Genomic DNA, 144,179 nt, shown 5'->3' with positions numbered 1-144,179 from the left:
TGGAGTTGACTTCACCCTTTTAAGTTTCAGTTTCTAGTAAGACTGAGCTAGACCTGTTTATCCTCTTCAGGGTGTTGTGAGGGATTTGGTGAAGTGATACAATGATGAAGTTGCCAGAGTTGTGGATGAACTGTGGGGATCATTCTTGCAAGGCAGACAGGATGGAACGTTCTGGGCTCTGGGCCAGGCGGGACACACAGTAGGCCAGTGGGCCATGGAGTTTGAGTTGTAGCTGGGGAGAACCTAGGGAACTTCTAGGAAAGGCTGAGGAGGTTTGCATTCTTGCTTTTTAATTGGCATTAATCTACAAATTTGAGATGTACAGGCATGTCCAATTCACGTAGTATCCATCTAGTACGTGTCTACCCAGTACTCATGAACTCTGAAGGCCATGAGGCCAGTGCAGGGGGAGTAAGGGCAATTGGGGGGCATTGGTGGGCACCCCAGGAACGACAAGAGGCAGAGTAGAGGCAAGTGTGAGGTTTTGGAGTCAAAGAGGCCTGGGTTTGAATCTGGATCTGCTCTTTACTTACTTGCTGTGTGACTGGGGGTGACTTATTTAATGTCTCTGGGCCTTCCTTTCCTCATCTGTAGGGATAACAATAGTGTCAACCTTGTAGGGTTGTTGCAGAGAGAAAATGAGACAATAGCTGTCAAGTATGCATGATAAGTACTTAATTATTGTCGGTACTGAATGCCATTCTTCCTTTTTTATTGGTGTTAATCTACAAATTGGAGATGTGTAGGCATGTCCAGTTCACGTGTTATCTGCCTAGTACGTGTCTACTCAGTACACATGGCTAGGATTTCTTAAAAGGAACATGTTGTGGGAGAGGGGTTGGGTGGGCAGCCAGCCTTTTTGTTTGGCTAATGTGATGGTGAGGCTGCGTGGCCAGGATTTAGACTTAGGGGAAAGATATTTTGGAAATAGATTGAACTTGCCGAGTTATAATAAGTTCCTTGTCTGATGATGCTAAACAGAACTAAGTCCTGTGGGGGCCATGAAAACCAGACAGCCTAGTTTGATCCTGCCTGAGTATCTCTGTAAAGGGTATGTGAATGCCTACTCATGATCTTCTATGTCTCTTAGCCTGGAAGAATTCAATGCGAACCGGGAATCTCTCAGTGGCTTTAAAATTTTAACTTCTTTTAGGGGAGGAAAAAAAAACCATATTAATTTATTCTCTTCTAGTTGCATAAAGGTAAGAATCTTGCACAGATTAAATTATGTGGCTGTTTCCATTTCTAGTTGGGCAGTGTTAGCAATATGGAGACCAGGAAAAAGAACAATTAGATTTTATATACAATGTACATGTTCCAAATGAATGCCTCCGGTCTCTTATTTTAACTGTTAAGTGTCTCTGGGGTTTTAGCTTATTGGAAGGATCAGGAAACAATATTCTAAGTGGGCCAGGTTCCAGAAAGGGAGGATGAAGGCAGGAAGGTTTTTTCCCCTCGCATTTCCCTGGCAGGTACCAGGTGGGAGGCACATGGATAAAATGACCAGCTTAGATGTAAGCAAGGACTGGCAGATGAACTGATGGGAGCCTGCTGGGAAGGCAGAACAGAAGTCCCTGCTGAAGGCTCCGAAATTGCTCTCATCTCAATAGCTACCAGTGGGCATTTGGGGAGCCCCTTTCAAGTTTACAGTTACATTCTGGGCAGCAAAGTTATAGACCACTTGCTTTAACATGATGCAATTAAATTTGCTTGAAACAAAGAGTTAGTGTGTCATGTCTTCAGGAGAAAAAAAAAAAACCTTTTCATAGCAAAAGAAGGTCACCCTGTGAATTAATGTTCCAGTTCATTCTTGCTATGTGTATTGCCCGTGCTTGAGAGCCAAGGTGTAAAACTCAAAGAACTGAAATAGTGAGACATAAACTCTTTGTGATTTTTTAAGCTCATATGATGGGATTGTATTCATTTTGGAAGTCGTTGAATCTAGAGGTATGCCTCTCCATTGCTAAGTTGATAATTCATTCAGAGTAGATACTAAAATACTTTCATGCTTAAAACATAAAAGCAGATGTGGCTCTGGTTGTGTATTGGATTCATCAACAGAGCTCCTACTGTCAGCCTCCAAAGAACTTGTTACCATCTAGGAATTCAGATACTGTTTTAAAGAATATTTCAAAAAAGTAAGCTCTATTAGTAAATAAAAATGCCTCCTATTTGGAGATAGGACTTCTAAGGACAAATTTTACTTTTGTCCCTTTACTTGGCTTCTCTTCTCCTTTTTAGGTCTTTTCAGTTGTTTTGGGGTTTATGATCTTTTTGACATATTTTTCTAACTTAGATTACATTTTAGATGAAATTATTTTGCTTAGGGGACCTCAAGATTGGTCTTGGGTTACAACTTTCTTTTGTCCTAGCTTGAGGAAAATTCAGAAGCTATTTCAGCACTGCTGTGAATTATAATTAATGTGATTAAGTTGTTTTTAAATTCCAAGACAAAAGCATCTAGATAAATATGATACAATGAGCCCAGCTCTTGTCCCTTGTAACTCAATGGAAGTGTGTGCACACACTGTCATTGGAAATGAAAGCTATTGACTTTCAGTAGAAAATCAGTCAACAGCCTGGTTTCTAGCCTGTCTGCAGCCAAGACATTAAAGTGTGTGTGTATGTGTGTGTGTGTGTGTGTGTGTGTGTTTCTGTGTGTGTGTGATCCACATGCACATGCATGTGTATTTGCATGCTTTCAAGCAAAGTTTTGTTATGTAAAGACAGAAACTCCTCAAATCTCTTTAACTGCCCCAAGTAATGCTATTATGATTGTCACAGGCATTATCCTTGGTTTCCATATTCTATATATAAGATCACAGAGAATGAATTCAAAGTAGAAAAAGCCAAAGCAATTTTCAGTTCTGGGCTTGATCAACTGGCTTTTGGAATTAGATCCGAGGGGAAGGGAAGTGGGGTTTCTATTTTGAGCAGCCTTGAGACCCAGGCTCTGAGCCGGTGCGTGGAAAGGCACGGAGGCAAAGGCCTGGGGGTGCCTCCACTCTTATCACCGGAGCTCAGGACAGCTTCCCAGTGGTTTCCCAGGCCCCCGGGGCCAGAGGCAGCACAGCCCTCGGAAGAAAACCAGCGCACACGTTTGCATAAATATGAACACCAATTTAGTCTGTAATTAATACGGTAATTAAGAGACTCTTAGGTGTAAACCTAAAAAGTGATTGTGCCAGAGATATTTGGATTTCTGAATATCTGCAGATATAAGAAGTGGCAGATTCTGAAGGACTGCCTTCCCTAACACAACCAGCACTTTAATCTCAATATACTTAATAGGTGCTCAGCTCTTCCTTTGGAAGCCATAAGGAAGCTCCTTTCACAATCCCAAACTAATCACTGGTGAAGGCTTTCTTTCCCAAGTGCTTGGTTTTCCGTGGCCTTAGAAAAGCTGCCCACCAGCCCAGATCTCATCGCAGGAGAGACCATTTATCATCAAAGGAAAGCAAGTCCCAGTGCTGTTGGAGCTGACCTCCTTGTGGTTGGCTTGACTTTGTGGCTGCGTCTAGTTCTGCCATCTCCTGGGCCTTCTCAAAAAAGTGCCTTCTGCGATCAGCCCCCTTTAAACCTGCAGATTAATTGAAATTACGCAGAGTTGCTAGCTTATAAGTACGATTCCTTTTTATGTGATTTTAAATACTCTGGAGTGTCATAAACCTAGGAGGAGACTCACTGAATTGCAAAGGAGAGTTTTATTTATTTTGTCCTTGTTATAATTTGAGTTTTTCCCAAGAATTTGTAGCTTTTTCTTTTTTAAGAATTTTACCTTTGAGACTCTTTAATTTGAGAATTTTTCAGAGTATTCACTGTTCTACCCAAATTAGTCTTTAACCTTGAGGGCAGAGACAGTGCCTTTAATATTGTCAGCGAGTGAGGTCACACGGGTCCCTATGGTGGGGAATTTTTTTTTTTTTTGTAGGGGGGCAATAGCGTTTATTTCTTCTTCAGACATGGTAGGGGGCCAGCCCTGAAGCAGCCCAGTACCCTGGGGCTCTCCTTTTTCCATGGGGAAACTGAGGCTCCCAACAGCTGCCTGAGGCCGAGGGCGGACACCCAGGCCCTTCCTGCACCAGTGGTGGGCAGGGACACCAGCCACGCATCACAGAGCTGGAGACCAGGAAGGGCAGATGACACGTGCCGCCAGCCCTGGTGCCCCGCCTTCCATCCCAGATGCACCTCTCGCCCCCAAACCCTCACAGCCCCAGGGGCACAGGCACCTGAGTGGCTCTGGGGTTGGATGACAGGCTGTGCAGAGAACACGTGAATATTAATACATGGAGGAGCAGCCTGCAACTCTCATCTGCTTTTCCCTGAGAGGAAACACAATCATGAGTTTCCAGCTCAGAATCATGGCAAAATACACCTTCCCCTGCCACCTGTAGAGCTGTCCTGAGGACTCAGACTGTTTCCAGAACGTGAGTGGAGTCTCCATGGAGACAGGACAGTAATTGTGCTCTTTGCCGAACAATTGTTAATGCTCTGATCTGGGGGCCTGGGGGCCTGCGGGGCTCAGCAGGGAAACCAGCGAAGTCCCTGTAAGTGGTGATCCCGCAGAGGTGGCGGGTGGACGACGGTAAGAGGACGCTGGTTGACGGGTGGGCAGAGAAGTGGCCAGAGGTGACAGTGGGCCTAGGATGGACTTCCACCGAGGCCACCGGCCACCACTTCTGCCTGCTGCTCTGTCTGGTGGCATCTCAGCGAAAAACAACATGAGCTCTGCCCCTCAGTTCCCCTTAGCCACCGACACCATTTTCTCTAGAGTGGCCTCCGCCTGGACTGAGGTGGTTCCCCCCTCTCCTTTGCTGCCTCCAAGCGATGGGAAAGCCTGTTGGAAGCGAAGCTGTACTCTTAGAAGCCCCGCAGCCTGGCCTGCGGGCCCAGGCCTTCGAAGCTCCTCCGTGATCTCAGAGGATGATAGCAATCTCAGGGCTGGGGACACCATGATGGGGAGTGTTTACAACTTTGGCTCACATCATCTGGAAGTCTTCGGGGCTCACAGGTTCACAGGATTTGAGGGCTGGAAGTGCTGTGGAGGTTTTCTAGCCAGTCCTCCCCCTTAGCCCATTGAACTTGCAGTGAGAATGGTAGGTGCTAGGATAGAGATGTTTGTGGTTCTGAGGCAGCACGGAACTGTCTGAAGTCAGGGAAGGCTTCAGGGAATGTCGTATTTGAGCTGGGTCTTAGAGGCTCAGGAGGACTTTGTTACAAATAAGAGAGACTTGGACATTCCAGGTGGGTGTAGGGAATCAGTCCTGCAGAGAGTAGGCTCCATGAAGTTCCTATTTCCTTCCTTCCTCCCTTTCTCTCTTTCTCCTTCCTTCCTCCCTTCCTTCTTTCTCCTTTCCTTCCTCCTCCCTCCCTCCCTTCCTCCCCTCCCCAATCTTCCCCTCCTCCCCAATCTTCCCCTCCCTCCCCTCCTTCTCTTTCCCTCCCCTTTGCTCTCTCCTGTCCCATTTTCCTTCCTTTCTTTATTTGGGAAAAGAGTTTGGGACCATGGGGCTAGTGGAATCTGAGTGACCTTGAAGTAGCTTTGGCTTTGGGGCATGCCTAGGGGTCTGACCAGATAAACCATTCTCCCAAAGCTTGGATGATCTCAGACGCAGCCTTTCTGGGGACACAGCTGTCTGGCCAGAGGGTAGAGGGGCCAATCTAACCCTTCTTTTGAGTGTATGAATATGAGTAGGAGATACAAACAAAGACCTGGAACTGTGTCAGAAATTGACTAAAATTCAGATGAAATCTTTATCATTCTTTCTTTATTCTCATAATAAGGTTTCTTATCAAAGTTTTCTTCTCCCTTTTATCTGTAAAACTCAGTGTTTCTTACTGAAAAGGAAACTTATGTCATAACTTCTAGAAGTCTGTAACTTCTGGAAGAGTTCCTATGCTCTTTTCTTTCAGACTCTTCTTTTTCTTCCTCTCTCTTTGCACACACACATTATATATTCATAAATTAATAAAAGAGTATTGCAAAAGTAGGGAAAGGGAACGTTGGCCTATAAATGATAAATTCTGCTCGGAACAGAAGAAAACAAATGTCTGACTGTGCTGTAAAATAGGCTTTTAAAAAAATTAGGAAGAGAGCCCACCCTCAGAAGGAAGGGGTAGAGATACCACTCTCTCTGTTGGCAAAGAACAAAGTGTATCTTGACTCCTTGATGGAGACAGAACAAACCAGGGTATGAAGTAGGTGTTACGTCCACTCTATGCTGGACCAAGGCGTGCCTAGCCCTTAACAGGCTCATTTCCATTTTGGATACTTTTCCATGAACTTTTGGTCCAAGAGAGCCCTTTGACCATGGAACAATGCTTATTGAACACTTAACCCGAGGAAAACACTGCAGGAGACAAGGAGGTCCAAGGAGGTTATTGTCTAGGAGGGGCTGAAAGATAATAAAACAGAACCTTTTAGTCCAAAGAAAATGATGGCACATGAAGTTCAAGGGAAGCGGCCCTCACATCATGATGGAGGATCAGGGTGGCTTCATGGATGACAGCACTTGGCACTGAACCTTGAAGGATGTGTGGACTTTCAAGAGGCAGAGGTGACAGTGGTGGTGGCACCAGCCCAGATGGAGGACAGCGTGTGCAAAGGAAAGCCCACAGAGGCACATTAAGGGAAAAGTAGACAGAGGCTGAACAATCCATTTCATAATGTATTCTGGTACAGAATTTTAAAGTAGAAGAAGACAAGACTGGGAAGGTAGATTGTGTCTTTCTTTTGGAGGTTCTTCAGTTCTCGGGAAGAGGTGGGGAGAGTTGATTCAGTAGGTAATGGAGGGCACTGAAGGGGTATTTTGCAGCCCTGAATAACCTCACATAACCCAGGGAGCCATCCTGGCTTACCCTTTTGGTTGGTCTTCTAATTTTAAATGCAGCTACTCAGGGATGGCTTAGAGAGAATGACAAGAAGACCAGTTAAGAAAAGCAGAGCAGGCTGGGGCTCACGTGGCCCAGAGGAACTAGGGCAAGGGCAGTGGGAAGGGAAAGCAGGGGCCTGCTATGAAAGGGGTGCTGGGAAATGGATCTCAAGGGAGAAGCCAAGCCCAAGTGGGCCCTTGGGTTCTGTGTGTGGGAGGATAGTGAGGCAGACATTGGGAAGTCTGGAGATGCTTTTTGGAGGGAAGACAATGAACTGGGCTTGCACAGATCAAGTTTGAAGGCTGGAGGGACATTGAGAAGAGCTGTCATTGGGTTTTTAGGGAAGAGGTGAGGCTGGGTGAGTGAACTAGGAAGTGACAGAGAAAGAGCTCAGAGAGACAGTGGTAGAGGTCATGGTCAGAGCCACTGCGGGCATGTCTTCCTGTAGAAAGCAGGGCAGGGAAAATGAATTAATAATAGGAAGGACAAAAAGACTACAAAGAGGTAGAAAGCCAGCCAGCAGGAAGCAAGAATTTGAAGGCTAGAAAAAGAGGAGTTTTCCATAGGGGTGTGTGCATGTGTGTGTGTGTGTGTGTGTGTGTGTGTGTGTGTGTGTGTGTGTGTGAATTCTCTCAGATGCTGCTGAAAGACTCAGGAAGATGATGTGGAGAGTGGGCTTCTGGACTGGAAACTGGGAGGAGGGCCATCCTTGGAGAGTTGAGTTGCAGAGGGGGTGGCAGAGGGAGAAGCCAGATTGAAAGTGATGAGGAGAGTTGGAAGGCCCCTTTGGAGAGGTACTTCTGATTTTTCCCTTTAAAAATAATTTCCATTTTCACAATGTCATTAAAAAAAAATCTGTCTGGCATATTGCAGTGACAAAAGTGGGTGATATAATATCCTAAATGTGAGTAAGTGTGCTTTAGTAGATCCAGGAGACTGTTTAATGTACTGGAGAATTACTTTTCAGGCATTCCATGTCCAAATTGGGTTAATGTTCCCCTGAAAAGTGAATCAGTTACTCCTCGTCGACTAGGAAGGTTAGACCAACTGTTCTGAAATCTTAGGACACATTAGCTGACTATATACTGTTGTTCATAATGTCTGTTTCCTGGATCAGCATGCTTTCCATCCTGAATTTTCAGGCCAAATAGCTCTTCACAGCTGCAAAAATATACTATAACTTAAAAGTGATCATTAGTTTGATAAAAGATATTGAGTGCCTTATCTCGTGAAAGTGATCTTTGATATAAGAGTAGCATCAGTGAGCAGACATAAATGCTCAGGGACTCACACACTGGAAAATACTGTGTCTTGTAATTGTCGGTCTGGCAATCAGCAGCAATGACTTTTTCAGAGAGGCATGTTTTGTGGTTAATTGAGTGTACCTTTCTTTCCAGGCCATGGAGAAATCTATGTTATTCTTGAGCCTCTGGTCTGAAAAAAAAAAAGCAATAATTAATAAAGGAGTTCTTTTTTTTCTTCTTATTTTTTCCTGATCTTAACATAAGTTAGATCTTTGAGGTTTTATGAACATGTGCTGTATAGTAATGATATGAAAACTGTAACTTATAAAAATAACCTTCATTCCTGATCCTTCTCTCCTTCCCACTCCTCAACTTTAAAACGGTTACAATTTTAACTCAGAAAATTCCAAGAGTCAGTGAGAAGGTGTGAAAGAATAGGACTGAAATGGTCTCCACATCCCACCCGTTGGACCTGGTGGAACTGGTACCACAGGGTAAAGGATGGAGATTTAATCTATAGTTCTTCATACCCTTTCCAAGCGGACCCTCTTACTCCCAAGAACTCAGAGTCCCAGACTGCTTCATTCCCTGGAGTAGATTATCTTGCATGAACTGCTGAACCCTTTCACAGCAGAGGTCCAGCTAGTGAACGTCCAGCCTTGGATTTGTGTTTTAAAAGAAAAGAATATTATTTTCCAAAGACTGAACTCAAGTCAGGGGATTTCAGGCTATGGGGAAACTCTGTTTTGGGGGGACAGGTTAGAAGACTCTTCTCTAATGAGAATTCTCTGACTCCATCAATGAATATGATTCCACTACGACTCCCCAGCACGTCCTCACATGGGATTTTGAAAGGAGAGAAGAAGGACGTGTGTTTCAGAAAGGAGTCTGCTTTATTAAATGGGGTAAAGCAAAACTAAAGCCACAAAAAAAGTTGAAATTTCCTTTCTTCACCCTGACCTCAACTCTTGAGAGGGGATATTATACAGGTTGTGATTTTGAGTCTTCCTTGATTCTCATTTAGTTCTCAAGGAAGAACTGGTCTTAGTGAGATATGTCCAGTGGTTTTCTGGTAAATGCTCAACAACTGGCTCTCTCTAAAAGAAATGCTTATGCAAATTTCCATTGTGTAAATACTCCTCCTAAGGCTGATTTCAGTCTATCAGTGGGATGTCACTGAATGAAAAGCTTGGGAAAGTGCACATTCAGCTCTTCAGAGCCGGTACAGACTGGTTCTAGTCTGTCACCGGGTGTGTCTCTTCTGCTGCCAGGCACCATGGTGGAAGGGATGTTTATGAATAGCCTAGGAGAGGAATCTCACGTTATATTCTTGAAAGCTAGAAATGTAGCTTTTCTTGACAAACGTGATCTAAATTGCTGAAGGATGTTGAAAGTAAAGCACAAAACATAGGAATATCAGCATCACTCAGATATTTTCAATTTTATGATGACCATAGAATATCAAAAAATTAGGCCTAATTCCTTCTCACATGACTTTACCATCTGCTCCCTATTCACACTTAACCGTTCGCTTGCCCAGGCACATCTCCTGTGTCTTCCTCCTCCCTCCCACCTAGGATGCCCTTCCCTTCCCTTCTTCCCAGCCACCTAGAAGCCTGGGCCCAGCCTTCAAGCCCCAGCCCAGGTGTCACCTCCTCTCATTATTCTGACCCCAGCAGGCCAACTTACGCTCCTTTCTCTCTCTTTTTTTTAAATTGAAGTATAGTCGATTTACAATGTTGTATTGATTCCTGGTGTGCAGCATGGTGATTCATATATATATTGCTTTTCATATGCTTTTTCATTATAGGCCATTGCAAGGTATTGAATGTAGTTCCCTGTGCTGTACAGTATAACCTTGTTTATCTATTTTATGTGTAGCAGTTAATATAGACTTGCTAGACTTGCAACTGCATGAGGACAAGGGCCAGGGTCATTTTCATCCTTTTCCCAAGCCTGACACATGTTACAAGCTGTGACATTTGCTGAATGGTGAATCGCTGGAGAAACTATCTGGCTACCTGAGTGTAAGAAGCCGAGAAGTAATTTCACCATCCAAAGAAGATCCAAGATAGGAAGGCAACTTTGTCAGTGAAGTGTTGGTGAATCATGTCTATGAGACAAATTAATTTAATTACCTGGTGAGACTGCTTCATTTGCAGTGATTATTTGTTCACTGAGCTGGCTAAATTAGGCTGTTATCATTCACCACCTCATTTTACTACCCTGGAGATCGGGGATGCGGATCTCTGGTGTGTTCATAAGAATGAATTAAACCACCTTCCTAATACAATGCAAGCCTTTGTGCGTGGACAGTTGGTTGGGCCACTCTCCCAGGCCTTGGGAGGCTGTTCTGGGAAAGGGGGAGCAGGCACTTACCTCTCTCCTTGTGCATTTCCCTTGTTTGTTGAAGATTAATGCCCAGATCCCCCTCTGTCGGTTCGTTTCATTTAAGTCGGGAAGAAAAGATTCAAGGCACTGAATGTACAATTGAACATAACATTTGGGATTTCTTCCTCTGAGAGCCACGCTGCGCTCAGGTGCTGTGAGGCCCTGGGCACTGCACCTGTGGGGAATGGGGTGGCCTTCTTCGAAGTTCTGCCTGCCCACTCCACTCCTTCTGTGCCCACCTCTGAAAGCACCTCTGACTCACGCAGAGATGGTTGTGCATCTTAAACCTGGTTCCTCCCGTCCTGCAGTAGTACGACAGCTTGGAAGGGGTCATGTTATACAAGCTTGCAGTTAGAGGGAAAGTGTGACAGTTTCCTAGCCCAAGCTCCTACCCAGAGGAGAAGACCCTGCATTCCTGGCTCCTGACTCACACCGAGTGGAAGCCGGGCCAACCCAGTCAACAGACTTTGCACCGCTTAGATGCACTTGACAAATAAGACTCTCCTGCCCCTGGCTGCCCTCAGCAGCTTATTAAAATTTCCTGACATTCCCTTGGCTCTTTAGAATAAAGTCTTTTCTTTGCTGTTCTGTCTTTGCATCAGCCAGAAGCAACTTTTATGGACCCTCATTTGTCCTCTGGAAGGTGCTACTGTTTACCTAGGGGGTAGAGGCCCGGGATGCTGCTGGACGTCCTCCATCCCCGGGACAGCCCCTCACGACACAGAATGGTCCAGCCCAAAGTGTCAGTGGTGCTGAGGGTGAGAAATGTTGCTCTCATGCTGCATCATAGACACATCATAAACCAGAGCTTAGCACCTACATGAACGTGAATGGCGCAGGACAGGGTTCTTGGCGTGTGGGGTCTCCAGTGCCCAGCACAGAGCTGAGCACACAGTGGGTCCCAGGGATGGTTACTCTAAGGCACAGTCACTGCCTTCTGGAGTCCCACAATCACAGGTGTGACCTGATCCCTTGTTTTGATCCTACCACGTGAGCAGTGGGAATCTTTCAGAGCTGATGTTTTCTCAGTGTTTTTCAGTGCCTTTGGAAAAAGGAAATAAGCGATTTTTTTCCCCTACAAGAATAGGGATAACAAAATGAAATAGTTTTTTTTTCTTTTGGTACTAAAGACTGTGACTTTCTGCAAGTCAATAAAGCTGAATAATCTTGTTATAAAATCTATGTTTCCATTGTGCAACACTTCCTTTCTTCTCAGTTCCAAGGAGACTCCCAGAGCTATCATTTAATGAGATGTCAGCACACTGCTCTTTGCATTTTGATGCAGAGGCACTCTCTGAGAGTCCAGAGGGCTTGGGGCTCAGATGGGGCCTCGTCCTGTCCTCTCAGGGAGAGACAAGGCGGCATGTGTCTGTAGACCATGTTCGGACAGTAGGGAAAAGGGGTGCTGCAAAGCTGTTGCTCTAAACTGTTCGGAACTTGGGTAGATGTTTTTAAATGTTACGGAGGGATTGAAGACTGCAGAGAATAGGAAACATTAGCAGGGGTTGAAGTTTAAGCCTCACTCTGCATTTTGAAAAATAATAGATGAGGCGGCTTCATTTTACTGCTTTGGAAAACTTTACTGGAATGTGATAGTTGACAACATCTCATCATTTTGTCAGCAAGTGGGTTAAAAATCAAATTAAACTTTCTGCTTGCTAAAATTATAAGCCTTCCCTGGCCAGGACATTCTAGAGTTCCAGGAGTATTAAATCTTATATTCTACATTGCCTTCTGTGACAGTCAGGTGCAAACACTTTATCTTTCCACTGGAGAGGTTAGTCCAGCTCCCATCTTGCAGGCAAGGAGAAAGGGCTGGTGTGAGGACACAGGGACTCCATGAAGCAGTGAGCCCCATATAGGGGTCATCTCATGCTTTATGAGGATTGATTTAGAAAAACAGGAGGGTGGCAGAAGAAGTATGTTGTCATTAGCATTCCTATGAGTATGTTTTTCCTAGAAAAGGCAATTTAATGGGAGGTGAGGTACAGAGAAAGGCAGGACTGGGATTTTGGTGTGATGATGAGGTCAGATTTCATATTATTTTTGTAACAGCTTTATTGATATGTCATTCACGTATTATACAATTCATCCATTTAAAATGTAAATTCAGTGATTTCTAGTCTGTTCACAGAGGTTTGCAACCATCACCGCAGTTGATTTTAGAACATTTCATCAGCCTAGAAAGAAGCCCTGTATCCCTCAGCTATCACCTCCCATCTTCCCAACCCCTCAGCTGCCCAGCTCCTGGCAACCGCTAAGCTAATCTACTTTCTGTCATTTTGAATGTGCTTATTCTGGACAGCTCATTTAAATGGAATTAATCAATATGTGGCCTTTCGTGTCTGGCTTCTTTCACTTTGCATAATACTCTTAAGGTTCACCTGTGTTGTGGCACGTATCAGTACGTCATTCTTTTTTATGGCTGAGTAATATTCTGTTGTATGGATATAACACATTTGATTTATCCAATCATTAGCTGTATGCAAATCACTCAGCAAAATCCCCAGGTGCCTGATCAGTGAATGAATGAAAGGATGAATTCATTCATTAAACATGTATTTATGGATGACCTACTGTGTGCTAGCAGTTGGGGATTCGGAAGCAAATAAAACAAAGCTTTTCTTCCCCTGGGGCTTAACGGTGCAGTGGGAGACAGAGAGGTGACAAGTGAACGTGTGATATGTTGGGTGATGGCAAGAGCGTGAAAACGACAAAGCAGGTGAGGAGGGCTGAACCTGTCAGGGTCATGATTTTGCATATGAACGTAAGTTCCTTTCCTCTATTCAGTCTCGTTACTTCCCAGGGAGTTGGTGGCAGAGCTGGGAGAGAAGTCAGGTCTCCTGTTACCCGAGTGGTGCCTGTGACATGATGATTGGCCTGGATGCTAGCGGAGAGCAATCAGATCCATATTTCTCTGCTTTTCACACAATTTCCATTGTCCCTGGAGAAGGCACTAACTTTCTCCCTGTTTATTCCCTGTACACTTTATATTCTAAATGCTAATATACATGGAAAGCTCACTGCCATTTTGCATCTGGTGCTTTTGTGGCCACTGAATTCTCCCTATTTTATTAATGGGATTTAATTTTCATCAGTTAACCCTGGAGGAAGCTTGCCTGTTGTGCCTCCTCTGAGGCTGGTGTTTGCAAGCACCTAGAGCATGACCTGATGCTGTGCGAGCCCGCCTCCCTTGCAGTCGTGCGGTCAGGAACAGCAGCGGCTAATTGTATGCGGTGCCTGCAAACGCATCACGGACCGTGTGCTAAGGAACGCCTACCTCAATGCCTTAAAGAATGCTCATTTCCCTTTATCTGCTGCCCCTTGCAGTGCTGACAGTCTGGTTTTTAAGAAATAAAGTGGTGCTTCACAAAAATTATGAGGTAAGGGTTGCAAGCAGAGAATTTTCAAAAAAGTGATTATTTCGTCTCTGACTGCAGAAATGTGTGTCTGAGATAACTAGCAATGAGGGGGTTGAAGTCTGCTTAGGAGAAAAATTTGTCACTATAATGTTTCTTTTTCATGAAAATATCTTTTCCTCCTTAAAAGTTTAGAGCAGAATCCCTTGGGTACCACGGCCATTAAGACTGCAAGGATGTGACATCTGACATTTGGAACCACTAATAAGACCCCCCTCGAGTCAGTAGAGTCAGATGAAAGGCTCCGCCCGGTGGGCCCAGGATGCAGCGCAGAGGTTTTGCGCTTTTGCCTTGGAGCACCCCCTGGGGTGAGTTACTCGTCCAAGACCTGCTTGCTGCCTCAGGGGGAAACACAGGCCGTGGAGCTCATGGAAAACCCTACATCTCAGGCTCCACGGGCATTTTCTCCTTATTTAACTGGTGAGGGTCCTTGAATGGCAAGGTGAGACTGTATTTATTAACCATCTGTGAGGAACTGAGAACGATGCTCTGAAGAAGGAATTGACGTCCAACAAAAAGAAATAGAGTCAACATATTTATAATAATAGGTATCACCACTATTACTGATAAGGCACTAAAATTGATCAAGGTCTATTTACCAGAATTGTATATTGCAACAATCTTCATTTGGGACTTAATTTTACTCAAATGAAAATAATTATGTAGGTTATACATGTACATTGTTAAAAAAAATATCCAAACAGTACAGGGGAGAGTGATGAAAAGTCATTCTCTCTCTCACTTCTGATTCCCAATTTTTCTCCCCAAAGACAGAGTTCTGTGCATATTGTTCAAAAGCTATTTGATGTGTTTTTAATATTGCAGTAATGTCTGAATGATAACCCATAAATAGCAAGCAGCCAGCCGGGCCTGGACTTCTGTCCTAGCATCCCTGCTCTCCAGCTCAGCACCTCACTACTGGACGCCTCTGCCTTCACCTCCCTCATAAGGCTGTTAGCATCAAATGAGATAATTCTTATACATCTGAGGTCCTAGTCATAGTCAGTGCTCAGTAAGTGGTGGCCTGAATTAAGAATTATTTATGATTTATCCCCTAAATTAGGGTTGCCATTTAGGATATAGGACTCCTTGTTAAATTTTCAGATAAACAATAATTTTTGAGTCTAAGTATATCCTAAATATTGCATGGGACATACTTATACTAAAAATCATTGTCCTTTACCTGCAAGTCTAATTCAGCTGGGTGTTCTGTATTCTTATCTGTTAAATCTGGGGCACTGCACAAAATGCCAAACTCTGAGCTAAGGCATGGAGAGAACAGCATTCTAGAATGTTGAAATATAACAGCTGGAGGGGGGCTCTGGTCTAATGCCCTTATTTTATAAGAGCCATCCTCAGCACTCTGAATTCCAGCCAGCCCCGCCAGATTCATAACTAAAAAGCAGTGTGAAAGTAGGAGATTCTGCCCCTGGCTCCACCCACAGGCCTGGTCTGTTGTCAGCCACACTCAGGCTCTCTCTACTTTACTCTGTCCCTCCACACGTCACATCCTTCCTTTGAAAGTCTGGAACCAAGAAAGAATCTCCCTCAGTCATGGCTGTGGGGTTACTAGTGAGGGGAGGGAAGTGAAGGGTGAGGAGGACTCTTTGGCAAGCTCTGGGGCAACCTGATGGGTCTCAGGAGGAGCGGGGCGGACACGGCGGGCATGGGAGGCGGAACATTTCCTCAGTGACGCACGTCTGCGCACAAAGGGAGATTTTAGTTAGTTCCTCAGGGTTTGTGGAACTCAGGACAGCCCTAGACAGTTCATGTGTGGACGCTCCTGAGTGGTGTCCTCCCCTTCTCTTTCTCGGATAGAATAAAACACAAAGTGTGGGTGTATGTTGCCCATTGAGAGAAGGAGGAAGAAGTATTTGACGTTTGGCAGCTGATAATGCACCTTAACCCCTCTCTTAAAAGCATATGATGATTGTCATTTTCATGAATAATACGGACACTAGGTTAACATCTTGAAACGGAAAAAAATGTAAGTAAATGTCTCTTTTCCTAAGAATATAACATCCTATTATTTAGATTTCAAAATATTTTTGGGCTCTGATTTTAATGAGAAGATTATTCTCCTGTGCTGTCTGGCTCTCTGTAACCCAGTCCCTGTCTCCTGTCTCTCTGCAGCCCCCCTCCTTCCTTCTCCCCCAATTCACCCCAAGTCATTTCAGAGCACTTCTGGGATTCTCATAAGCTTCTGTTTTCATAAAGCCAAAGAAAAGTTTATGTCACTGCATTCAGCGTATGATATTCTTACCAAGCGGCAGCCCAGGGAGACAGACAGCAGGGGAAAATGGTTTGGAGACTTACCTTCCCGAAGACAGGATGCTGGTGGTCACCCAATGGCAGCCATCAAAATGAGAGTGTGTACGGCCAGAGGGGAAGTGTTTTCTGAGCAAGTGGCTGCCCCAGTTTGCTGGTGGGGGGTGGGGATGCACTGATGGAGGGGAATGAGAGGAGGGGTCTGATTTAGGGTATGAAACAGAAAGGAACAGTAAATAAAAGACATTTCATGACACTAGTAAGTCCGGGAGTGGTTGGCGAAATTATTTTGATTTTGTTAATTATTTTGAGAGCTTATTTATTTTTTGAGATATTCAGTATTTTTCTTCTTTCTTCCAATTATTATCAAATTATTGGGGAAACTGTTTCTATACAGTAATCCATAAACTATGGAGGTTAGTTTGGTCTCTTGAAGAGGCTTTGAATATTTTGATGTTTATTTCACGCTTTTCATCAGACTGTTTTTAGGATGAATAAAGAGTAAAGAATTCCTTTTAGGAATGGTAGATGCAAAGATGGTGTGCAAAGTGCAAAATAACCTGTCTTTGTGAATTCTGAAAGAACAATTTCATTGATCAGCATGGGGCTGATGTGTTAAAAACTTCCAAAGGCCTTTAGGTGAGGAAGACATAAGAATCATAGGCCTGAAATATTACCTTACCATCAGTACGTTTGGAGTTTAATGAAGCAAAATGTGGTCCTCACTTAATGGTGCCAGTTAATTAAGCCTTGGCGTACTCAGTGAATTTAACTATTGCAGAGTCATGATTTTCTTCTCTAAAAACCAGGACAGAGGTTGAACATCTTGCTCCCTAATTTATCCTTGATTAAAAAGTAAAATCAAGCGAAAGAAAACATTTTTTTTTTTTGCATTTTAGTCATTAATGAAGCAGAGGAATCATTTGCATATAGTAATATACTTATCTGTTTAAGAGCTGGTTTGAGTGATAACTTCTGGCTATGTGACTGCCATTGTATCTTTTAAGGAATTAACAAGAGTTATTAATAGAGTTATGAGCTACTTTATGTGATATGAACCATCAGTTCCTTATAAATGGAAGCTAAAGAGATGATGGGTTGGGCATACCCTTGTTTCATTACAGGAACTCAGAAACAGATGCATTATCGTCCAAACGTTTTTAATCTGAAACTTGTAAAAATATCTAATTTATATCCCAAGGTAATTTAGATGTAGCACACATAAATTTCCTTGGCTTGTTAGAAATGTTGGCTTTTTAAAATTAATCTTCAAATATACAAATAAAGAAGCTGACTTAAAGGGAAGAAAAACAATTAGCAAAAGATGATGAAGAGCTTAACAATGTATGTTGTCTGTCTGGACCCTCTGCACTTTGTTTCACAGTTATTTTAAAGTTCATGTCTGACAATTTCAACAGCTGGCCCATCTGTCTGCATCTGTTGCCTTTTTTTCATGTGACTGTGCATATTATAATTTTTTTGATGTACGCTAAGTATTTGTATAAGGGAACTGCAGAGACTGAAGCAGACAAAATTGACCTCCAGCACAGGACGTGTGCTTTTTTGTCGCAGGCTGCTGGGGTGGGACGATGGAGTCAGGTCTGAGTCAGGTCTGGACTTTTTGCAGCTTTGATTCCGTTTGCCACGTGCTTCAAGCCTTAGGGAAGGCTCAGCCAGGGAGGAGAGCAGCCATGGGTTTCTTTTCTCCTCTGAACGGCTGGTCGCTAACTGGAGTTAAAGTTCAGTTCAGTGTGCATTTCTAACTTGTCCACCTTGTTTGGTTGTTAGGCAAAGGGTAATGGTCTCTTACGACTTTTTACATAGTACCTAGAAGCTGAACCCCTCCACATCATCTTTAAATATATCAAATAAATTTCTGTCTTGATTTTTTTAGAGTACTCTGTCATCCATGTTTAATGCTTCCTCCTCTTTGCCTATTAAAATACTAATGGATTTTTTTAGAACCAGATCAAGTCCCTCTCCTCTGTGAAGCCTTCCTTAATCACCTAGGGCACGGTATCACTTTTACCTCCGAACTCTTGTAGTACTTAATGTCTCTACAACTCCCTTGGCAGTGGAAACATGTAGCTGTGCATTTTTAGTTATTGTGCCTGAATATGTCCCGTCCAGCAAGTCCTCATTTTGAAAAGTTGGGCATGTCCACGTTAGTGGAATTGGTTGACTTGTATATTCATTGACTTGGCTCTGACATGCAGAGGCACTAGCAAGTACTTAGAAGAAGCCAAAAAGAGCAGCAGGAGTCCAAGAGGCCTAAAAATGTCCTTTTCCTTCTGAAAAAGGGAAACAGAAGGTTGACTCTGGAAAACAAAAACTACCTATTTCATCATCGGTTGTGCATGGGACCACATAAAAAGCAGAAAGAAGTTGTTGAGCAATCTGAAGTCATCTGGAGATGACAGGAAGCAGTAAAGCAAGCAGCGTGGTTCTAAGGAAAGCAAGCCTGGCTGGGTCTATTTCATTTCCTTTGGAAATAGTGGCCAGTCACAGAGACAAGGAGAAAGAAGGTGTAATCTATTTGTGGTTAATAATATTATTTCCCTTTAATTCTTTGTGAATCTAATCAAGAGCTTGTGGCAGAGTCTGAGAATGAAAAGTCCTCACACTCTTGGGAAAAGATGGATGATTTTATAGCCACAGTAACCAGTAAACACCAGAACTGGCTTTAGATCAGTCAACAACAACTTGCCTCAGTGAGCACATCTCTGAAAGCCAACCCGTCAGTGACGGTCCTATGCAATGGTTAGTCAGTTCGCAGAGGACTCACTCCAGTGAGCACACTTCTTAAACTGGTGTCAGTCCACTCCAGCATCTGCAACTAGGACAAAAAACGTTTCTAAGGCTGACATCTTCCCATTCCTGCCTCTTCCCCAAAACCTTGTAGAAGATCAGCAGTTAGCTTTGCTCAAGGAAGTCACAGGTGACCAGCATAACTCCCCCTTACTTAAGTAGGTAACAAATTCAGCATTTTGGATTCAGATTTTAAATGATGGGTCTCATCGCTTCACATCCTTTGACAGGTCCCACTAAAACAATTTTGAAGACCCTCACTTGGCAGCATTCTGTGGGTTCCTTGGGCCTATGACATGCTTCTTGGGCCGTTTGTGTACAAATTTTATTTGCCATTTGCATTTGCTGCCAGTAAGTCTGTCTCTACAGTGATTTGGACTCTAACAAGTTTTACTGTTCTTATTGCTAAATTTATTTTATCATCCCAGGGTTTGTAACCAAACAATCTCTGACTAATTTCAGTGACTTTTGCTGCTGTTTTAATTCTAATGTTCTATGATTTGTATCTTAAGATTTATTTAAGAAAATTATTTTAAGAAAATTAGACCTTTTGGCTTGTAGGCACATAATTTGTTTTAAAAAGTCGGACTAAGTATATTTATACCATCATTAGAGGTTTTGGTTTGTAGTCGCACTATTTGGTAAATATTTTTGCCATTCACCTGCTTATTCTAACACTGATTGCTTTGCTTTTGCAATTATTTGACTCTTTGTACAGTAATGTCTAGTGTGTTTTTGTTGCTTCCTTGGTTGTCTTGTGCCTGTTGAATACATGAAGAAGTGCTCCACAGAGAATGGGTGTAGGTGCAGGTTTCCTCTCCAATCCACGCCAACCTTGAAGATAAATGACTGGAGATCTCTTTGATTGGTGGCCAGTTCGTGCAATGGTGACTAGTTAAACTTGCCTTGGATCTCCTTCAAAATCTTCGTAAAGACACTGTCAAGTCAACTGGAGATTGTTTTGTTCATGTTCTGGAGTCTACAATTATCTGATAGTCTACAGCGTGATCTCTTGCAAGATCTCTTTCCGTTGTTCTCTGTCAACATTTTATTCTCCTCAAGAACCATTTCCTACGTGAAGTTGCTCTGTAATCTTAACTTTTGCCCTTATCTTGGTAAATGGCAAGCATATTTCGATTTAGAATAACATTGCCCATTTGGGGAAACTTTTGACATGTCAAAATTATTACATTTAACAATGACTCTAGAAAAATTAGGAGATAGTAATATCCAAAGGTTCAACGTCAGTTTCTTTAAAATTGATAAGCCCAGGAGCCCACAGAACAAAAGGCTGACTCCAAGCCTTATTCTCTCTCCAAAAAGCTCTTGTTCATTATGTTCAAACCATGTAGAACTACTCTCCTTGCAACCCTCGTCTCTGTGTTTTCTTCGCCATCCACTTTACAGTCCTTCTCATCCTCTGTTCCTTCCTCTGATCTCCTGAGTGAGTTACCCTTTCTTCAGTTTTCTCAAGGAAAGAACATGCACGTTTTATCACATTATAAAACGGCTAGAGAAAAAGACTGATGGATAGCAGCTGAATTTAAATCATGGTCTAGAGTTGAGCTAAGGGCAATAATTAAAAGATTTTGGACCGCAGTGAGATGGACAGAAATTTACTGCAGAATTTGAGATTTTATTAGATGTTTTTTGTTTTGGACTATGAAATCTGTACCAACTAGTTCATTTGATTGTTAGCCCCTTCAGATGGGGAAAAATGGTTAAAAGCACAGGATGGGAAAGGCAAAGAGAGAATTTAAATAGCCCAGTGGTCCATAATTGAATAATCACCTTGAGAGGGCAAGAAAAATAGACAGTGTATTCCATTAGGCACATTGCAGAAGTCTTTCCCAAAGAGAAGATTGGACGAAGATTCAAAATTGCAGACAAAATGAAGATGAATCAATAGGAGACTTAGGAAATAGACCCTAGGAAACTTTTAAGCAGTGTTCTGGCTGGACCAGCAGCTCAAGTAAAGGGAGCCCTGTTTTCTCTTTTTGTAAGTGGGTTTAGACGTGAAATAGAGTGAAATGGAGGATTTAGTCATAAATAAATAAATTGGAATGGAAAATTGCCAATTTAAAAGATACAGAGAGTGAATAAGCTAGAAATGAAAACAAATTTCTGGGTCTCCAGGTAAAACAATTGACTTTTGATATAAGGACAAAAACAGGACCAAAGGTCTATGAATAAAGATACCTGTAGATATTTGCAAGCTGAGGGGCCATTAGAAGGACCAATGATCCATATTAGCAAAGAAACAGAAGCTCGAACGTGTTGTCATCCAAGTGAAACATTAGCACCCCCAAATTTCCTCTCATTCCTCTAAACTTCCAGGGGGAATTGTCTAAAGATATAAAGAAAAAAACCAGCTTTCTTATTCATATAGTTACTGCTGACTGTATCTGTCCTGGATCCCACTGCCTCAGAGCATTCAGTTCCCCAGAGGGAGATGTTAAAGTTGTCTCAGAAGTAAGAGGACCTGCAGATTGACTGGCAGGAAGTACAAAAGAAGGAGAATAGTTTTTTTTTTTCAAGTTGAGGTAACATTGACATATAACATGTAAGTTTCATATGTACAACATTATATTTTGATTTCTGTATACAGTGCAGCATGCTCACCACCAAGTTTAGTTTCCAGCTGTCATCATAAAGTTGACACCCTTTACCCATTTCCCCCAACCCTGCAACCCCCTTCCCCTCTGGTAAACACTGCTATGTTTTCTGTATCTATGGTTTGTTTTTGTTTGGTCTGGTTATTTATTTATTTGTTTATTTATTTATATTCAACATATGAGTGAAATCATTCGTATTTGTCAATCTCTGTCTGACTTACTTCACTTAGCATAAATTCTCAAGGTGCATCTGTGTTGTTGCAAATGGCAAGATTTCATCTTTTTTTATGCTGAGTAGTATTCCATTGTGTGTGTGTATGTGTATGTTTATACACATATATATATATACACCACATTTTCTTATCTATTCATCCATCAGTAGGCCTCTAGGTTGTTTCCATATCTTGGCTGTTGTAAATAATGCTGTGATGAACATAGGAATGCATGCATCTTTTTGAGCTAGTATTTTCATATTCTTCAGATAAATACACCGAAGTGGAATAGCTGGGTCATGTGGTAGTTCTAGTCTTAATTTTTTGAGGAATCTTCATGCTGTTTTCCATTGTGGCTGCACTAATTTACATTCCCTCTAACAGTGTATAAGGGTTCCCTTTTCTTTACGTCTCCACCACTGGATATTTCTTGCATTTTCAGTAATAGCCATTCTAATGGGCGTAAGGTGACATTGCACTGCGGTTTTGATTTACATTTCCCTAATAATGAATTAGTGATGTTGAGCATATTTTCATTTGCCTGCTGGCATCTGTATGTCTTTTTTTTTAAATTGCAGTATAGTTGATTTACAATGTTGTGTTAGTTTCTGGTGTACAGCATAGTGATTCAGTTATACATATCTATATATTTTTTCATTATAGGTTATTACAAGCTATTAGAATATAGTTCCCTGTGCTGTACAGTAGGACCTTGTTGTTTACCTGTTCTGTATATAGTTGTTTGTCTCTGCTAATCCCAAACTCCCAATTTATCCCTCTCCCTCCTTTCCCCTTTGGTAACCGTAAGTTTGTTTTCTATGCCTGTGAGTCTGTTTCTGTTATGTAAATAAGTTCATTTGTGTCACTTTTTTTAGATTCCACATATAAGTGATATCATATGTTATTTGTCTTACTCTGTGTGACTTACTTTACTTAGTGTGATAATTTCTAGGTCCATCCATGTTGTTGCAAATGGCATTAGTTTATTATTTTTTATGGCAGAGAAGTATTCCATTGTTTTTATCCATCTTTTTTATCCAGTCATCTGTCGATGGATATTTAGGTTGCTTCCATGTCTTGGCTACTGTAAACTGTGTGTCTTCTTTGGAAAAGTGCCTATTCAGCTCCCCTGCCCATTTTAAAATCTAGGTTTTTTGTTGTTGTTGAGTTGTATGAGTTCTTTATATATTTTAGATGCTAACTGAGTAGTTTTGTATTTAAGTGAAATATCATGTTGTACCAGAATACAAACTAAATTGTAAAAAGCAAACTTAAAGGTATATAGTAAATTGTAGAAGGCTAGAGAGGACATAAACTTTATTTGCCTTGGTTTACTAAAGCCATTTAAGTAGTAGGAATTTCTAATAATCCTGAGGCCTATCCCATGTCCCAGTATGAATTTTGGGGTCATAATCAGAAGAATACTAATTTCTCCTTGGTGATACAATCACTGCAAATTTAATAAAACATAAAACATCTGCTTTGTATATACAAGTGACAGACACAATGTACTGATAAAGGCTTATTTTGAGAAGTCTCTTAAAATTCTCCTGCACGTGATTATTATAGGTGATTTAGACAGTAGAATATACACATTATTATTTGATAAATAATTGAAGAATGAACTGTGGCCTCAGAATTCCTATGGGCCAAAAACTCCACAACATAGGCAGAAAATTGAACAAAGCTCAGAGCCCAGATTGATTTTTTCTCATATTATCATAAACCTTTCTTTTTATATGTATGGGAATGTTAAGCTAAACTCTAGGGGTAAAAGCTCAACATACAGAAAATCCTCATTTTCTGTTACGGCATGTTCCTTGATCTCTTAGCCAAGGCTTATCTTTCTTGCCTCAGAACAATTGTAACCTTGGGTAAAGTAATCAAACCGTCTTCAGATCTTGGAGTAAGATCATGTTCAAATCCAATGGTACAATCCCTATCACTAATTGCAACATTCATTTTCTGCTAGGAAACTATGTATAAAATATTGTTACATTCTCCTTTTCCTATTGCTATACAGTATCTCAGTCAACCTTAGCCAATGAAGGAAAGTTGCATGTTTATGTTTCTGTAGTTGGAGAAGTGTCCATATCGAAAATTGATCTTTTGGACACTCCAGTGACAAATTTGACCTAATTTGACTTATGAATGGATCTTACCTTAAAATAAAAAGGAGCTAATACAAGATTAAGTATGCACTAACTATTCTAGACTCTTGTTAAATTCAGTCCCTTACCTGAAGCTAAATTGGCTCAAATGGCTGAAGTTGTGGTCCTCTCCAGAGCGTGTTAAATGAGTAATAAGAAAGTAAAAATAGACTGGGATTTCAAAATTGTAGAATAGATAAACAAGATTATAGTGTATAACACAGGGAAATACATACAAGATCTTATGGTAGTTCACAGAGAAAAAAATGTGACAATGAATATATATATGTTTATGTATAACTGAAAAATTGTGCTCTACACTGGAATTTGACACAACATTGTAAAATGATTATAAATCAATAAAAAATGTAAAAAAAAGTAAAAATATGTACCAATAACTTGATGTGCTGCTGGAGTAGTGTTTGTGCAATGCTATTGAAACAAAAAAGTTTTCTCTCCAAGCAGATTGCTGTCAGAAAGGTAGAGGTCCACAGCAAGAGAGATGGCATAAGAGCTGGAGGAAATGCATTAGCAGATCATCCTGGCAAATAGGCAAAACTACTTACACAAAGACTTATAGAACAGAAAGGTAATCCATGGAGACATTAGACACTCCATCAGAGAAGTGCAAAATTTGCCCTCAATCCTGAATAGAAACAATGGGAACAATTAGGTTGTGAGATTTATAAGGATATGGTATCTGGTGAAGCTAAGATGACTTCTGGTAGTATCAGATAACCTTAAATGGCCATGTGCCAAACTCCTCCATGAAACAAATCACAATAGAGGCAAATTGGCTGCATCATTAAATAGACACTGATGGGGGAAATTTTCTAGAATAGCAGATAATGTGGTCAATTTATGCTTTATCTGTTCCTAACTTATTTTAAGAAAATTGTAAAAGCAAGATGTGGACTGAATCCATGCTTTAGAGACCCTTTGACCATCCTCAAACTGATTGTACACAATTTTCTACTTCTGTGGCTTATGGATATGTACTGGTAATAGTTTATTTTCTGGATGGGTAAAAGTATTCCTTATTGAAAAGTCACCACATTCATTATGGTTAAAACAGTTAGAATTATATATATATTTGAAGTTATATATATATATATATATATATATATATATATATATATATATATATATATATATATATATATATATATATATATATATATATATATATATATTTGAAGCATTCCAATTTATCTATCCAGTGATAGGAGGTCATGTTTTACTGGAATTTTTTGTGTGTGAATTATTCAAGGCTTTGCCCTTTATTCAAATCTTCCCTGTCCTCATCACCTTCAGACCCTCTAAAATATGAAAATAACAAGTGAAATATTAAGCTTAACTAAGCTAAACTGTGAGACATGTTTGAATTGCCATGATCTAAACCTCTACCATGAACTCTTCCCTCTCAGACACGGACAGACTTATGTACCTAGGAATATCCATGGTTGATTCCAAGCTGATCAAGTCAAATAAAGGAAAATATTCTCTCTCTCTCTTTTTTTTTAACTTTTTTTTTATTGAGTTATAGTCAGTTTACAATGTTGTGTCAATTTCCAGTGCAGAGCACAATTTTTTAGTTATTTGTGAACGTACATATATTCATTGTCACATTCTTTTTTGCTGTGAGCTACCACAAGATCTTGTAAATATTTCTCTGTGCTATACAGTATAATCTTGTTTATCTATTCTACATATGCCTGTCAGTATCTACAAATTTTGAACTCCCAGTCTGTCCCTTCCCACTCCTCTCCCCCTTGGCAACCACAAGTTTGTATTCTATGTCTATGAGTCTGTTTCTGTTTTGTATTTATGTTCTTTTTTTTTTTTTAAGATTCCACATATAAGCGATCTCATAAGATAATTTTTCTTTCTCCTTCTGGCTTAATTCACTTAGAATGACATTCTCCAGGGACATCCATGTTGCTGCACATGGCATTATGTTGTTATTTTTTATGGCTGTATAGTATTCCATTGTATAAATATACCACATCTTCTTTATCCAGTCATCTGTTGATGGACATTTAGGCTGTTACCATGTCTTAGCTATTGTAAACAGTGCTGCTGTGAACATTGGGGTGCAGGTGTGTTTTTGAAGTAGGGTTCCTTCTGGATATATGCCCAGGAGCAGGATTAGTAGGTCATATGGTAATTCTCAGTCCTATTGTCAACAGCTGGAAGCTGACTCTTCTTATCAGTCACTTAAGCAGCCCCTGCATAAGCTAAGACTGCATAGTTTGGTGTCCTAGAAAATATATCAGAAAAAGACCACCCTTAATTCTCACTAGAAAGGACCTTATCAGAATGAAAACATCTGACAAATTTTGCTTTCAGTGATAAAGTTTGAGTTTTCAAGCAAAAATTGGAATTTTGGAGAACTTGTATCTATCATCACGAGGTTGCTAGCTTCCCAGTACTTAAAAACTTTTCTGATGGGATCAGTGAAGATATTAATAAAAGTAATTTTTTGACATTACATGATTAAATGCCCTAACATTTGTAATATCTCTATTGCTCAGTGAGCTCATATTTTCCAAATTACCAAAGCATGAAATGACAAAATCATGTATAGATAAAATATCCATTCAACTTCAGGATAGATCAGTGAGTTTTAATGTAGCAGAATATGAAAAGTTCATTGATATGATGTCAGATTCCACTTTGCAATTAACCTTTAGGAAACTATCACTTGTTAAGTTTGATGTAATACCAAGAAACAAAATCCACAGATACATGAAAAGACTATTATAATATTTCTCCTCTTTACAGGTTTTTGTGGGAGACCAGATTTTCTTTGTATACGCTAATCAAAACAGCACATTGCCAAAGATTGAGTGCAGACACAGACATTAGAATCCAATATCTTCTATTAAGCCAGTCATTAAAGAGTTTGCAAAAGTGAAAACCAATGCCACTCTTCTCCCTAATTGTTTCATTTTGCAAAATAGTTACGTTCATCAAAGTGTATTATTTCTGCTAACATGTAATAGATTTTTTCCTGTTATTTTAAATCAATAAGTAAGTAAATATTTACAAAATTGCTCAGTTTTAATTTGTAATACAGTAAATTATCAATGGATATAATCCACATAAGCAAAAGGTCTTTGGGGTCCTAAGTATTTTTTGAGTTTAAAAGGCTTGAGAACCAAGAAGTTTGAGACAAATTCAAGGACAAAACCAAAACAAGGTGGTACTGCTCGCTCGAAGACTAAACATCAGGTCTCTGCAAACAAAAGTTGGTCTTTAGGAAATTCAACAGCAGTGGTGAGGGTGTGGACAACACATGATGGTCTCCTCCACAGCTTTGGCTGAGGAAGGACCCAAAGGGGAAATCAAGAATTTATAAAGTTTATACTCTCTTGAAAAGACCAATAGTTTTATCCTGATGGTAACTAATGAGCATTGTATCTACTTTTAAATCTGTTTAATTAGTCCATTGCAGTGCTAAAACTGCATTGGTAACAACTAAGCGCCAAAACCGAATTTAACCCTATCTTGTCTTGGCACCTTGCTCTGGTGAGTACACATCAGAAAGCCGGCCAGTCTGTGACAACCTCACACTTGGTCAGATGATGCTGGGCTCACTTCAGTAGATGTGATTCCGGGGCTAACATCAATTTTCCGCTGTGGCTCTAATCAACACAAAACACATTTCTAAGGCTGACAGTGACCTTCTTTGGCCTTCGTAACCCATGCCAAACATGCTTCTGCAGACCAAGGCGGCACGTGCTTCTGAGGCTGACCTCATCTCACTCCTGCCTCTGTCTTCAACACAAGATCAGCAGATTTTTTATTCAGTGAGACGATCCTGATCTGTTTAGCTCTTCCTTGGTTAAGTAGTAATAAACTCAGCCTTTTAGTTTTAGATTTTGTGCGCTAGTTTTATCCTTTGACACAGTTGATCATCAAATCCATAGCCTCATCTTCTTGCATGGATGCTAAACTACATTTCCTAGTCTCCCTGGGGGTTACACATGGGCATGTGTAACAGTTCACTGAATATGAGTGGGAACAATGTGTATCACTTTCATACGTGGCCAGTAAAAATCTCCCCTTGTGAGCCTTCATATTCATTCTTTTTTGGTTAGAGGTAGATGAGTACAGTGACCTTAGAAGCCAACAATCAGTAGATGACAGACCCATGAAATGGAAGAAGCTTAGGTTCTGTGTCAGTTCCAAGTCTTTCAGGAATCAGTTGCCAAGAAGGGATTAGAATTATTGGGGAAAGTTCTTGTGAGGGATGAAGGACAGGGAGCATGAAAAGGCAGGGAGAGCCTTCAGATGGTGATGCAGGTGTGACTCCCATGAAGGGAGAGAGTTCTGGAAGGAGGACTGGGCAAGAAGAGCTTCATACTTCATTTTAGCCCCCCAGCTGGCAAGGAGGACCTAAACCCAAGTGGGATGGGGGGCACACATATATAGTCCTTGACATCAGGTAGTGGCCCAATTTCTGAGGATGTCACTGGTGGTAACCTGGGGAAATGTCCCAGTGGAATGGACCAGTCTCAAAGCCCATATTACTGTTCTTTCTTGGGCTAATCCTAGTACCACTTGTGTCATTTCAGGTCCTCCAGGAAACAGATGCCAGGATAGAATTAGAAGTGTGGGAAATTTATTGAGGAAGATGCTTGTGAAGGATGCAGGGGAGGGTGAGGAGGGGTATGCAGGCAGAAACTTCAGACCATCATTCTGGTTGGAAACCTAAGAAAGGGAAGAGGAAGGAAAAGGGGGTTTGGTAGGAAGAGCCTGGGGCTGAAGCACAGCTCTGAGAAAATCTCTGTGAGGGGAGCCCTAGAGCAAAGATTGCCCCTTGGAGGGTCCTGTGCCAGGTGGAAGGGTTTGGTTCTAGAACCTCTGCTGTGCTCAGTCATTGGAGGTAGCATTCCCAGGAAAGCATGGTCTCCGTTTGAAAGCTGTGGCAGATCCCAGAGGTGCAGCAAATAGAGGCTCTCAGCTTAATACGCTTCACATGGCAGGTTTTCTCCAGAGGGAGACCTGGGGGATGACACCTCTGTGACTCCCACAGTCCCTGAATCATGTTTGGAGGAATGCTGCCTAGCAACTAGCAACACCCATTTTCAACTGAAGTGAGTGAAAAATAGACATCTATTATTTTTAAGAGCCTGAGATTTGCTAATACAGCAGCTAGTGATATCTAACTAATACAGGGTATTGTGGTAGGCAGCCTCTAAGATAGCCCCCAGTGATCCCTGCCTTTGGGTATCATACCATTTTGTGTATGAGCTGAATCTAGACTCAATTCTAATGGATAGAATATGGCAGAGTGGTGGGAGGTTACTTCTGGGATGAGGTTCCAGAAAGACTGTGACTTCCGCTTTCTCTCTGAGTCCTCACTCTAAGGGAAGCAAGCTACCACGTAGTGAGTAGCCCTGTGGAGGGGCCCATGTAGCAAGGAACAGATGTCTCTGATCAATAGCCAGCAAGGACCTTGGCCTGCCCAAAGCTAGTGAGCTTGGAAGTACATCTGAGACCTGCTGTTAGGCATGTGAGTGATCTGGGAACACGATACAATTCATGAACCAATGCTGAACCTCTCCCATTGATCCTTGAGTTGACTTCATTCCTGGCCAACATCTTGATTGTAGTGTGAGAGACCCAGAGCCAGAGTCACCCAGCCGAGCTTCCCGATCCATGGAACCCATGAGATAGTAAATGCTTTTTGTTCTAAATTTCTAAGTTGTTGGGTAAATTGTTATGCAGCATTAGATAAAAAATACAAGTATGTAAATGTTATTCTGGTGAGATGAGCTCCTCCTAAACTTTTGTCTTGAAGGTTCCTACTTAAGGAGAGTTAAGGTGGCAGAACTTGAGGACTAATGGAACCTCAAGAGTCATCTACTCCAGTGGTTCTCTTCCTGGATGCACATTAGAATAACTCATGGAATTGAAAGCAAAACAAAACTGATGCTCAGGTTCCACTCCAGACCAGTTAAATCACAATCTCTGGAGGACAGGCATGGTCATCAGTATTTTGAAAAAGGGTTCTTAGGTGATTGAAATCAAGAGCCAAAAATGAGAACCACTGGCTCAATCTGTGACTCTCAAGCTTTAATATGTGGCATAATTATCTGCGGGCGGTGTTGGTTTATTTAAAATGTGAATTCCCAAACAAGCCCCCAGGGATGCAGATTTAACAGGTCTGGGAGGGGCTCAGGAGACTTCACATTTAACCTGCTCTAAGGTGATTCTGATAAAGATTGCCTGTGAACCACACTTTGAACAGTCCTGGGATGGATATGAGAAGATATTGTAATAACCCAAGTTTGTAACTGAAGGAGTGTTGGCATTACAATGGAAAGAAAGGTTCTGACTCAAGAAACAGTGAAAAGGCAACAATGACAGTGTTTGGCAATTGCCTGAGACGGGGGAAAGAAAGGAGTCACTGGTGGTTATGAAAATGTAAGCCCAATGACTAAAGAGTGATGGAAAATGATGTTCTTTACAATATTAGGAGGGCAGAAAAGAGAAGCAGTGAGACAGAAAGATGATCAACTTATGTGTTAGACATTGAGTGTGAGGGTGGAGGGCAAGCAAATAATAAGAGATGATTTTCTTTGACTATGGTCCTAAGTAATGTAGGTACCCAAACTAGGATCAGAATGCTGAGAAGCAGAACAAATAAAGTTGAAAAATGACTTTGGGAAAAAAAAGAATAGAATTACAAAAGTGTCTTGAGATTTCTAAGAAGAATCAGAAAAGGAATTAAAACAAGTGCAGGTTGGGAAAAAGAGAGCTAGGAATGAAATAGGAGAGAGAAATCCAAGAATAATCATAGTTACCCATGAACTCAATATATAAATAAAGTCATATTTCTATAGGAATAAAGTCTAAAATTAGAGTTAGAAGGAACCTCTAAAAATGTAATCATAGTGTCTTACATTTTGCTTTAATTTTAAAGATACATTTTTATTTTAGAAGTTTTAAATTGCAGAAAGACTGTGAAGACAGTATAGAGGGTTCCTAATACCCTCCACCTAGTTTCCTCTATTATTAACATCTTACATTAATATGATACGTCCTTTACAATTAATGAACCAATACTGATGCATTATTATCAACTAGAGTTCATACTTTACTCAGATTTCGTTAGTTTTTACCTAACGTCCTTTTTTTTTGATTCCAGGATCCCACTCATGTTACCTCATTACATTTACCTGTTTTGCCTCTTTAGGATGCTTTTGGCTGTGGCAGTTTATCAAACTTTCCTTGTTTTTGATGACCTTGACAGTTCTGAAGAGTACTGTTCAGGTATTTTGCAGAATATCCCTTGATTGGTATTTGACTGATGTTTTTCTCATGATTAGACTGGGGTTATGTGATTTTTTTTTTGGAGAGGAATATGACAGAGGTAAAATACTGTTTTCATCACATCAACCCAAGGGTATGTGTCAGCTCGACATCGCTGTTGGTGTTGAAGTTGATCATCTGGCTGACGTAATGTTAGGTTTCTCTGCTGTACAGGCTTTTCCTCCTTTCAAACTGTGCTCTTAGGAGTGAAGTCACTGTCTGTAGTGCACACTTCCGGAGCAGGCAGTAGGACTCCACCTCCATGAGGGGAGAGTATCTACATAAATTATTTGAAATTCTGAGGCTTGTCTTTTCTCTCTTATTTATTTATCTAAACATTTACTTTTTTGTATCAGTACAGACTCATGGATATTTATTCATCCTTTGACTATGACCCAGTACTTTTTTTTCATTGCTCAGATTGTTCCAGCTCTGGCCATTGGAAGCTCTTTGAATTGACTCCTGGGTCCATTTGGCACAACACTATCATTCTGATTTTCTTTCTTTCTTTTTCTTTTTTTTAAAAGCACTTCCTTATTTTCTGACATAATAAGATATCCTAGTCTCATTTACATTTTCCTACTTAAGTCTTAGAATCAGTCATTTATCCAAGGAGCCCAGATTCCTTATTTTTTGAAGAATGATATTAGAAACCAGGTGGTAGGTGTGCTCATTGCTCCTGGGGTTTCATTGCTTCCAGGCCCTTTCAGCTGACAGAACAAGTAAATATTTTTGTATACACTAACCCATGTACCTATAAATATTTCTATGTGTAAGTATCTGTATCTATATTAAGCTAAACATACATTCATACTGATGTCTCCGATTCTAATCCATTGCTGCATGGGGTCATTCTAGCTGCCTCCCTGTGTATTTTAATTTTTCAATTTTCACAGGTCTTAAAAGTAGTCTGGAAAGGTTTTGATGTCCCCATTTTACAGATAGGAAAATTAAAGTTGAACCTAAAGAATATAATTACTTGTAAGAAGTCTCATAGTAATTGAAGAGTACTAACTTTTTTGAAAAAATAAATACACCAGTTTTTGGTTTTTTGAGAGTTGCAATTGACTTTTTCACTTAGAAAATTTTCTGATTCATTCTATTATTTCTCTTAAATGTAATTGTCTTTTTTTCTTGTACATCTTTCACTTCTTGCTTGCCCAAATATTTCTTGCAGTTAACTCTGGAATGTAGCCTTTTTATATGTAGAAACTCAGTATTCTTTTATTTTTCTATTTCTAATTTTATTGATTCATTTATCAACTTTGTCCTATAACTCTTGCCATTGCCTTTGGCCAAAAGCATTTTTCTCTGAGCAAATAAGACATTAATTATTAAAATGCTCATGGTCAATTGGATGTAATCTCTGGATGTTCTTTAGAAAGTGAATCCAGCTTTCTAAAAGAAGAAGCAATGAATAGATTCTTTGTACTAAAAGAAGCCATAATTTTTTCTGCCCCAAGATGTGCCTTATGAATGTATCATTATATGAATAGGAAGTAGGAAAGTACCAAGGGCAGCCATCTATATTTGAGATTTGATACTGTTTACAGCGTCCAGTACAATCGTCTTAGCATTTAAGGATCGTGAACTTTTACTGTATAATAGAACTAGAGGAAAACTTATGAGAAAATCTGTCGAGATACCAGGACATATTAATTCCCTTAAAAACTTGGTGTAGGTATAATTTTGTTGCAATTAATTTTGGAAATAGGGTGGAAGAAAACAAAAAATGCCTACACATTTTGTGAAATATAGTGACTTTTAGCCTTTGGAAGTATATGGTTTTGAACTTATATTACTAAAACTAGGGAGTGCAGTCCAGGTCTCAGGCAGGACTATTTAGTGGTTTCCGTGTGTTGTGATCCTCTTTCCGTGGTTGAGAACCTGAAGTTCACGTTATTGTTTGTCTCTTTGATTGATTCAAGTGTCCATCTACAGTGTCTTAGCTCAACACCTTCCAGACTTTTGGGGAAAGATGCTGATGCAGTCTCCTGAGTAAAGTTATGTATAAAAAGTATAAACATCTCCACGTGCTCCAGCGGAAACTTACCCCTGTCTCCTTCAGTGATTGCAGACGCTGGGACAGTAGAGACATCTGGGCCGTAGTCTATTCTCAGGTGTTTCTAACAGCTGCTTCCTTCCAGTGGCCATTGAGCATTTATGGTTATTCACTATTATGAGATGCCTGCTCCAGTCTCTCTACCCCTCGTATACCTCCAACTGAGGACTTAAATCGGATTCCCTCTGAAGTATGGTTCCTATTTAGGAAGGCTTTGATTCCTATGTCTTGGAATGCAGCATTAAGTCACTCTGATCAGGGTCCGGTTCTCTTGTCCTCTCCCATGCGATCCCTGCTGGCATATTCAGGTCCAGTAATCTTGTCTCATCTTCAGCACCACATCTGGGGGACAGCTCCAGGAAGTGCCCCACTGGGAACCTTTAGCATCAGCTTGGTGTTGAACACAAACTTGGTGAAGGACAGATCTTCAAGGGTTTCCTGAATTGCAGTGGGAAATACTAGTCTAATGTTTCACCTGATACAGTTCTTTCAGGGTACAGTCTGTGGTATAATGATCAATTTTATATTTTTATTTGTAAGTAAAGGAAACGAAACCCAAGTTGCTTAAGCACACAAGACATGTATTAGTTCTCAAAACTTGCAAGTCTAGGAGTGCATCTGGATTCAGGTCTGGTTGGACCTGAGGTTTCAAGTTATTTAAGAATGGCCACCAGGAACCATTCTCTCACCTCTCAGACTGGTTCCTCCTCATGAGGGGTGATATAGCCACTCATAGCCTCTAGCCTCATGTCTTATTAGCTTCATGATCCCAAAAGACACAGTCTTCTCTGACAGCATCAGCAGCAAAGCCCCAAGGAAGACTCATTGCCCGGCGTGAGTCTGTGACACCCTTGTGACGAGAGTAGGTTGGGAGGGGCTGTATCAGGGTGGGATCCTCACAGAAAAGGGGCTTCAGTACCAGGAGGAGGAGGCAGTGGTGCCAGAGAGATGAAAGTAACAGGAGTACCCTGTAGCTGGCATCCTCAGGGGAACTCTCACAACCCACAAATTACCTGAGGGCTGTTGTGGAGTAGAACCATCACTACCCTTGGTAGTGCCTGAACTCAGCTCTCCAGAAGACTCAGCAAAAGCTCCAGATTATAGTTCGCCTGCTTCCTCACTGTCCCTCTTCCCCAGCAAATAGGTTCCAGAGCATGTATGTGTCCTGAGTCCAGGAATAGCCTGGGTGTGCCTGAAAATCCCCCAGGGTTGCTATGCAAATAAAATCCTAGAACCAAATCCAGGTTACGTGTGAAACTTTATCTCTGCTATGCCTGTACTGCAGCCTGCTCTCTGATGGCTTCACAGAATGTGAAGTAAATGAATATTAAAAAAAAAAAAAACCCTCTAATGTGATAAAATGAGCACTTCCCTTATTTTGCACAGAAATAAGATCCTGTCATTCACTTGATCCATCTGTGAGGAATTGCTTTGTGTTTCATTGTGCAAGATACTAGTTTCACTTGGCTTTTAAAATTCACACGCTTTCCAACACTCATTTTGCTGCAGAACGAGTCCACCTCTCGCGATTGCAATCTCTGTCAGCAATTTCTTCCTTCCGTTGTTTGTTATTAACTTGATGCTCTTATTTAAAGGAGATTCTGCTGAAGCCTTTCCTCTGTGATTTAATTCAACATTGACAAGTAATACTGGAGGTCTCAACAAGGACCTGATGGCTCCTCCCTGCTGAAGACCCACACTGGGAAACACAGGAGCCGGCAGGAGATGTTTTTCTAGATCTATTAACCCCAGAGCCTACTAGTACAAACTGCGTTATGAAGTCTTACATCTAGTGCCAGTGGGATTTGGCCTGTGGCTGCCTGATTCCTATGAAAGAAATAAATGCAGCCCAATTTTTGTGATGGGAAAAAGTCCCTGTGGCCTCCCTTCTGGGGTTCGTACCTTCTTATCGGGGGATGTCATGATCTGATTGCACAAGCCTGCCTCTGACTCCCTAATTAAGAAGTTGGAAGGTCTCTCAAGAGTTCTAAGAAGTGAGGGAAATGGAAAGTAAGGGGCCAGGACCGGAATTGGAAATGGTGTGTTCCTGTGAAGAAAGTTCTGCTGAGATCTTAGATGTAGGCTCCTTGGTTAGCGGATCAAATTTAAGATGTTTTCAGGCAAAGAGCTCACTGTGATCTGAAGTCTTGCTTCTGTGTCAGCCCTTCAGCGCCAACACCAAAGGCGACAACGATGTCCATCACCACCTGCTGGAGTTCTGTCTGTGCCGGGCACTCTGCTAGGCATGCAGAGCGTGTTATTTTTCAACCTTGTTTTGTGTAGCAAGGCCAGGGTGTCTCTCTTCACCTTCACCTGGCTCAAAATGCCTGCAGAGAGAGAAAAAGAACAAGTTAACTCAGAGAACAGCCAACGATCGCACCTGGAAGAAGGGGAAGCAGCTTTTACTGAGCCTCTGCACTGTGCCTGGCATGGTGCTCAGGGTTTACGTACATCATCCGATACACGCAGCAGCTCTGAGAGCTGATGTTATTACAACCCCATTTTACAGAAGAGGAAACCAAAGCGCAGCCAGGTGAAGTAACTTGCCCAAGGGCAAATGGCTTTCAGGATTAATGTTCAAACCCAAGCCTGTCTGAGCGCATAGCCTGCCTGCCTGCCTTCTGCTGCCGCACGTCCCAAGAGTGTCATGGGTCAAGTACTCTGTGCCTATGAACTAATTACAGCATTGTGGTTATGACAGCTCTTGTTCTGGTGTGAGACATACATTCCTTTATGATATTAAATAAGGAGCATTTTTTAAAAAGCACAGTCTCTCCTTCCGTCATTTGGGAGAGATGTTTTTGGTGGCCAAGGAGCAGGAGTGATGTGGGGCATCTTTGACTTCCTCTGCAGTGGTTTCTCCTCCTATTCTGGTCCCATTAAAGGGACCTCAAACATGCTCAAGGGGATTCTGGAGCTTTGGAACTGAGGGTGTTAGAGTTCAGTGCACGTGGGTCAGAGCCTGTCTCAAGAAGAGGGCCAAAGCAGCATCCAGTGTGCTGGCCAGGAGAGGTGGCTCCTCCCTCTAAACTCCCCTGCCTGCCTCTGGACCCAGGCTTCTCAGAGGCACTGGGTCACCCTGTCCTTCTTGGTCCATGTTTCACCTCATGCAGAGCCATGTCTGATCACCAATTGAACTTAGGTCTGTAGACTTACTCTTCCTTCCTGAAGACTCAGCAACTCTCCTGTCTCCTCTCAGCCACTCTCTTCTGCTCAGGGCTGAGGTGACCTTGTGTCTCCCCTCTACTTTTAGATATGTCCCTCTTACCTCATTTCCATCTCTACCCAGGCATCTCATGGAATCCCAAGTGAAGGGGCTGCTGGGATTCTCTGCTTAGAATCTCCTCCTGGCTGCCCATCTAACTTTAGTTCAGAGTCTGAACCCTTTACCATGGCCTGCAAACCCTTCCTGACCTGGCTCCCATACCTGCTTATACCTCATCTTATTGGCCACGGTGGCCTTCTAGCAAACCCTCCCGTCTTGTTCCTGCCTTAGAGCCTTGAACTTGCTCTTTCTTCCTCTGGCTTCTGCTCTCCAGATGCTTCCTTCTTCTCTTCTCATATTTCACCTCTCAACCCCCATGATCACTGCCTCAGAGAGGCCTGCTTTTAATCCAAAGGAGCCCCTCAGTCACTGGCTATCAGCGTATCAGCCTATTTTATTTATTTATAATACTTATAAATCTCTAAATTTATCCTACTCATGTATTTGTCTCATCCCCGTGAGCAACACTGTATAAGCACAATGTCTGGCACATAGTAAACCCTCAATAAATACTTGTTACATCAGTAGTTTGAAAACTGGTACCTGGAAGATAGTATGTTTTCACTACATGTTGTTGGATGAATGACTACATCCCTTTCTAAGATTACAGCCCTGGATTCCTAGAGGGTCAGAGGTTCCTTGACAGGTGGTCATAGATCAAAATAATTTTGAGAGCCATGCAGGATACCTTTCTCCTTAGATTGAGGGAAGGTCTGTAATGCAGGCATCTTCTAAGTCACTTGATCCAGCTTCCCTCTATGTTTTGAATTATCCTTAGGACAAGCTGGATAAGCCTGAACATTTCCAGTGAGAGAATTTTCCAGCTCTCAGGAAGTTCCCTTAATCTGTGGGCAAATTTGTTAGAAAGCTGATATCACACTGACCCATTTGTTCTATTCTGATTCAAAGGAATATGCCAGGCGATTGCTGGGTCTATGGATGGATAAATCCGTGTTTTCCCATCTTGCACACTTTGGTCATCAGAATATTTCATTTGGGTTTTACACTATCCCTCCTTTCACTTGATTTTGTCTAAAATGAGATAGAGATGTGCTAGTTGACATTAAAGGCATAGAAGTCATCTGTTAAATGCAGAAGACGGGTTCAAAAATCTTACCGATTGCTTGAATATAGCAGCATTTCCTTTGAAAATTCTTTTCCCCTTTGAAGTCTTTTTCCTCAGTCAGTGTGTTTTTGAAGTCACTGTCATGCTATTATGTTGGTTAGCTGTTTCTGATCAGTTGTCCACATGGGAATTATTTAGAACATACGTTCTTACTACTAATATAAATGAAGGACATTTAAAAAAAAAGAACACAAGGGAATACAAATACAAAATCTTGCATTTAGTGTAAAAGTCTATTCTTGTTACATTCAAGGCCACAGAGAATAGCTTGCAAGGAAATCACTGCCAGACTATTGTCTTCCCTTTAGAATCTTACAGTCTTGTTCTTTAAAAGTGACCTTCATTGGAAGCCCAGTGCATGATGTAAAGCACCTGCTATCATCTGCACTCACATTATAGCTCCTGATTATTCCATCAATCCACCTCCCTGACCTGGGGAGCTGACTTGGAAGTTCTGGCACAGGGGAAAGGACAGGACACGAAGTGACACTGGGGAGACATGAAGTGACATTGGGGAGACACGAAGTGACACTGGGGAGTCACAAAGAGACTCTTGGCCTCAGTTTATTTTCATTGTAAAACTAGAATTACAACGTGAGTCCCACAAGGACAGGCTGAGATGATAAATTTACATGCACATTGATACGTTGATACAAGTGAAATGTGCTAAACACATTGTTGATAACTTAATAATTCATAATCCATCAGAGGCTCGTCAGTTAATCATCTTATCTAAGCGGAGCAATCGTTTTACAATGTACACAAAGTAGAGGAGCTGGTGTAGAAAAGCCTGGTCTCCACAGCTCTGTGGAGGATGCGTTTGCTTCCAGAATGGCATCAGCCAGCTGCAAGGACTGAACTGTGCTTTGAGGGGCAGGACCAACCAGGGGCTGGGTGGGATATAGAGAAAGGAGCCCTGAAGGAGGAGCCCTTGATGCTACCCTCACAAGCCCACATGGACTTTATTGGGGACGCTGGGTTAGTGGCTTGGCCTTTCTCTAAACTGTCACATGTGAGTCAGTAGTCTCCACTTCTGAAATCAAAGATGATGGCGGTAAGGCCCTACAGAGCTGTGTGCCTTTGCAGAGAGCACAGAGGATGAGGATCACACCGAAAGTGGCATCTACTTCCCTAGTTTCAACCGTGACCTCCACACACAGGCCTTTCTGTCGAACACACGGATGCCCACTCAACTCTGTTTCTGAATTTGCAGCTCTCTGTTGGGCATACCTTCCCGGAGCTAATGTAGGATCCTGCACACAGCAGAACCAAAACCAAAATGACTGTCAGCTTCTCCCCACCACCAGCTTTATCTCTTCTCCTATTCCTGTCCATGGTGTCACCCTGCTCAGCCAGCCTCCAGGCCGGAGACCCCTGTCTGACCACTCTCCTCTGGCCCTTTGCTTTCATCTGGCCATCCTGTGGCTCTTCTTTAATAAAATGCCCCTTTTCTTCTCTTTCCATTTCTTCTACCATCACCTTAGATCTTTTTCATAGACTTTAACAAATAAACTCCAACTTGAACGTCGCTTCCTTCCTCAGGATAAAACTACCTGCCCTAGCTTGGCGTTCAAGATCCTAATACTTAGTCTCTCTCATCCATTCATTCCAACCTCCCGCTGCTCCTTCATTAAGTTCTCAACTCCAGCCTTCTCACCATTCACCAGACATCCTGAGTGATTTTTTTCACCTCCAAGATTTCTTTCTTGCTGTCTGTTTCCCTGGAACACCTCATTCTCCAGCCCCAGCTCTGCATCTCAAAACCCCATTCATTTTTCAAAGTCCAGCTGAGACATAACCAGCCAGGCAGCCTTGCTTGATTTCCCACACTGGAAGTATGGTCTCCCTCGCATGGTGCAGGGGGAGCAGACACTGTGGGGTCAGACAGACCTGGGCCGGGACCTTGCCTCTGCTGTGTAGGACTATATGCCTCAGTTTCTACATCTCTAAAATGAGGATAATAATACCTATGTAGGGTTCTTATGAGATAGTGCTCACAGAGTTCCTGGAACAGCGCCTAGCACATAGATGGGGCTGATAAATGAGCCCTTCATTCGTTCCCTCCAAAAGATTTTCTGCTTCCTTTGCAGCCTCTGCACTGGCATGTATCCATGGAGCTTTAGTTTACGGTTGTTTCTGGAGAAGGATTATTAAGAGACATTGCAATTCTGACTCTGTTGCTTGTAAGCTGTGTGATTTGAGTCAAGTTACTTTCTCTCTCTGTGCTTCAGATTTTTTGATTTGTAAAATGGGGATCATGATAAGAGTACTGACCTTACAGGGTTATTTAATGAGCTAGTACATGGGTTTGGCAAACTCTTTCCTATAAAAGGCCATAGAGAATATTTCAGGCTTGTGGGTCATATATTTCCTATCCCATCTGCTCAACTCTGCTGTTGTAGCGAGAAAACAGCCAGAGACAATAGGTAAACAAATGGGTGGGCCTGTGTTCCCATAAAACTTTATTTACAAAAAGAGTTAGTGGGCTGTAGTTTTCCAGCCCCTTGGTGAATAGACGCACTGTTCAGAAAAGAGCATGGTACTCAGTAACCGTTAGTGGCTATGATTATTGTGGAGGGCGCTGCATTTCTTTACTTGCCTGTAGGAGTCATAAAAGCAGGGTTTGTGGCTCATTCAGCATAATCCCTGTGATGGCAGAATAACAGCTCCCCTTGAAGATGTGCATGTCCCAGTCCCTAGAACCAGTGAGTGTGTTAGGCTACATGGTTTCCTAGGGAGTTCATGCTGCAACAACAAGAATACCATAGGCTTAAACAGCAAACGTTTACTTCTCATAGCTCAGCTTCCTGACTGCAGATGACCGGCTTCTCACTGTATCCCCCCATGGTGGAAGGGACAAGAGAGCTCTCTGGCCTCTTCTTCTAAGGGCACTGATCCCAATCATGAGGGCCCCACCCTTGTGGCCTAATCACCTTCCAAAGGCCCAGCCTCCACAAAGATCACACTGGGGCTTAGGATTTCAGTGTATGAATTTTGAGGAGGATGTGTCCATCTCTTCCATAACATGTAGGAAATTACAGTTGCCCATGGAATTAGGTTGCTGAGCTGATGACCTTAAAATAGGGAGATAATCCTGGATCATCCGGGTAGGCCCAATGTGGTTAGAATTCTGAGTACTTAAGGGGGGAGGGCATAGCTCAGTGGTAGAGTGTGCTTAGCATGCAGGGGGTTCTGGCTTCGATCCTCAGTACTGTTAAATGAATGAATGAATGAATAAATGAAAGAAATGAAATGAAATAAAATAAACCTAATTGCCTCCCCCACCAAAAAAAAAAAAATTAAAAAATAGTACTTGAAAGTGGAAGAGGGGGTCAGAAGAGGGAATCGGAGAGATGGGATGGCAGCTGGAGGACTTGGTTTGCTGGATTTGTAGGCAGAGGAATGGGGGCATGAGCCAAGGGACACAGGTGCGTTTATAAACTAGAAGAGGCTAGGACGTGGATTCTCCCTGGAGCCTCCAGATTGGGAAAGCACCCTGCTGACAGTTTGACCTCAGCCATGGGAGACCTGTGTTGGACTTCTGACGTGCAGGACTGTAAGGTAAAAAATTTGTGTTGTTCTGAGTCGCTGCATTTGTAGTAATTTGTTACAGGAGGAATAGAAAACTGATACACTGTCCCACGCACCTGGTGCAGAGGGCAGAAACTAACCCTTTGTCGAAATGATACTCTTCTTATTCCTGTCTCGTATCTGTGCTAAGAAATGATTTGACAAGCCTTCACAATATAAGCACTGATTTGCTTATAAAGCCTTTATCATCAGCTATTTATCATCATATGACTGCTGAACTATAAATAATTATTGACTCTTCAAAGCACTGCCGACAGTGTCTGCTTTTAGACATGCGTTTCCTTTTTTCTCTCCTCAATTTCCATTTTATAAATTATTTTTACTAACCTCTTCCCAGGGCACCACTTGAAATGATACTGTGTAATACTTACCTCCTCCCAGGCTTAGTGATTTACAAGAAAATTGCTTTTCCCTTATTTCCCCTCCATGTCTGCTTTGAGTGTTAATTGTGCAAAAAGGAATTTGTTGATTTTAGAAGTTGCCTCTTCTATTCTAAATCCGTTCATCTCTGTTCTTTACTGTTGCCACATGGGAGCATTTTTCTCTTCTTCTGGAGGTTTTCCCGGCCTCTTTTCCTCGATGCCCAGAAGAAAATCACTAACATCATCCCCTGTATGTTTTTGAGAGTATCTGTGACGGTGGTTCTTAATTTTGCTTTTGGCTGAAGAAAGACTTAAGTTTCCCCACGAGACAGGATCTGGTCTCTCTTGGAGCTCTCCGGCTGTTAATGGTTCCCCCTGTCTCCCACTAAATTGATTCTGGTAACTGCAGAGACAGGTTGGAACAACATCTTCTCCGCTGTTTACTGGAATGTGTGTCCTAAAAAGATTGTTCCATCAGCTGTACAGTGAATACTTACTTAGACACGCTGTCAGGCACTGCAAGAGGTTACAGAGATAAAAAAAGCTGCTCTCTCTGCCTTCTAAATGCCCAGGCACTAGTGAAAAATAGATTTATAAGTAATGGACCATAACACAGCCTAGAATTTTCTCCTCTTTTTCTTCTGGAACTTAGTTTCCAGCCTCGCTGGAAGGTAGGTGTGACCATGGGGCTGAATTCTAGCCAAGGGATTTAAGTGGACATGATGGGCACCCCCTTCCGGCCTGACCATGGCCACCCTAGCGTGCCTTCCTGCGGTCTCTTCCCTCGCAGGCTGGCTGGAGTGGACCCATGGGGTGACCTCAGCAGGCTTGTGCTGAAGAGGGCACAGCCGGGCCGTGTGGAGGAAGATGGTCCTGCTGTCCAGTTCACCTGCCCAGGACTGTCCTGTGAGCAAGAAATAAACATCGGTTGTGTTTGAGCCATTCTATGCTTTTAGTTTATTGATTACATTAGTTGGCATGTTAGGGAGGACAATTTGAGATGATAAAAGTGACATTTAAAGGTTTTAATAGTTTTTGTTTATCTCAGTGTTTAGTGAAAAAATAAAACTGGCACACCAAAACAATGATTTCGTGCATGTTATTATTTAGGGCGTGGCTAGAGTAGTTAAGTTCAAAAAGTGAACAAAAAGTGGGAAAAAAAGATAAAAGCTAAATAGCGGTATGCATACTGCCATGTATGGCCAACATGGCTGGTCAGGCAGTGGCTTGGGGGGCGTGGGGCTGCCGTGTTGTCGGTGTCTGCAATTTGGGATTCATATCGGATTGGTTCTTCAGCTCTGCGTCCTTAAGATGACACGTGTGGGCACGCTCTCAGTGGTTCCTTAGCTCTTGATACTCAGTCTCTTTGCAGTGACCTGCATTTACAAATGAAAAATGAACGTAAAAGAAGCAAATATCTTTTTTCCCAAGGGGCTTGCAGAGGTAGAACTTTCTGAATTGCCAGTTTCCCCCCCTCCCTCTCTAGACTTCAGGTGCAGCTATGAGTTGTATTTTCTTACTGTCACTGTCGTGGGGCGTGGCCACCGTCATTCTCTGCCAGGCCTGCCTGCTTTGTTTCTCCTTCCCAGCTTCATCCCCACTCTCCCCCGTTCCCTCCCCACGTGACTGTGATGGGTCAATGACATACATTTGTATGTGTCCTTGGATGTATTTAATACTGTTCTGTACGCACTTCGATTTACCTGCATGGTGCTGTGCCATGCATCCTGTTGCGTTTCTTATGTTTTTCTTCCATGCTTTTTTTTTTTCTTTTAAAGAAATCTATTCTGGTACCAAACACACATTTAATTATTATTTGTTTCTGCAGCATAAAATTCCCTAGCACTTTCTTTCTCTATTTTTCTCACCCATCTCCCCACGTAATGGGCATTGCAGAGCTGTGTGTCCTTTTATTATATGATCTAGGACAAGAAAGGCCCTGGTCTGTGTCTTGAAGAAAAGCCCAGTCCTTACTGAAAAGTACAAGAGAACCACAGAATAGCCTGTGCAGCGGCTAAGATGTTGGTTGCATCTTAGGACTGTAGAATCATGGAACCAAAAAGGGCCTTAAAGATAAATAGAGTGCAGGGGTTTTCAAAGTTCCAAGGTGGGTTAAGCCAATGTTTGATTTGGATATAATTTTTAGATGTGTAATTGTATCTGTTTCCAAATAGCAGGAATGAAACAGTGTTCACACATAAAGGTGATATGTACTGAAACATATGCGGATTCCAAACTGAAATGTTTAGAATGAGCGAAGGGGTCTGCGTGCAACAATAAGGCGGGGTAGGGACTGAGCAAGCCAGAAGGCACCCGGCCTGTTGAGAAAAGGCGGCTACTGTTTCGTTCTGACCAATACTTGGTGAGAGTGTGGCCCCAGGGTGGCCAGATCCTTTGAGTTTTCAAGAGAAACCAGAGCTTTCTGTTTTCATGGGAAATCTCACTTTATAACCCTCATCCAGCCAAAAAATAAACACGTTCATAGGACAGATACAGCCCAGGGGACACGAGTTTCTGCCCTGAGTTGGGAAGGGAATTTCTACTTTGGGTTAAACTAGGATCCCTAAGAACTTCAAAACCTGGTTTCTTACTGGTTAACTTGGATGTGCTTAGGAGGATAACACATTCCTGCGGGAGGTCACGTGCATGGCACTCAGGTCCAGAATCTCAGAGTAGGGGGGAGGGCACTGCAGCCCCGGGTGAGGCTGTCCGTGCTGCCGCAGCTGTCGTCAGAAGGGGGGCTCCTCACAGTCCGGCTGCTTCTCTGCAGGCAGGGGCTTTGCTGTCTAGCTGAACAGTGACAGTCTGTGTCATTGCCCCTGGGCAGAGATGAAGTCCCGGAGAATACAGACTTCGTTGGTGTTGGGGCGTGCCCACCCTGGCATCCCTGCCGCACCTGTGGCTTGTCTGCACCTGGACCAAATGACAGGGATCCCCACGCTGCTCTGCGGTTGAGGCTGCCCTGTAGTTGCCTCCAGAGCTCTGAGTTGCAGGGGGGATGATCTCTGAGCAGTGTGGGAATCCCTGAATTTTTGCGGGAAATGCAAAAAAAGCAGCTCACCTTGAGCAAAACGCTGCTGCTTCCCGCCTTCGTGTATTTACCTGTACAGTGGAAATAACCACCTTGCCCTGATTTGGGCTCCCCTGAAGCAGATCTGAGACAAGACAATTGGAGTGCAGGAAGTCTATTTGGGAGTTAATATCTGGAAGCACGAGGGAGGAAGTGGGGAAAGTGAGGCAGGGAAGGAGACGACCCCAGAGAGCGCGGTAATGAGTGGGTTCCTCTGTGGGCACCCAGGGCTCAATCTCATGGGGACCTCCTGCTGGCAGAGGACAGGGAGGCTGGAGTGCTTGTCCGTGGATGCTCCCTCCCTTTGATTGTTCAGGGGAGGGGAGGTGGGGGTGCTAAGTCATTTTTGTGTCGCACCTGCTTTGGAGCCAGCTCCCCTGGCTCTTACAAGAGACACTTGCAGCGGAATCTGTCTCCCGCAGCTGCAGGTGAGCTCATGTGGGCCAAGGTGCTCTGGGGTGGAGCATCAGCCTCTGTGTGCTCTGCAGCCCCAGGATAAACAGGGTTGTGAGGAATAGAGAAAACGAGATTGTCTGGGGACAGACGGGAGCCAGATGTGTGATTTGCTGCTTGTGATGAGATGCTGTCTCCACCTCAAGGTTTTCATCTCTGTCTTGTTTTTCTCTTGTCTCCTCTGTATTCTCCGTGGCAGACCCTGGGTCCTCCGCAGTGTTTGCGTGGAAGTCTGCATTCATTTCAGTGGCCTTGGGGGATCCATGAGATGTAGGATGCCCCATTTCCACAGGCTCTAAGTGACACCCAGGGCTCCTGTCAAGAAGGAACACACTTATCAGGGCAAGCATTTATATTAGGTGAGTGGTTCATTTCTTTATTATTCAGCAGTGAATTATTGAGTCCCCGGGAAATGTCAGGCACTGTGCTGAGTGTTGGGGATTTATTGTGGAGAAAAACAGAGGCGTTCCTGCCCTCCCAGAGGTTATCATTTAATAGGGAAAAAAACCCAAACAGAACAAGATTACTGGGCCGTTTTCAACTGTGATGGAAATGACAGCTGAGGGTGGTAAATGTGTGTGGGTGGGGGACTAAGAGAAGAGGGAGAACTCCCAGGAGACAAAGTTGAAGCAGAAATATAATGTGAAGAAGCTGGCAGGGGTAAGAGCAGGGAGCCAGAGGGAAAACACAGAAAGTTTGCAAATCAGTTAAAAGAAAAACTCGTGCATTTGAACAACTCCAGTTGATATTTTCAGTGTAGCAGTCTTCAGAGACAGAGAGGCCTGAGTACTGCTAACCCATCATAGCTGCTTATTTGCTCTGTGGTCTTGAGACATGCCAATCTCTCAGGGCCTCATTTGTTATCTTGGAGGGGAGTGAAGGGATTAGAGGTAATAATGTAAAGCACTTAACCCAGTCCCAGGAGCTGTGGTTCTCAGCTTCGAATGCTCACAGAACAGCCCAGGAGCCTTTGAAAAGATGATGCCAAGGCTGCTGCCCAGGCCAGCTATCCCACAGTCTTTAGGGGCAGGGCCCAGGCACCAGGTATTGTTTAAGCTCCCCAGGTGATTCCAACATGGAGCCAGGGCTGGGAACATCTGGTTGAGCACATGATGTCCAGCTCCACAGCTTAGAAGCATTTATACCTATTATTTGAAAATCTGGAAATGATCAAATCTCCAAAAGCCTAAATTCTACTTTGTCCCTCCATCTCTCCTGGCTTCTGGTTAGTTGATCCACTGTGATGGTGGTTTTGAAGTTCTGCATTCACCTTGAGGATTTCTGAAAAAACTTTTTATTGAAATATAATATACATACATATCCTAAGTGCACACCTCAAAGAACTGTCACAAAGTAAACACACCCATGTAACCCGCACCCAAGTCAAGAATCATGGCAAGATCATTTACGCAGGACCCCTCACAGACCCTGGGCAGTTATTACCTCCATCCCAGTCTGTCTTCAGGGTTCATCCATGTTATAGCGTGTGTCAGAATTCCCTTCTTCTTAAAGGCTGAATAATGTCCCAAAATGTCACATTTTGTTTCTCCCATCTGCTGAGAGACACTTGGGTTACTTATACCTATTGTCTGTTGTGAATAATGCTGCTATGAATTTATGTGTATAAATACCTCAGTGAGACCTGACTGTCAATTCTTTTGGATATATACCCAGAGGTGGGATTGCTGGATCATATGGTAGTTCTATTTTTATTTTTTTCAGGCACCGCCATACTGTTTCCCACAGTGGCTGCGCCATTTTACATTCCCACCGACAGTGCGCAAGGGTTCCAATTTCTCCACGTCCTTCCCAACACTTGTTGTTTTCTGGCTGTTGATAGTAGCCATCCTAGTGGGTGGGGTGCATGGGCTTCTTTTGAATGCGTTTGCTGCCTGGTTCCAAAGCGCCCAGGCCTCAGATGCCACCTGTGTTGGCTGAAAGAGGAGGGCAGCGGATGACCATTGCAGGTATTTCCAGAGTGGCCACTGGAAAGGATGGTGGAAGAGCTGAAATTCTGCCTGTAGGGGTGTTCTAAAGGGCGACAGACTACCTGGAAAACTATGTGAGTTGTTTGGAATTGATTTGATTACGTGTTTGGGCTCAAGTTTTACAAAAGCTGCCTTGAAGAACATAGTCAAGCTGAAACAAAAATCATTAAGCCCAGAGGCTGTTAACATCTGTGCAGATGTTACTTTTCAAGGTTTAATGATATTTTTCAAATAGTTCACTGGGATCACATGTTTGCTACATATAAAGCAAGAGCTACAGATTAGTCTGTACTGAGTGTGTCTGTCTGATCCCTGAAAATGGATGTATATTTATTTAATGTATCTTTTTCCCCCTACGTACAAAGATGTTTTATTCAGCTTCAGCTGTCATAACGAAATACCATAGACTCCTGGTTTAAACAGAAGACATTTATTTTGTTACAGCTCTGGAGGCCAGCAAGTCCAAGATCACGGTGCCAGCTGGTTTGGCTCCTGGTGAGAGCTCTCCTCCTGGCTTGCAGACAGCTTCTTGCTGTGTCTCCACATGGCAGAAAGAGAGAGCGCTCTGGTGTCTCTTTCTCTTTTCATAAGGACACCATTCCTGGTAGACTAGGACCCCACCCTTATCATGTAGGTCCTCATAGGCCCTGTCTCCAAATACAGCCACACTGGGGGTTGAGGCTTCAACATATGAAAAAGTTTTTGAGACGGGACATAATTCAGTCCATAGCAAAAGGTAATACAGGCTTTTCACAAAGAGCCCAAACATTGTAGAAATAATGTACAAAGTGAAAGTCCCTTGTAATTCTGTCCTCCATAAAAAACCACTGCTGATAGTTTGTGTACTTCCAAATATTATTTGTGTGTGTCTATTAACATTTTTTGGAAGCAGGCACTTAAATGCTGAGCATCAATGTGGTTTTTTTAAAACCAGGCTTTTTACACAGACAGTTCTTGGTCTGCTTTTTTTTTTTTTTTCCTTCAAAAATCAATGCCACAGCCAGGGTCAAGGCGACTCAGCTAAAAGAAAGCCCTGAGTGAATCCTGGCAGCGTCTGTGGGCGAGAGAGGCGGAGGCAGAGAGGCCAATGCACACATCGGCTGTGATTCTGCTCTTTGGAATTTGTAGGCTTCTGCTACTCTGTTTGCTTTCAGAAATCATTACTAATGATTCATTTTCTAATGCGGTCCTCTCCCGTGCTCATACACGATGCCCAACTGAGAGACTTGATTCTGCCCAGTAAACACGTAGAAGCCAAGGCCTGCTGACCAGGGTGAGAACCACAGGGATGCCGCCTCATCCCCCAGGTGCACCTGCCCGTGACCTTGACGGGCTCTTCCTAACTTCCCTGTGTTTTTTAAATGTTTCTGTTCTGTGGTCTGCCTGTCCGCACTGTCCTGTTCAGATACGCAGGTGATTCTCATGACTCGTGGTCATTATGGTCTTTACAGTTGCCGTAAACACCGAATTAGCAAATACTGAATCGTAGCTCCTTGAGGAAATACAGGCTTAGGTTCCTGTGAGCCTCTGGTCACAATTTTGTCAACCAGTTAATACATAACCTTGTTTTGTGTGTGTTTCTGTTTAAAGGCATCTTATTTAATATATACTGTTGATTAAGTAATACTGAACTCACAGTGAACAGCATGACTCATGCCTGGAGGACGCTCATTTAACACATGTATTTTCTCCGTAAGTCATACCACAGTCTCCTTGTGCTTAGAAATTCTAGACGATGCTTCAGCCCTATGCCATTTTAAACAGTGAAATCACCAACAAAAAAAAGCACAAAAATATAAAAAAGTGGAATAAAATAGGCCACATAAAGGACGTGTGTTTATGGTATAAGAGTTGCAGAAACAAGGCAGAGGGTAGCTTTGTTCAGCCTGGGCTGAGACCGTGCGTGTCAGGTGGCCCCAATTCTTTGCAGCTCTGTGCGCATGTCCATGAATGATCATGAAAGTGCTGTGAGTGTTGATTTTGGGTTTACAAGTACATTCTAGCAAGTAGGTGAACCCACAAACGTGCAACCTGCAAATAATGAGTGCTGCACTCTGTCTCCAGCGTGGGGAGGGGGAGATCTTTGAAAGAGCAGCGGGTGCCCTCAAAGAGCCCTGGACCCAGAGCCAGATGATGACCTGGGGTCTAGACTGACTCTGCACCCAGTTAGCTGTGTGATGAGGGGCAACACCCATGTCTATGTTGTCTCCTCACTGATAAGCAAGGGGGGTTGAGATCCTTTTTGGTCTCTGAAGTCAGATGATTCTGAGTTCTGCTCTCAGGTAGAAGCCGCATGAGTATAATGTGTATGTTTACCTGCTGCTTTGTGTTGAAGAGATAATCACTTTTCTCTCCGTGCCATCCCCGTGGCACTGTGTTTTCTCACGGCAAGATCTTGGGCCTCAAAATAAAGTGCAGGGAAAGGTTTTCATACTTTGACTCGTAAAGAAGTAGCCCAGACTGCAATTGCATCAAGAGCAAGGTGACAGCAGACTTTATTGTATAGAAAGAGTATGCAGCTCTAGAGCCGAGGGTGCCTTTTCCAAGAGAAGGAGCAGCTGAAGTTGTTTAGCATGATGACTTCCGGTTAATGTGTCAGTAGAGGTGAGTGGTATGGTTAGCTCTTCACGGTGGAATCCGTGTAATTTTGCTCGGCAGGTAAAATGGCAAGAATACCTTGGCAGCACTTTTAGATGGCAAATATCCGCGAATAGAACTACAATGCCATGTTTATTGGAAGTGAAGTCATTTGTTAGAGGAATTAATGAACATCCAGCACGTGTATATTCAACTAGTAATTTTTAGAGTGGGAAATGTTGTCACAACACAGGTTTATTAGATCATCTGTTAATTAAATAAAATGTTCTGCAGCAGGATTTCCCATTTTTCCTTCTCGTAACTATGAGAGAAGGTGCCAACGGGGTGGGCTGGAGAGGAAGGTGACCCTTGCAGGTAGGCAGGTAAGAAAGCCACCAGGGAACATCCTGAAATTTGTGTGTTCTACCATATTTTTAATTAACTTGGCTCAGTTCCCTTTGGAAGGTGAAGAAAATCTGTAATGTGTTAGAGCGCTTTATTTTTCTTCTCAAATCAGAACCCAATTCATCACTGCCAGATAAGAAGTGAAAAGGTCATCTTCTCACTTTGAAATTTCTGAATCATTTAATAGCTAATTTGTACGGCTAATTGCTACCTTTCACTTCTGTAATTATTTTGAATGATTGTCCTCCTGCTTTTATTAATGGGTAGGACAGGGGGACAATAAAACATGACTCAAGTTCCAATTGGTAAGACTGGCAGTTGTGCCACTTTGAAGCGACTGGCAGAGGACTTGCTATTACACTCAGCTCTGCTGGGCTAGTGGCAAAAACAATCGACAGCTGAAACATTATTTGCATTCTCCTGTTCTGGAACTACTTTTCATTAATATTTCGTATGGCAACTCTCTTTTTGGCTGAGCACCAGCAGTAATGGAGTTAAGCAGACTTCCCCTGCTATTCTAATTGCTTTTCTAGTCCCCAGATAAAGCTGCAACACCTGTAGGCTTAATCAAATATCTACAGACCTTCTGGAATCAGGTCACCAGCCACATGCCCAGAGAGCTTTGGAGAAATCTGGTCACAACAGAACTAATGAGATGACATCTTGGGAAGATTTTCAGTGTTACGATTCTGGAATGAAATTTTTGCGAACTTATCCATGTTGGCCTCGCTTTTAGGGCATCTTGGTGAAATTTTGCAGGTTGACCTTTGACAGCCAGTCATGTTGGTAGGATGTAAAAGATACCAGACAAGTTTTCCTGTCCCAGATTTCTCCCAAGCAATAGCTAGAGAGTCTGGGTCCATTCCTTAAAACCCAAGGGCTTTTTTGGTTCCTGAGAATGCCCTATTTATAAGCGGATCTCCTCAGTAAGTCCAGCATCTGAAACATTCGTCAACCACCACCTTGCCAGAGCATCTAGCTTCGACAGGGCTCTCTGGCGAGGATGGGGTGGCCCCTGAAAGAGGGGGAAGGTTGAGAACAAACTTACCTTGCTCTGTAATTTTGCTCAGGTAAACACATCTCATAATATTTGAGGAGGCTACTATAATGTTTCTTACTGATGCACTTTCTACATTATACACATTTATTGATTTTATTCAAATAGATTGAGGTGGCTTCTACTAGGTATAAGTGGAAAAAATTTAGTGTAGCTATGCCAGGTGGAGGTTTGCAAGTACAGACTTTGAGAAGTCCGGTTCGGGGTAGCTTTGAAACGATGGGCTGAAGAGTTGACGTAGTGTGGGGTTCATTTGCTGTGAGATGCAAGTGACAGCATCAGAGACCATAATATCTTGATTGTTTTCCAGCATTAATCATTGCCATCTGTCAGCTGCAAAGAGGCTTCATGGCACTGCAGGACGAGTGTAGGATTTGGAATAATCAATATAATAGCTACTACTTATTGTGCTGCCGCTCCTGGGCTGCTGCTGGACTCAGTCCTCTGCACGCACTGCCTCATTTCCTCCCTCTGATGGCGGCGCCGTGATTATTCCATCTTACAGACGAGGTCGTAAATGCCACGTGGTCACACAGCTAGGAAGTGGCAGGGTGACTGAACTCAAGTTTCAGACTCAAGTTTCTTTGCCTCCAGGGCCCACGTCCCTAACTAATATGCGGCTGTTTTGAGGGGTCCGGAAAATTCTTTCTCTGGGTAACAGGAAAAGGAACGGTCATATTGTAAGTATTAAAAGGAAGGTTTGTGGGTATAAGGAAAGCCAAAAACTGCTGAGGAGTACAGGGCTTGAATCTGTTGCTGCTGTCTTGGAACAGATGCAGGTCTTCCAAGTATCCTGCCTTGGTCTCCCCGGTACTTCTGGCCCCAACATCAGTCATCATATCATTCTCCGTCCTGCTGACTCACGGAATTCAGTCCCGCCTGGCTCTTGGGAGACCCCTCCCAGGAGGGATTAGTTCTTTTTTTTTTTTTTTTTTTCCTTTTTTTATTGAGTTACAGTCATCTTACAGTGTTATGTCAAATTCCAATATAGAGCACAATTTTTCAGTAATACATGAACATACATATATTCATTGTCACATTCACTTTTGCTGTGAGCCACCACAAGATCCTGTATATATTTCCTTGTGCTACACAGTACGATGTTGTTTATCTATTCTACGTTTTGAAATCCCAGTCTGTCCCTTCCCACCGCACGTCCCCCTGGCAACCACAAGTTTGTTATTCTATGTCTGTGAGTCTATTTCTGTTTTGTATTTATGTTTTTTTTTTAAGATTCCACATATGAGTGATCTCATATGGTATTTTTCTTTCTCTTTCTGGCTTACTTCACTTAGAATGACATTCTCCAGGAGCATCCATGTTGCTGCAAATGCCATTTTGTTGTTGGTTCTTATGGCTGAATAGTATTCCATTGTATAAATATACCACACCTTCTTTATCCAGTCACCTGTTGATGGACATTTAGGCTGTTTCCATGTCTTGGCTATTGTAAATAGTGCTGCTATGAACATTGGGGTGCAGGTGTCATCCTGAAGTAGGGTTCCTTCTGGATATATGCCCAGGAGTGGGATTCCCGGGTCATATGGTAAGTCTATTCCTAGTCTTTTGAGGAATCTCCATACTGTTTTCCACAGTGGCTGCACCAACTGCATTCCCACCAGCAGTGTAGGAGGGTTCCCTTTTCTCCACAGCCTCTCCAGCATTTTTCACTTGTGGATTTTTGAATGACGGCCATTCTGACTGGTGTGAGGTGATACTTCATTGTAGTTTTGATTTGCATTTCTCTGATAATTAGTGATATTGACCATTTTTTCATGTGCCTGTTGATCATTTGTATTTCTTCCTTTGAGAATTGCTTGTTTAGGTCTTCTGCCCACTTTTGGATTGGGTGGTTTTTTTTTTTCTTATGAAGTCGTATGAGCTGCTTATATATTCTGGAGATCAAGCCTTTGTCAGTTTCATTTGCAAAAAATTTCTCCCATTCTGTAGGTTGTCTTTGTTTTACTTATGGTTTCCTTTGCTGTACAGAAGCTTGTAATTTTCATTAGGTCCCATTTGTTTATTCTTGCTTTTATTTCTATTGCTTGGGTAGACCGCCCTAGGAGAACATTTTTGAGATGTATGTCAGATAATGTTTTGCCTATGTTTTCTTCTAGGAGGTTTATTGTATCTTGTCTTATGTTTAAGTCTTCGATGTATTTTGAGTTGATTTTTGTGTATGGTGTAAGGGAGTGTTCTAGCTTCATCAATTCACATGCTGCTGTTCAGTTTTCCCAACACCATTTGCTGAAGAGACTGTCTTTATTCCATTGTATATTCTTGCCTCCTTTGTGGAAGATTAGTTGACCAAAAGTTTGTGGGTTCATTTCTGGGCTCTCTATTCTGTTCCATTGGTCTATATGTCTGTTTTTGTACCAATTCCATGTTGAATGATTACTATAGCTCTATAGTGTTGTCTGAAGTCTGGGAGAGTTATTCCTCCAGCCTCTTTCTTTTTTTTCAATATTGCTTTGGCAATTCTAGGTCTTTTGTGGCTCCATATAAATTTTATTATGATTTGTTTTAGTTCTGTGAAATATGTCTTGGGTAATTTGATAGGGAATGCATTAAATCTGTAGATTGCCTTGGGCAGTGTGACCATTTTAACAATATTGATTCTTCCAATCCAAGAGCATGGGATATCTTTCCATTTTTTTAAGTCTTCTTTAATTTCCTTCATCAGTGTTTTATAGTTTTCTGTGTATAATTCTTTCACCTCCTTGGTTAGATTTATTCCTAGGTATTTTATTACTTTGGGTACTATTTTAAAGGGATTGTTTCTTTACTTTCTTTTTCTGTTGATTCATCATTAGTGTAAAGAAATGCTGTATGACCCAGGATCCCCGCTCCTGGGCATATATCCAGAAGGAACCCTACTTCAGGATGACACCTGCACCCCAATGTTCATAGCAGCACTATTTACAATAGCCAAAACATGGAAACAGCCTAAATGTCCATCAACAGATGACTGGATAAAGAAGGTGTGGTATATTTATACAATGGAATACTACTCAGCCATAAAAACCGAAAACATAATGCCATTTGCAGCAACATGGATGCTCCTGGAGAATGTCATTGTAAGTGAAGTAAGCCAGAAAGAGAAAGAAAAATACCATATGAGATCGCTCATATGTGGAATCTAAAAAACAAAAACAAACAAACAAACAAACAAACAAAAACAAAGCGTAAATACAGGACAGAAATAGACTCATAGACAGAGAATACAGACTTGTGGTTGCCAGAGGGGTGGAGGGTGGGAAGGGATAGACTGGGATTTCAAAATTGTAGAATAGATAAACAAGATTATACTGTATAGCACAGGAAAATATACACAAAATGTTATGGTTGCTCACAGAGAAAAAAATGTTACAATGAGTGTGTATATGTCCATGTATGACTGAAAAATTGTGCTGAACACTGGAATTTGCCACAACATTGTAAAATGATTATAAATCAATAAAAAATGTTAAAAAAGAAACAATGAACAGTACATATATGTACATTTTTTTAAATGTGCAGTATACTGTATGTATATTTACATGCAATATATTGTATATGCACAGTCAGATTGTAACAATTCTACCTAACAAAACTGAAAAATGAAAAACAATATTACATTGTATAGATATATCACAGTTTATCCATTCATATTTGTTGCTTCCAATTATTGGCAATTATGAGTTAGGCTACTACAAACATTTGAGTACAGGCTTTGTGTGGGTATGTTTTCAACTCATTTGGGTAAATACCAAGGAGCAAGATTGTTGGATTGTATGGTATGGGTAAGAAACTGCCTTTGGCAGTTGTCTTCCAAACTGTATCATTTTGCATTCCCACGAGCAATGAATGAGAGTTCCCGTTGCTCCGAAGCCTTGCTGGCATTTGCTGTTGTCAGTGGGTTGGGTTTTGGTCATTCTAATCGGTGTGTAGCTGTATCTCGTTGTTTTAATTTGCAGTTCCCTGAGGACATATGATGTGGAGCATATTTTCATATGCTTATTTGCCATCTATATACATTCCCTGGTGAGATGTCCAGCTCCTTTGCCCATTTATTGTTAATTTTTATTTCCTTTAGTGTTGAATTTTATGAGTTCTTTGTATATTTTGGATACCAGTCCTTTATCAGATATGTGTTTTGCAAATAATTTCTCCCAGTCTCTAGTTTGTCTTTTCTTTCTCTTAATGTTCCCTTTTTTAAATGATACTTAGGTTTCTCTATCTGGGTGAAATATCTAGTAATTGTTTCCAAGAACTTAAAGCACTGACTTTATTTAAATTTCTGTTTCTCTACCCTCTCTTTGCAGAACTGTGTCTCATATACCAATTGTAATCAGTTTCTCTTTTGGAGAAAGGGTTTAGGATAATCCAAATTAATCCAACACATGTTTATTAAACTTCTGTTATGTGTGCTGTACCCAGGAGGGTGCTGGGGTAATGATGGTGAATAAGGCAGGCAGAGTCCCATCCCTGGGGAACTCACAGACCAGTGGGAGAGACACAGTGAACCAGTTGCAGCCTGTGCAGGAAGGAAAATAGAAGGAGAAGGGGTTCTGGAGGGCAAAGAGCATGGGCTCCTGGCCAGGCCCACAGGTTAAGGAAAGGCTTTGCACAGGAGATGAGGGGATGACTGAGACCTGCAGAACGAGCCAGAGTTAGGTAGTGCAAGGTGTGGGGGGAGGGGGGTACAGTGAACAGCAGGTGCTTCTAGATTATTTTACATGTTTCAGGCCATTAGGTTTTTGGAAACTAGGGAAGGCTATAGAATTTGCCTTAAATTTCCCTTGTTTCTTTTAAAATTCTGATTTAAGATTCTTTAGGGATCATCCTAATTCAGTGGTTCTCAGCCCAGGCTACATTTTAGAATCTCTTGGAAAGCTCTTAAAACTTACTCGTGCTGGGCCCCGTGCCAGACTGTCTGACTCAGTCTCTGGGGTGGAGCCTGGGCCCTGGCATTTGTTCAAAGCTCCTAGGAGAGTCTGATGCATAGTCAGGATTAAGAATCATTGTCCTGAAGGGAGGGGGATCTTTGCGGGACAGTCCGCATCTATCTTTTCTTTTTTTTATTAAACAAAGTCCACATCTATCTTTGTGATGTCATTTGTGTTTTTAGATCAATGCAGCCTCTTTATATGTATGTATATACACATATGCATGTAGACACACGTTTATGGGTATACAAACCAATTGTACCAAATGGGGTATATTTGCCTGGTAGCTCTCACACCCTGAGATGAGAACGCATCCCGCCTTCTTGTTTTCTTTGCTGGAGCTCATACCGAAATCTGCATCTCGAGTTAGGTTCCCTGCAGGGCTCATGGCTGCAGAGCATACGCATGTTTTGATAGCTACTCTGCCTGGATCTTTTGTTTTTCAATCATTGTTTTTTATACTTTCTCTGGCTCTCTTTTTTTTTTTAAGTTTATATTTTCTATTTTACCATATATGTATTTGCTGTTGTATCATAAACCTGTTTCAAATTCTTTGTAGAATGAGGTTGGATATGAATAAATAAAATTTGATAGCATCATTCCAGGCTTCTGCTGTCGACTTAATAAATGTTTATAATTTAATCAATGTGAAAAAGTTCTTGAGGAGTTTCAGAGGTTGGGGAGGTCTTAGACAACTTGAAGCCTGGCCACCTGCTGCCACACCCACTTTTCACATCTATCAGGGAAGCCCTGGCCTTGCCTTTGACCTGTAACTACCAAAACCAGAGGGTGCTAGAGGACAGGGCTACTGAGAAATCTGTTCTCATTGAACCTTGATGGCCACCATCGACGGGAGAGACCAGCTAGACAGGGAAAGACACAGCCTGGGTCTCTGCAAGAATTTCTAATGGAACCTTTCTTCTGGTGACAGTTTCCAACGGCTGCCTCCACCAGCCCAGGGCTTTGGGGCTCCTGCATAGGCTGATTTAGGACTTCACGTCACTCGTCACGGGGCGGAATGACTGTCCCATTTCCCCAAAGCTGACCTTCATCAGCAGGGGTTTTGCCATGTTTTCTCAATGTTAATTTCTTTAAGTCTTTTAGATATTCTTAAGTGAAATACGTAGTTTCCTATCTTGTTCTTACACAGTTAGATTCTCTCGGTCAACTTCTGATCACCTTTCTCTTCACTTTTTAAAAATCAAATTACACGTATTAAAATTTCACTTCTGCTTTCAGGAGCTGAACACCTAACATCAGTATACATCAAATTAGATGATCAAACAGGACGACTGTCATTTGGATGGTTAGTTTAGCTCCTTGACAAAATCCTTCCACCGAATTGCAATTGGATACCACACCTCCAGTTTTCCTTAAGGGTTGTCATGAGTGATATACATGCTGAGAAATATTTTTTACATCTTGAACCATAACTTCACTGGAGACCTTGTCAGTTGAGTTACTCTGTAGTCCTTGAACTACTTCATGTTACATTCTAGGCAAGTCTCTGCCTCCCCCTCCCTCCCTTCCTTTTCTGAAGACCTAACATGATTCCTTTAATCAGTGGATGATATTTCTCTTTTTGACTTGGCTGATAGGAAGCTCAAAGTTATATTTCATACCCAAGGCAGTAGTAATTTTATGATAAACTTCTTGAAGAATATCTCCTCTTGTCTTTCATGTGGCTATATGATTTTTTTATTATTTTTAATTGTAGTTATATAATTTGTATCTTTTATTATAAATCATCCTTCAACCTTTTCGCAAATGTACGGAGGGAAAAGTTTAAGCCAGAAGAAATTTATGTGGGAGGGATTAGTTTCTTAGTTGTTTTCTTGTTAGGTTACCCCTGGTCAATGCTTGGATCCCTGGAAATAAACAGGTGGCCTGAACATGGAAGCTATGGTTCATATAAGTTACATTTGAACATAAAAGGGGGAGTTATATCAGTGATGCCTGGAAGACAGGCCTAATCGTGTGACTCTTCTGGAAGCCTGTGAATGCCCATAGAAGATACTTTTGGCTTGCTGAGTCATTGTCTAACTTCTTGCTAGGACCACACCTACACGTGTTTAGGTAGTCCCCACCAGATGCCTGGGCTCTGGGGAGCATCTGGGTGGATCCAGGGGAGCAGATGTGCTCCTGCTTTTGACAAGACACGTGTGCCTGTAACTCAGGGCTATGCAATAGGACGTGTCCCTTGGTAGAGCGCTGACAGAGTCCAAGTGTGCACAGAGGAGGGTAATCAACTTTTATTTTTTAGTGTGATGGAATAAAATAAATACTCCAAAAATTTTAATATGTTAAAATTATATGTCCCAAGGAAATAAATCATTATTGTGAAAACATAAATAGTAGGACTGAGAGTGCAAGCTGAAAATCTTGACTTCACTCTCTTTCTCCTTCTCCAGTCTCAGGCCCTTCCTGAGAGGCTTGGCGGGAGGGCAGCTGGTCCTTTTCTCTGGGTTTAAATATGGGAGGCAGCGCCAGCGGCTGAGTGTGTAGCTCCCAGAGTCAGGCTAACTGGGCTCAGTACCTGCTTCCGCCAGGCACCAGCTACGGGACCTGGCCTTCTCACACCCTGGTTTTCTTATCTATAAAATGAAGATAATAATGTCCTTTGATCATAAGATTGTTGAAATTGTTAAATAAGAGAGGACAGGTAAAATACTTAAAAAGAGCTGAATAAAAGGGCTGAATAAAAGAGCTGAATAAAAGTTAAGACTCTGCTGAGTTTTCCCAAGAAAGGACAGAAGAGAGCAGTGTCTTCAGGTGAACTCAGTATCCCCGTCTGCTGTTCTTTTCCAGCCTTGTGACAAGTTAGACACCAGCATAGTTTTTCAAAGTTTAAACGCTGGGGCTCTCTGGAGTGCAAGGTTTGTGTGGGACCAAGGGCATGGTATTGGGCAGAAGAGGGAAGCCAGGGAGAAATCCTGACCACTAGTTGTAAACTAGAGCCGCTCTAGGCAGAGGAAGAACCACTGGGATGGTCTGAGCTGAAGGGTTGGTCGTGGCAGCCCCCAGGGTCATTTTCCCGGTCATGTCCTGTGGACCACCTGGGGAGACCAATTCCTAGGGCCTCTGCTCTGTGACGTGGATGCAGCCACCTTTGTTTCTGCATTTGAGGCTGGCCCAAAGGTCTTTTTCTTGCTCTCTCATCTTCTGGGTCATGGTGACAAATTTTTTCCCGGGTCTTCCTGAGCAGTAGATTAGATAAATCAAGAGTCAGTCAGGCTCCTGCTGCCAGAGCTGGGAGGGGCCCCAGAGATTCTCTCCTGCAGTGCTTCTCAGTCTTGGCCAATTGGCAGAACCACTGCGGATGCTTTCAGAAACCTCCATCTGGATTGATCTGATGCAGAAGCCTTGGGTCAGAGGTGACCCCAAGAATGTGACTCTCTAGTTCCCACCACTCTGGAAATTTGTGGCTTAGGCATAGCTTTGGACAGCCCACAATTTGTAGGTAGAAAAATCCCAGTTTGCATCTGGGCCCAATCCCCTCATTTCACAGATAGAGAAATTGAAGCCCAAAGAACAAGCTCTTATCCTTGGACATGTATCCCAGCTTGGACCAGAAACCAGGTCTTCCAGCTGCAATCTGCTTCTCTCAGGTGTCTCAGAGTTAATGAAACTTAAGGCGAGTGACAGTGGGGAGGATGTCAGGCCTATTCAGGTATCAGCTTGGTTTACCCTGGTCCAGGGGACAGAATTCATTCTGGAGTTTGAATGTAGGAAGAGGGGAAACTCCGGCTCCTTCCAATTCTGGTGCCGATGTGTCTGTCTCTCTCAGGAGCCAAGCACACCTTGAAGTGCAGCGAAGAGACCACATGTAGCACAAGATGGATGGAAATGGGGGCCAAGCAAGCCATCCCTGTTGCATTCCTCCCACCTTTTAAAATTTATGTTGTCTCTGTCTAATAATTCTTTCTAGCAACCTATCAAGTGTCTTACCAAGCAAAGCAGCAGCACCTTTTGGGAAAATAAAAAAAACACCTTTGAATTAAACCCTTTGAATATATATGCTTTTCAAAAGGATAGCAGCTCACTGGCTAATGGCATGAATTTGACCAGTGAATTTTACAGTGTTAATGAGGTGGGTCAGAAGAGCTATTTTTAAAAAGGCATTAGTTATGAATATGATATGTGTATTTGGGGAGATAGAAGGGCTTTATTTTGATGAAAAATTGAAATGAGAAGAGACTAGGCAGAAACACTGATAACCCCAAAGACTACTGATGAGATTTAAATGTTATTGCCGGTGACAGAAAGTTAAATGAGTTTGAAATAAAAATAATTAATTTCATCGCTTCCTGGTTAGAGAGACAGTGCACAGAAGCTCCACGGACCACTGTGAGATTTGTCATTCAGTTGTAAGAGATTTCCATAAATGGGATTTAGAGCTGGATATTATACATTAAAAATTGAGTGCCATGGATGAAAAGCAGTTCCAATTTGAATTACTTGGGCCTTTGTGGTCCACGTGGTGAATATTTAATGGCCGGGAATGGAGAGCTGGTTTCACAGGTACTGTATATTCACTTAACTTGACTAGCTGGGTCCCCTGGGGACTTTTTTTTCTTCCCGTTAGAAATCTTGTTTAGAGCACAGACTCTCCTGTTGTCCCCAAAGTCTGGTTTTCTTGGTCAGCGAGGCTGGCATTTCTTGTGAATTGGTTATGGCAAAGGCATCTCTCGGCTGCCTGAAGACAGGAGCGAGATGTGGCCCTCCTGGGTGTTGGTGCTTCAAATTCAGTAGTGGGCTCTTGCTGCTCTGAGCATAATTCTTCCAGGAATGTGTACGCTGTTGGCCACTATTTATCTTTTTCAAGTTTAAAAAAAATTCCAGCGCAAATAGTTCTAGTATTTTTTAGTATAAAAATAATGTATATTGCAACCATTTTAGAACCTATAGAAATGTGTATTTTAGAAAACACTGGTAGACTCTCCACCTAAAGATACCTGCTGTTAACAGGTACGCTGTTAACGTACTATTTTGATGTATAGTCATTCAGGATTCTTTTTTATGCTTAAAGATATCTCTTTGTCTGTCTGTCTAGCTATCCATCTAAACATAAACGTGGTGCCATACAACATACACACTTTTGAAACCTGCTCTTTTTATGTAATAATGCGTGTTGGACATACTTCGTTAAAGTCATTATTTTTTTAACGCCTGCGTTGTATTGCATTGTATAGATGTTCCGTAATTTATCAAATCAATGTCTTGGCCGATGTTTGGGTTATTTTCAGTTTTTCATGATTAAAAACAAGGCTACAATGTATATATTCCTTTACCTGCATCCTTACAGACTTCCTTAGGACAAATTCTTAAAAGAGGAATTTCTGAGAAGTAAGTGTACAGTCTTTCAAGCTTCTAAAACATACTTTTCTACTGCCCTCTACACAATCTTTTAATCTTTGCCAATGAAAGTGGGAATTTGTTGTTTTAATTTGCATTCTCTTAATTGGTAGGATTTTTATTTTTGTTTTCCCTACTTGTGTGTATTTTTTATTTCCTAGAAGATCAGATCATTCAGGTTGAGATATTCATCTGTTTTATAGTCTCTCTCTCATTCCTAGAATGCTTGACACATAGGAGGAGCTCAAATATTTGTAGAATGTTGAGTGAATTATGTTTCCTGTCCTTTGCTCATTTTTCCCCTAAAAGGTGCTTGTCTTTTTATCATTGCCTTTGAAGAGCTTTTTATATACTAAAGATACTAGCTTTTTGTCATATAGAGTGCAAATATTTCCCCCAGTTTGCCTTTTATATTTTAACTTTGAGAATTTAAATTTTTCCTGTGGAAATACTTATTTTTTTAACTGGGTCAATTGTATCAATATTTTCTTTAGTTTTGCCTTTCCTGTTCAGCTTGTGAAAGGCCTTTCTCATTCCAGAATGATAAGAACCTTGGTTTTTTTTCCTAGTTACTTTTAATGGCCTCATTTCAAATCTTTAAGTAAGTAATTTACATGAGCAAATTTTGATATAAGGTAGAGATTTACCTGGAAATTTTTTTTCTATCAAATGACTTACCATAATCTGTCCTATCCCCATGGTGGTAACACCTTTTGTTACTGAGTCCAAGCTCATACTGCTTGCTACACAACAGGCCAGTAAATTGAGAGAGGAATTGCTGGGGCAAGGAATAGCGACTTTATTCAGAAAGCCAGCAGACGGAGAAAATGGTGGATAGGGTCCCAAAGAACCATCTTATCCCAGTTAGAATTCAGGCTTCTTTTATACTAAAAGAGGCAATGGTGTGACTGGTTGTTGCAGACTTCCTGGTGCTGGAATCCTTTGTTCTTGGCAGCTGTCCGAGTAGGTCTTGTCACAATGTTCCTATAAACCTCCAACATGACAAATGTTATTCTCTGTTCTGCAACTTTTTATCTCTATATGAGTGGAAAAGTGTTACACCTTTAAAAGTCACAGCCTTGAGAATGGGCTGTGCTGTATACCTCAGGCTACAAGCAACACTCTTTTATAAAAGGTGCAGAACCAGCATGACTAAGCCCAGGCAACAGAACATAAAGGTTAGAGCTCGAGGAATAGATTCAATACGGAGTCAAGTTTGTTCTTCTCTGATACACTTTGAAGACACGGAGCTGGAAAGAGGGAACTGACATTAAACTGGGGGGCGTTTTTCAGACATGGGATACTTGCCCCACATACTTCCTGACCTAGCCCTGCAAGGTAGGGGTTATCTCCAGTTTGTAGGTGAGGAGACTGAGGTGAGAGGTAAGAAGTTTGTCCAGAGTCACTTAGTAAACCCAGACCCTTGGGCCTGAGCCCTTACTCTTTCCATGGCGTTCTGCTGCTTCCTCCATCCCAGCCTCTGCGTGTCTCAGTGCGCAGGGCATTCTGCTCAGCAGTGGGGCCACAGGCATTTAAAGATGCTAACGGCAGACCCAGCTAAGTCATTAAGAAATGAAATTCTCCCAAGTTCAGAAGTTTAGAGAAAAGCAGTATTTTGGTAGAGGAAGCAAAGATGTATTTATAGCCTCCCTTTCTATTCCTGATAGCTGGCAGAGTCCTCCAAACATGCTTTTCTTGGCTCTCGGCTTAATGTTGCCAAAGACAAGTGCAGCAGTTGGCAGCATAGAGTTTGCATTTTAAGCACTTAGCATGAAATAAAGGTTAACGTGTGGGAAATGAGGATAATGATTATTATTTAAGATGTAAAAATGCATTCAAAGTCATAAATGTTTGGCAGTCCTAGGATGGCAAACATTATTATTTTATTGTTAAAACTCAATTTGTTCTGTTGAGTTGAGGCCCAGCACTTCAAGTGATGCTATTAAAGAATGATGTTTTGTTCAATAGTTGTGCTTTGTGTGTAGTTTTTATGCAACAGCAGCATTTGATCATAATGCTTTCCCTAAGTTGAAGCTAAACGTGAATAATCACTTGAGCATACTTTTAATGAGGCTAAGAATTTAAATTCTGCAACAGTGTCAATCTGACAAGGCAACACACTGACACCGAAAGCAAAGTAAAACAACTGCGTTTTTAGAGGCGTGTATTTATGCGTATTGGCACATGAATCTGCAGTTTTACGTTCATTTATCTTAATTGTTGGACACAGTTAACTTGATACATAAACTTGGACAAAATAACTCTAATAATTGTGGGTTTTAAAAGAATAAAATATGTGTTATATATTTAATTTTCATAAGTATAATATATAATAAATAATATGAATAAATAAATATTATATAGTAGATAATAGAAAAGAAATGCTATGTAAATATATTATATATTAAGTGTATTATGTAATTATTATTATAAATTATGTAAAATAGGCTATCCATAATAATAATTACATTTTGAAATTAAAAGATGATATGGTCTTATTTTTTTTTTTGGAAATATTTCCTCCTGGTGTGATTTGCTTTCCATTCTCTTAACAGTGTCTTTCTAAGAGCATATGTTTAAATTTTGATGAAGTGAGTTTATCATTTCTTTTCCTTTGTAGTTATGATTTTTGTGTTCCAGGGGTTGGTTATACTAAGATCGTGAAGAGTTTTTCCTATATTTTCTTCAAGAAGCTTAATGGTTTAGTTTTTACCTTTAGGTTTATGATCAACTTCAAATTAATCATTGTGTATGGCATGAGGTATGTGTTAAGGTTAATTTTTTTCCCATATGGGTATCAAATTGTTCTAATATAATTTGTTAAAAGATTCTATTTTCCCATTTAATTACCTTGGTGCCTTTATCAAAAATTAGTTATGGGTTTGTGTATGGCCATTTCTGGACATTATATTCTGTTCCATTGCTTTATGTATGTATGTCTTATGCTAAAACTATAACAATTTGAAGATTATTTTCAGTGGATATAGAATTCTCAATTGATAGATTTTTTTCTTTCAGCACTGCAAAGGTACCATTCCATTGTTTGGGAATTCCATTATTTCTGGTGAGAACCCAGCTGTTTGCATCATTGTTTCATTGGATATAATGAGTCTTTTTTTCTCTCGATGCATTCAAGATTTTCTACTTATCTTTGACTTCTAGCAATTTGACTACTTTGTAAGTAGATGTGGTTTTCTTTGTGTTTGTTCTGCTTGAGTTTTGCTGGATCTTTTGCCCTTTTGATTTTCAAATTAAAAAAATTTTTTTTTTAATTTCAGGATTTAAAAATACTAGTATTACTTAAAATCTGCAGTACCAAACTACCAAAGGTAGTGTTTTTCTCTTTAAACATTTTTGGGTTTTTTGGTAGGAGCAGGGGTGGCTTACTGGTGATGTGTATTTTGAATCTATGTCCTTGCTCTCTTCTTCTAATAATGCTCTTGTCTTTGTTCCTTTTTTTTAAAAAAAAACATGGAATTTCTAAGTGTTCTCTATGCCTCTGTTCTCAGTCATGTTTGTTGTCTCTTTGTGGCGTCCAACATAGCTTTAAGGAAAACGAATCTCTGTGGAGATAATTCTCATGTCTTTCCTGAGCTCTGCCCGAGCTTGTGTTTCCTCCTGTCGTCTGTCTCTTCTTTGTTCTTCCGTGCATCTTATTGGAGCACTTTTCAGAGACATTAGGTCCGTCATGTGTTTTAACTTACGCAGAACTCTTTGTCTGAACTCTGTTTTCTAGGCTAATTCTGATCATACACGTTCTTCATCTCCTTTTCCCGCATTCTTTTCCTTTCATTCTGCAGCTCATCACCACCCTGCTTTCTGTCGTTCCGTGTCAATCTCTTTCTTGTTACTACTCATCTTCAACATGAGCGTCTCTTTCTTTGCCACGTCTGTGCTGAGGAGTCGCAGGGCATGGGTGGGGATCATGAGCTGGGACTTTTCAAAACTTCTTCTAGGACTGTTTTCTTATATAGATGCCACATTCTCTTAGGTTTTCTGTCCTAGGGATGTGTTTCCCTTCTGTTTTTGGCATCGAGGGAGCAGTGTGCTCAGGGTGGAGCCCCTCAGGTCACAGGCCTTCTGAGTCACGTTTGGATGGAGACCCCTGCTTTTGTCTCTCCTTCCAGCCCTCCGGAAGCAGCTCCCTGGCCAGGAGACCAGGTGAGTATCAGTCAAAATCGCTCATCACATGGCTCCTTCTTCAGCTCCTTCTCCTCTGCTGTTCTGCCCTGACCTTCTGAGAACCCACAGGAATAGCATTCCTTGCTTCTTGTGAGGCTGGCCAGCCCTTCCCATCTTAGTGTACAATAGGTGAATCTTTCGGTAACACTTTTCAGGAGATCTGTCCTGCTCTGAATCTGAGTTGTTGCGCATTAACTCTCAGAGTCCTGCTTCATCTTGTAGGACAGTATTTGGTACAGTATTTGGTAGCTGTTCTTCAAATTTTGTATTTTGGGGTCATGGCCTCCTTGTTTCATTGACAACAGAGTTACCTTCTTTCTTCTTCGTTCCTTTATAAAAAATGATTTTTTGTAGGTTTTCAAGGTAAAGCGTAAAGTACAAAATGCCTTTCCTTTGTCATGTCTAACTGGGAGCCCACATGTCGGGTTTCAAGTGGCTTTGGTGTAATTAGTTGCTGCAGAATGCTAGGAAAAGGGGAAAATGCTGTAGAAGCTTCTGAACAAAGTATTTAACTGTTTGCAATTTTGTTATTTGGGTAAAATTATCTGTTTCTTACTCAAGAATTTGCATTGTGGCAATTCTAACTATAATCAACTCCAGGTAAGATGTGTGTCACTCATGTACCATCTTATTTATTCAAAAGACATTTACTGAGCACAACTATATGCCAGGCACTGTGCTAGTTGCTACTTCAAAAGGACAGCATCAAGATGGGAAATATCTGGATAATCTTTATAAATGAAAATAACCCAAGGTGACTATCTCTACGACCTTGTATGGAGCTGACACCTAGCACACATAGGGCTGGTTAATGTATATATTTTAGTGATTGACTTTGGAACATGAAGGATGACATCTTTCCTCTGTTGTCCTTGAGGTCCTCACTCACCATTCATAGTTTGATGCTACGACCTTGTTTTCACTTGGTTGCATTTTGAGATAAACTCCCAAATTTTGAACTTCTTGAGGGTAACAGTCACATTGTCCTAAAACCTCTAACACATTTGGTACACTCTTTTAAACTCAGGGAAATCCAATATATCTTTAAGACTGATGACAGTGGTGTTATGGGCTAGGACAGAAAGACTTCTGAATAGATACTACGTGATTTACGTAGGTGAATGTTTATAAGTACTTGACGTTTTTGCATTGGTGAGCTGGGTAGCATAAGGGTTTCATTCGCAGCCGTTTTGTCTCAGTTCATTGATCTTTTTCTCAGTCTTGTTTTTGCAACCTTCTATTTATTTTCATTATTTTCTTACACATGCTTTTCATATGTGTCTTAAACATCTTGCTTCAAACTCTGTTGATATCCCGCTGATAATAGTCTAAATTCAGTCAGAACCCAAGAGAAACATTTACTCCGCATTCAAAGGAAAAATATCAGTTTCTTGGGATGCCGTTGGCTCCTAAGCCAAATACTGAGTCATTTCTTCAAGAGCGTGAAGGTAAACACGGTGCTTAGTACCTTCAGATGGACAGCTCAGCTCACCATTAAGCAGGCTGAACGTGTGAAGTGGGAGGTAAGGGTACCACCTGGAGCGTAAATCTTGAGCTGTGTCACTGATTTGAGTTAAATGGAGTGGAGAGATGCTGCTTATCCTTACAATGAAGTAGGCGGCACAGTGAGTGCGGGACTGTTTAGAGCTCTTGAGTGGTTTATGAGTTTTTCTCCACCAGGAGGTGAGGCAGGTGCTTAGAATTACTGAGGTATAGCCTAACCATTTACAGAACCCTGGAGTGAGAAGCTCTGATCAGCTACATTTGGAAGAAGACCTCACAAACTGTCAGGCCGAGCAAACGAAAGACAGAACCTTAGAGCCGCCTCAGTCAAAATATAATATTTATACGAACCAAATTTAAAAGAACATTATCACTCCTAAAATATCCAAACATAAAATGTCTCTTTCAGCACAGAGAACAGACCCAATAAGATCTCCTCATTAGACAGCTAATGAGTATTTAAAAAATATGGTAGGAACACAGAGGATGGTCAGCAGTGACTTGAGCATAAGTTGAAATACGGAAAGGAGAACTTTTGGGTGCTCACGTGAGCCAAGTTCTAGAGAAGTGGCAGCTGCGTCTATTAAGAGGGACTGCGATGTTTTCTTGAAGTACAGCAAGTCACCAGGGGTCTTCTCCAAGCTATGTCCTACAAGATTTCATCCAGAATTGAGGGAGGCAGATCCTTTCTACCTGGACTTTAAATTCCACAAGGAACATGTTGACCAACCTTCTTTAAGTGCACGGTCAGTTTTTTTCCATTTGGCCTCCTAGACCCGCCACACGCTCTTCCTGTCTCTGACCTGCACACTTTGACTACACTGAGACCCTCCTTGAATCACAATGGCAAAGACATTCAAATCCTCACCATATGCCATTCGAGCATGTGGGGCAGTCTTCCATGGATTATGAGTAATGACTCACATTTCGGACCGAGTGCTGCAAGCTTAAGGAGATTTATGCTGCACTTGACCTCTGAAGAGCTCTCATTTTATGAGGTGTCCAGGTCCCCGAGATGCCTGAAGATAGTACAGTTTTTACAGTTACAGGAAGAGAGGTTTATAATCAGGCCTGGGGTAGGTGTAAGTTCTGAATCTCAGAGCTGAAGTTTTAAAAAGAACTCTTCTCTAGCCTAATTTTCTCCACTCCAGGAAGGACCCTTGGAACTTCATTCTTCAGGGTGGAATTGCTGTACGAGGAAATTGGTGATGGTTGTGAGTTTCGCTGGCTCTGGTCCTGTTTCCCCAGTGATTATCAAGGATGCTGGGGGCAGGTGGCCAAGGAGTCAGATGGTGAGGCTGAAAGGGAGTCTGAAGACAAACAGACACATTCTGAAAAGGTGCACGGGAAAAAAGCAGTCATTTTGCCGCATGTGTTTAAGATTTCAATCCTGAGTTAAGCTTAGAATTTTAAATGAAAGACGTTGCCTGCCGTATTGGTAAACCAAGGATGCTGTGGCCATTAAGTCATCAGTCACTACTGTCGCCCCGACGGTGAGCCAGAGGGAACTCAGGACGGGAAAGAACAGGATACTGGCGATAGAGAGCTAAGGTGCACATCAAGGGAATGATTTCAGTCAGTCCAAACTTTTGCACCTTCCCATACATAGAAAAGCACTAAATTCCTTGAGATATCTCGCTTTCTTTAATTAACAGTAATCTTTTAATGTTCTGACTGTGATCGAAAATACTGCAACCACATCAGTAAACAAAGAATGCTGAAACCAAGTCATCAGCGGCTGCTGCCACCCCTCAGTGAGGACAGGCCTGCAGCCCGGCCTCTGCAGCCACTCACAGTGGTGCACTCTGAGCGGACCCAGAATAAGAAAGGACAGGATACTGGCCCTAGATAGCTAAGTGCTTGTCAAAGGAATGAATTCAGTGAGCCCAAATGTTTGCTTCCTCCCATACACAGAAAAGCACTAAATTCTTTCACTTGAGATGCCTGTTTTCTTTAGATAACAAGTAATCTTTTATTGCTCCAACTACCTGGTGGTCTTTGTTGTAAAGCTCCTATATATCCTAGCTCCTCCCCTACCTCTTCGGAGCAGTCCCTCAGAGCGATCTGAGAGGCTGTCATCCCGGCTCGAGTCCTTCCGCCAAATAAAACAACTCTTAACTTTCAGGCTGTGCATTTATTTCAGTCGACATGACTACCTGGTCTTTTTGCCAAAACTCCTATATATGCTGGCTCCTCTCTTGCCTCTTTGGAGCAGTCCCTCAGCGCAATCTGAGAGGCCACCTCCTGGGCTCGAGTCCTTGGGAAGTCCACCCAGTAAAACTAGCTCTCAGCTTTTAGGCTGCACCGTTTTTTTTAAGTCGACAGAATTATAAAGCTATTACATTAGCTCAGAGAATTACTGTCACCTTGCAACTGAATGGGTTTTGCTGTTGTTTATAGATTTCCCTTCTGCATCTCTTAGCAGGTACTCTAGCAGTGGAATTCTCACTTGAAAAATAATCTCAATGCAATCTGGAGCTTAATGTGTGTTGGATGTATCTACTGATTCTACTACTTATGGATCCTGTTTTCCCTACTTTTTATAATAAATCTAACTGCAATTGCTCAGTTAAAAGTTCTTTCCCCTTGCACTAAGTATAACTTCTAAGTTTCCTAATATTTGCATCTATAAAATCGGTAATTGTCACCATTTCTTCGGTTTACCTGGCTGCTAACAAACCATTGCTGTGCGTTTTGTGTGAAGGCTTTCCAGCCTGGTGTCTGATTTGGGGTCGATAAGGAACCATGACCTTGGCAACCACAATACAGTGGGTTTATGCTGTGATAGCAAGGACCCGTTTTATTTCCATTCCAGTGACTGCGATTATGTGCCTTAAGAGTGAAGATAGTTTCATAAAAATCCTAGAAATATGAATATAGACATGGCTTTGGCAGTAGACTGAGTTAAAAATATAAAGACTCAGGCAAAATTTTGGCTTCTGTATTAGTCAGGGTTCACTGGAGAAACAGAACCAATAGGAGATACATCTCTGTCTCTGTCTGGTGAAGAACTGGCTGCAGCTCAACAGTGGATGTAGTAAGAGCCAATTCCTCCTTCCTCTGACTTTTGTTCTGTTCAGGCCCACAATGAGTTGGATGCCCACCCACACTGGGGGAGGGCAATTTACATGACTGAGTGCCAATTTGGATGCTAATCTTTTCTGGAAGTACCTTCACAGACCCACCCAGAAATAATGTTTAACCTGGCCACCCCACGGCCAGGCAAGTTGGTACGTAAAATTAACCATCACAACTACTTTTTGATGGCCTAAAGTAGTGTTTCAATTTCATTCATTTATTTTTTAAGGGAAGTTTTCTTTTATAACCCACAGTCTCCATTAGTGCTGAATCTCCATTATGTGGTAATTGGCAAACCCTTGCTAGTTATTTCGGGTGGATCATAGGGAAAACTTCCTTCATCTCAGTTTAAAAATTGGTTCTAGGCTGTGTGCACCTGGCAAAGACTTAAAGCACTGAATACCCATTTACACAGGTCCCTGTAGACAGCCAAGGTGAAGAATCTAGCCTGGTGCCGAGGCGGAGAAGGGAAAGAGTTTAAGGGTCCCTGGGATCAATAAAGAGGCAGCAACTGCCAGGTAACCCCAGTGTACAGCCACATTTTAAATCTCGCAGACCCCTCGCTCCAGCAGGCTTATTTGCTTGCAGACCTAGGTTCACCCAGGTCCTGGGAAATAAGAGAAGGGTTTTGGACCAAGATGGATTCCCTTAGAAGAGTCAGGTCTCCTGTGGGCTGGTAACACGTTTGCTCTCTGAGCATCCTGTCTTGGTTCTGTAGCCTGAGGGGAGTTGTTACTATCTCCTTCCTACCATGCTGATCTCAGGGTACTCTTCTACTTTGTACTCATCGTCCCGGGCAGGTGCCCGACTTCATCTTGCTCACTTGGACTCTGACTCATTCCTCCTTGGAGACTGTTGATTATGATAGGGGCTCGCAGGCGCAAGTGCATGTGTGCACATGCCCAATTAGGGCCCCTAATTGTCTATTTGCTAACCTACCAATTTAGCCCAAACAACCAGTTTTTAATATTTCCTGGTTCCCTGTTTTTGTGCCTCTCAGGCACCACGAGATTCCAGCGCAGATGATGGAAATGGGGACAGTCGTGTGTGGTCATGACATCTCTCCCAGGACAGTGTTCTTTTGAAGGATTTCCAACATTTGCAAGGCAAGTGTCTGAAATATCTTTCTCTCCTTCTTAATTGGGCCTTCTCTGTCTCCAGGACTTATGTCCTAACTCACAACCACAGGACATCTGAATGAAGCGAGACACTTCAAGCAAACGTCATCACTCAGTTTCTGGAGACAAGCCAATGAATCGCTATCCTGTCTGATGAGAAGCAGGTGTAGAAAAAGCTGCTCTAATCAAAGCTAAATGCACAACCTGAGTGTGCTGTGCTTTACAATATCACGGTTTGATGGTAAATGCAAATGCTAAAGAGAATGTTGTATGCACTTCATTAAAATGTGTGCTGTAGCTCAGTCATAACTAATGAAATGAAGTGTGGGCTTGACATGAAATGCTAATACCCGACTAGAGAGCCTCCAGCTGTCTCCATGACACTCTGGATACAACCGAAAATAGATTAGATTCTCCCAAGACTGTGCTAGGACTCCCTACTAAGAACTCTTTGTTGAGCTGTATGCGACAATATGCCTGGAATGGTGTGAATCACATCTTGGTTTGATGATATGTTAATGTTGAAATGTGCATGAATGTTAATTTTGATCATTGGTTTCTAAGGTAGGCATAGTGTGGGGGTTTACCATTTTCCTACAGATCATTCCTTGGCATAGTTAATTTTTGTTGGAGATTTAGGTGATTAGGTTAGACTAGTTTTGATTAGATTAGATAATCATGAAAAAAGATTATAGCATAGGGTAGAGGTTAGGAAGATATGGAGGACAGACGTCAGAATTGCTTGGGTTTGAAATGCAGCGCTAACCGCTTTGGGGTTGCGTGATCTTAAGCATGAGTTTCCTCTTCTGTAAAGTTGGGATAGTTACAGAATCTTCATTCTTCAGCTGTCATGAAGATTAAATTAGACAATGTATCATTGCTATAATGATTGAAATAGGCAGATGAACTGTACCTCTAAAACTGGATTATTCTGGTCTATCTCAGTATGACCTGAGGTAAATAAACCAGAAACTTCTGCATTGGACATTTAAATATGGGATGACTTTGCAAATGGTGCTAATGTCCCACTTGAAGTCCAGTCCAGCTGAAGGCGATAATAACACTTCAGAGTCAATGAGTTCTTCAAAGACTCCACTGTTTTTGCCTGTGTTTTTGCATTCTTAGGACCTAGCACAGTACTTGGCATGTTGTAGCCATGAACAAAACTGGTCTCTCTGACTCCAGTTTCCCCTTCTTCCTAATCTTCCTTTACTTTCTTGCCAGAGTTTTCTTTACAAATGTAGATCTAAACCTATTTCTTTCTTGCCCATGGCAGTCAAGAGAGAGGCTCGCTCTTTTTAGTGGGAACACCAGCGGTTTGAATGATCTTAGTTGTTCCAGGGCTCAGACTATTGATGAAGCTGGAAGGGGAGGATCAAGGGTGTCACCAGGGTCCCGGCAGGAAATGGAAGGCACATTCTATATGAGCAATTTGAGAAGAACTTCATAAGTGGATCATTTGCAAAGGGATAGAGGAGGGTTTGGGGAAATCAGCAAGGGATCACACAGGTCCCCATGCCGCTGTCTCCTTCCATCCCTATACCTGAAATGGGCAAGGAGGGGGCACTTCTGGAAGCTGGGAACATCTCCCTATAGGAACTGTGGACTGTGGCTGCAGCACCTGAAGGGGGAAGGAGCTGAGGAATAAACTCTCCGACCTCACTTTCCTCCTGTGTTTTTCCCCCTTGCTGTTGACTCCCACGGGACCTGGCCACCTGGAAGCCAGAATGCACGGGAGCTGTTAACACGGGCCAGTCAGGTGTCCCAGGGCCCAGAGCAGAGAGGGACGAGTGGAGATGAGATTTGAGGGCCAAGCAGGAAATACCCAGCGTCTGATATAAGTAAGTAAGGGTTTGCTTTACTTGAACGCCATGGAATGAGCTCCTCTTCAGGGAGAGTCAGAAGAACATGCAGAAAAGCAAACAAAAACTGTCCAGTGTTCTTCTGCTACAGTTTCTGAGGTTTAGAACTTGTCCTGTGACCATGGATGTCATATTTTATCAGAGGCTCTTCCAAACCTACACCAGAAATTTTATAGATGCCTGGCTTTTAAATGCCTATAAATAATTTACTTCTTTAATTTATAATGCTATGTAAGTCTCAGGGTATATTTTTAGCTATTTTTTCACGTCTTCTACCTCCTATAGGTAATTTATACTACTTAGTATTAACAAATTACCTATCACATGCCATGGTTCTTAGATCAAGCTTAGATAAACCTCTGGGTATAATTTTATATCTCTGGTGTCAGATTTATATTTTTCTCATTGGGTCCTTGTATGCCCTCTTTATAAACTCCTCAGGTCACAACGGATGGACTTTTTATAGATACCCAATTCTCTCAATCAGTTTCACCTTGTGTAGAGAGAATTAATCTGCTGAGTTTTCTAGACATTGGCAATACATAAAAATCCTATAATAAAGTGTGCTATCATCTCTTTTTGAAAATGAGTAATGAGGCATGGCAATTTCTTTCTGAAGCAATAATCAAGAAAGAGAGCCCTGCATTTAATTCATTATGTGAGCCCATAGAAAGAGCAAAGGAAAAATAAATATTTTCACTCATTTGAGTCAACTTCAAGCCTAAAATTATAGGTTTTTGCTACTTGGACTTAATTGCCATCACAAAGAAACACAAGCTGCCATGATCAGATAGCTCACGGGATACAAAAGCACGAATCCTTGACATTTTGAAAAGTAATATAATTATCTTTGACCCAACCTGAATTGATCTTTATTCACAGTGAATTTTTTTTTTAATATCAGAAATGGAGACAAGCCCAAACCTCAGGAAATTTAAATGAAAATCTTGTTGCTGAAAGATAGTCTGTAAAAGATGATAAGGACTTAAGTCATGCCCTTTCCCAGCACCCACGTTTGTAATAAGTAATGAATATTCTTATTAACATCAAGACTTGGTTAATGTGAAGGTCACACACTCTCTTAATGACAAAAATTTTAAACTTCAGCTTTCTGGCCTGTTATCAGAGTCAGTATGGTGGTTGGAATGTGGGTCGGGTGGGTCCCCAAAGTGGCCCCAGGCTGGGCAGGAGAAAGGATAAAATGGATAAAATGTTTATCCTTAAAAATCAGTATTTATAGGCAATAAAAATTGATCCTTTGTCAGTGAAATAAGTTGCAATTATCTTTAGCTGTGGCTTGCTTCCTGTGTTTATAGCCTCCTTTTTCATAAAGACCTTTAAAGTTGTAAAGTATTTAACTATACCAATTTTTCCGTTTATGACTCACTGTCTCTGTGTTCCTTTAATTACAGGCTAGTGAGGGAAATGCCGCAGAGTGCAGAGTCCATGGTCTGGGCCTTTCCCGGCTAGGAGATGGTCCCTGCAGCACCAGGCTGTTCTAGACAGCGCCACGTGCTGGCAGCAGAAGTGTCTTATTATTGCCCTGGCCGGTTCACCTGGCGGCAGGAGGTGAGCATGCTGTAACACGGTCTGAAGCAGAGGGCTGCATCCCAGGCGTCCGCAGAGCTCCAGGACACATGAAGACGGCAGGCTCTCAGCTCTCTAACCACAGCGCAGAGCCTCGAAGTGATGAGCTTGTCCTCCAAAGCAGCTCCTGGAGCCGCCCACCTCCTGTCACCCCTGCTGCCGCCCCCCCCACCCCACCGTGTCCCCATCGCCCCACTGTTCCCCAGCATTGAGCTGGAGGTCAGACCCGTGACTTTGCAACACGGCTTCAGCACATGGGAGCAGGCCTGGATTGAGGGTCAAACTCGCCTTTGGGGAACTCCAGTGGCCTCAACCAATTAAAAAAAAGGCAGACTTCACTTTTTAGAAGCAGTAAGAAAGATAGAGCCAAGTGTCCTTGGGAGAAAGACTTTATAAAAAGCAAGTAATGAATCTATACTGATAATAGGACTTTGCAAGGCAATCCTAAGAAATCCATTTATGTAATCAGCACATGATTTTTCCCCTTCTCCTGAGTGGCTCTGGGCTCAGTGCAGTCTGTACACTCAACAGAGAATTTGATAACCTCAAATCAGTGTCTCGAGCCAGGGGGCCTGGGGCCATCTTTCTGTCTTCCCATGTATTCATGTAGCCTGCACATCGCACGGGCAAGAGGCTTTCTCTCCTTCCCCTGCCTGGTGGCGGATCTGTACAAAGATTTCATTTATCAGCCGGCTTGTCCTAACGCGCCCAGCACAGGCCTGGGCGGGAGGTGTCGCAGCAACAGCCCTTCTCGGGGCTGACTTGCTTCTAGTCAAGCTCCCCACTGCGTTTAAGAGGACAAAAAGCTCGTGCTTGCTTGTAAATAAAGTGTGGCCTTGGTCTGGCATCCCGCTGGCCTTGTGTGTTCGTGGGGCTCTCAGTTCTGAGCCTGAGAGCTGCCCTGAAGTGTTGCTGAATGAGACTGTGAGACAGTTGGGTCCTGGGATGTGGAATGATCTTACAGTCGCAGCCTGTAATTCGCTTTTGTTTCAACAAGTAAAAGGAGCCTACCTTTTGTTTACTTATTCATCTTTCAATTATTATTATTATTATTATTTAGTGTCATGGGAGACTTACGGAAACAAACTTCAAAATGGGTGCTGGTATCCAAGGTTGGTTAAATAACGAACGTGGTGGAAGGGTGTCAGCTGCTGCTGGTGTCCTGCCGATGTCCCCCCGGTTTGGTGCACAAGGCCTGACTGCTAACTGCCAGCCCTTGGTCTCCTGTACAGGCAAGAGAAGTCTTTGCCACCCACAGAGCAGGTGGAGAGTGCTGGGGAATCGACGCCCTTGGGTGCAGGCCTTATCGGTGACTGACGGGCCTTCATGTGGCAGTGCCCCGGCTCCGTAGCTTCTTGGGTGGGATACCTCTGCTGAGTTTTACACCAGCTCCCCGTGTTCCCACGGGGGGTTAAGCTCCAGTGGCCTCAGTCACCTTCCCGTGGCCACCTCCGCTTCCTGCCCTGCGTCTCAGTGAATTGTGTGCAAGCCGTGATTTCTTCTGAGGCTGGAAACTTGTTCGGTGCAGGGGCTGTGTTTCCCCCACAGGGTCTGGTGCAAGGCCTGTCGTCTAATGGCCACTCAGTACATGCATGTTGAGTGAGGAGCGGGCCATGTGACCAAGGGTGAAGTGATTTCCTGGGCTGCACCAGCCTAGGCCATCCAAGAGCTTTCTTCTATAATTGGATTTTACTTAAGTTCCTTTGATTGCAAGCCACAGGAACCCACTTTGGATGACTTAAGAGAAGGGGGTATATTGGAAGGCTGCTGTGATAGCTCACAAAACTGAGGGAGGGGCAGGAGCACAGTCAGCTCCACGACAGAATGACGACAACACCTGGGGTCACAGTAGCTCAGATTTACTGAGCACTCGCTACATGCCAGGCCCTGGATCAGAACCTCATCTTACGTAGTTTTCACGGCAACCCCAGGAGGTTGGCATTACTATCATCACCTCCACTTTGCCGATGAGCTACTTGGGGCACAGAGGCCAGAACTCAGGCAGGCTCACTGCGGAGCCTCCGGTCTTAGCATGCAGTGATGCCCCGGCAGCAGCAGTTTTGGAGCAGCCGTCTAGGCTGCTACCTCTGAGACCCAGTTACAGTGACTTCTAGTCTCTGTCTCTCTTCTAAGTTTCAAGTTCTTGGCAAAAACCATTAAACTGACCCAATTTTGATCAGCTCTGAACAAGTGGCAGAGTCCAGTGGCACGGACGTGGCCCACCCTGCGTACTGGGACCTGAGAAGCGAGGCTAGGATCTGGGGAATAATAGCCCACACCCCCAAACTGGTGTCTTCCACCTCTTGTGTGTGTATTTCTAATGTACAAACGATGGTTTTCAGAGAATGGCCACAGGACCAGCTGCACCAGTGTCATCTGGGAACTTGGTAAAAGTACAAATTCATCTGCCCCATCCCACACCTACCTAATCTGAAACTCTGGGGGCGGGATTCGGATCCAGATCTTAGTGCTTAGCATGTATTTGGCTTTTTGCATTTTGTATCCCTGAACATTGGAAGTAGAGTCTCCCTTAGGGCATCGTCAGAGCCTTTGCATTAATAGATGAGCTGTTAGGTTGCATTCATTTGGCAGGAGGCCAGCTCTGCTGTCTGCTCTGTTCCTTCCCTTTCCCTCCTGGCGGGAGGCTGACAATTCTTGCTTAATAAGAACAAAAGCTAAGCCAGAGCCCAATGGTCTACTTAAATCCTACTAAGAAAGGTATGTAGGTCAGAAATGTTTTAGTTACAAAGGACAGAAACAAAGAACTTAAAATTGGTCAAGCCCCAAAGGAATTTTTTCGCTTATGTATCTGAAAACTCCAGGAATTGGTCTCATTTCAGGTACAGCCGGATTTAGGTGCCCAAATGATGTCACAAGAGCCCCCCCACCCCCTCACTCACTCTGGTTTCCTTTTGTGCATGTGTGTGTGTATTTTTCTGATAGGTTCCCCTCTCGTGAAGATCCCCAGTCACTCCAGGCATAAATGTACCTCCAGTTTGCCATCTCAAAGAGAGAGACATTCTTCCTCTGCCATTATCCACACTGACTTCTCCCAAGACCTCTGATCGGCCCTGCTTGGGTTACATGACTTTCCCTGAGCCCATTGCTGTCCCCAGGAGCTAATCCCCAGGAGGAGGACGTGGGGCCTCCTGCCTGACAGCTCTGCACGGGAGGTAGATGAGAGCCAGTGCTGTGTGCTCTTAAATGTTCAACAACCCTTTCTGGTGAAGGGGGGTGGGAAACCCTCATTTGTGTCATTTGCTGATTTCTGTTAGTTCTTCGCACCGTGGCTGATTTCAGGTGACCAACATGCTGTCCCTAAGGTGGAGATGGGAAGAGGCCCAGTTGCAGACCTTTAGAGGGCGTTTTCTCCATGCTCATGCGAGAGAGCTAAGTGACCCCAAGAGCAGAGCCGATTGTAAAGGGTAGTAAGATAATTAGGAAGTGATGAGTTTTGAGCCATCATTGCCTTTGTTTTTCTATAATTTGTTTCATTGTAAATGGATAACTTAGTTTTTAAATAATGGCTGTGTTTAACAACGAGCTCACAAAATTCCTGAAAACGTAGCGATCACCTCTCTCATCTGGTACAAGCTAGGTTCAGGGCGTCACTGGTCAGAACCACGAGGGCAGAGCAAGGGTGATATGGCCATTCCACTTGCCGTGTTCCCTCCCAGTCCCCAGGGGGGACAATATAAACATTAACACTGAGTGCTGCTTCAGGTGGCTTGTCAAGGTTGATGGGTATTAATAGTCTGGCAGTCCAGGTCCTTGAAGACACAGTTCATTGTTTTGAACAGTTCATTGTTACGTAGAGCTCAGGTGTGGGAAGAGAGCATTAGTAGCCTTTGGGAGTAAGATCCAGTTCAATATCAGTTTCTCAGTAAGGAGAGATAGCCTTACTTCAATCTTAAATGAATTTCATAACATTTGAAACAAGAAGAAACCTAATCTCTTGCTGGTGCCCAAGTGGTCAGAATGAAAAGTTGTTGTTGACAAGTGTTTTCACTTATAAAAATTCACAAGTAGAGGAAGGCATGTTGAACCTGTGCCTACAAATCCTTCCTTACCGTTTGCAGAATCTTGCTTTTCTTGAATTTACTGGGAAGGAGTAATACTTTGCACCCATCATTTGTCCCACCACCAAACTGCCTCCAGCTTACAGGGGCTGAGGCTGGCAGCAGGGAGTCCAGGAGGAAGCTGCTGCTTCAGTCCGGGCAAGAAATGACAGAGGCCTCAACTTGAGTGTGGCAGTGAGGATGGAGGGGTTACCCGATGGCAGACTGTGTCAAAGCAATGACCCAGTGATCTAACTTTTAGCTGGAAGAGAACAGGACGGTGATCTGCATGGTTAAAAAATGTAAATCTTGTGGCTATGAATGTACCCTGTATTCCAATAAATTTAACATAATTCTTGGGAAAAGCTACTAAGGAACGGGAACTGAAGAAACTGTTTCATAAAGAGTCAGATCCACTCCAGCCTCCACCATGCAGCATAGAATTTCACTTGTACATCGTGTGCTGTGGGATTTGCAGGTGCAAAAAGGAATGAAGCATTATTTTCCTTGGGATGTTTTCAGTAGGTAAAGTTAAGAGAGTTTGTGGCTTAAAGAATCAAGGTGTACATAGAAGGTGGTGTATCTCAGTAAATATGGGACCACCTGGAGATGATTTATTATCTACGAGATACCTAGTAAAGGTCAACATTTAGACATTAAACCCATTTTAGAGGCTGTAATCAAAGAAAACCCCTAGGGCAGCTTGCTTAAAAAAGAATATTAATGTCACAAAGCTATGTTCCTTCCCTCTTGAATTGGTTGAAACCATCAGACCATTTCTTCTATGGAAATTGAGTCACCTTTTCATCTAGAGAACAAAGTGGCCGATAGGGACCAGCCTCAGGTATAAACTCATAAAGGGCACCCAGTGTTTCCGCCAGAAGCAACACGGCTCCAGCTAAATAATGTTCCCATGATCTCTGTTAAAAAGTAGTTGAAGGATGAAATAATAATCCTTTCGTGCCTTTGAGAAACTGTTGAAAGTCTTTCTAATGTCAATCAAAGGCCCTACAATGCACATCACTGTACACCAGCAGCAAATACCCTTTGGATGCAGCCTAGAACTATCTTTATTAAGTGAAATATTTTGGGGGAATGTAGAAATGTACCAACCACATCCAACAGATCAATGACTGAATTTCTTTTTAAGTGACAGATACATCTTTCCTTGGATCTTACTTGTTTCCAACAAGTTAATGAATTAGTCAATTTTCTATTTCAGGTTTGTCTTTGGGGTCCTGGTAAATTCTGCTTCTAAAACAATGTGGTCAGATGTTAGTGCTACTTTATGTTTATGGCACAACTCTCACTGGTTGTCACTGGCTGGGTACCAGGCAATGTGTTAGAACTTCAGAATGTGTTGGAAGTGTGTTCTCTGGGACATGACATATTTCACATATGAGGTCACTGAGTCTCAGTTAGGTATCTCCCAGAGTCAAGACGTGATGGCTTTGAACCCACAATGCCTCACCCTGGAATTTGTCATCTTAATTACTACCTTATATTGATTGCCCTGTTAAGTAATAATGCTACCCAGCATGTATAGTGTACTTTAGGGTTTGCAAAGTGCTTTACCAAACATCTAATTTGAGCACAATCCCATGAGTGTGGTGGCACAGAGCTGTTCTTAATCTCTGCAGTACTCATTTGAATTATTGACCTCCTCTACCCACAGAGAGAAAGTGAGATGACTGAGTTCCAGAGGGACTGAGTCCTGGAGGTGACAGTGGTTTCAGCGGGGTCCTCTCTGTGTCTCTCCCCAGGCAGATGTGAAGATGGTTGCCTTCTTTGGTATCACACCCAGCTGTTACTGCCCACTGATTGCTGGTGATCGGTCTGCTGTTTTCAGCAGTGTCCCGGGGCATCAGCTGTTCCGTATGTGATCCAATTTAATTAGGGCAAGGGTACTGTTTGAGGCTGGTATTTGAGGCTTGTTTTGACCCCAGTGGGGCTCTTAGCTGTCTCTTCTCCTGTTCTCGCTGGTGAACTAGCAGGCCTGTGGCTTAGTTTGCTGCTCTTCAATAAGAAAAGCTACCAGCCTCCTCTTATTTTCTGATAATCACAATTTCCCCTGTTTTCTCTCTTAGGCTTGAACTTTCCCACACTGTGTTTCAAATACAGCCTTTCCTTTGGGACTGTTTCTCCCCACAGAAAACTCTGAGCACTACTTCAGACACTGGGTGGCAGGCAGTAGCCTCTCCTGGTGTGCAGCCTCTGCCCCGGGAGCGAGCTGGGGCAGGGGCACTGGGGCTCCAGTTTTCTTGGCTTGATAAGCCCAGGTTGAAGCGTCCGTCCTGTGAGTGGGGGAGGGGCGGGGGAAAGGAGCCCCTAATCTCTTGACTGAACTCACCAGGAATTTCACCTCTTCAGTTGGAGCTAAACGCGTGAGAAATGCTGGCAACCTGCTTCCCCCAGGTGACCTGTACCCCGTGATTAGGAGTGAGGGTAGAGGGAGCCCTCTTCTTGGCCACAGCTGCCCAGCGTGGATGGGTGGGGGGTGGGAGCAGATCTGGGTGGGAGGGAGGGCGGGAGTTGTGGTCAAATGCCAGGCTCTCACAATTCTTAGCAAGTGGTAGTAGATTTTCTTGAATAAGCGTTTCTTCATTTGCTGTGTGCCCTTAGGACAATTTTCAGAGACTTTAAATGGCTGCTTGTTTTTAAACAGTTTTCACCAGTTACGCTCGTTTCCCTGGGGAGTCGGTCTGCAGAGCTCCTTACATTGCTATCCTAGGAGTGGACTCCTCGGTACTATTATTGCCGTCACCATTTTGCAGATGAGAAACCTGAGGCACAGAGAGGTTAAATGACTTGCGTAAGGTTGCACAGCAAGTGGCAAAGCTGGTCTACAAAACCATGCAGTCTGACTCCTAAGGACGCACTGAACTGAAAGGAAGAAAGTTTCTGCAGGAGATGGCATGTCTGTATCTTCAGGTGGAGGAGAGGATCAAGAGTAATTCTTGGGAACTGTATAGGATCTTTGATGCCCACCCCGACACGTCTGGTGCTGAGACCTGTGCCGCTTCCCGCTGACTTCCTCTGATCAGCCCCAGGGCATCCTCAGGGGAACCCATGCACGTACCTTTCTGGCAGGCAGTGGAAATGGATTCTGCCTAAGCCAGTATTCCTGTCCCTCTGCTGGATGACAAGCGCCTCACAGAAATCTCAGGTGCTTCTCTTTAATTGATATCTTTGTCTCTGCAGTCAGGGATTCCGGCTGAACAGAAGGTGGTTTGGTTTAAATCTTTCACGCAGGCCCTAATTGAGTCTCCCCCTGAGATGCCTCTCACTCCAGCCATCCCCCAGGGCTTGCTCTGAGTTGTCTCTCATCAAAAATGTCCCATCCTGTGTCTTCCTCCCTACTCCCGTCCATCCCTCCTGGTTCATAGCCTCTTAAGCAGGGAGCTTGCCGACCCGGAGTTGTACTGTTGTGTGAGTGTGTAGCCTTAAGTGAGTAGGCCGTGGGGCCCAGGCCGAAGTTCACAATAGCTTGCACCTGGTAAGGGGTAAATGTACGCATGCGCTAGTAGCGTGAGTCAGCACTATGAACACCACGCATGCGCCAGTAGCGTGAGTCGGCACTATGAACACCACGCATGCGCCACTAGCATCATAAAAGGACAAGTGCGTACACCTGAGCACCGCCGCAGCCGCGGGCACCACCCGCTTGTACTGCAGTAAAGTGCAGTTTTGCTCCTTGTCGGCTCCTCCTGCTTTCTTCCAGTTGGGCGGCTCATCTCCTCGGATCCCTCTCCAGCCTCCCTCGGCTGACAAGCGTGTTGTAGACCCTCCTGGAGACCTAAAATCTTTCCCCGGTGAATTGAGGCCAATGGTGAGAATTTCAGACCATAGTGACTGCTGGAAAAGTCTTCTGGGGTGGGTAGAATTCTGTGGCATCTGCCTGCCTTCCCAAAAGTATATTGCCTACTTTATAGAGCTGCTTAGATAGCCATCTCAGCAATGCGTGTCCAAAGCTGAATTTCTGATCTTCAACTCCAAACCTGGTCTTCCTACTGTCTTCCTTTCTTGTTCTTAGCACCCCTCTCTCTTTACCGTTTGTATCAGGTCCATCAACAAGTCTCCTCTAAAACGTGTCAAATCTTCCAGCTCCACTGCTGCCGCTGTCACAGGCCACCGTCAGCCACACAATTGGTCTCCCCACTTATGCTCTTGGCCCTCACTCATCCATTCTCTCTACTCAGCAGCTAATCATTCAAAAAACTTGAATTAGATAACATTCCCCCTGCTTATAAGCCTTTCATGGCTTTCCAAAGCACGTAGGGCAAAACCTCAACTTCTTACCGTGGCCTGCGAGGCCTGCGGCCCCAGGCCACCCCTCCATCCTGGTCTGGCCTGGCTCTTCCTCACTCTCCCCTCTTGCTCTCCTCTCCCCACACTGGCCTCACTTTAGTTACAATGCCAAGACCTTTGCATGTATTGTTCCCTCTGCTGTGTGGGAGGCAAAGGGCCCCCAGAGATACTTATGCTCTAATCTCTATAGGCTATGACGTATTTTGTTGCATGGTCACAGGGACTTTGCAGGTGTTATTAATGCTCCACACCACAAAATGGGGAGGGTAGCCTCTCTCATCCAGGTGCAGCCAGTTTAATCACGTGAGCCCTTAATAGCAGAGGACTTTCGTTGGAGGCAGGAAGGATGCAGTAGAGGAAGTCAGAGAGAGTGGAAGTGTGAGAAGGATTCTGTGCTGCTTTTAAGGACGAGGGGGGCAACCAGATGAGGAATGCGGGCAGCCTAAGAAGCCGAGATAGGCTCCTGGCCGATGACCGACAGGGAGACGAAAACTCAGTCCTCCAGCCACAAGCAGGTAAGTTCTTCTGAGAACCTGAGTGAGTTTAGCAGCCAAGTCTACGCCCGGAGCCTTCAGGTAAGAGCCCAGCCGCTGATGCCTGGATTCGGGCCTTATAAGACCTGGAGCAGAGAAACCAGAGGATGTCCTAGATTCTGACCTATAGAACTGGGAGATGATAAATTTGTGTTGTTTTGAGTTTGTGATCATTTGGACAGCAGCAACAGAAAACTAACCAGCCCAGAATGTTCTTTCCTTTCTGTTGCTGCTTGCCTGGCTGGCCGATTCTCATGCTTTAGGTGCCACTATTTTCTGATTAGCCCGTCTAACGTAGGCCATCCTGTTCTTTTTCTTCTTAACATTTGAACACACTTGGCCTCTTTTTTTTTTTTTTTTCCCCCACACTTGGCCTTGTATACTTGATGAGGCAGTTTGGTGCAGGAGAGGGTTGCAGGTTGCAGTGAGGTGCTCATGTGTGTCCTGGACCTGCAGGGTTCAAACCCTAGCTCATCCTATTTGTGTGATCATGGCTGAGTTGTTAACATTTCTATGCCTTAATTTTCCTATCTGTAAAATGGGCATAATAACACTAGCTTAGAGGGTTGCTGTGAGAATTACATGAGTAAATATCATAAAGCATGCCAAATGGTACTTGGCACAGAGCAGGCTCCAATTATTGTAGTTTTAACTATTTATTTGTTTAATGGCCTTCTAGACCCAGGATTGGCAGCCTACTGCCTGCAGGTCAAATCCAGCCACCACTTGTTTTTGTAAATTTTAGAGACACAGCTGTGGCTATTCACTTAGATATTAGCTTTGTTTACATGTAGAACTTTCTGGCTACTAAGGTGTGACTATACGGCCTGGAAAGCCTAAATTATTTGTCCTTCTACAGAAAAAGTCTGGTCTAGACTAAGTGCAGAGGGTTGGGGCCACCTGTGTTCTGTTCATCTCTGTAGGCTCAGTTCTCAGCACACGACCTGGAACACAGTAGGTGCAGCAGGTTGAGATGATAAAGGTGAATTATGGGATAAGCCAGGAGCCCCTAAAGGAAGGCGGGGTGGTCCTTGCTGCAGCACCTCGCAGAGTCCTGCTGCTTCAGAACCCGCGGCTCCCCTCAGTCATTCCTCTGCCCCTGCTCTTTCCCAGCCTCATTAATGCTCTCCTGCCAGGGGGCTTTAGGTTTTAACATTGTGCCATGTTTACTTTCTAAATTAAAGCTGCTTTGTGGCTGTAGTTAATAGGCTCGGCATCTGTCAGCCATTTGTCTCCAGGATCTGTTCCTGAGTTGGACAGTCTGAGGTGTTTCAGACGTCACAGTGTCAAACTGCCCAGGTCAAAACGTGGTTGGGGCCGTGGAACACAGTGCGTTACTGCAACTCTGACATGAGCTCTAAATTGCCCCTTAAGGAGCTTTCAGCTGCCCCTTTAGAGGCCTGCATGCAGCACCAGCCTTCGACCTGTGCTGCTGGGAAGTTTCCACGTGCCTGAAGCATTCCTCAATCTCATCAGCGCCTTTCTTGCAGCTGTTCTTCGGGGCTCGTGTGCGGCCATCCATCACGATACGTTCGTGTTTCTCTTCTCACACGCTTTAATTATCCCATGGGGGCTTGTAGAGTTTTTAATGATCAAATATATTATACTTGCAGGGAAATCAGGTTACCTTTTCATGAGGTGAAAAGACAGAGCTGATTACTAATTGAGCTGTTTGTTTGCCACCAGGATCGGCTGTGTGTATCAGCAACGGTCAGTGTGGGGAGGAAGAGGCTGGGAAGGCCTCCTTCTCGAGCATTCCCCCTTGGATGCTGGAAAATCTGCCACTGGTTAAAAATTCCCCTGCACAGTCTGCTTCAGGGCCGTTCTTTTTTATCTTATGCACTTATTTCTTCAACTGATAATAAAGTTCAAAATTCTGAGCTTCCTTCTTGAGTGATTTGGGCAGGTTGAGAGCAGAGCTGTGTGTGTGTGTGGGGGGGCCTTAAGGATGGAGACTATGGTTGGGAGATCAGGGAGGGAGGAAAGGAGGGGTGGAAGCCTGTTCTACAACTTTTTTTTTTTGTTTTACTTCAGCTAGGCTCAGCCTGATTGTGTAATCATAGGGGGCTGGTGGTGTTTTTAGGAGGTGAGAACCCAAATACCTGTGTTTGTGCCAGTCACCGGGGAAGATCCAAGCATCCACTTCGGCCTTGAGATGGCTTTGGTGTGTCTCGGCCTCCTCTCACCGAGTAGACCAGGTGGTCAGGGGCACTTCCACCTTTTCTTCCCCAGGTCACTAAGCGAGACGCCTCATCTCCCTCTAGGAAGGGAGGCAGAGCTTTAACCTTTCCTGTTGGCTCACCCTGTGCTTCTCAGCCTTGGCAAGGATACTAGGTCTTGCTGAGTTGATGGCCGTGGGTGGGTGGGTGAGGTTGCAGTATTACAAGCTCAACTTGAAAACCTTCACTAACCAAGCTCAGCCGTTAAAGCCTTCGCAGATACCCCCTAACTACTTCATATAAGTGAATGTTGTCCTCTAACATAGATAAATCCACCCAGACCTGCAGTGCATCAGTTTATCTTTATGGGCATTAAAGTAGCATTTACTTCATGTTGGGGTTGTGTAAATTAAATAAGCTAATACAGAGAAAGAGCTGAGAACAGTATCTGACCCATCGTAAGTGTTCAATAAATGTTAGCCCTACTGCTTTTACTGTGAGTCCACCTACTTCTGTAGAATTTGCTATCTTGCTTTTTCATTTCATGTTATGAACATTTCTCCACGTGTTCGCATTTTTGGTAGTTATAATACTTCAGTTGACTAAGTCAAATTTCTCATTCTGAGAAGAATTTCGAAAATTATTTTAATATAAATCATTGCAGAGATTTTAAAAACATTTCAATATGGTGGATTTTTAGAGGTAAAATTACTGCATGAAAGAGTATGTTTTTTGCCAACTTGTTCTTCTAGACGTACTGTATGAGAATATCTGTCTGACCTTCCTTGCTGACAACCACAAAAATTAAAAAACAAGTATTGCAAAACTGGGTGACAAAATGGTTTTCTTATAGTCTTAATGTGCATTTATTATAACTGCTATATTACATCATTCCAAAGTTTATTTTATTTCTTTCTGTGTCTTAGAGACTTATGTGCTTTGCTCATTTTTCTACTGTTTTTTCTCTACTTAGAGGAATGCTTTACATATGATACATTTTATGTATTTACATGTTGTAAATTTTAATCCTTTGCGGTTATTCTCTCTTCATCGTCTAGTATTTTGATGCTGCTTTATAGGATCTTTTATTGTCAAGAAGTTTTAACATTTTATATGAGCAAATAAGTCAGTCTTTTTCCTTTATAGTTTCTAGGTACTGTGTGTTTCGTTAACTCTGCCAAGGTCATAAAAGCATTGGTCTAGAGTTTCTCCTATCTTTATAAGCCATCTGAATTTTGTGTTTGCGTAGTGTGAGGTAAGTGTATTCTGTTTTTTTATGAGTGGATATTTGACTTGTCTGATAATAGTTACTGGGTTACCTGTTTTATCTCCTTTGATCTGAAGAGTCGCCTGTATCTGACATGAAATTCCCGTGTATGGATCTGCTCATGATCTGTCACTTAGTTTCACGATCTGTTTATTGCTGTCTTAGAGTTATACAGTCATATTTGCTGTAACTTTTTAGCACATGTGATAAAGGAATTGCCTTCATTGTTTTTAAAAACTATTTTCTTGGAATTTTTTGACATGAATTTTAGTACTAGCTTGACATAATTCTTGGGATTTTGATTGGAATTGCTTTGAATTCATAGATAAATTTTTGAGCTAAAATCTTAACAGTATTAAACCTTTTTATTCAGGATCATTGTAAGTCTTTCTTCTAGTAAAATTTTATAGTTTTATTCATTTTTGTCTTATATATTTCCTGGTAAATTTATTTCTAGATAATCTGACAGTTTGGTTTGCTCCTGGGAATGGAATCTTTCTCCATGAAATTTCCAATTACCATTCTAGTGATTTTGTTGGCCTTAGATATAGCCACTTTCTGAAGTCTTCTTTGGTTCTAATGATTGGAATTAGTTCTAATAGTCATTGATTCCCCTGGATTTTCTAATTTGATGAACACATTGTCTCAATTATGACATCTCTTTTTCCAATAGTTACAACTCTTTTTTCAATTCTTCTTACATTGACAGGGATCGCCAGTAGTACTGAATAATTTGTGTATTTTGGGGGTTCTTCTAGTTTCTTGAGTCAAGTGCTTAGTTCATTTCCTTTTAATCTTTCCTGGTTTCTAACAAATACTATATATTTAAGCTAGAAATGTTTCTTAATGTATTTGGCTGCATCCCATGGGTTTCGATATGTAGTGTTTTCATTTTTATTCATTTCTAAATAGTTTATAATTTCATTTTGACAGCCATCCTAACCAAGAATTATTTAAAAGGGTTTAAAAATTCTAAGAAAGATTTGTCATTATTGTTTGTTTTCATTGCTTTGGGATCAGGCAAAGTAGATTGTATAAATTTTAGTGTGGGGACTTTTTTTTTTCCCTAGTGGCTTATGTACTATTTGTTTTTATGTGACAAATTACTCTCCAAACTTGGTAGCTTAAAACAGTGAACAGTTACTATCTCAGTTTCTGACAGTCAGGAATCTAGAAACGATTTACCTGGGTGATTCTGTCTCAGGACCTCTGCTAAGGGTTCAGCAAGCTGTTGGTGGGTCTCTAGGCATCTGAGGATTCCACTGGGGTTGGGAGAGCAGCTTCCTTGGTTCACTTTACATGGCTTTTGGCAGGAGGTCTCAGTTCCTCACCAGGTGGGCTTCACCATAAGCTGGCTTCTCAGGAGGAGCGATCAGAGAGTGAGAGCAATACCAGGCATGACCTAGTCCCTGGGTCACACACCATCACATTCATTTTATTCTGTTCATCAGAAGGGAATCACTAAGTTCAGCCCATTCTCAATGGGAGGGGACCACACAAGGCTGAGGTTACTGGGAGGTGAGGCTCACTGGGGTCCATATTGAAGGCTGCCTGCCAAGCCGGGTTCATGGTCAGTTTTTGGTACTGCTTCATGTGGTTTGAAAAGGATGTTTTTGTCCCTGTTGGGGTGTATGCTACGTAGATCTATTGGATCTAACTTGCCAGTTGTGTTAAGTCCTCAGAATTGTTTCTCATTTTTTTCTTGCTTCATTAGCTGATTTTGGTCAGGGATAAGGGTCTTTCTTAATGACTATTCCATGTGCACTTACAGATCGTGCATTCTACAGTTGGGTGGGATGTTCCAGAAATGTCAGTGAGGTGGAGTTGTTATCTGGTGTATTCAAGTCTTTTGTATCCTTAGTGATTTTTTATGTCTTTTTTTTTCCATCAGTTACTGAGAGGAAAATGGCAAAATCTCCAACTATGATTGTGGATTTATTTTTCCCTTTAGTTCCATCAGTTTTTGCTACATGTGTTTTGAAGCTCTATTATTAGGTGTGTCACATTTAGAATTATGTCTTGCTAAGTTGGCTGCCTTATCATTATGAAATGATTCTCATTTTCTGTGTAATATTCCTTGCCTACTTTGTCTGATTCTTATACCCACTTGTTTGCGTGGCATATCTTTTTTCATCTTATTTTCTACCTGTCTGCACTAAAAAAATTTAAATCCCTTACAGCATGTGTTTAGGGCTTGCTTTTTTTTAATCCAGACTGATAATTTTTGCCTTTTAATTGTAATGTTTAAGATCAGTTGACTTTAGAAACAGATGTATTAAAATCTCCCACTGATTGTTGAATTGCCAGTTTCTTCTCTAGCAGATCTTGCTTTACGTATTTCAAAGCTAAGTAGTTATGTACCTTTTTGAGCTAGAAACTATATTTAGCTCCAGGTTATAGAGTGAGGATTTATTTTCTTTTACATAAAAGCAGTCTGAAGCTGGCTGTCCAGGCCTGGTATGGTAGCTCCACAAAGTCAGTAGGAACTTAGACTTCATTTAGCTTTCTCCTCCACCAGCCTCAGGATGTGATCCTCATCCTCATGAACATGAGATGGTTGCCAGAGCTCCACCCATTACATCCAGTTCTTATGCATGAAGAAGGGAAAAGGTGAGGAGTTTAAAAAAAAAAAAGTGCATACTAATCTTACCCAGTGATTTCCACTTGTGATTTCCACATGTCAGTGCCCAGAACATGACCACTTTAGCCACATGGAGGTCAGGAAATGATCTGTCATGGCTGGGCATATGGCAGGTACACCATTCCCTTTCTTCACGGCTGCTCTCAGCTTCCAGCCTGAGGCCTAACATTACTGCCATTGTAGATCAGCCTCTGCAGGGTGACCCAGATTTCACTTCTTAGGTTTCCTGGTAGTGGCGTGTGGGCATCTGTTGCCCCTGAGCCTGTGCTCCATGAGGCTGGCCTTCCTGCTCCTGTTCTGGTCCCAGCAGCTGGCATATTTCAATTCTAAGCAGCTCCCCTCCCTTTACTCATGTTTCTTGATGAGTTTAGTGTCCCCTGCTTTCTCTCTTCCAGTAACTCATCATACTCTCCAGCGGTGATGGATCCATTCCTGTGGTGTTTTCCTTCTATGCTTTTCTGGACATACTCCTTTAAAAATACAGTTTCTATAATTTTAAAGAATTTTGGAAGTAAACTCCTACTTGGATGGTTTACTTCTGCTCGCTTCATCCCACCTAACCAGTCGTCATACAGATTTTTGTGTGGTCTTCCACAATTTTTTCTTGCTGTCGTGAAAGAGAAGTTTATGTTTTATATAGGGGAGCTATTAACTTTTGACTAGTTTTCATACAGTTATTTACAGACTTTTATATTATTACCTTGTTTTTCAGATAGCTTCTTGGGTTTTCTAAAGAGATAATCACAACTTCTGCAAATTTTACTTTTCCTTTTTACTACCTGTATCTCTTATGTGTTTTGATATTTTAAATAGTTTTTTTTTAAGTGGAAGCGCATCCACTACTAGTGTGATGTGAGGTTACTATTGTTTAACTTAAATTAGAGCAAAATCATGTGAGGCCCAGAGACTGAACTTCCCTTGTCTTACTTAACTCAGGAAATATTTACTAAAACCTGCTCTCTCCCTCCATGAATAAGAATGACTGCTCATCTGTTTCTTCTACTTCATTAAAAAAAAAAAAAGTTTTGTATTGGAGTATTATTGTGGATCTTGTTGGAAATCAGTTGTTTTAGTACTTGAAGACTTACTCTTAAGGAGCGAAGTGAATGCTGGTGGGAGGCAAGACTGTCAGATTTGAAGGGTTCTGCCTTCACTACAGCTCAGTTCTTAGTTCTGTGCTTAGAACATTATGGCGGCCAGATTATGCTTGGCTTTCAGGTTGGGAAGGGAATGAGAAAGTTTCAGTTCTTCTTAATACCAACAGTGACAACACCTCCCACCCCCTCTCCCCATCCCCAACACACACAACAGCAATAGCACCACCAACAAACACAGTGGGAGAGCTTTTAAAGTGTCATGAGGGGAAATGGACATACCTGAGTAGGAAGTTGTGTCAGTTGTTGACTAATGGTTTCTCAGCTCCAAATTCATCCTTTTTGCCTGCTCTGTGAAAATGGATCTGGGCCTTTAACAATTTTTCCTGAGTTGACACTGAAATTTTGGTGGTTGAGGGTGCCCGGGAAACACTTTAGAAGGAAAGGATTTTGTCTCCTGTGCCTGGTGTGCATGTGTGGCTGGCTCCCTGCACAACTTCCTGCAGCATCACTCTGTAGTGTTTGCAGCTCTGCCGTGCTCAGCTCTTTTGTGCACAGTGGCTTCTGCAAGTACTCCTCTTGCCTTTTTTTTTTTTTTTCTCGTTTTAGCTAAGTGCTTCTAACTCCTGTAGGACTCACAACCAGTAGCATTCAGCAGCCAGCAGCTTCCCCCAGCATCACTTCCTCAACCAAGAGTGCCTTTAGTGAGGCACTGCCCTGTGAATGGTTTTTCTAGCATCCTGGAAGACAGTCTCCAGTGTCTTCTCTGCCATCCAGTGAGCCATAGTTGTCCTTTCTAAGGTCAGATCTCAGCTCTGGGTTGAGCTGCGGGATGCTCTGCCTCAGCTCTCGAGGTGGTGGCCTCTCCCTGTATCTGCTAGTCCTATATTCTTTAGTCCTTTTCCCTTCTTATTAGCTGGTCTCTTGTAGATCGAATCTGCTTTTATAGTTAATACTTCTTTATATTAACCTTTTACTATTCAAACTGCAGTGTGGTTTCTCTCTCCTGATTATACTCAGACCATTGAATCTCTGATTATTGTAAAACATCTCTGGTCATTTGAAAAAGGAAGAGAAAAATGGCAAAAGCATGGAATGAGAAGAAAATGAAGAATTGGCCTCTTTATTTCTCCAGAAAGTCAGCTTCTGAATTTAAGTCATTTATCACAGGATACTGTTAGTCACTTTTTAAAAAAATAAATTCAGATCTGCAGTTGAAAGCAAAATAAAGTGCCAGCCAGAGATCTGCCCCTGCTTTCCGCCTCGGCTCTCGGCTCTCTTCCCAGGCCCCCAGATTTCTGTCTCTAGCTCATTATTCTTCTAGGCGTCTGCCCCACATCACCAGTCTCCTCTGGGAAACTTGAAAGTTGATGCAAAACCGTGGTCTGGGTTCAAGTCTTGACTCGGCCGCTCACTCCCTATGTAGCATTGGCCTCAGTTATTCTGTCTATAAAAGTGGATAATATACCCATCTCACGTAGCTTCCATGGCAGTTACATGAGCTGGTATGTGTCAAGGACTTACAATGCTGTTGACCTGTGGCAAGCTCTGAATAAAAGTGATACTGTGATTCTTTTAGTCTCAGACATTTTTCATCCAAAATCAGCAAGTCGTCATATTTACTCTCCTTGAATTTGTATTGTTTTTGATTAATGACCCCAGTCATTTGAACCTAAAAATACAGTGTCTGCTTTCTGTCTCTGTCTTCCCTACTCAGCCTCCAAGCCAGAACATTCTCTTCAGCACCTCTCCCATGCCTCTTTCCTTACTGTTCCCGCCTTCACCAGCCTGGCTTACGCCTGATCTATTTCAGCAGACTTCCCCTGGGTGCCCATCTTGTGTTCCCCACCTCCCCGCCCCGCCCCCTACAGTTTGTACCGTTCAGGGACACTCATCTTTCTAAATCGTCCCTTGCTCAGCCATCTCGTTTGTTTCCCCATTGCCTCAAGGAAACTATGTAGACTCTTTAGCTTGGCGTCCAAGGTCCTGATTCATGTTCCGACTCCAACTTGCATCCCTAATTACTTCTCTACCTTAATCTATTCTGGAGGAAAATTCTGCTTTCTGCTTCTCCACGAAGGCATTGCACTTTTTCGTAAGCTGTCTCCTCTTTCTCCCTAGCCAGATGGGAAAGTCCTCTACCTGCCGCCTCCTTCCTGTCTCCTGTCCTTTCCTGTTCCTTCGCATTCTATCATATTGAGCCACAGCCCACCAGTCCCCTGACCACCAGGGAGGAGAAGGATTGTTCATCCACTGTTCTGCTTTCAGTGGAGAGCCTTTTACACAGCTGTCCTGTTTTCCCGACAAGTTTCACAGAACATTCAGCAGAGATGTGCAGACCTTTGACAGCAGAAACAAGGTTTTCAACTTTGTGTCTTGCACGGTGCCTCACCCATTTTTGGCGTGCTATACAGATTAGGTTGAATTAAAATGTTCTCTACATCACATTGATTTTTTTTTTAACCATCTGATTGAAACACTGCTTCCCTCAGTATTAGTGATTCAATAATTTCATCTGCTATCCTTCAAGCAGCACCGCTTCTGACAGTTTTGGATGAAAGTGTAAAGTTGGGAAAAATCGTTCCTGTTTTTGTTTTTTCCCTTTTATGATTTAGGAAACGTTGCTAACATTAGCAGCATTTTAGTCTGAATCACAGAATACCTGGGCTCTAAAAGGCAAAATTTGACAGTCGCTAGTGGAGGTACAGATTTTTTAAAAAGGGATTGATAACTTGCAAAGAATGTAGTTATAGTTTATGACATGAAATGAAATGGTATCAAAGAATTTCAGACTTGTGGCAGCAGTCCTTTAAATTCCTAAAGAGACATTTGTGGAGTTGCATCTGGAGGGCTTTGTGTTTGCATCCAATCTATTTACTTAAGTTTTGCGTCTCCATGGTTACCATCTATAAATATGAAAAGCATCATTTGTAGATGAGAAGTAGTTCCAAGGGCCAGCATTTTGAGCAATATGACTGCAGGCAGGTATGACTGCAGGCAGGCAGAGAGGGTCTCGGGCTCCTGCTGGCTGTGAATGCATCCCAATTAAAAGTATTCTTGGTCATTATCTCAGAACAGATACGGCCTGGGGTAAATCCCGGCTCCCATCAGGCCTTTGAACCTGCTGTTAGTCTCACTTCCCATGTTGATCTTTACCTTCCGATAGGAATAGGATGGTACCTGCAGTGATTTTGATTAACATTATTTTATCACCAGATTGATGTTACTTTAACACCAGATAACTTCCAAATTAAGTTTTGTTAGAAGCTTATGGATTTTCGTAGAGAAGTCTAGATATGAGTGATGATTTTGCAAATCCACACCAGGCTCCATAATTTTTGATATAAATGGCTTCTGTACTCAGTACCAACTATGATGCTGACAACTGGCTTCAGAAAAGTCCTTTAAATTATATGGAGATTCAGCAAAAACAAAAAACAATAAAAACAGATAATCTGGTCAAAATCTCGGCAGACTGCGTTTGTTTACTGGAGCACGATGAGCCCTTCGCTTCCACCCAAAGCAGAACCCAAAACCAGCAGAGGGGAGCGAACAAGCCAGGCTCCAGGCACATTTCTCTGCTGTACAGCTTTTTGTGCATTACCATTGAACGTATATCTGTGGAGACTGGAGTTACAGATATAAATGGAAAGATTTCGGGGAAAAGCTTTCTAAAACCTTGATGAGCCAGGAGAAGCATTTCTAGCGGCCATTCGAAATTCTGAAGTATAGACAGATTGATCATAATTATGAAATTCAAGCATACAAGCTGTCAGAGATGGATTCTGAATTATGACTTAAGTCACATCTACACTGATGAGAACACATAAAACACTCAAACTTGCAGCCTGGGTGTGAGGACTGCTTCTGATGAATGGCTCCCCTGAGGGAGGTGCTTGAGCTCCAGGACTCTTGGTGTTCAGCCCTGTCCTGTGACATCTTCACCAGTTAACTGTGTAGGATGAGAGGTCATTACTTTATAACAACTCATTAATTTCTTTGCCCATTCCTTGCTGAGCTGGGTGCTGGAGATACAGAGATGAGTAAAATGTGGCTCCTGCCTTCCTGTAACACATGTCTAGTGGGGAAGATGGGTACAGAGGTGTGTCACTAGAGCACAGTGCTGTAAATGTTGAAGTGGAAGTGTGTACCAAGAGCCACTGGAGTACAGAGAAGTGATCAGAGAGGGCTTCCCAGAGGAGGTGGCACTTAAGGAGGTGACATTAAGTCAGCAGTTGCCTAGGGACTGCTATGAGATTAGATGAAAATTAAGTAACAAGGTATAGGTGTGTAGGAATCATTTGAATTTATAGAATTGTCACTGTAGAGGTTATTTCTTCATTTTATAGAGGGGAAAAGTGACTCTGATTTATCCAAGGTCACAAAGGTAATCAGTCTCAAAACCCTAATAAGAGCCTTCTCTCCATATTCTGTGCTTAGGAATTCAGTAAAATAGGACTCTTTCTTCTCAACTGTTCTACTTTATTATCTATAAAGTGTTTTGTGTGTGTGTGTGGAAAGAAAGAATCAATTTAAGTTCAGTAAGTTGCATCATGGAGAGAGAACAAAAAGAACACAAGTCAGGTTGCATGTTAGTTTCCCATGGCTGCTGTAACAAATCACCACAAATGTGGGGGCTTAAAACAACAGGAATTCACTCTCCCACAGTTCTGGAGGCCAGAAGCCTGAAATGGGTATCACTGCGCTGAAATCAAGGGCTCTGCAGAGCTGGGCTCCCTCCTAGGGCTCTAGGCTCTTGCCGCTTCTAGCTGTTTGGTGACTGTCCACATTCCTTGGCCAGGGGATGGGGAGCTGAACTCTGGCAACGCTGAGATGCCAACGGATTTTCATTGGGTCTTCACAGATGTTTGGGGGAGTGGGAAATGACAAGACTCGACATACTGTCCACAAAAGTCTGACTATTTAAGTAAATGTAATCACTGAAGAAATGACTTGGATACAGAAGTATTACATATATTTGGAAGTGCTTCTGTACTAAGAATTGTCTATCAAAGTGATTTTTCTGGTCACTGGAGGACTTTTAAAAGACTGCTTTCCTGAGGCCATAAACAATTTCAAATAGAAAAACCATATATATAGAAAAATTATTTAAAATAACATAAGCATACATCAGAGGTATTGTGGGTTCAATTCCAGACCACCATGATAAAGCAAATACCACAGTGAAGTGAGCCACATGCACATTTTGGCTTTCTAGTTCATAAAAAAGTTCTGTTTACCTATGCTATAGTCTATTAAATGTGCAATAACATTCTGTCTAAAAATTCATACCTTAATTAAAAATATTTTATTGCTAAAAATGCTATAACCATCATCTGACAATGCAGCATTGCCACAAACCTTCAAATTGTTAAAAACAAACAAAATGGTATTTGTAAAGTGCAATAAGATGAGGTATGCTGGTATATATCTAGATCTAAAAATATATAACTACATGTAACTTCATATATAAAAACTACATACACACACACACACACACATTTGTTCCAGAAGATCCCAGATTTAGTCTTTTGTACTGAAACCTCACTGCTGTTTTTTTTTTTCTGTGCATCTGTCTCCAAATAAAATGACTCATATCCATATGCCTGGTGCTTGGGAGGTCACAGTGTCCCTTGAAGCAATGAGTTGGAACAATCTCAGTGTTGTCCTTCAAGCCACACATATAGAGACACTGGGGAAGTGAGAGGTCTTGGATCTTGGCTAAGAGACAGTTTCTAAGTGTCCCTGGTCTTGGTCTAGAGGCCAAATGTCCGGCCACAGCATATTCATGCAGTTGCATCTGGTTAGGCTTGAATGTCAGCTGTAGGATGGTGAACAGTGAGGCCCAGCTGTCGGCAGTGAGTAGACAGTCTACTAACCTCACCCAGGTCTCCAGTAATGCTCTCCCAGCATTACTATGTCTGTACAAGACAGCCATGCCTTGGGAAGGCACAGTTCCTGAGCCCAAGGGGTCCAGCTCACTTGCCTGGTGAGCTTTTAGTGAAGTATCACACACGGACAGATAAGGGCACAAATTCTGAACGTCCAACTCAATTTTTTTTTTCTAAGTCTACCCACCCTTTCTTGAGCACCCAGCTCAAATAAGAGAACATTACCATCACCCCAGAGACTCTCCTCTGGCCACTAGCTCCCGCCAGTAACCACTCCCCTGACTTTTGACAGCGTAAAGTGGAACAGGTTTGCCTGTTTCTGTACGTCGTGCTCACGGGATCACGCGCTACACGCCCGCCCTTGTCTGGCTTCTCTTGTCCGTGATGTGTGTGTGAGATCCATCCGTGTTGCCGGGGCTGTGGTTGGCTCATTCTCACCGGGAGGTAGCGGCCTGTTGGTGAGTGCAGCACAGTTGGTCCATCCATTCTGCTGCTGAGGGGATAGGCAGTTTCTCTAGTTAATGCTGGATGGCCGGGTGCCATCCGTCCTGTGCTTTGGGTGGTTTCTAGTTTGGGGATGTTACGAATAGTGCTGCTCTGCACGTTTGTGCACGTGTCCTCTGGTGAACACCCGTGCACGCTGCTGTGGCGTCTGTACCTCGGGGTGCGCTTGCTGCCTTTGTGTCTGACCGCGGTCACCTTTAGTGGGTGCTTGGGCCTGAAGTTCATGAGGGCACGAGTGAGACCCCCTCGGCAGCACTGACTGTAAAGGGAGAAAAGATGAAAAGGAAGCTTGGCGAACTAATTCTGCCCCTTTTTCTATACCACTGAGCCTTCCATCCCGTCTGCTAACCACTTCCGAGCACTTACCCTGTGCCAAGGACTCCACGTGGCATCCTCTTGTTCAGTCTTCACAATAACCCTGTGACTCAGGTATTGTTTCAAATCTCCATTTAACAGATGAGAAAATCTGAGGCTGCTAAGTTTAAATCTGGCTATTAACCCTTATGTGTATGGTATTGCCTCTCATTCGATCTATGCTACTTAAAAAAAAAAATCCATCAATCTAATTCTTTGAAAGAATCCAGGGTATATAGACCAGTGAATCTTCCCCTTTATGTTACCCTCCCAACATCCTGAAATGTGCCCTTGTAAAGATGAACTGGAAGTCAGGGTAGGTTTCTTTTAATTTAGTAACTCACTCAGCATATGTCAGTTTTTAAAAAATAAAAAATTAAACTATAACACGAGCCCACAGGACTTTTCTTTCCAGCCATCAGTCTGTTTTCTATTACAGCCGCTCTGCAGCGCCTGCATGTACTCTTCGGGATGATGGATATTAAATTATCATGCCAGTTTTATTGCTCAACAGCGCAGGGGTGAAGGGAAGCCCTCGTCCGCCCTCTGTACCTTTTGGCAAATTTTCCTTATGATATTTTGAGCTGGGAAGTGAAAAGATAATTACCTACCTAACAGAGTTTTTAAGAATGAGTGCAAATATTTCAGCAGTGCCCGTTTTAATAAACAGGCCACTGAGGAGATTTCAGGAGTCGGGCAAAAGCACACTTTCCTTGATGTAATTAAAGTGGAATTATGGTTTAGGCTTGTTGTCTATTAAAAGTCTGCAAGATTTAACAGGTTGTGATATTCTGCAGTATCCCATAACTGCACAGTGGTACCTAGATGTTACTTGCAAATGAAACATCGAATCAGTGTTTAAAAAAGACATTCGTTTCATAGGAGAATCTCAGGGTAGAATAGCCTAGTTAAGGATCCTAGGAACCCTGTGAGAGAGTGGGAAGAGAGACGTGAAGACAAGCCAAAAAAGGTGTGTTATTACAGATAAACGCCAGGGGCAGCTGGGGCTTAATTCTCCTGGGCGATTCTGAGACAGTGTGAGGAACACCCTATGTCAGTGTCCCCGCAGAGCTCTAGAGCTGAGTTATCTACCAATTCCAGTTGGTCATTAGTTGAGAGGTCTGAGGGGGGGCATCCACTCCCCAGCACATCTGACCTGCCCTCGGGACAGCGCCTCACCTGCTGGCCGTAAGATGCCATCAGGTTGGTGTGTGCAGGAATGGTCAGGGCACCCACAGCCCCCAATGAAAGGTAGGCCAGGACGGATGGACCCAGCAGACACGGTTGACTGGACCAAGGGTGCACCTGACCTGGGAGGAGGCAACATGGGTGGTTGAGAAAATGAGATGCTTTGGGAATGTAAGTGACAGAGACATGGGGAAATAGTGCTGGACAGAGGTGTGCCAGGGAGTGGGAGCCAGACTGGGGACCACAGGAGGACTGAAGGCTGGGTGTGGAGGGCACGTGGGCCGAGCTTTGCTGAGAAGGCTGGTGGAGGGAAGCGGGTAGACGGGGGAGAGAAGGAAGGGGCAAGGTGGGGAGAATGAGAGAACTGAGAGTCCAGGTGACCTTGGGGGAGCCAGCGGCCTTGAACCCCTCCTTGATGGCTCCGGTCCCTGTGTGGCTTGGCTGTTCTTTGTTTCCTGTCCTTAGAAGCTGGTGCGACTGCCTAATGTCCCCTCTGGGTGCATCTCCTTTACCTCAGCTAGCTCAAGAGGCTTTCTGCTCCTTGTAACCACTCAGTCCCTAACTTAGGCCCAAAGTACCATGGGTCCCGGCACAAGAGGTGGACAGGTGACTTTTGATCTGGGTCTCAGTGCATGAAATGGGATTTTGCCGAGAGATGGGGAGTTGGGAGGGCATTCCTGGCAGAGGGACTAACATGACAAAAGGCTTGAGGTTGTGTCCTGTTGGGGAGACACCTGTCGTGGACATACCTTAGGATCTTGGAGGGATGTGATGTTGGAACCTAGGTGGGAAGGGCCCTGGGGCCAGGTAAGGAGCTTGCACTGTATTTACTGTGTCCCAGGGAGACGCAGCAGCTCTCACAGCAGGAGACTGCCACAGTGGTTAGGGCTCGGGAGTTAAGCAGATCTGAGTTTCAGTCTAGGCTCTCCACTACTTAATAATCTGACCTTGGACACAGGCATCTCTCAAAGCCTCAGTTTCCTCATCTGTGTTATGGGGATTAATAATAGTGCCTTCTTCATAGAATTCTTGTGAGGATCATATGTGATTATGCATATAAAATACTCAAACCAGTGTCTGACACTTTGTAAATGTTTAACAAATGTTATAATTTGACATGTTTCTTCAAGCTCTGTGTGGGAGAATTATAGTTCAAAGGCAGGTAAATAGGATACTGTCATAATTTAAATGGGAGTCTGAGTGGTTAGTGTGGCTGAGGAGAAGGGAATGGGTTTGTTTTGGGATTATTTCTAATTAAGAGGCCCAGAAAAACCAATTCAAACTAACTTATAGAGTTCAGAGGTAATGCAGCCTTCAGGCAAAGCTTGATCCATCAACAGTGTCACCAGGGACCTGGCTTCTTTTTATATTTCTCATCTCTTCCAGCTGGGTGTACTCCAGACTGGCTGTCCAGGTGGCTGCAAGATGGCCACCAGCAGTAACCAGTGTTCCCTCACCCGTGCAATGGAAGACGCAGTGTTCATTTCAGGAGCCCCCGTGGAAGACGGAAGATGCTCCTTTTCCAGGAGCCTTCAGCAAACATCCTTTCACATTTCATCAGCTGGAAGTGGGTCTCATGCCCATCCCCTAAAAGACGGCTGCAGCCAGAAGGGATGAGGCAGGCTCGCTGTTCACACCAGTTGATGTCCCCTCCCAGGGCTGATGGGGTTAGCTCCACCCCGTTCCTCCGTGTGGCTGGGAACCTCAGGGCCTTGTTTAGGAAAGGGGAAGGGGAGGGGGTAGAGGGTGAGGTCACAACCACTCCAGGAATCAAGACACATTTCCTCGGGATCATCAGTGTGGCCTGGGGACAGACTGGGGTGGGGGGGGGTGGTGAGAGAGCTGGAGGACAGACCTGAGGTTTCAAGCATGGGCGTCCGGTGGACGGATGTGCTGCTGCTGACTGACAGCAGACAGTGAGGATGGGTTCTGGGGACGGCGGGTGGGGAGATGCTACTTTAACTCTAAATGTGTTGCTTTCTGGTCACCAACTGATCACTTACTGGTTGCCAATAATATCAGGTTATTTTAATCAAGGGAAGGGCACCCTAACCACCCTGATGAGCACCTCGAATCCAAGTTGATGTGGGAGTCATCAACATGTAAAGAAAGGAGGTACTCGTGGGCTTGCCATGTGAAGCTTTTGTGTGCTCGCCGTTTTAGAGCAAGTGTCCGCTGGCACGTGGTGAGCACAGTGTGCTGGGCTGAGTCTCCGTCAGGGGCTTCCTTGTTTGCGCCTGTCACGATTTTGCCCAGATTCTCTGAAGAGGTCCAGGCTTTACAGAGATCAGCAGGACCAGAATAGACCCTCTGGGGAGATCTGTCCCCGCAGTGAGCTGTTTCCTCAATGTTAATGGGGCTTTGGTGCGGGCTTTTGAAGACTGAGTGTGTAATGTGTTCTCATACATCATTATCTGGTACCTGAATGGTCTGAAAAAGAGACTCTGCTTTCGAAAGACCAGGGAATAATTTGTTTACAGTGGTTGAAGTTCAAGGACATCGGACTCACACGGTAGTGGGTAGGGGGGCAAAGAGCCCTGAACTAGGACTCTAAAGGCATGACTTCAGCTCTGCTTTCATCGCTGACCAGCTGTACTTGGGGGGGGGGGGGCAAGACTGTCAGGCTCTCTGCACCCCGCTTTTCCGCATGTGAAACAGCAGCAATGAACTAGATCTCTAGGCCCCTTTCTAGCTCTCAGGTGTGATGGATCATGCTTCTCTAATTCTGATGCTTTTCTTAGCCGTAAAAACCTCACCCAGGAGAAGCTGAGTGCTAAGTAAATGCAAGATATGGGCCGTTTGATACACATGCCACGGAAAAAGGACAGAAAGATATTATGGAAAGATACAGCCTTTATGTTCCTCCATGAGTTAATGGTGCAGCAAAATTACTGCGTCTGTAGAAATAAATACATTCACTGGCCAAGGAGCTAATGGATCTGAAACAAATTTACAAAATTGCGCACATGAGAAGCATGCTATTTATTCCTGAGGACGTAGAAAGGTGCCCATTACTGAACAGTGATGGAGGAACTATTACTAGTACGAAATCCATCAGGAGACCACATTTTGATGCAAGGTGCTTACAAGGGTCTCATCAAATTGCTCAAATTTCAAAGATGTTGTAGAGGAAACAGTCTCCTAGGATATTCCCTCCTCCCTGGTTTTTGATAATAACATGGATCCGGAGCGCGGACAGTCTCTGATATGGCGATTACACACCTAATTAGGGTCTTAGGAAGATGGGCATGAAATAGTTAATGGTAAAAGCATAGGTTGCTGTACCCTTGGTTGTGATCAGACAACACTGAAGGCATTAGAGAGTCCATGAATTCGTTTGTTGGCATTGTCTATAATCTGGATGTTCACTCTTGGCAAAGAACAAAGATATAGAAAATAGAACTCTCCTCGGGGAAGTGGGTGCAATGAGAAGCGTGCGTTTTGCAAAGCTCCTATTAATAGTATCAGGAGGTGGAGAGATCCTTGATACGGGGTGCTAAAGCTAGAGAAAAGTCCGTTCATAATGACTTTGTCCTTGAAGTCTAAACTTGGAGCAGTGGAAGTCAGAGATGAAGTGTTCCTGACAGCTGTCGTGGAAAGCCTGGCTCTTAGCACAGACCAGAATGGTAACATGAATCTTCTCCTTCCTTCCTCTCTCCCTCTCTCCCTCTCTCCCTCCCGCCTACCCTTCCTCCCATCCAATTTGATGATTCATTTTCAGACGGGTTAGGTTTGAGTCTCCTCTGGCACCTTCAAGGAAAGATGACAAGTAGCTATCAAACAGGAGCCATTACCCTTTGGTGAGAGCGTGTCCAATGGTGTAATGGGGTCCAAGCTTCTTGAGAGTTTACTCTGGGCTAAGCCACATTATCCTCACTTCTTATAAGAAGGGGCGGGAACTTACAGACATTGGGTAGATGGCTTGCCCCAAATCACACAACCAGGACGGTGGCAAACCCAGGTATTTATTTATTTTTTTTAAAGGCTTTTTGTGACATTTTATTGTAGAAAGTTTCAAACATACACAAAAATAGAAAAGTAATGTAACGAACCCTAATGCGTAGCATCACCCAGCTCCAACAATGATCAGGTTATTTTATTTTATCTATACCTGTCACTGGATTATTTTGGTGGCCAATGCCACTTGATATTTAAATACTTCAATGTGTCTCTAAAAGTTAAGGGTTTAAAAGAATAACTCATGATCATATCTTCTCAAATTAACAGTAATTCCTTATCAGCAAATGTCCAGCATATGGATTCCTCATTGTCTCGTCCTTTAAAGTTTTGTTAAAATCAGGATCTAATAGGATGCACACACTGTAACACATTGATATGTCTCTTGTCTGTTTTAATCCATGGTTTCTTTTCTTTTTATCTTACAAATTGTGTAAGAAACATGAAAATCCCCTTCTCTAGTTCCCTCGTCTCTTCTCCCCACAGCAAACTGCTTTCAAATATTTACTAAGATCTTGAGATATTTTTATGACAGAGAGACCTCCACACACGTAAAGGACGTGTATTTTATGTGTATTTATGGATGCCTCGGTGCTCTCTGTATGTTGGAGGATAAAGATCCACCTAGTCCTTCTCATTGCTGCATGGTCATTCCACAGCGTGGATTCCTGCACCACCGTGTAGCCCATTGATGCACATTTAGATCTCATTTCCCCCTGGTAGAACGGAGTTGGAAAGGCAGGCTCAAAGTCTTCCTATTCTGTTTGCCTGGACATAATAGACATAATAACCACTCGTGTTTGTAGAGTGCTCCATTCTATGCTAAATATTTTCATTCTCCTTTTCTGGCAGAACTTTGTGATTTAGGAGTTAAAAGTATTTCTCACTGGAAAGGAGGCTTGGTGTAGGAATGACGATTCTATTTCCGATATATTACTCCCATCTATTTTGAAGCAGTTATCTACCCAACTTGTGATGTTATCAATAGTTCATTGGTGGGACTCTCCTATATAGATGTCCTGCCACCCAAGGGTGTGGAGGGCAATGGATCAGGCAGTGAGAAGGTTGGGACAGAGGCAAAGGCTGGTCATGTTTGACAAGAGCCAAGGAAGGAAGTAGTTTACTCTTGGGGAGTTTGACGATGCACTAGGTCTGATCAGTTAAGAAGCCCAAACTGGGAAAACTGAGGTGGACCTTGCCTCCCTTGCACCCTTACCATAGGGCTGCACTCCACCTCCATCCCCACAGCCAGGGTCTCAGATGCCGTTACCCAGATCCAGCTTGTTCCAAGTGATAGTGCCTGCCACACGCAAGGAAGAGCCAAGAGTCAGTGTAAATGACTGAAAATCCTGAATAGTAGCAGACTAATATAGTGATGTATTAGACAGAATCACATGAGATTGACCTACAAAACACCACATTCATTTTAATGTTATTCAGCCTTAAAAAGGAAGGAAATGCTGACACAGGCTACAACATGGATGAACTTCGAGGACACTATGCTAGGTGAAATCAGCCATGCACAAAAAGACAAATACCCTGTGATTCCACTTACATGAGATTCTTAGAGTAGTAAAATTGCAGGGACGCAGAGTGCTGGTGGCCATGGGAAAGGAGAATGAGGAGTAGTTGCTGAATGGGTACAGAGGTTCAGTTTTGCAAGATGAAAAGGTATGGAGATGGATGGTGGTGATGGTTGTGCAACGTTAATAATGTACTTGGCACCACTGAACTGCGCACTTAAACGTAGCTAAGATGGTAAATTTTGTTATGTGTATTTTATAACAAAACTCGGAAAGAAAAGTGCCTACTTTTCACATTTCATGTATTTTTGAATACAAGTGACAACTTAAACTAGGATAGCCATTTTTCTTGGGAATAAATAGACCTTACCTAATAAATAGACCAAGTTTAATGACTAGAAAAGATTGAGTGGCCACATTTATTCTCTGGAGCTAAATAGTAATTTTGAGGCTAGAGATGCATACAAAGAATTGATACTTGAGTAGTTTATTCTTTCTGTAACCATGACCTCTCTAAAGGATAAGCAGCTTAGTCGTCCTCTGTAAAATGGGGATAACACCAACCTTGTCGTCTAAGAATATGTGCTCAGAGTCCAAAAACAGTAAAATCATTAATATGTCAGTAATAGAAAAATAGTTTAAATATGAATTGCCCATTAAAGAGACTGCCATAGAGGGAATCATTTAAATCAAACTCCCTGAACAGATGACGGTAATGACATTAAAAAAAAAATCTTTGCATAGACAGAATTCTTGAAAGATGTTGGAAGCATGCTAAGTGTATTATTCATAGACTTTTCTAGAGACATGATTAAACCTGTTTCAGATATTAATCCTGAGGACTGAAATTGTACAAGGGGTAAGAGGTCAAAAGGGAACATATTTGTATATCAGAACACATTTATGTCTTAATGAAGTATCCCAGGTAGTTTGAGAAAAAGCTACCAGCCTGTGTGTCTTTTTTTTTTTTTTTTCTTTCAGGCTCTTGAGTTTCTAAGAGCTGTTTTTCTCTTCCTGCAGACCATCCCGTCTCTGTCTTCCGTATGTGGAATAGAATCACTTCCCTGCCTCCATGTCTTCCCCTTTCAGACTACTGTCTACTCTACAGTCAGAATGAGTTTAGATAATACAATTCTGATCACATTACTCCCTGATGACATGGCCCGTCAGTACCCACACGATACACCCTAAAGCCTTTGTATCTGAATCCGGGCCTTTCATCCACTTGCAATAGAGAGACGTGGTGAGAGAGCCTGATCTGCCGAGCCAGGCTGCCCGTGTTACACTCGTGGCGAGCTTGGGACAGTGCCTGGCAAGAGGGAAGGACGTGGTGTGGTTTAGCTCTGTTGATGGTCTGTCTCTGGCCTATTTCCAGTCTCATTTCCATCCTTGACTCCTCCCCATAGTCCATCATCAGCTTTACGCTCCCTGCGCACTATGCATTTATTATTTCATGTAACCCTCATGACAACCTACGGAGTCACGTTTTAAAATTAACTCCTTTTACATTGAGCCCTGGGGCTTATATCACATTGGAACCAGTTGGGATGCTTTTTAAAATACTGATCTCTAAAAAGTTAAGAGATTCTGATATGATTAGTTTGGAGTGGGACCAAAGCATTAGTTTTTAATTTTTAAGCTTCTGGGTTGAAGTTAATGTGTAGGCAGAGGTGTAGACGACTGAGTTTGGTGATTTGCCCAAGTTTCTCATAAGATGATAAACTGGTGGTGGCACTGGGATGGGCTCGGAGCTGCATTCCTCTCTCCGCTGGCCAGGCTGCTCACTGTTCTGCCCTTGTGCTTCCTGTTTCAGGCATTGCTCCTTCTACTCCATGGAAATCCCATTTCCTCACTTCTTTGCCTGATGAACTTTTTTTCTTCTTTCAAATCCCAGCTCATGAGTTTCCACCTCTGCAGGTTGCAATAGGCATCTCTGGTTTGGGGCCGCTGCTGTCCGCTCTTGGGCACACGTCACATTGTACTGAAATTTGTTTACTCGTCTGGCTTTGACCCCAGATGGTGGGCTCTTTGCAGGCAGGCCTGTCTCCTGCTTTTCGGGGTCCAGCGTGTTGTCTGGCATAGAGTAGATATGTCAAGTAGTGTGTAGTGAGTGAATACCTGGGTGAGTGACTGAATGACTGGTTTTTAAGTCAGGCTCTTCCCATGGAGGCATTGGATACCTGTTCAGGGTCCCTAATTTTTTCCTCTAGGTGATTAATTCTTTCTCCCTTGCCATGTTAAGTAAATGGCCCTGGGTTTGTTTTTTTTTTCCCCCTTTGTGGGACTTCTGGAAAGAGGAATTCTAAGGGCCCACCTTGGATAATATCAGACACATTCTCTTCCACTTGAGTATTTTGTAGGCCAAATTCTTAAATGTGCTTTTAGTAAACAAGTCTGAGTCTTTACTTTTTCCTTTGGGTCTTTGAAGGGAGGGTAGGTCATAGAAATGAAGTTTCTTACGATGTCATTCAAGAAAAAGTCTGACCGTCTTCCTTTCATGAGGATTCCAGGGTCTCAGAGAGGACAGTTGAACCCGTGAAGGTGAGAAGCAGCTGGGCAGGAGGGACTGGAGGTTTGCCCTTGAGAACTGGGCTGTGTTGACACTTTCCCATGTCCTCCCTGGAGTTCTTACTCTCCTGACCTCTGCTCAGCGGTGCCCTGTGGGTCTCCTGCCTCTGAGGGGGGTGCTGGCTTAAGGGCCTTGTGATCGAGGGGGACCCTTGTGAAATTAAGATGCTGACTCTCCTTGGGAAAAATACTCCATTTATCTGAAATCAGATTCCCCCAAATCAGTGGAACATTTTTCATTTAATTGCAGGATTTATTATTATTTTTTTTCAAGGAAGAGTTGGAACAGGGACATGCAATAATGATTGTTTACTGTATCTCTGAAAGAGAAATTACATTGTATTCAAGCTTTCATCAAGAAGAGTCAATTCTTCTTCTGTGTATGTGATCCATTAGGGATTATAGTTTTGACAAGGTAAAGAATATTTTCTTACTACGTTGAATGTGCACTTTAGAAAATTACCATAAACTATGAATAAACATTAGCAGGGTGTTAGAGTGGTTATCCTCGCAAATCCTCAGGGTGTGTTGTGGAAAGCTGATTATTCTAACCACCTTAATAAGCTTTAATTCTTCTAATAAAACAAGGTTGTTGAAAAAAGGGTGGCTTGAGACAGGTTTTAAATAAATGAATTGGTTTTCTATGAAGGTTTAAAGGATAATTTTGTGGGGTTCAAACTTTAAAAGTCTGTTAAAACCCTCCAGTACCACTATGGGTCTCTTTTTCTGCGTTGACACTTTGCTGATTTCATAAAGCACGTTGGAGAGGTTTGGAGAGCAAGGAGACCTGTGACTTCTGTGTGTCTCCCCAGGGGAAATGGAAGGTCTCTACTAGGTGTAGAAAAGGCCAAGGTTTGTGTGCCTGGCCAACCGCACACTTTTCATGGACCCATTTCCAGCCATGAGATGTAGGCCTGGGTGGACACATTTGGTCTGCAACGTTCTCCTCGACCTGTTTTGTGTTGATTTTTCTTTTACCTCTTTCAGGAGAGTTGACAATGACTCCTAGGTGGGCAGGGGTAACTCCCAAACATGTACCTCTTGGGTTCCAGTGAGTTAGTGTTTTTACCAGCAGCAGACTGGGGCCAATTTTATTTCCACTTTATGGCTGAAGCAGAGTGGTTACTTTAGTCTCCTGAAAGACATAAGAGAAAGATACTCAAGGAAGAAGAGCTTGGCAGGTATATTCTTCACATGCCATAGATAGTGGTCCAAAAAGTGTATCTTAACCCAGAGCACTGCTCCCAGCCCCAACCCCCCACTCCACCGCAGCCCAGTGCCTGTTGTGCTTGTTGGGGAAGAATTTCAGAACAGGTCTCAAGACCCTTTCTATCAGTTGTAAATTGTTGTAGTTCTTTTGGTAACCTTTCTCACACCAGGCTTCTGTGTCCTTTTTTTTTTTTTTTTTTTTAAAGCCAAAAACCTAGTCTAGGCCCCCTTTCTACATTCATTACTTTTAAGATGACAATTGCAGTAGCATCTAGAATTGCCTTCTAGAATTTTCTAACCGTTAATCCATAGTGTGGTGATAAATCATGTTGAATGGTATTTTTAATGGTAGAAAATTTGGCTCCTGACCATAAGCTTTTTGGGAGCAGGGGTAATGCCCGGTTTATCTTTGACTTCTCCGTGCTTAACAGTCTCTGGAATCCTTTAGGCCCTTAACAGGTGTTTGTTGAATAAGGCAAATCTTACTGCATAGCTGATGTTGTAGGAAAGAAATGAACTATTTTTAAAAGGGAAAAAGCAGAAGTGGAATAGACGTGTTGGGGACCCGGGGATTTTCTTTTGTCTGAAGCATGGTGGACTCTGGCAGAAAATATGAGGCACGTTGTGTGGGGCTGCTTACCCCTTCCCAACTGTTCAGAGGCACATCCCTTGAATTCTTTGGTAAAGAAGAGAATTGTAGTAGAAAATTAGAGGTGGACCTGTTCATTGCCGTGAAATACAGGCACATGTCTAATTGTCACCAGTTCAGAGTCAGCATGTCTCAAATCATGTTCCCTGGGCAGAAAGAGCCCAAGAATGGGGCAGGTGCTGCAGGGGTGTGTGTTCCCGTGTGAGGCATTCACCTCTGTAATCGGGGATCATGGGAGCTTTAGGGAGGAGAAGGGAGAGGGTAGTTTTCACCTTTCTTTCAACAGTTAACTTTTAGATCTGTTTTTTAGAACAGGCAAAATTCCTTACAAGGACTATCTTGGCTTGTTTTATGTAACGCTGTTTGTACTTTGTACTACTGATCTACCTTCTGGATTAAAATTTCTGCCTCAGTTTCTCTGTGAGACATCAATGTATATGGCTACACTAGATGTGATCAAAACCAATCCCTTTTTCTTCAATAGTTAAAAAATAATAATGTGACTTTATAATTTTGTAAAAATTATACCAACGCATTCAATTTAAAAAGGACACTACAGAAAAAACACAAAGATGAAAGGTAACAGATCTTTAAAGAATCTCATCACCTAGAGATAACCAATTTTCATTAGTATTTGACAGACATCATAGGTACAGACAGATGGACAAAAACAGTTTTTGGGAAAAATGGGATTTTAGTAAGTTTGCTTTTTATTTAAAAACTGTTAAATTTCAGTTTGCTTAAATTTAACTGAAAAAAGTTAAATAAGATGAAAGGAATTGTTGGATTTCAGAAAAATGTCTCTGCGCCACCATTGATGAAATTCTGATAGCTCTCTGTGGCGTCTTGTCCAAAGTGCTGTCTTTGGAGAACCTCTTACCCAAGTCAGAATTCAGGCTCCTTTTATACCAAAAAGGGTAGGGAGTGTGGATGGTTGTTGCAAACTTCTTGGTGTTGGAATCCTTTGTTCTTGCAGCTGTCCACGTAGGTCAGGTCATGATGTTCTTGTAAACGTCCAACAAGACAAATGTCAGTCTCTGTTCTGCAACTATTTTATCTCTATATGAATGGGAAAGTGTTATACCTCTAAAGGTCAGAGCCTTGAGAATGGGCTGCCCTGTATATGTCAGGCTATAGGCAACATCTTTTACAAAAAAAAAAAAAAAAAAAAAAAAAAAAAAGTGCAGAACCAGCATGACTAAGCACAGAAAACTAGCACAGGGTTAGAGCTAAAGGAATAGAACCAATGTGGAGTCAGAGTTGTTCTTCCCTATTATAGTAGCAGAGTGTGAAAAGTGCTATGAGATGTGCATTTGTAGAAATTTGTAGGTTGTTTTGAAGGATGGATAGGGAGGTGCTGGGTAATGAAGTGTCCGTGTATGTGTCGAGGTGGTGGGAGAAATGCGATGAGATAGTGTAAGGCTGAAGTGAAGTGCTCTGGCCACAGCCACTGAGGGGAAAAGCCCCAAAGTGTTAAAGAGTGATGTGTTCAGGGGTCTGCCAGTCATTCAATACAGCAGAAGCCGGAGTCAGGTAGTGGAAAGGGATGAAGCTGAAGAGGATCATAGGCAGAATACGACTTTAAATGTTCTTGAAAACTTGCACAAATGTTTTCAAAATGGAATAGAATCATTACACTTAGGGAAGAGGTATGCATAGCCTGAGAAAATTTATTTGCAATTTACAAAAGGTTACTTGGTTTGTCTCCCTAAATACGAAATCTAATTTCTTTATAATCTCAGGTTTTATTCTGATATTTATATGAAGCCATGGTAGTAAAGCTAGAATTCTATTTTATTTTTTCTCTTTTTTCAGTTTTATTAGGTAGAATTATTACAGTTCAACTTTACATACACATTAGATTACATTTAAGTACATACATACAGTATACTGCACATTTTTTTTAGTTTATATATATGTACTAATTATTGTTTCTAAGAACAGATCTTCAGTTTTTTAAACTGAATAGTTAAAAAGTTATCAAAGGAATAAAGCCAACTACAAAATAAGAATCAACGCCGAATGCAGTAATCCAATCATAAAGGACAGTCAAATGTGCTTACACATATTCAAGAAATCAAAATAATAATTAGTTCATTTGTGTCATTATTTTTTTTTTTTAGATTCCTCATATAAATGATGTTATATGGCATTTTTCTTTCTCTTTCTGGCCCACTTCACTTAGAATGACCATCTTCAGGTCCATCCATATTGTTGCAAATGGCATTATTTTATTCTTTTTTATGGCTGAGTAGTGTTCCATTGTATATATGTACCACATCTTCTTTATCCAGTCATCTGTTGATGGACATTTGGGTTGTTTCCATTTCTTGGCTATTGTAAATAGTGCTCCTATGAACACTGGGGTGCATGTGTCTTTTTGAATTTTATTTTTCTTTGGATATATGCCCAGGAGTGGGATTGCTGATCATGTGGTAAGTCTATTTTCAGTTTTTTAAGGAACCTCCATACTGTCCTCCATAGTGGGCACCAATCTACACTCCAGCCAACAGTATAGCAGGGTTCCCTTTTCTCCACACCCTCCCCAGCAAACTCAACCTAGAATTTTATATTCAAACTACTCTTCAGGAGAGATGATGAAATAAAGGATTCAAAGCCCAAGAGTTTGTTGCTCACAGACCCTGCTCCAAGGAATGTCTAACAGGTACTTCCCTCTTGCTGAAGCACAATCCAGATGGAAAGAGAAAGAGGCAAGGAACACATGATAGAGAAATTGGTAAGAATGTTGGCAAATCTAAATTTGAGTTGGCTTGGAAGAGACCAGCTTGTGGGGATTTTACAACAAGGGAAATCTAAGAGCAGATAATGGCAACAAATACAGAACTGTCCTGGGAGTTTGCAGTTAAAACATTCTAACTTTGTATTAATGGTGAATAGGATATGGTTACTTACTAACTTTGGATGTGTTTAATTGTTTATCGAAAACTTAGTAACTACTGGAGGAATAAAAATTGAAAGCATGACTTCTAAACCAGTATGTGGGAAGAAGAAATAAAACTCAAAAATAATAAAGACAAAGCAGCAAAGAAAAACCATGGTGAATTAAACACCTAAATAAGATTGCAGGTATAAGTTAGTTATATTAATATTTACAACAAATGTAAATAGATTAAAATTCTTGATTCAAAGACTCAAAGATATGAAGTTAAAAAAAAGATACTGCTTAAAAGAGATACATCAAAAATATGATTACTGCAATGAAAATGAATGAAATGCATCTTTATGTATCAACGTGGACAAATCTAAAATTAAATGTTGAGTGAAAAATCCCAGTTACAGAATAAGTACAGTACTACATTATTTATTTATATTTTAAAACAATAACAAGATGTTTATAGACACATATATGCAAAAACTGTAAAAACACATACAGGAAGGGAAGACATTATCTTCAAGATAATAGCTGTCTTGGGAGAGAAACAGGGAGTGAGACTGAGGAGGGATACAAAGCACAGTTGAAATGTATTGGTAGTGACTTTTCATGTAAAAAAAATCCAGATAAAAACTGGAAAAATGACAAAATGCGTAAATGATCTGTGCAGGGTGCTTGGCTGTTTAAATATATTGCACTCCTCAGTTTGGAATTTACAAGGATGTTTTAGAGCTCTAGAGTAATTCTTTGTGTTGCTAGGTCTGGGAATGAACAGAACAGATGACCTGGTGTCCTCTTCTAATTCGAATCTTGTTCAAGTTCATATGTTATTTGAAAAGAACCTTGTTGGCGCTTATGTAGACCCAAGTCTCTTTGTGTTTCTGAAGACGTTATAATAAGGATTGGGCCACAGAACTGCTGAAGACTTAAAGAGAGCAGTTTCTTCTTGGGCTGTCACATTGAATTGGTGGCTTCTGTTGGAGCCATCTGTTCCAGTCACAGTGCACTGCATCCCATCCTGCGTGCTTGGCAGGATCTCAGTCCCATCATTATCTTTCAAAGAGCTCTAGATTAGAATTTTAAAAATTTCAAATCAGATGTGAGGGGGAAATTGTTGGGGTTAGGGTGAGGAGGGGTGAAAGGCTCTGGATAACATGTTTTCACCCCTGGCATTTCTCATGGGGAAAGAAAGGGTGTGTAAAAGTATAATTAAATAATACTTAAAGATTTTCCCCCAAGCTGAATTATCTCCATTTCTTGCCAATGTGTTCTTTTCAGTTACTCTTAATATCCCATCCAGAATTAGAGATGGAGGAAATAATTGGGTCGACTCCTCTTTGCCAGTGCAGGTGTTTTTCAACATGTTTTCCATGGTGGTGCCCAGCTCTTAATAACAAGGCTGTGTACTGTGCAATTATTTTGATAGCAGAGAGAAGATGATAAACCGTGCCCGCTTCATGCCATGAGGGCCGTTTCATCACAGCTGTTATACACAGCGTCTTTGGGGAAACTGATGGATTTCCGCATCTGCATTGAAGATCCTTGACAAACTCCCCTGCAAATCAGGAGTGAGAATATATGGATGTTTTGAGGGATAAGCAGAGCTTCAGGCTGCCTTGTTTGTGGAGGCTCAGTGCTAGCCAGATACGGTGTGGCCAGAGGAAGCAGTTTAACCATAGTCTTGGGTATTTCAGGGCAACCTTGGTTAGATAAACCTTGGGTTTATCTTGTGATTATCATGACACTCAGCTGATAATGGTCATTGTAAGTATCATTCCTTCTGCAGCAGAAGTCCAGCCCTCTTCAGTTATAGGTTATGTGCCTCTTAGCATCGGTGTTTACTCTTACTGTGGCATGCCTCATTTTGTATTATAATGACCTGTCTATTTGCCTCTCCCTCTATACTGAGTCCTTGAGAACAGAGATTGTGTCTTTTTGCCCTTATTTCCCCAGGACACTAGTATGGTACTTGGTACATAATTGGCATTAGATGGATGTTTCTGAATGGATGAATTAAGCCTCAGTCTTTGGTCCTCATGAGAGAGAAGTGGTTATGATGCCCTAACCTGTTAGGGGTGTCATGGCTAGGTGGCTTGACTATTGCTGGCAAAGAACTTGAGAAAATACACAAATTTTATGAGTCACCTGTTCCTTCAGTAAGAATGTAAGAATGTAATGTTTTTGAGCTAGTGAGGTGTATGGTTTTAGAGGTCATGGAGGGTACAAAAGAGAAGACATGTTCCTGCGCCACAGAGGAGATAGGACAGAAATCAGAAAATGAGGGATGAGAAGTGATGCTAGTTAGAAATCTTGACAATAATATTTAAATAGGCTAGAAGTTGACAGTAGTTTTTGGCTAGTTCAATATCAGTTGGTATTATCTGTTTAGGTTTTATCAGTAGGACTTTTAGGGAGATACTAAGTAGTCCCTTTTCCCCTGTTCGCATTTTGAAAAATATTTTAATGTGATCCAGAACACTTTTCTACGTGATCACAATACAACGATTGTATCCAAGAAATTTAAAATACCCGCAAAAATATCATCTAATGTAATACCCATAGTCTTAGTTACCTAATAATGTTCTTTAGAGCTGATTTTTTTTCCATATGTGGCATTTATTTATTATGTCTTCCTAGTTTCCTTTAATCTAGAACAGTTCGCCTGTCTTTCGTGACATCAGTGCTTGGAAAGTCTTGACTGGGTGACTTGTAGGATGTTCTGCTGTCTGGATGTGTCTGTTTCTTTATGATCAGATCAAATTAAGCATTTTGTTCCAAGAATACCATGCAGGTGGCGTGGTGGCCTTCCTGTTGTACCCCATCAAGGGGCGACATGCCAGCGGTTTGCCCCATTGATGACGCTGGATCTCAGTTCTCGTGTGCTTTGAAAGATGACTCCACTGTAATGGTACCACTTCCCTGTGCAATTCGTAATCTGTGGAGTGATGCTTGGACACTGTGTGAATACCCTGCCCTCAAAAAGCTTTCACCCAGTGAATTTTACTCAAGGATTTCAGCATCCCCAGATGCTCTTTGCCTGCATCAAGTATTACACTGGTGGTGGAAAAACAGTGATTTTTCTGATTCTATCCTTTTACATTTATTAGCTGACACTTCTCTATAAAGAGGAGCTCCCTCACTTGTTAAGTAGCATTGTGGATTAATGGGTTTACTTTTAAATCAACATGTCATTATTTTTGACGCTCGATTTGTTTCAGACTTGGCCAGTGGAGCTCCTTCAAGCTGACTGCAGTATTCTTTTGACATGTCCTGTCATCCTTTGAACACTTTCTTGTTTTTTTTTTGTTTTTTCGCCAACAAAGTGGTCCAGGCTCATCTTATACTGCCCCAGATCTGGAATCGGTCATTTCTCCAAGGAGCCCTGGTTCCTGTTACTGGAAAATGATATTTGGAACAAGAACTGGACACTAGGTGTGCTTATTGCTACTGGGGTATGTCTTTGGTCCTAGACCCTTTCAGTGGACAGACCAGATCAAAACGTATATTTTAACTCAGGGGTTTATCTTGATACCTCTAATTCAAATAGTCTGGTGGAGTGGGTGAGGGCTAGGAAGATCTGAAAGATGGATAAACATGAAAGAGGAAAAAAAAAAAAAAAAAAACCCAGTAGAACCTAGAAAGCTCAGAGACTGCTATTCACATACTCAGCTGAATGGCCTGAAGAAACTCTGTGCCATTTTCATTTGCTTGGGTCTATGTGGTGTAATTTAAAAATTTAAGTTGTGGCTCATCTTTGCTGTGATGGAGTGTGTAGGGCATGGATGGAGTGGCCCCGTGGGCACCGCTGTACTGGAGGTTGTGTTCTCTGCCCGTACGCTGTGTGTCTAGCATGACCTCAGGGAGGACTTGTCACGCTCCACACGTTCTGTTGGAAATGTCCCACTCTGTGGGTAGGGGATGCAGGAGGGCACATATTCCTTCTTGTCTGTAAAGTGTTGATGAGGCATTTAGAACAAGATGGGGGTGGGGTTTTTTTTGGCTTAAAGTCTCCAGAGGCAGTTTGGCAAATAGCTATGCTTGTAAATATTTTGTGTAAAGGAGGGCAGGGCCTGGGTTGTCAAGCTGGTACATTTAAAGATTTCACGATAAATGCTGGAGAGGGTGTGGAGAAAAGGAAACCCTCCTACGCTGTTGGTGGGAATGTAGTTTGGTGCAGCCATTATAGAAAACAGTATGGAGATTCCTCAAAAAACTAAATATAGACTTACCCTAAGGTCCAGCAATCCCATTCCTGGGCATATATCCAGAGGGAACCTTAATTCAAAAAGACACATGCACCCCAGTGTTCAGAGCAGAACTATTTACAACAGCCAAGATGTGGAAACAACCTAAATGTTCATCGAGAGACGACTGAATAAAGACGTTGTGGTATATTTATACAATGGAATACTACTCAGCCATAAAAAATAATAAAATAATGCCATTTGCAGCAACATGGTTGGCCCTGGAGAATGTCATTCTAAGTGAAGTAAGCCAGAAAGAAAAAGAAAAATACCATATGATATCACTCATGTGGAATCTAAAAAAAAAAAAAGAAAAGATGAACATATTTACAAAACAGAAACAGACTCACAGACATAGAAAACAAACTTATGGTTACCAGGAGGGAAGGGTGTGGAAAGGGATAAACTGGGAGTTTGAGATTTGCAGATACTGACTGGTATGTATAAAATAGATAAACAAGTTTATACAGTATAGCACAGGGAACCATATTTGATATCTTGTAGTAGCTTATGGTAAAAAAGAATACGAAAATGAATATATGTATATTCATATATGACTGAAGCATTGTGCTCTACACCAGAAATTGACACAACATTGTAAACTGACTATACTTCAATTAAAAAAATAGATTCCAGACTCCAGAAGAGTTTAAAGAAAATATTTCCATGTTTTTCTTTAGATTGGAATATTAAAAATTAAATATTTTCAATGTTTTATTGCAAATACAAAAAATTCACACACAGAGCTTGATGATGAGAAGATTTTGGATTTCTATGAAGATTTATCTTGAAGTATATGATTTTTTCTCCTTATATTAAAGTTGAAACCCTAGAGAAACGTGTAGAGGAGAAAGTGAGAGTTCTCCACAGTCCCAAACCTCAGAGATAATCTTTTATATAGTTTGGTACAGAGCCCTCCAACTTTTTTTTTCTTTCTATTTTCTTTCCAGTTGTTTTTATTAAGTTGGGTTGTTCAGTCGCCTTCCTTTTCCTTGGATTCTAAGAGCCCATAACTTTTTTTCCCCCCTAAACTGTTTAAATTGTGTTTCTTGCCACTTATACTCAAAAAATCTTTACTAATACATATTTTTGTGCTAATAAGTATTGTCAATTTGCTTTATTGGGTAGGTTTCATTGACGTATAAATTCATATATGTCCTTTAAGTCTCCTATTTATGATCATTTGTGTTTTTGAAAGTTTGAGCTTAGATAATGCTGCACTGAGCATTCCTGTACACTTGCACAGCTGTTGAATATACCTCTAGAGAAAAATCCTAGTAGAAAAACTGAAAGGTTCTGACATTTTTTGATTTTAGTAGATTGTGTAGAATTATCTTCCAAAACACTGAATCAAATTATACTCCCACAAACAGTGGCAGAAGTGCTTATGTCCACACAACTGGATATTATCAACACTTTAGATCTTTGCAAATATAATAGGAAAATAATATTTTATGGTTTTGTATTTTAAAATAATTTTCTGTGAAGGAACACCTTTTAAAATATACTTATTACATACAGAGGGGACAGAGTGAAGGATGATAGCAAATTTCTTGTTGGAAATGATACAAACCAGAAGACAGTGAAATAATCTTGAAAGTACTGAGATAAAAACCACCAACCTCCAATTGTATACCCAGTGAAACCATTCTTCAGAAATGAAAGTGTGAAATAAAGACTTTTTGAGATCGCTGAAAGAAGTAATCAGTAGTAGACCTGCACTACGAGAAATGTTCCAGAAGTCCAACGGGCAGAAGGAACGTGCTACAAGAGGAAAATCTGTATCTACACAAAATAATGAAGAGCACGAAAAGTAGTTACTACATGGGTAAGTATAAGGCATTTTAAAAATAATAAAGTCTCTTTAGAAAATAATTGTTTAAAGTGAAAGTTAACAGCTATGTTTTGTGGTGTTTATAACATGTAGAATTAAACGACAACAGTGCAAATGCCATAATGGAAATAAACTAATAGGAGGTCCTTATATAAGAAGTGGTATAATATTGCTTGAATGCAGAATGTAGACTGTGGTAAGATAAAGATGTATACTCTAGATCCCTAAAAGTATCCCCTGAATAACGCCCAAAGAGTTACAGCTAAAAATTCAGCAAAGGAGATAAAAACGGAGCCATAAAAATACCCCATTAGTCCCAAAGAAGGCAGAAAAAAATGGAACAAAGAACAAATAATACAGAAGACTAATAGCAAGGAGAGAGTTTTAAACCAAACCATATCAGTAATCACATTTAGTGTTAGGAGACATACTAGACACAATAATTAAAAGACATTATCATTGATCATGCTGTCAGTTTATACGTATGTCAAAACTTGTATGTGGAATTTGAAAAGCCAAACTTGTTAAAAACAGTAGAATGGTGGTTACCAAGGATTTGGGGGAGGAGGAACAGGAGAGATGTTGTTTAAGGGTATAAACTTGAAACTGGAAGATAAATAAATCCTGGAGATTTAATGCATGGTATCGTGATTATAAGCAACAATACTGTATTGTAAACATCAACCTCACTGAGAGACTAGATCTTAATTATTACCTTCACAAAGAAGAAGTTATAATTATGTGATAAAGATGTTAGCTAATATGACAATGGCGATCATATTGCAGTATATAAATGTATCAAATCAACATACTGTATGCCTTAAACTTACACAATGTTATATCATTAAAAATCTGTCTGCAATATAGTAACTTCTCAATAATTAGCCCCTTTTACTATTATTAGCAGACATTTGGAAACCAAAGGGGTAATTCTTGAGAAATACGCTTTTGGCTCGTTGGGAGATTGGTGCAGTGGAGTAAACTCAAATGAAAGGACCCAGGAGGCTGGTTTTTTTTAAAGTCATCACACCACATTTTGAAATTAAGCCTTCTCACTTCTGCTGAGGATAAGGTTGCAAATGTGCCTTGAAGCTTTGTTTGCAGCAAATATGCCAAGTTACTTACTCTTATATCAGTAGCCATTCCCTTTGGAATCTCTGCATTGCTGGACTGGTCCCTAAGAGTTTAAGTAAGTTGTCAACAAGATTCTCTTCAATGGTGAATTTTTGTCAGCTGAAAATAAGACCAGCTTCCAGAGCCTGGCTTAGAGCTTGTGATTCTTATGCACTAATCCTGACTTGTGAATGGGTTTTGGGGGCTGGTCGAAGTAGCATTTATTTAACACAGACAACAGGAAGGAAGAAGCCAGTTAATTTAATCCTGGCCCCAAGGGGCCTTATGAAGGCTGTCTGTACTTTTACATTTTAGAAACTGCAGCACTTGAGACAGTGCCGTGAATAGGGTACCGTTTGTGCTGGATTTGTAGGAATGGTATATTACTATCATTTAAGAATATTTAACTTAGTACATTGGGATCAAATTTTGATCCTGGTACCAACGAAAAATGATTGCTATAGAGAAGAAGTTGAGCAATTTTTTTAAAAAAAATGACTGATGCACTTTTTAAAGTTGTTACAAAGTTGTTTATTTGTTCTATAATGCCTACAGTTGGAATGCTTTCAAGGCCAGTCAGCAGCATTTTGTAATGCCTCCAGCTTACTATTATTACTCTTGTGTTTTTTTTTTTTTTTCCACTGATAATTGAGCCAACAGCACATATCCGACTCAAGTCACATCAAGACAGCAATGATTTGACCATGTCAGTTACACGGAGATCCTGTGTTGTCTGGGATGACTGCACTGAGGGCTCTGTGAGAGTAAGAACCAAACTCGACTATTTATGATCATATCCATGGCAACAAGCCCAGAGCCTGCCTCTTCCTAGGTGCTAAATCAATCCTTGTTGAGTGGTTGATTGATCTCTGCTACTCTCCCAACTGTTAAAAAAAAAAAAAAATCCGTGTATCATCTATCTGTTCATGTATTACATTCCTTCCTCTATTAAAAGTGCTTGTATATTCATTCATTCAGTTTTCACAACAACCCTGTGAGGGTGGGTACTGTGATTACGCAAGTTTTACAGGTAAGGATGTTGAGACACAGAGAGGTTAAGCCATTCGCCTGAGGTTGCACAGCTCACGAGTTGTGGCGTGTGCATAACCTTATGGTATTTCCTCTGCCTTGGCCTCATTCATTCATTTTTACAGAGACGGTCTTTCTCCAGGGCCAGGACTTTGGGATGTGGGAAGAATTGGTGTGGGATAGATTTTCTCTTTTGTACACTTTTCCTAATCTTGTGATTCTAATCAAAGCTGAAGGCAGAAAAGGTGAAGGCCCAGAGAAATTCAGCTCTGTGTGTATGAGTATGTGGTGGGTGTATGAATGCCCAATGCATGCCCTGCTCCGGAGGGCATGATGGAGACAGGCATGGAGGGTAACCTCAGGGTCCCAGTGAGAACTTGGCAATGACTCTTTCTGGAAGCATAAGAATAAGATTTTCCCACGTTTAAAAAATTCTGTTTGTGGGTCTTGGGTGATGGTATTCCCCTTGAAGATTAACTGTAACATAGCTGAGAATTCTCTTGAAGCTGAAAAAAGTATTTAACATTTAATAACAAATTTTGACCCTTGAACATCCAAGTATGTAACAGCGACTATACGTAATCAGTCTGATTTTGCTTTTCTATTATAACATGAACTGTGGTGTTGTTTGGATGTAAAGGATAAAATAATTAGGGTAAAAGCAGGAGTGATGACCCTAATCCATATTCCAAGTTACTAAAACTTCCCTTAACAGAGATGAACTTCCCTTAATAGAGATGGTTTGGTTTTGCTGATGGCATAATTTCAATAATGAATAATTCAAAGAAGCACACAGCAGAATGTTAGCTGAAGACAGAAAAAATATCTTTGAATTCCTGTTCCTTTTATGGGCCTTCAGAAGCAGCTACCTGTCTATGGAAAGCTCTGCTCTGAGAGAGAAATGGGCCCTGCTCTTAGGCTAATGGGAAATAATGGCGTGATCAACGAAGCTCTTTTCTTGGAAGCCTGAGATAGAGCTTAGCTGCCTGAAACTCTTCAATCACTGCCCTGGTATCTGGAATATTATCACAGGAGGGTGGTCCAAATGGCAGGCTTGTTCAGGGGAAGTCAGCAGTGCACCTGAAGCAGTGCTGGTGGACTCTGGGAGGAAAACCAAAGCGAAAACTGACAAGGCGTCATTTCATCCAGCAGACGGCGCAAGTGCGGAGTTCAGCTTGGTCTGCTGTCTTCCAGTTTCTCCATGCCCAGAATGGAATTCATTTTGCCTTCTGGAGTCTGAGGCTGTTAGGCAGCCATGCTCGCTGCCAGAGGGCAGCTGATAGGGATTGTGTTGTCATCAGTCAGGAGCCCAATCTGTACAGAGGTGAATATGTCTAGAAGTGTATCAGATGGACGACTGTCTCTTTCCACGTGTCCATGTTTCCACCTCTGCTACCAAGCCCCAGTTCACTCACTGCCAGGATATTTCAGGAGCCTTTTAACCTGATGAATTGGCACGGACTGAGAAAATGGCAGGGGTGATGAAAGCTTGAGGGCTTGGGACAGCAAAGAAAGAAAGAAATGCAAAGATTAATGACAAGAACAAAGATTTGGGAGTGGATGCCAACACCCTTGGGGAGTGGAGGAGGGTCCCTCCCTCCGAGGGGCTCATAGTCTAAGTGATTCCTGATCTTGGGAGTGGAATAAGGAGCAGGTGCCAGAAGGGTCGATGAGAACCTCCGGGGAGGGGAATATATGGTTAAATACTTTAAAATGCCCAGTTTAAACAATCTACAGGAAGTGAAGTTCTACAAGATCTTGGTTGGTGAGATCCATTGGGAAGCATGCAGGAGTCACAGGCTATAAAACGGATCAAAATCCCAGCATAGTGGGAAGCAGAACATTATCAGAATGGATTATGAAATGATGGCACCGTGAATGGTTGGGACCAGGGGAAGAGCTGTTTTGAGAACCTCAGAGTTTCCTTATTCTGTGATGGAAACAAAGCAATCTTTGGAGAAGATGCCCCTTTGTTTTGGGAGACCCCTCTGGTGAGCCCCTTCCATGAGATGGGAGTCAAGGACTTGCCCAGTGCTGCTGGGGGCACCTTGGCTATTTGCACTTAGGATTCTTGTAACCTTGAAAGAAAAGATAATTCAGAGCTTTCACATTCCTTGTGTCGCCAGAGATGGAGGCTTGATTAGAGCTCAGGGCTCCCCACTTTGGGGGAAATTTCTGTTTCGTGCATCTGCCTGTGCAAAAGATGAAACGACACGCTAAATCTGGAATGGCCGTGAGGCATCCTTTGTACAGGGACGGCGACTTGATGGAGGGTGTGGGTGGCTGCAGAGATTTTATCACTAGATAGAGGGGCATGACTGTGGACTTTCTGTGTGGGGATTAAGAGGAAACCCTGGTAACCTGGCAGCTGTCTTGGTGCTTAGGAAAAGAGGACCTGTATGGAGGCTCCATGAATTATCTGGACAAGGCGGTTATAACATGACTCCTTAAGCTTTGGTAACAGGTCTGCGTTTGCGGGATCTAAGGCTGTGCTCACGAATGGGGACTGGGTAGATCGCAGAGAGCTGGAGCAGGATGGCCAAGCAGGTAAGAGGCAGCCAGGTAGGACCGCTGAGAAGCTGGGGCGAAGTGGAGCTGTGGGCCCCGCTTATACTCACTGCATGTTCTTGGGAACACTGAAGGAGGGGCTTGTTGTAGCATCATGGGAGGGAGCTCAGGTTATTATTGCTCGGTTATTAAAGGAAAAGTGGTCTCTAGAGGGCCGTAAGACTTAGCTCACAGATGTTGTCCCAGAGAACCTCCCGGAGGAAGGAGTCCCGGCGCTGCCTGCGGGAGGCGCTGTAGAAGAAATGCTGGTTCTGTTCCCAGGATGGGGGCTTCTGGCTAGGGCCAGTTGTTTCTTTCACAGGAATATGGACCCTTGGGACTGACTCAGCCTTCCAGCCTTCGAAGACTTGCAACAGAAGGAGTCAGAATCTGGCTCAGAGGCAATAAGAGTAACGTTGGCAGAAAACTTACCAGCGTTGGGTGTGTCTGTGCCAAGTGCTGTGTGTGTGTGTGTGTCTCACCGTGACCATGCTATGAGGCTGTCATCTTCCCACACAGACGGCATCCAGAGGCTCAGCAGAGGCGAGAGGCTGTCTGGTTGCAGAGCCCTGTCACTTGGACCCTGAAGGCAGATTTAGGTCAAGGATGTTGACCTTGATTAAATGCTCAGGAGCTAGAAAGGTGATCCAAGACCAGGAGGCCCCAGCTTGAAACCTGGCGTCCGTTCACCCATATCTGAGAACTGAACTCCGGCCTCACGGCCCTCTGCCAGGATGCTCACGGTCCCCACCTCTGTCTTCACCACGTCTCCACCACTGACCAGCCACCGGGGTGTCTGCCCAGGCCAAACCCTGGTCAAGTAAAGGTATTCTGTGGACAGGCTCCACCCGTGCTGCCCACAGGAAGGGGGCCTCCGGGAAGCCTGCTGTGCGGGAGCCCCAGGACACTCATCTAGCTTGAATTCTGCCTCCCAGGCTCTGGAGCCAGAGGGGCCGTGCTCTTGGCACAGCCCACGTTAAGGTGGTTCCTACATAGCAATCCTCAAAGTGCTTCCCAGCTCCTGCATGAAAGCAACCACATTGTAAGTCGGGTCCTGTTGATGTCTTTGTGAAAAAAACATACTCTGTGAAAAGTTGGCAGAGCATGCCATACAGGAGCCGATTTACACTTAGAATGCTTACTGCAAAATTAATTGCCCTAGTTAAGAGATGTCCATAAAATATAGATGGCCACAGTCCCCAAGGGTGGAGATGGAGAGTGATGACCGCTGCGGCAGTATGTAACTCATGGAAGGCTCTGGATTCACAAGGCACTTTGCAGGATGTGTAAAAAGATGAGACTCCTGGCCCCAAGGACTGCAAGCTTCCCTAAGACTGATATCATTGAGGAGAGAAGTTCAAATACACGACAACCTGCGATCACTATCAGAAATACTTTTGGCAGAAAGGCTAAAGACACCTATTCGCTTTCAGGAAGTGTTTATAGGAGATTAAGAATGATGATCTTGGAAGAAAGGCATCATGTTAACTTAAAGTGAAAAGGAAACGTACTTAAGTCTTGAATGCCTCAGAGACAAGGCGCTATATTAAATGTCAAATTAAAAGACAAGCAATCAATGATGATAAATGCCTGCCTGTCTTGAAACGCAGCAGCAGTCTGCGGTGGGCTAGGTGAGGCAGAGATCCCTTCTGTCCTGCTGATCACATTACCTTGGTTATGTCTTCTCTGGGGGCAAAAGTTTCCACATTTGGAAAGGTTGTGGTTAGACATTTAGGTGAACTTCCTGACGTGAGGTAAGACTTTTATACATGAAAAACAGCAATGCTTATGGAACACCTGCATCCCTGAAAGCACACACACACAGCCGAGCTGTTGCACTCGCAGTCTAATAAATCATCTAACTCCCCACCCGCCCCTCCTCCCTTTCACACCGCCTCCCTTCTAGAAGTTTTAAAAAAAATAAACTGACTCTGGTTTATGCATCAGCTGATGGATGTGATGCATCTCTAAATTATATTGCAAAACCTCAAAATACATCAGTTGTGCTTACCATTACCTGCTTAAATCCAGGTTTGCATTTTGAAAACTGCAATTTTCCAGCAAATTAATATTCCAAAGCCCAGGCTGGGCTGATAGGCCATGACTTCACTCCAGCTGAGATCTCCAATAGCTCCAAAAAAAAAAAAAAAAAAAAGAAGAAAGCTCACTTCTCAGTGCTCATTCGCTTAGAGAAAATGCACATTAGAACTTCTGGGCACAGGGATCTGTGCATTGTCCGTGTCCTGCCATGTTGAACTTCGTACCTGCAGGTGAGTCCATGGAAGTGGAATCATTCACATTTCAAGAGCTCTTTCTGGAAATGGTTAAAAAGGAAAAGGCGTTGGCAGGCAGTCCCCATGCACCTCCTCCTCGTGTGTGTACTCCTTGGCTCTGACTCGGAGGGGCAGCGCTGGGTGTCCTTCTGTCCTTCCAGAATGTGGTTCAGACTGTGCAAGACGCCCATGGTGGTCAGACTGATTCTATTTTACCTCCCTCCTTGCCTCCTCCCCCCTTTCCCTTTCCCACTGTTTTCCCTCTTCTGTTTTTCTCCCTACCTCTTTTCCCCATCTGTTTCCCTCTTTTTCAGTTGCTACAGCTTGAGGGGTAGGTTGGATGGCTTTCAGAAGTTGGTTGTGGTCTCAGGACTCTCCTGAATCAGGCTTTAGCCGCCTTATGTCCCCTTCCCGTGATTTCCAGAGGATATTGGAGCACAATGGTGGAGAACACCTTGAACGGTAGTTATGTTTACTTGTCAGCTTGACTGGGCTAAGGGATGCCCAGATGGCTGTAAAACACGTCTGGCTGTGTCTGTTGGAAGAGATTAGCATTGGAATTGGTGGACTGAGTAAGGAAGGAGGTGGTCCTCCTCAGTGTGCCATCCAGTCTACAGAGGCCCCGACAGAACCAAGAGGTTGGGGAAGGGTGAATTCACTCTCCATCGTCTCCTGCCCTGGGACATCAGTGCTCCTGTTCTCGCGCCTTTGGACTTGAGCTTAGTTATGCCTCCAGATTTCCTGGTTCTCCCGTTTGCAGATGGCAGATCAAGGGACTTCTTGGTGTCTGTAACTGTGTGAGTCAATTCCTGTATTAAATCTTCAAATATAAGCAGATAGATAGATTGCTTCCATTTTTCTAGAGAACCCTGACTAGTACACCCAGCTAATACTTGATTGTTATCTTGTCTTTGGGCCTGGAGACCAGTGCAGATATCCCTGGCAAGATGGGTTTGGCCACGTGAAGAACCTTTGTTTCTTAACCCTAAACAGTTTCAGGGGAAAGCCAGCCTGGGTGACACCAGCTCCAGGGGACTTACACCCAGAGAGGATGGAATAGCAAGAGAGAGCCCTGCTTGGTCCCCACGCCCAGGGCTGACGTGGCCTGGCTGCTGTGTGGGCAGAGCGCACAGACCCTTCGGCTCAGATGAGGAGAGGCCAGACCTCGTAACCAGCAGCTCTAGGTAACGTGGCATTGGCCTTGTCCTGGAGGCCAGGCGTGCGGCCTAACAAAGTCTCCTCCCCACGGGGGCCTGATGGGGATGGAGTGTGATGGAGCACCCTTGAATTTCTTCCACTAAAGACCACTGGAATCACCCACCTGTATGATTTCTATCGTTCGGTACAACACCTGCCCTGTTTTGAGGATCTCTATTACTGCCATCATGCAGGAAGGTGACTGAGTGTGATTTGACACACATCTAAAAAATATTTGAATTCTTGTATGTATTAGAGACTGTCATGTAATTAGCTATGAAAGTCAAATGTTTCTAACAAAATAAGGAATTTGTAAAATATTAAGTGCTAGTTTCTTTTTTTTCGTTCTGTACGTTGAAGTATAATAAGTGTGCTTCCCTCATTTCTTTAAATTTCCACCAATTCAGTGTTTGTGAAACTTCAGGGGTGAAGTAATGGTTGGAAACCAGGTGTTTTCCTTACCTTCTTGCTTCCTCCCCACTGCTCCCGTCCAGCCAGGCAGCAGCTGTGCCCGCTCAACCCTGAGGTTCAGGCCAGAGCAGGTCCTGCAAAGCCCCCAGCCTGCTATCCTGTTCAGAGCCCTGACCCCTCAGCCCTTGCTGACTGTATGAGTTTCATTTCGCTGCTGTAACAAATGACCACAAACTGGGTGGCATAAAACAACACACTTGTAGTCTCTCACAGTTTTGTGGGTCAGAAGTCCCACGTGGGTCTCACTGGGCAAAGTTCAAGGGGTCAGAAGGGCTGCCTTCATTGCAGAGAATGCATTTCCTTGTCTTTCCAACTTTTAGAGGCCTCCCCGCATTTCACTTGCAACTTCAAAGCCAGCAGCAGTAGGTCAAGTTCTGTCCACATTGCATTTTTCTTCCTCTTTCACTTTTGAGGACCTATGTGATTAGATGGGTCCCACGCAGGTATTCCAGGATAACCTCCTCAAAGTCAGCAACTTTAATTGCATCAGCATCTTCAACTCCCCTTTGCCATGAAAGGTAACCTATTTACAGGTTCTGAGATTAGGATGTGGACACCTCTGAGGGGACCGTTATTTTGCCTCCCACACCAACCTGGCCCTGCCTGGGTTTTAGCTTTGAGTTCTTGTGTCCTCCACGATGCTCAGTCTAGCTTTGTTGGCTTCTTCGATTCCTCGCTTCTCAGCTGTAGGTCGGCTTCTCTACCTGCAGGAGAATTCTGAGTTGGCACAGGAGTAGCCTGAGGCCCTGAGACTGGAGGCTTGGGGGTTCTGGGCCTTTACAGGGAAGGAAGGAGGTAGCCCAAGGCTGTGGTGGAGGGAGCAGGAGTGTGGAGTGCAGACCTGGGCCCCTGCAAAGCCCCGGGGTAATCTGCAATGCCAAGAGCCCACTGCTGAATAATGGTGCTCTCATTGTGCTGGCCGCAGCTCAGTGGTGCTGTCCTACCATCTGTTCCCACAGACCCACGCCGCCGTGTGTGCAAATTGTTGAAAAGGCACAGCAAACATTCGGGTTACGAAGTGAAGCCTGACAGCAGTTAACCCAGGAGAATAACTTACTTACCTCTGGATGACTAGGGGCTGGGTGTCCCCCTTTCCCACTTACAGGAAAAGCTATTCTGGGCTGAGCCTGATATTTGATTTTTCCTTCTATATTCTTACATTCCTGCAGGTGATAAATAGTCTTTTGGCAAATACTGAATCTCTCTGAAATCCCGCTGACTGCGGCCTAATTTCCTCCTCCTTGCACTTTGATGAGACTCCCCACAGCAGAGATTGATCCAGCTTGTTTACAGTAGGGTTAAGCAATTGATTTTAATTAAATCCTCCTTTTAGAAATCAGCAGAATGTGTCCATTTTGGGCCCCTCCTTTCTCAGAACATTAATCAACCCGTTAAGTAATTTCTTCCAATTTATGGGTCCCAATTAGCCTCTCTCAGGAGACACAGAGAATTAAGTGAGACATACTGTTCATTTCCAATATCCTTGAGTCATTAATTTTGAATCTTCACGTCCAAAGTTCAGGGAAATTATTCAATAAGACTTAACCATTTTCCAGTGTTTTCATTTTGCATTTCGTTTGTCAATAATTGGCTTACAGTGGGTGAAAGGGCTTTGGACCAGAATCTCTTTGTTGGAAACGGTCCTGCTCATCCCATCTCCTCCCCTGCTGGAATTCTCTCTCCAGTGGTTTCTCAGAGTCAGTGATCTTCAAACTTTAATGTGCATAAGAACCACATGGAAAGCTTGTTAAAACAAGTGTCATGGGCCCTGACTCTAATTCAGTAGGGCAAGGTGGGGCTCGAGAATTTGCAGTTTTAAAAAATTTTTTTTAGTAAAAATTATGTATATTTAAGGTGGGCAATATGATATACATAGTACAACAATTACTGCAGTCAAGCTAATTGACATTATCCATCTCTGCACACTGTTAACCTTTTTTTTCTTTTTTTGTGGTGAGAACACCTGAACTCTCTTAGCAAATTTCCAGTATTCAATACAGTATCATTAACTATTGTCATCATGCTGAACTCAGATCCCCAACTACCTCATCCTACGTAACTTCAACTTTGTACCCTCTAACCAACATCTCCCCACTTCCCCCACCTCCCTGCCCCTGGTAACCATCGTTCTATTCTCTGCTTCTATGTATTTGACTTTTTAAGATCCCACGTATGAGAGAGCATGCACTTTTTTTTTTTCTTTTCTGTGTTTGGCTTATTTCACTTAGCATGATGTCCTCCAGGTTCATCCATGTTGTTGCAAATGGCAGGATCTTCTTTTTTAAGGCTGAATAATATTCCATTGTTTACCTATACCACAAATTCTTTATCCATTTATGCATTCACAGACACTTAGGATTTTTCTATGTCTTGGCTATTGTGAATAATCTGCAATGTCATAGGAGTGTAGGTATCTCTTTGAAGTACCTAGTTTAGTCTCTTGAGAATTTGCTTTTCTAACAAATTCCCAGATGATGCCAGCGCTGCTGGTTTGAGGACCACATGCTTGATAACACAGCTCTAGACAGAATACTTCAGACATCTGTGCAAGGAGAAGTTTGATGGGCAGTGGAAGGAGGGCAAGTATTCCTGTGTCGCCAGACATTTTAATACAACAAGTGGTTTGCCTATATGGCTCCTTCTGGAGGACTCTAGGCAGAAACACAAGACGTTGTGTCCCAAAGATGGTGGGGAAAGAGAAATGGCGATGAGGTGAAAACAAAATAAATAAACTTCATATAGATCTTAACTTTGCTAGGCCAATTCTCTCTCTGACAGCCTCCAGGAAGAGTTTCTGGCTATTATCTCTGGGTACTTTTTTTTTTTTTAATTTTTGATTTTTAGGGGGATAAGGGGAGGTAATTAGGTTTATTTATTTTAATGGAGGTAATGGGGATTGAACCCAGGACCTCATGCATGCCAACCAGGCACTCTACCACTGAGCTATACCCTCCCCCATCTCTGGTTACTTCTTGAAGTTTCTTCATAAAGTAATAATTGCCACATATCCTCCCTCTTCACCATTGCTCAGAGCTTTCCTGTTAATTCAAATTCATTTAAATTTATCTCTCTGTGTTGCCTTTTTCCTCTGTACTTTTTCAGTGAGTATACTTTGGGGGAAGACATAGAATTTCATTTGAAAATATAACTACTTTAAAAAGTTGCCTCTAAGGTAGGTAAAATTATAGTTGGCTTAATTTTAATTTAAGAAGCGCCTTTAAAAAATCATTTTGTATAAATGCCAGTAGAGCTGGTCCATCCGTGAAGGAGAACCAGGCAGGACTCTTTAGTTCAGGTAATGACTTCCTCAATTCCCTGCTGGTTCAATTCCAAGTTTCTTTATGCATCCTTTTTCTTTTTTTTTTTTTTGTCCTTTTTTTTTAAGCAGCCATATCTGGAGCAGGAAGCTTCTTCTGGGCTTTCAGTGTGGAGTGGCTATGATATAATTCCTATTAGCATGTGAATGTTCACTGACCCCCTTCTCCCCGGCTCTCAAAGACTAAATTATGGCTGCTCACATGTTCTGAGACTGAGTGTTTTTTGACTCACAGCAGGATGACAGAATAGCTGTTATCCATGCTTGATTCATTTCACAGCCCAGCAAGGCCGCAGGTGCCTCACCTCCTTATCGCTAATTCAGATCACACCACCAAGGAGCAGACTGGGTGTCAGTCTTGCTTATTGAAGGGAACCCCAGCACTCCTAACAGCAGCCACGGGGCGGGGGGCTTTCGAGACTCTTGGGAAGCAGGGGAAGCTGACTCTGGTTCACTCAGACTGACTGTTATTTCCTAAGGTTTTACCTTAAATACATTTCCCCTCTTTCAGTAGTGAGCTCCTCCGGTGCTTTGAGGCTCATTTCAAAGAGTGGTTTCTCTGAGGAGGCCCAACAGTATATCCAGGCACAATTTAGCGCTCTGTCATCTGGATCACCTTAAAATTTACGCACACGTCTTGACTAGTGCAGCAGTGGCCTCTGTGTTTTATGTTGTTTGCATTTCTGTGTTTCCAGCTCCTGCCTAGCACGGTGCCCGGCATGTCCTGTTTATTCAGGAAACGTTACTGAGTGCACCCCCTTCATCCGTGTGCAACACGCACATGTAACGTACGTCTCAGCACAGCCTTTCAACCTGACCAATGCCAGGGTCTAGTGGCACAAACAAAAGTTAAGGCAAAGTTCAATTCTCTTTAAAAAAAAAAAAAAAAAAACGGTGGGGGGCAATGTAAGTAGACAGAAGGACACAAGTGTCTGGTGTTAGACCTGGATTCAAATTCCAACTCTCCCCTTCTCCATGTGATTTGGACACACATTTCTCCTGCCTTAGGCTGTTTCTGCATCTGTGGTCCAGGGCAGAAATGCGTCCAGACGAGCTTAATGTGAGAATTAGTTGAGTAAACAGGTGTAGCCTCCTTGGTCTAGTGACTGGGGTCGGTTCATGGGGGCTGTTCTCAACATGGGGGCCGTGGAGCTTGGATGCCTTCCCATTTTAAAATCTCCCCATGGAACACACACACACACACTGCTGCTTTTGGGAATGTGTGGCTCAAACCATTTGCTTTTCTACTCAGATTACTTTCCACTGATTTGCTTTTAGCCCAGTCCTAAAAATGTTTGTGAAGAACCCACGCCCTTTCGTTTTATCCAGTCTGCAAAGTTTGCTCTGGTCTTAAGAATACTTTGTCAGCAGCGCCTTCCTGTGCGAAGTGAGTCTGTCTTCCTAATGTATGAAGGGTCTCATGGTGTGGGGCTCCTGGCTCCCACTGGGAATATGCTGTTCCTGGGGCTGGGGTCAGGGGCCAACTCTCTGTCCTGGGGCTCAGATGGACTTGTGATTTCAGCCATCTGGTGGCCTTGAGGGAAAATGGCAGAGTCATGGTGGATCTGGATGGGTTTATCACTGACACTGGAAAAAAACAAAACAAAACCAGGACAGAATAAAACTCAGCCAGCACACAGCAGTGGCAGCATCCTTAGCAGCACAATGCAGCATCAAGAGCGTGCTTTCTGACTAGGGAGTAGGACTGTTCCGCTTTGTATGGGGAAGTCTAGTCTAGTCCGGGCTGTTCGAGCTAGGAAGGAAATCTGCTGTCCTCAGGACCTCCCACCCCGCTCCACTTTACAGATGATAAAACTGAGACCTGGAGAAGAATGGAAGTAGATCCCTTGGTGAGTTAGAGGGAGAAACAGGAAAATGGGACCCTGATCTCATGACTCCCTGGGTCACTGTTTTTCCATGGAATTTAAAGCTTTTGGGCCTAAAACAAATTTATTCGGGCTTTCCCACAAACCTGGGTTTCCACAACTATGGAAACGAAGAGAAAGGAAAGCTAGGATGACTTCTCTTCCTTCGCTGAACTCTGGTTCGCTTGGTCTTCCCTTGCCTTAGACACGGGGTCTGCCTTGCGTTCTGGTTTCTAGTAGGGGAGCTGCCACGTCCCTCTCCTGATGCTCTATCCCCCTTGTGGGCTCAGCGCCCTGGCGGGGCTTCCATCTCTTCTCTGCCCACAGCCCCTCACCCCTCACCCCCACAGCACTCTTCCCAAATATTAGCTAAAGGAGTGAGTGCAAGAACATGTAAATACGCGTTTCTCTTACCGTGTCTTTACGACACCTCATCTGGTTTGCTTTAGCGTCGCTCTCGTGTCCTACACGACCTGAATACAAATATATTTTATGTCATAATGCTTTTTAAACGGGAGCTGCAATCTTATGCCCTCTGGGGATTTGAAGCCGGTTATGGTACCCTCCCTGGATTAAGTATAAGTGATGTGTCGTTCAGATTTTTATGGTTACAAATATTCTTTAAAATGTTTTTTTTCCCCCTCAAAACCAAATTCATAGAGGGATTCTCTGCTTTTCATTTGTGTTAGGGTATTTGTTAATATTTGTATCCTGTTTGAAGTTAGGAATATCATAGCTTAGTGGTTCAGAAAAAGGCCACTGCAGTCAGACTGCCTCTGTTCAGATGCCTGCCCAGCCTCTCACTCTCTGTACGATCGTGGGAAGCTCTTTAATCTCTCCTCAGCTCTAATTTCCCCGTCTGTAAAATAGGACCTACCCTAGAGAATGTGAGAATTAAGTGAGTTAAGGATGCAAGATAGTTGACTAATATGTCACATAGTAAATGTGCAAGAGATATTAGCTGTGATGATGATCATGGTAATCAAACATAATAGTTGCAGTCAAATTAGTATGAGGATCAAAGGGAAAAAAAGAGACACAGAGCAGAGAAATTATTCTTGAAAAATTGTTCCCAGAGATTTCTAGCAGTCTAAGAAATGATTTCCATCCTTGTGTTGACTCTATCATATCAAGGTAGGTGGAACTGTTTCCCAGGATTCCTTGCCATGTCTGGTTCTGGATTAGGGTTGGCCAGAAGAGGATTTTGCACAGAATTTAGGAGCAGAAGTGACTGGTGGCCTTTGCCCTCTGAAGGTCAGTGAAGAGTCGCTCCTGGTGACCCTCACCTTGCTGGCTCACTTATTGTCACAGGACTGCAGGTGAGCCCACAGCTCCTCCAGCAACCCCCAGACCTCCTCCACCAGCTTTTCCGGGTCCTGGGGCAGGTGTGTGTGCAACTCGGTGGAGGGGACACCAGATTCCTCTGCCAGTCACCATGTCCTCAGGGGCGCACGTTCTGACTTGTGTTGCAGTTTCCAGTTTGTCCTTATGTGTTCTAGGTCACCTCTGCAGGCTCACTGCATCCTTGATCTCTCCCTCCTTGTGTCCAGCTCCTCTTCCTGACTTCTGTCCCTGCCACCCCACAGTGACTTCAGATCCATCACAGATGTAAAATCAACAGCCTTCTATAGACGTTTTTACCTGCTATAGTTTTATAGTTTTATGGGTGACGGAGTAGTTGCCACCACTGATGTCTTAGTGGAAATACGGAACATAGTGGGTTGGGTTTGTTTCCAAGTGCACTGGACAACTTGAAGGAAGTCGTTCTCTGTTACAGGTGTTTACAAGTACTACTGGACAAATGCTTGACCGCGGGCCACCAAATGACCATGTGACCTGAGCCACCTATCAGGAACGGGGTGTTGCCCACTAACAAGGTGGGTGTGCACAGCAGGATTCCATCATCCAGTGTAAGGAGTATCCTTGAGACTGGGGTTGAGCAAATAAAGTGTGTCAATGGACTTGTGTTCATGGAGTTCACTGGTTTGACAGTAACCACATCGTCCTGAAGCAGCTGACCTGAGAGACTTTTTGAAGGTCCGTTTACGTGCCAGTTGGGCAAGAACACCTTGCAGGGCTGAGATCGTTTGCTCTAAATCAAGAGTCAGTATGTGGTGCTATCTTCCCCGTAGTGTTCATGGGACTGGGGGTCAGAGAGTAAGTGCGAAAGCGGCTCCTCTCATTGTGACTCCTAGTGACCCAGGCCTGAAAGTTGCTCTCCATCTCCGCGACTGTGGGTCTACTGGTCTAGAGATCCTAGTTCCCAAGGGACAGATGCTTCCACCAGGAGACACAGTGACAGTTCAGTGAAATGGGACGTTGAGGCTGCCAGCCAGCCACTTTAACCTCTGTGTGCCCGTGAATCCACAGGCAGAGAAGAGAGTTTCTGTGCTGGCTGGAGTCAGTGAGCCTGGGTATCAAGGGTCACTTCCATGCAATAGAGATGAGAGAGACGAGGAGGAGTACCTCCCAGGACCTCTTAGAACTACCATGTCCTGTGGTAAAAGTCAGCGGGAAACCACAATGGTATAGTTCAGCCAGGACTTCCAAGAGCTCAGACCCTTCAGAATCAAAGGTTTGGGTCACCTCCCCAGGCGAGGAACCGTGACTGGCTGACCTGCTTGCTGAAGGCAAAAGGCATATAGGAGGGAAAGAATAAAGTTACACCTGCTCTGACCATGTGATCCATTGCAGAAGCTGTAATAGTTATGAGCGTTTTTTCTTTATTTTGATATTCTTATATTTGGGCATGTATTCATCATTTTTCTATCCCTCCTTCCCATTCCCCTCCCATCTTAGGTAAAGGAGTTAACTTTGTATCTCAGTATTAAAGTTACAGGATATCAAAAGAGGAGTGTGACTCAGAAGGAGAATGAACCCAAAGGTAGATAAAGAGGCTCTTTTGGGAGCGTGCTTTCAACAGTTCAAGTGCATGATGTGCATGGGGGTGAGGTGGAATGCGTGGCTTTGCTATCATCTTTATTTCCAAGTTAAGTAAAAGAGGTGTGCATGGATGCCCAGTTGACAAGGGTTGGACTGTGGTGGCTTTATATTCTGTTCGCTTAACTAAATTAAATATCGCTAACCTTTCAAGAAATGAGATGGAACTATTAAACATTAAGCTGATAGTTTGTGCAAGGAGATAGAGTTTAAGTGAACAAATACAATGTAACTCTAAAAGGAATAGCACGTATATTTTGCTGGAGTTTCCCAAACATTAGGAAAAGGAAACAAATTAAATTCTGATTAGTAAGTACCCAGAAGATGAAATAAGCTGGTCAGTTAAGTTTTGGCAGAGACAATGGGCTTTGCTGGGTTTTGGGTTGAATGAAGATTATTTCAGAGGTCGTTGAGAAACAAAAGAAGCAAACCCGATTCCCCATGGTCAGAAGGCTGAACTGAGAACAGTGATGGAAGCCAAGTCAGGACTGTGGCTGAAAGTGCAAATCTAACAGCGTCGTGAAACAGAGGCTTGGAGGAGAGAGGTGTGAGTTAACTCCTTCCTTCCTCGGCCGGTTGGACCTTCTTGCATGTATTAGGAGAACTCTAGCAGCCTCACCGATCCCCCCTCTTAATGATGAAAGTCAGAAGAAGGTGAAAGTATCTCTTCCACATGTGGTGCTTGGAACTCTGAATTTCCTAATGCAAAAGAATGAAATTGGAACTTTGTCTTATACCATATACAAAAATTAACTCAAATGAATTAGACCTAAATGCAAGACCTAAAATCATAAAACTCCTATGGAGATGCTTCATGACGCTGGACTTGACAACGATTTCTTGGACAACACCAAAAGCACAGGCAACAAAAGCAAAAATAGACAAAGACCACATCAAACTTAAAAACCTTTGTGCATTAAAGGATGCAGTCCACAGAAGAATGAAAAGGCAACCTATGGAGAAGGAGAAAATGTTTACAAGCCACATAATCTGATTAGGGGTTAATGTCTAGAATACATAAAGCACTCTTGCAACTTGACAACAAAAAATCAAATAACTCAATGAAAAGATGGGTTTAAAAGTTGAATAGGTATTTCTCCAAAGATTGTATACAAATGTCTAGTAAGCATATGAAAAGATGTTTAACATGACTAATTATCAGAGAAATGAAGTCAAAACCAGGTGGGATATCACCTCATGCCCATTAGGATGGCTACTATTTAAAAAAACTGCCTCGGTGAGGATGTGGAGAAGTTGGAAGCCTTGTGCACTGTTGGTGGGAATGTATAATGGTGCAGCCTCTGTAGAAACAGTATGGAGGTTTTTCAAAAACTTGAAAGTAGAACTACCTTATGCTCCAACAATTCCACTTCTGGGTAAATACCAAAAGGATTGAGAGCGGAGTCTCAGATGTTTGTACACCCATGTTCACAGCAGTAGTATTTGCAGTAGCCAAGAGAAGGAAGTAACCCAAATACTACGCAGCATAGATGAATTGATAAACAAAATGTGGTGTATATATACAATGAAATATTATTCAGCTCCAAAAAAGGAAAGAAATACTGCTGTATGCTACAAAATGAACCTTGAGGACATTATACTAAGTGAAATAATTTGTCACAAAAGGACAAACACCCTATGATTCCACTTATATGAAGTATCTAAAGTAGTCACATTCATAGAAGAAGCAGAAAATGATGGTTGCCAGGAGGGGTAAAAAGGAAAGTCATTTAATGGGTAGAGACTTCCAGTTTTGCAATATGAAAAAGCTCTGGATCTGTTTCACAACAATGTGAATTTACTTAACACTAAAAACTGTACAGTTAGAAGTGGTTAGGATAATAAATCTTAAGCTATATAGGTTTTGCCAGAATTAAAAAAAAAAATCTCTGGATTTTTTTTTTTTTTAATTTTTTTTATAACTCTCTGCAGTATCTTCTAAAGAGAAAGCTTTACAAGTCTTCCTTCTGGGAAGCCTCAGGGAAACTTGATCAGAAGTGCAAACGCTTCATATGCAAAACAACTTGCTCTGGGGCATTTCACCTTCCTTCTCCAGCTGTTGCTTATTTTAAAGGGGCTGTTTACCAGGCACCATCTGCTGGATCCCAGAGCCCTTTGTCATCTGTGCCCTAAGACTTCACGGCTTCAAAGTCAACTAGAAATAGGTGTCACTTCTTTGTACTGAGGCCAGGAAACAGCGGGACCCCAGGACTTCCCAATGATCACAGCATTCCTCAGGATGTTTTGATTCATATAAGACCTCATGGTCCCACCTCCCATCAAGTTGAGTAGCCCCCAATGAACACGAGTGTAACAGCCTTCTGTCATCCAAACTTGAAAAGTGATCCAGTGGTGAGCCCAGAAATAAAATGGAGTGAGCCTCGTTTAACTGGCATCCTTACCAAGACGACATGTCTGGAAGCCAACTGCCCGGATATACTGACTGCTCCGAAATTTCCCCTGTGTCCTGTTTCATTTATTTCACAAACTTAAATAGTACTTCCTGTGTGTAGGTGCTGTTCTGTTTCACAAGTGCTAGTGCATCTAATCCCCTGTGAGTTAAGTACTAACATGACTGCATTTTACAAGTGAAGAGATTGAAGTACGAAGAAGTTAAGAAACTTTTGCCCACGATCACATAGCTAGTGAGTGGCGAATCTGGGTTCAAACCTAGATTCTCGTTCCAGAATCCAGGTTCTCTAGGTGAGGACAGAGGAGCAAATCTCAAGGAGGGCAAACAAGGAAACATGATATACTTGAAAATGAGTTACTGTTTTGAGATTAGTTTTCAGCTATTTCCTTTATCAGCTGTGGCGTCATGGTCAATAACAATAATGATTATTAAATGCTATTATAATTTTGGCTAATATTGACTGAAGCCCTACTGTGTGACAAGAACTGTGCTGTTTTTCCTATATCTTTGCTCACGTAACTGTATTGCAGCTGCCAAGTTACTTTACTTTATCCCTCTTTCTCACATTGCAGAACTGAGGCCCAGAGAAAGAAAAGAATTATCCCAAAGTCACATGGCGAGGAGGTATAAAGAATCATGGTTGGAGCCAGATCTGCCTGCTTTTGGAGCCTGTAACACACACACGAACTCTTCAAGAAATCAAAGAAAAACTGGCAGTCCTGCATTTTCATGTTTAGTGACTACATTTGTGAAGAATGGGGACAAGTGTTAGAAGGAGAGGGGTCATTGGTGTCAGTGGGGCACCAACTAGAATAGTGGCTTCATGGGAGAAGCAAGCTCCACTCCCCTGACCAACAGCTGCTGGGCATGTGTAGCATCTGGGGTCTGCAATGGAAGAGGTGGGTGTCAGCACCCATGCAGATCACCACCTGCAGTCTCCACTGAAGTGGTTGGCAGTGGCACCACCGTTCCTTCATTCATTCACTCAACATGTGTGAGCGCTTGCCGTGTTCCAAGGAGGGTATTGGACACAGGAAGTCTCTGCTTGTATATCTCCTTCGAGAATTAAATGGGCCAATGCAAGTCTGAGGCTTCATACTGCTTGTCCGTTGTAAGTGCTCAGTAGATCTGCTAATGACAGCACCTAATCTTCATGACAAATTACACATGTTCGAGATCCAGCAGTATTAGGCACCAACTGGAACCATAAGATGCCCTCACAGCAGCTCCTCCAGGACAGAGGCTGTGATCACCTCCATTTCACAGGTGAGGAAACTGAGGCATGAAGAGGTCAAGTAACTTGCTCAGGGTTATACAGTTTAATGAAAGATTCCTCCGTACCCCACTGTGGCTGATTGATTCAGGGGTGGAGATCCCTTTCTCAGCCAGGCTAGTCCAGCATCTCCTTCTGGGAAATGTAAATTTACCTGGAGATTTGCAAGTCGGGGAGGGTGATGGGGTGAGCCCCCTTGAAGCTCTCGGGAGGACCTTGAACCCTGGCTGCTGCATTTCCTGCTGTGCCCCAGTTCTGCGGCTCGCAAGACCTGGAAACTCAGTTCTGTCAGCTTCCTAGTATCTTTCTAGAAACCCTTCCCCCTTTGTTTTTCAAGTATCCACAATCAGATTCTTTATTTGCAACCACAATAATTTTAATGAGGATACCTCTGTCAAATTAGAAATTTAGAGAGTCAGTCTGGACGTTTATTTTTGGAAAAGGCTTCTGGAGTGACTGTGCCTATGGTTAAGAAACACTGCTGAAAATGACTGAGAAACTGTACTTCATGCATATTAAAAGGTTCTTAACTGCAATATGACATTTCTGCATAAATTGAGTCCAACTAATTATTTACAATGAAAATACATTGGGCTCACTTATAAATGCTCTGCATTGCATGTGGATATAATTTCATTTACGTGATTCTGTCCTTGGAAGGAGACGCTCTTTAAATCAACGGAATTTAGTTGGCTGTGGCCTGTTTACCAAAGTTCATAGTCTGATCACCACAGAGCAAAACAGGTCCTTAAATGTCACTTACTTTTTGATAAGAATTGTTGGCTGCAGTCAGGACTGAGTTAAAAACGAAAAACAAAACCTAAGTTCTAGAAGACGACTGAGTAACGCACTACACAGGATGTGCTCAGATAACTAGCCGTGTCATTCAGTCACAAATTGTGCAGATAGACTTCTGTATCTAATACAATTTAATGGCACTGGGCTGTGTAGCGGAGTTGTTTACTCTTCAATATCCATTGTTCCTAACCCACCCCACATTTCCCAGCCCCCAGCAGTTAGGTTTCTGCTTCTGGCCAATGAGTCATGAGTAGAAGTGACAGGTGTCATTTCTAGGGTGGAGCATGTAAAAGCTTGCGTGCAGTCTTCCAGCTCTTGCATCCCCTGCCTTAGCAACCTGGAAACCATGTGCTGAAATGGTTGTGTCACATGGTGGAACAATCTGGATTGCCAAGTCACTGCAGAAAGATTAACCATTCCATATGAAAAAGAATATATGTACACGTATGATGGGACATTGTGCTCTACACCGGAAATTGACACGTTATAACTGATGGTACTTCAATAAAATAAATAGTTTCCATTCCACAGGGGACTTTGCAACAGTGAGTTGCAGACCTTTAATGAGTTTGTGTGTATGTGTGTGTTTTGTTTTGTTTTTGTCACTGCCTGGTGTTACCCTGACTAGTATGGTAAATAACTCCATTTTCTCCAGATTAAGCTTTTTAAACCTTGGTACCACTGACATTTTGGGGCAGGTAACTTTTTTTTTTTTTTTGGTGGGGGGGCTGTCCTGTGCATTGCAGGATCTTGGCAGCATCCCTGGCCTCTATCCACTAGATGCCAGTAGCACCACCCCCCCCCACCAGCTGTGACAACCAAAAATGTCTCCTGCCGTTGCCCCATATCACTTGGTGGGGGGTAGAGTAAAATAACCCCGGGCTGAGGCCACTGCCCTAGTGAATGAGACTTACATTCACTGTATCAGCCCTACTGTCTTTTCCGTTAAGGTGTTAATATTATTTATAACTTGTTCCATAGCACAGCACAAAAACCACTAGATTGAGTTAAGAGACCTGTTTTCAAGACTGAGAGCTTGGGCAAATTACAAACCTATTGCTGAGTGCATTGGTTGCAGGTGGCAGAAACTAAGTTAAGAAGGACAGAAAGGATTTGTTAGGAGGAGATGGGGAGGGTAACAGAAGAAAGAGGGGTTTGAGCAACTGGGTCACTCCAGGGATCTTGCTACAGACATTGTGGGCTGTCCCTTGGTTCCAACAGCCTTCTGCCTTGAAGTTCTCTGCTTGGTTCAGATTTCCAGGAGACAGAGAGCCTGGTTGGCTTTTCGTAGTCATGACTCTTTTAACTTAGGGAGGTGGTAGCGATACAGGAGGTGGTGGCAGCTGTAGCAGTGTCCTTTGATCAAAGCTTCATCAAAACCAAATGTGATGTGGGAAGAGCTGTTTCCTAAGGGAAAGAGAAGCGCCAGTCTCAGAGGAGAAGGGAGGGCGGGTGAGCGGAAAGAGCAGATGCCTGCTGCTCGGCCCTAGTTTCTGTATCTCTCAGATGGGGGTGATAAAGCCGGCCCTGCTTACTTCACAGTATTTTAACGATCAAATGAGGTGACTGTGAAAGAAGTAAATACCAAAGAGGAACCTTGAGGTGTCAGAAATGAACACGAGCCAGGGACTAGTGTCAACAGGATGCTGCCACGCAATAATAAAGCAGGACATGCGAGAACTTTCTCATTTCAGTGGTTCATTATGGCCAGGAGCTTTGGTTTTAGGCGGAGTTTTGTGGGATTTGGGGCTCCTTGGAACATCTACAGCAGTAACGAGGAGCATGAGAAACTTGCCTCTGCTTTCTTTTCGCTGGGCCCCAATTTCAGACCAGAGAACCGGGCTGCAGGGAGGTCGGACCATGCAGAGCAATTCTGTTGCCCCTTTTTGTTTGGAAAACCACTATTCCACCCTTTTCTACTTGTCCCTCCTATGGAACAATGTATCCAAGTGGTGGTAGAGCAAAATGAGAGAGTACTAGAAACACAATTGAATCCCTTGGGATAAAGAGAAGAAAAAATAAATACAAATGCCATTAGGAGGAAGTTAATTTAAACCCAGCCCCAAATCCTGAAATCTGTTGGAACTTGATGAACTCATGAGAACCAGGAGGAAGGGCTTGGGAGGTTGGAGGATTGGAAGGCCATGGCCTCTGCAGAGTCTGATTTGGGGTCAGTGCAGAACAAAGACTATTTACCTGAAATCTATTTGGCTTAAGACTTACAGCAAGTTCTGTTATGTCTTGACGATGATGAAATTAAAAGTCGCATCGTGGTCTCCAGGGTAAGAGAGGCATAAATGAAGGCAGCATCAGCTTTTCCCAAATCTTAACCCTGTTTACATTCATTTGGAATGACCCTCTGATTCAGTTGTGCTCTGTCTCTCATCAGTAATCCCATCAGCCCAATTTCTTGTGCATAAATCTCAAGCTCCAGGGAGGATGGGCTTTGTAAATCCATGTAGCTGCACAGGCAGACAGGAGACCGTCACAGAAAAGTACAGCAGTGGAGCAGTGTCGAACACCACGACTGCGGGTGTTTTTAAAAAGAGGAGTCAAAGAACGATCGTTGAAAGAAATAACGAGCAAAGGGACATTAGGGACTAGGTCTCTCTAAGAACTAGGACTGGAATGTGCTCCTTCAGCCCTTTGATCCCTCAGACGCAGGCAGGAGGCTTCCTGAGGAAGAAAAGAAATGGCCAGTGAAAGATAAGAAAGTTAATATTGTTCATTTTATAGTCCAGACCGTTCACATTGCACTTGGGTTACCAGGCTTATTCAGTCACTCATTGAGTGAATGGCTATTGAGAACCAACTCTAAGCTATGGACCAGGGATGCAAAAATGGGTAGAGTACCTGTCCTCAAGGAGTTTGCAGTCTAGTGGAGTAGATAAATACTAACCGAAACAAAAAACAAAACAAAACAAAACCCCCCACAAAACCATACAGTGAATCCAATACTATGATTGTGGCCAGGATTATGGAAGGGTAAGCATGCAACGCTCTTGGAAACGATAATGAAAGAATGGCTCATTGGGCAGGCCAGGCGTGACTTCCCTGAGGAAGAGAGGATTTAACTGGAATCCAGAGGAAGAGTAGGAATTAACAAGAAGAGACTTGGAAGTGGAGTTGGAGAGAGAGGCCTGTATGTCTGGGTTCCACAGGGTCAGTGAGTGTGCTGTGAGGTGTACCCCAAGACAGGGTTTTAGTCTTTGTCCTATTGAGAAGTATTAAGCAAGAAATGACACAATGAGGTTTACGTTTTGAAAAGGTCACTTGTCACTTTGTGACATGATGAGTGCCACATGCACTGTATGTGGGGGGTGGTGTGTGACCCCCAGGGTCAGACCACAGAACATCAGAAATCCAGGTAGATAAGAGAATCCAGGGACAAAAGGCAGTCTCAGCTTAGGAGGGACAGGTGAGCACTAGAAAAAAGGCTGGACGTGACCTACTTCTGAAGCAGTGGCCAGTCCAGCCATGGACTTTTCCTAGGTGCACCTGCCCCAGAAGTAACTGCAGGTGAGGCTAGGGAAGTAGCCTCATCTCGTGGGAAAGGAGGTTTTATAGAAAAGGAGGGCAGGTTTTGTCAACATCCATATTTTAATTCTTGATTCAGAGAAGCTATGGCCCGTCCCTCCTCTGCTTTTCTTCTGATGGAGCCTGGGTTCCTGTTGTAGATCCAGTTCTCTTGTTTTACTATAGAAAATGCAGGAAAAAAATATTGACTTATTACTGTAATACTTCAGGAGTTCAGAAAATACATTGTGTTTTTCCTGTGGGGAGCATAGAACTCTTGTTGAGTGAAGCTGAGATGGATTTTGAGTTGGGTATTAAGAGCTGCCAAAATTGAGAGGGCAGGAAAAGGCCGTGTCTCACCACCGGGAGAAGACAAAAAGAGCACATCTTAAAGAGGAAAAGCCTGAGCAAAGACATGAGGGGAGAGGAGCAGGGGCCCTCTGTGAAATGGCCAGCGGTCAGAAATGGGACTGAGAGGCAGGAGAGTAGCACCGAAGAGCACAGACGGTGGACCCAGTATGCCTCAGTGCAAATCTCGGCTCTAACATGTGCTAACTTTGTGACCTCAAGCAGATTCCATCACTGCCTACCTACTTTATAGGGTTATGATGAACACTAAATCTGGTACATGGTAAGCACTATGTAAGTTTTAGCTATTCCAGCAGTGGGAGGCAATATTATAAACACAAGTCTGTGTTACGAATATTTGCAAAGAAGTCGGCAAATATTGAGGATTTTCCTGATATTCTGTTACTGGTTTCTAATTTAATTCCAGTCTGTTTAGAGAATATACTTCAAATGACTTGAATCCTTTTAAAATTATTGAGACTTGCTTCATAGCTGAGGTTATTAGAAAATGTTGCATGTGCATTTGCAAAGAATGTATTCTATGGTTGTCGGGTGGCGTGTTCTATAAACGCTGATTGGGTTAAATCAGTTGAAAGTGTTGTTCAGACCTTCTATATCCTTACTAATTTCCTGTCTGTTTGTTCAATCAGTTGTTGAGAGAGGGGTATTGAAATCTCCAACTATGATTCTGAGTGTGTGTGTTTCTCCTTGCAGCTCTGGTTTTTGCTTCATATATTTTAAATCTGTTATTAGGGTCATAAACGTTAAAGGTTATTGTATCTTCTTGATAAATTTACCCCTTAATCATTATAAAATGACTTTCTTTTTTCCTGGTAATATTCTTTGCTCTAAAATTTGATGTTAGATATATGCCAATTCAGCTTTCTTTTGATTGGTATTAGCATAGTATATTTTTTCCATGCTTTTACTGTTAACCCTAGTATATGAATATTTAAAGCATATTTCTTATACACAGCATACAGTTAGGTCTTGATTTTTTAATCCAATGTGATAATTTGTACCTTTTGATTAAAGAATTTAGACTGTTTACATTTAATGTGATTATTAATATGATTGGGTTTGTCTATCATTTTGCTCTGTTTTTTCTATTTGTTCCTACTATTTGTTGTTCTTTTTCTTTTGGATTACTTGAAATTTTTTTAAACTATTTTATCTTCCCTTTTGGCTTATTAACTATAGTTGCTTTGTTTCCTTAGTGGTTGCTTTAAGGTTTATGGTATACATTTTAACTTATCAGAGTCTATCTATATTTAAGTAATATTATGACATATAAAAGCTTGACAATCATTTGCTTCCATTTCCCCAGTCCTGAC

At 42.6% G+C, this 144,179-nt stretch overlaps 2 long non-coding RNA genes across 2 annotated transcripts; both read left to right on the top strand.

Annotated features, from left to right (window-relative positions):
- Positions 1-64,582: 64,582 nt before the first annotated feature.
- LOC141579249 (uncharacterized) lies at positions 64,583-71,571 on the top strand. The gene is made up of 4 exons (XR_012510405.1): positions 64,583-64,719; positions 64,821-64,871; positions 65,534-65,703; positions 71,306-71,571. It is a non-coding gene; the product is annotated as an uncharacterized LOC141579249 (long non-coding RNA).
- Positions 71,572-82,447: 10,876 nt separating this feature from the next.
- On the top strand, positions 82,448-139,631 carry LOC123612784 (uncharacterized). The gene is made up of 3 exons (XR_012510112.1): positions 82,448-82,759; positions 133,335-133,434; positions 137,483-139,631. It is a non-coding gene; the product is annotated as an uncharacterized LOC123612784 (long non-coding RNA).
- The last annotated feature ends 4,548 nt before the right edge of the window (positions 139,632-144,179 follow it).

This window comes from Camelus bactrianus, chromosome 11 (assembly GCF_048773025.1).
Source record: "Camelus bactrianus isolate YW-2024 breed Bactrian camel chromosome 11, ASM4877302v1, whole genome shotgun sequence".
Classification (NCBI taxonomy): Eukaryota; Metazoa; Chordata; class Mammalia; order Artiodactyla; family Camelidae; genus Camelus; species Camelus bactrianus.
This window is presented reverse-complemented; position numbering and strand designations above follow the sequence as displayed.